This window comes from Malaya genurostris, chromosome 2 (assembly GCF_030247185.1).
Source record: "Malaya genurostris strain Urasoe2022 chromosome 2, Malgen_1.1, whole genome shotgun sequence".
Taxonomy (NCBI): domain Eukaryota; kingdom Metazoa; phylum Arthropoda; class Insecta; order Diptera; family Culicidae; genus Malaya; species Malaya genurostris.
Window position 1 is genome coordinate 929,656 of NC_080571.1, and position 130,013 is coordinate 1,059,668.

At 36.9% G+C, this 130,013-nt stretch overlaps 6 protein-coding genes across 10 annotated transcripts; 2 read left to right on the forward strand and 4 right to left on the reverse strand.

Annotated features, from left to right (window-relative positions):
* Positions 1-27,666: 27,666 nt before the first annotated feature.
* LOC131429283 (nuclear receptor-binding factor 2) lies at positions 27,667-28,739 on the reverse strand. The gene is made up of 2 exons (XM_058593334.1): positions 28,583-28,739; positions 27,667-28,525 (listed from the first exon to the last, which is right to left on the reverse strand). The coding sequence occupies exons 1-2, from the start codon at positions 28,604-28,606 to the stop codon at positions 27,812-27,814; spliced, it is 738 nt and encodes a 245-aa protein (XP_058449317.1). The 5' UTR covers positions 28,607-28,739; the 3' UTR covers positions 27,667-27,811.
* Positions 28,740-37,426: 8,687 nt separating this feature from the next.
* Positions 37,427-42,787, forward strand: LOC131432896 (uncharacterized). The gene has a single exon (XM_058599472.1). The coding sequence runs from the start codon at positions 37,427-37,429 to the stop codon at positions 42,785-42,787; it is 5,361 nt and encodes a 1,786-aa protein (XP_058455455.1).
* A 1,880-nt stretch (positions 42,788-44,667) lies between these two features.
* On the forward strand, positions 44,668-45,440 carry LOC131427531 (UPF0235 protein C15orf40 homolog). Its single transcript, XM_058590801.1, has 2 exons — positions 44,668-45,016; positions 45,148-45,440. The coding sequence occupies exons 1-2, from the start codon at positions 44,770-44,772 to the stop codon at positions 45,339-45,341; spliced, it is 441 nt and encodes a 146-aa protein (XP_058446784.1). The 5' UTR covers positions 44,668-44,769; the 3' UTR covers positions 45,342-45,440.
* LOC131427530 (Golgi-specific brefeldin A-resistance guanine nucleotide exchange factor 1) lies at positions 45,345-57,441 on the reverse strand. 5 transcript variants are annotated; one of them, XM_058590800.1, is made up of 11 exons: positions 57,203-57,441; positions 55,353-57,033; positions 54,803-55,293; positions 54,517-54,725; positions 48,894-49,385; positions 47,398-48,829; positions 47,239-47,334; positions 46,907-47,176; positions 46,723-46,837; positions 45,893-46,663; positions 45,345-45,759 (listed from the first exon to the last, which is right to left on the reverse strand). In XM_058590800.1, exons 1-11 carry the CDS (start codon positions 57,302-57,304, stop codon positions 45,743-45,745), a joined length of 5,676 nt encoding a protein of 1,891 aa, XP_058446783.1. In that variant the 5' UTR covers positions 57,305-57,441; the 3' UTR covers positions 45,345-45,742. The 5 variants fall into 5 exon arrangements, with proteins under 5 accessions (XP_058446783.1, XP_058446782.1, XP_058446780.1 ...); XM_058590799.1 differs by having other exon boundaries at positions 45,345-45,762; XM_058590797.1 differs by having other exon boundaries at positions 45,875-46,663.
* A 3,527-nt stretch (positions 57,442-60,968) lies between these two features.
* Positions 60,969-61,917, reverse strand: LOC131426904 (E3 ubiquitin-protein ligase Kcmf1-like). The gene is made up of 3 exons (XM_058589665.1): positions 61,796-61,917; positions 61,187-61,736; positions 60,969-61,132 (listed from the first exon to the last, which is right to left on the reverse strand). The coding sequence occupies exons 1-3, from the start codon at positions 61,800-61,802 to the stop codon at positions 60,973-60,975; spliced, it is 717 nt and encodes a 238-aa protein (XP_058445648.1). The 5' UTR covers positions 61,803-61,917; the 3' UTR covers positions 60,969-60,972.
* Positions 61,918-75,040: 13,123 nt separating this feature from the next.
* Positions 75,041-75,588, reverse strand: LOC131432904 (uncharacterized). The gene is made up of 2 exons (XM_058599481.1): positions 75,359-75,588; positions 75,041-75,206 (listed from the first exon to the last, which is right to left on the reverse strand). The coding sequence occupies exons 1-2, from the start codon at positions 75,586-75,588 to the stop codon at positions 75,041-75,043; spliced, it is 396 nt and encodes a 131-aa protein (XP_058455464.1).
* Between the last annotated feature and the right edge of the window lie 54,425 nt (positions 75,589-130,013).

Here is a 130,013-nt window from a genome sequence, read left to right on the forward strand (position 1 = left end):
ATTGTCTTGATGAAACAAAACTTTTTTCTTCTTCAAATGAGGCCGTTTTTTTTAAATTTCGTCCTTCAAACGCTCTAATAACGCTATATAATAGTCACTGTTGATGATTTTTCCCTTTTCAAGGTACTCGATGAAAATTATACCATGCGAATCCCAAAATACAGACGCCATAACCTTACCGGCCGATTGTTGAGTCTTTCCACGCTTCGGGTTTGGTTCATTGCGTGCAGTCCACTCAGCTGACTGTCGATTGGACTCCGGAGTGAAGTAATGGAGCCATGTTTCGTCCATTGTTATATATCGACGAAAAAAATCGGTTTTATTTCGATATAACAGCTCCAAACACTGCTCAGAATCATCAATTCGTAGTTGTTTTTGATCGATTGTGAGCTCACGCGGCACCCATTTTGCACAAAGCTTTCTCATATCCAAATATTCGTGAATAATATGTCCAACACGTTCCTTTGATATCTTTAGGGTGTCAGCTATCTCGATCAACTTCACTTTACGGTCATTGAAAATCATTTTGTGGATTTTTTTCACGTTTTCATCGGTAACAGCCTCTTTTGGACGTCCACTGCGTTCATCGTCTTCGGTGCTCATATGACCAGTACGAAATTTTGCAAACCACTTACGAATTGTAGCTTCGCCCGGTGCAGAGTCTGGATAACACTCATCAAGCCATATTTTGGTATCGGCGGCACTTTTTTTCATCAAAAAGTAGTGTTTCATCAACACACAAAATTCCTTTTTTTCCATTTTTTTCACAATAACAAAAGTAGCTTCACTCAAAATGCAATATCTCACAAACTAATAATCAGACAGCTGTCAAATTTATACACGTATCTTTTGAAGGTTGTTACTAACTGAAAATTAATTCTAGTGGCGCCCTCTCATAGAAACGATACGAACTTTTCAGCCGATCTGTTAGTGATGAGGATTGCCAACGACTGCAAGATTTGCTTACAAGGTTCGCCAATTGGTGCAGGGAAAATAAACTTATTATCAATGTAACCAAATGCCAAGTTATCACATTTCATCGGATTCCACGTCCCATTATATTCGACTAATGCATTGATGGAACAATGTTATCTAGAGTGACTCAGGAGTGTGATCTTGGTGTACAACTGGATTGACGTTCGATGTCCAACGCTCGCTAGTTATTTCGAAAGTTTCCCATCAACTAAAATTGTCAAAGACTTCAAAGATCCGCTTTGCTTGGAGGCTTTATATTGCTCATTCGTCCGCCCGATTCTGGAAGATGCTTCAGTAATCTGGTGTCCGTATCAAATATCGTGCAGCCTTAGACTTGAACGTGTTCAGAAACGCTTTATTCGCATGGCATTACGACATTTGCCTTGGAAAGATCCTTTAAACTTGCCACCATACCCGGATAGACGCCAATTAAGGAGTGTATCGATAAGTAGTTGGCAACATTCAAACAGTTATTACTCTGAAATGGCTTAATTTTTTGCAGCGTGTTTTGCGGTACAATGTTTGTTTACATGTCAATATTAGCTGCGCAATCGATTGGTTTCGATACGGTTTATCGTTTCAATGATGAGTCGAATCGATCCGGAAATGCGAAAGAAAATTCTGCACACTTGGTACTCAGAAAGTGGTGTCACGTACAACGAAATTGCAAAACGGGTGAAATAACACCACACCAGTGTCAAAAATATTATCGAGAAGTTCGGTAAAACCCTGTCCATGAAGGATTTGCCCCGATCCGGTAGGAAAACGGGTCCCAGCCAGCCCGGCCAGGACTTAAAAGTGGTTGAGTACGTCAGGAAAAACCCATCGGCGTCGACGCGAGATTTGGCCAAGCAGCTCAACACCAGCATCGGGATGATTCAACGGATCAAAGTTCGGAACTCCCTGAAAACGTACAAGAAACAGAAGGTGCCGAAAAAGTCCCTGGTACAGCAAGTTCAGGCCAAAACAAGAGCGCGAAAACTGTATAACCGGATTCTACAGAATAAAGACGGATGCATCCTGATCGACGACGAAACCTACGCCAAGGAAGACTCTCGAGCGCTGCCTGGACCGCAATATTATACGAAATTGGTGTACCAGGACCTGGAAGACGTTGACACCACGGTGGCGATGGGAAAGTTTGGGCAGAAGGTGTTGGTCTGGCAAGCAATTTGTATCTGTGGTTTGCGGTCATAGATTTTCTTCACGAAGGGCACAATTAACGCCAAGATGTACGAGGAAGAATGTTTGAAGAAGAGAATGCTGCCACTGTACAGAAAGCATAAGGCTCCTCCTCTATTCTGGCCGGATTTGGCTTCAGCCCACTGCGCCAACTCCGTTCTACACTGGTTGTCAAAAAATAATGTATAATTCGTGGAAAAGGACATCATCCCACCGAACTGCCCGGATCTTCGGCCAATTGAAAGGTATTGGGCAATTGTCAAGCGGCACTTTCGGAAGGAAGATACAGTGTACCAACTGTAGCTTCGAACTGATGTCAAAATATGTTTTTTTCCGCTTTTTTATTCAATAATCAATGTTGCTAACTACATTCCGATACACTCCTTATTGGGAATCGATACTTAACAGCGGCGAAGAAAAATTCAACAAGCATTGACCATAGCGAAATTAACAAACGGGGAGATTGATGCTCCAGAATTGCGTAGCAAAATTAGTTTTCGAGTACCAAGCAGATCATTGCGATATACGACTCTACTTCAAAACGGATTCCACAGGACTTTATTTGGAAGTAACGAACCTATAACTGCATGCACACGAGCTTTTACTTCTGCTGAAACAATTTTTGAGTTTGATGAGTCTTCCAGTCGCTTTGCAGAAAGAATGAAACGAACTATATTATAAGGACAGTTTTTTCTATGTATTAATTTATTTCACTTGACTTAAGACGCATTGTAATTACTTTTTGTTTTGTGTTTGTTGTTCAAAAGAAAGTGGTTTTTGCGCATCTCTGAGAATGGCATGAAATTTGTTCAACTCATATAGGCTTTTTCCAACTCTGTCGGTTTATTATACTCGTATATTTGCATAAAATTAACAGCTTGGTGCTCTAGCCATAAATGCAGGCTTCCAAAACTAATTGATCGGTGGTGAATAGATGTACGATTGCTTTTATAATTGACTATCCTAAAAATTTGTGGAGATAATCTATATGGGGCATTCCACGCAAAATCAGCCACACAATTTTTTTTCATCTAACTATTTTTTTTCGGCAAAGAACTCTAAACTATTCGACACGTATTTTTTATTTCAAAAAATTCCACGTACCACGTATTTTCGAGATATGGTTTTTTGAAGTTTCGCGTTTACAACTTTTTTCAACAGCCTATACTACATTACTAATAAAGATACGAACATTCAATGAATATTTATATTTTACTGAAAACCAATTTTCCCCTGAAATAATAATTAAAGTCAAATAATTTTACACGATGCACACAAAACATCATTTGCTTGCAAAAAATCGAATTTCTTAAGAAGGAAAGAAGAAACTCGACGCAACGAATGTTTTTGATTGTTGAATTCATTTTTATACCGCGATTTTAACTGAAGCGTTGCTAGCAATAAACTGTCAAAGTTTGGATTCGATCAGTGGCGCGACATGTGTCGACAAGTTAAGTCCGTATTCGAGCGAGTTGCGCTGCGGTACGCTCTGCGCGTGCGGGTCGTGATTGAAAAATTCACTGCTCGGAAAATATAAATCTTTCCACTTGAGTTAGGCCCCTAAAGTTTCTTTTTTCAACTAAAAAAAGATAAAAAATGGGTCCAAGTTTTGATTTTTTTTTATAAATAATTTTTAACTTTTTTCATTAAATAAACTACAAAGGTTTATAGAATCGCTTATTTGAAAGCTAAGGAAAAGACGCACATTTCATATAATGGTCGAATTTTTGTATCTCTATTAGATTTTGCAGTATAGGCTGTTGAAAAAAGACTCTTTTTTATAAACGCTAAACTTTAAAAAATCATATCTCGAAAATTCTACGTACCATATTGAAATAAAATAGTATACCTTAGATATGACTATACGGGGGTGGATGTAGCAAATGCCTTTAAATAGGGGGGTGTAAGGTTTAAAACGGCATAACTCCGAAACTACTGAACGGATTGCCATCACTTGGCATAGATACTTCTAGCTCTTCTGAGATGGTTATAATGGTATTTGTATGGGAGGAGGGAGCGTAGCAAGTGTCCCTAATAAAGGGGGTCATTAAACAAATTATCTAATTTGATGAGAATCGGTACTTTTTGAAGACCATATATACTTTTTGCACAACTTAGATATGATTAAAAGGATATTCGGTGGGGAGAGGGTGTAGTAAGTGCCTCCAAAAAGGGAGTGTAATGTTTGTAACGGCATAACTCCGAATCTACTGAACGGATTGCTATCAAATTTGGCACAGATACTTCATGCTCTTTAGAGATGATCAATGGAAATTTTCAAGGGGAGAGTGTGTAGCAAGTGTCCTTAACATGTGGGGAGTGGATCAATGACAAAATTTATATAATTTGAGGAGAATCGACATTTAGACTAGAAGGAGGAATCTTCGAAAATAAATTTTCATCTCCCATTTTTTGTAAAACAAAAGAGTGGCAAGAATTTCAAGGTCGTAGTAGATAGTATTGCTGTTGTTAATTTGAATGCAACGCAATTTTCTTTAAATAATTTCAAAAGATCTGGTTCCATTTTGCCGGGGAATTCGAAGAACAAGTGAAAATAATTTTTGTCTGCCTATGAACGCGAGTGTATTTAAATTTTAACATAACTACGAAACAACTAAGCGAATCGCCACCAAGTTTGGCACATGTACCAAAGATGGGAATCGATATTTTTTTCAAAAGCACAGATACTTTCTACGATACAAGGGTTTCATCGATAGATCCATAGAAAATATAGAAATCCGTAGATCTCAAGAAAAATCCATAGGGTTGTCATCTAATCTGTTTTCCTGTGGATGGCATCACATGACAAATATTGAAAATAATAACGAGTCAATCACAATTAACCGATTTCAAAATGCAAACGATCGAAAAATCGTATTGCCTACCCAAAGATATAATGAAAACTGTAAACAGGTCTTCCCTTAGCAAAAATGAAATTTTCAACATTGAACGATACCAATGTTATTCGTATTCCACACATTTTTGAAATGCTAGTGAAACTAGTACACATCTAAAAAAAATATTGGATTTTACATTACACATTTTAACAATTGATCTAACAAATATTTAATGCATTCTGATATATTTTTAAATGCCAAAGCATGTAAGTTTACACGCTTGCTGAAGAGGTTGGGTAAGTTTGACCAATATTTAAACAATTTATGTTAAATTTAGTCATTTTACGAATAACTTTTAAATAAGGGTTTCTATTTTATCGGAGCTCCTATTTCCATCTCATCTCAGATTCAAATGAAAAGTATTATGTCTCCATAAGTTAATGTACATTTTTATGGAATGGAAAGGATTATTAGTCCAACACTTGTTGTTACTAGAGGCCAATCTACAAGTGTTACGTGAGAAGGATATTCGTTAGAATAAATTTCAGTAATGGTAGTATTCACGCGCGATTTACTATATCCCGGTTTCAAAATGCTCGGATGCACCACTAAACTCACAATATCCAATATTGAAGTCCCGGGAAGTCTTGATTCACAGTTCTTATTCGTGGAAATTAAAGAAAAATTTGAAATACTATCGCGTAACGAACTCCCCTATTTTTACTAAATGGAGTTACCTTCTACAAAATTAACGAGATAATAGGATTTATACTAAACAGTTGATTTATTGTAGTGACATATTGTATAAATTAAATCAAATCATTTTAAATCACCAAACAAAGGTCAACAGATTTCACGCCCGTCTTGATTGTTTATTATTTCCACTTTATTATTTACCGCGAAAAATGATTGATTTGATTTTGTGTTGATCTGGGCAGCCGGCTACCGAGAAAAAAATCTATGTTACCTCTGTTATTAACATTGTAACAATAACTGGTCTTCGCAAAAGTTGATTTTTATCATTCAATTTACAATCGTGAAAGACAAGCAATAACATAAAAGAAAACCCTATTTTAATCCACCTAGTGGTGTAATAATGCCTTTCTCATATTACTCATTACATCATATATATAATGGTGAAATTCGCAAAAACAACTGTTTATTGAATAGAAATAGGATAATTTGTTCGGATCTAATCTCGCAAACTCTATAAAACCTGTTTACCCTGTAGTTCCGGAACCGAAAGTAGTATCCACAACAAATTAAGGAATTCCGTATGAAACTGTAAGACTTTTTTTTTGTGAAAATCGATTTGACCATCTCCAAGAAAAGTAAGTGAGATCCTTTTTGCAGTTTTTGATCACTATTTCCAATTCTTCCGAAACCGGATTCAGATAAACGGAATAGCCGAAGTTGGTTCGTTTACTACCAACAAATATGACCTACAAATTGGAATAGTTTTGAATGTAGTCAAACCTATACTTACTATCTCATGCTCTATTTCGATTAAACCAATTAAACGAAATCTAACGAACGAAACGAACCTGCGTTTTTGTTACTTCTGCATATGTAAGTCAAGCTAAACAGCATAAAACATGTAATAGGATTATTATTTTTATTATTATTATTAGTATTATTATTATTATTATTATTATTATTATTATTATTATTATTGACATCACTCCATAACGTGTACGAAATAGAACAAAGCACGCCTTGTTCGTTTTGTGTTTTCTTCTTTTTTAGAGTGACATATTGTCACTCTATATGGCGATTTGAAATCTTTGACACTCATCGCCCTGCAACTGCGGAACCGGAAGTCGGATCCGGATGAAATTTCACAGTAGGTTTAACAACAGTATGAACTTTAATTCAATTCAAGATTTGTGAAAATCGGTTCAAGCATCGCAGAGAAATCGAAGTGAATTTTTAATATTAGGAATTTTTCTTCTCCACTTTCGGTGCTCTCGGAACAGGAAAAGAGGGGACCAGTAGTACCGAAATAAGTTTTCATGCCCACAAACTAACAAGCTCTGCAAACTAGAAGACTTTATCAGACAGTTTTATGGGATTTGTACCTGTTTTCAACCATCGTTCGTGGAAAAATACTAATAAAATTGGTAATTTTCCACTTATCACGCTTTAGTTTCGAAACCGGAAGTCAGATCCTGATAAAATGTTCCACACATTTTTAGGATATTATAGGACCTTTCATTTGAATCTTAGTTTGCAAAAATCGGTTGAGTTGTTCCAGAGATAATTGAGTGTAAACTTTTTCTCAAATTTTCTCATATTACTATATAACTCCGGAACCGGAAGTCACATTTAAATGAAATTCAATAGCAAGCTATGGGAGCATAATACCTTTTATTTGAATTTCAGTTTGTGAAAATCGGTTCAGCCATATCTGAAAAAAGTGAGTGCAAATTTTTTTCACTTTTTTGATACATATCATCTTATATCTCCGGAACCGGAAGTCGGATCGGAATGAAATTCAATAGCAGGCTATGGGACTATGAGACCTTCCATTTGAATCTTTGTTTGTGAAAATCGATTTAGCCATTACTGAGAAAAGTGAGTGCATATTTTTGTTACATACACACACACATACACACACAGACATTTGCTCAGTTCGTCGAGCTGAGTCGAATGGTATATGACTCAGCTCGGGCCTCGGTTAAAAAGTCGATTTTCACAGTGATTGCATAGCCTTTCTATATGAGAAAGGCAAAAAAACAAATAAAACTTTTCTCAGAATCTAACCGGAAATTGATAAGTTGAATGAAGAGATAATTTAGTATAATAACATAGCAGAATTTTGAATTTGATTCATGTTCATTTCAAGCTGATTGTTTTGAACCAATTTCTTTCTTCAACATCAAAATGATCTCTGTTTGAATCAGAACCAGCCAAACGAAAAATATATTTGTTTCGGCTAAGTTTATTGTTGAAATAAACTAACTATTTATTACAAGTCAACCAAAGATGAGTTGATGCAATCGGATCAATCCTGCTATATCTTTATATCAAGAAAAAAATGGTTGAATCAATGAATTTGATCTTATTTGTGTAATGAAACCAATAAGTTTAAGGAAAATGCTGGTAACATAACGAATTTTCATTATAAAAAATATTAGATGCAGGATCTCTATCTTGATCGGGCTGATGGAGCACCGATCGATCGTTGGATTCTATAAAAATTAAAAAAAAAACAGGGCTTGATTGTGACATGAGAATAATTCGATCGTCTAGCAACGACAAAACGGTTAAATGTCTTGAATATTTTCACAACTAAAAAAAAAATATTTGGAAATTAGAAGTATCAAATATTACCTTGTAAATTTGTTTGAAAGAAATCATTTCATTTAAAAAAAAAAAAAACAACCAAAAATGGCACGTGCATCAAAATCGACTTACCTTCACAAAAATAACATTCACTTCATTTTTATCGCGACAACACTTATGTTTTTATGCACTAATCGCATCTCAAATTAAATTATCTAGACATTGTCGCGATAACCTTTGAAGGCGAGATATTCAATGAACAAGTTGAAAGTTGTCGTTTTCAGCTATGCATTTTTTCCATAAAAAAGACTTTCCCGACCGCTAAAGTCAATGAATTATTCTGAAATTTTCACAGAATAATCTTAACTAATTTTCTATGAGATTGTCAGTTGGGCGTTTTTATATTCCTCACCGTTTCTGAGCTCCAGTAGTCATCTCAGCTCCAGTAGTCATCTCATATACGAAAACCATGAGTTAGAGTGAAAACTACTGTCGCTGTTAGGTAGTTTGATTTTGGGGGTGAGATAGAAAAGGGTGTATTCGCTATGAGTTTTCGCGTCGCTATAACAGAAGTAAGTCTTTCTCTCGTTCATGGAGAAGAAAGAATTTATAAGTATACGGAGAAGAAATGGAGCAGTTAACTGCTTTTAGTACATTTTTACTGTAGGCATGAACACCATCCAAACACTTTTAAGAGGACCAGCAATATCGAAAGTTGTGAAAACGTAGTAACGAGATCTTTATTGGTCCAGCAATTAGTAGGTTCTCTGGTTGGTTTTCGGGGATATTTGGGGATCTTGGTGCCCTAGAAAGTGGAGGGAATTCCTTTTCCGAATTCAGTTTTCCTAGACCAAGACCTTTTTGATTCGCTGCTTTGGTACCACTTCCTCGAGCTGTAAGTTTTGTAAGCCCATCTAAGGACCCCTTAGAACCTCGGAAGAACCGCTCTTGTCAGTTGACAAGTAAGCATAATGATTTCTAACCAACTTTTCAAGCTCGCACTTTTCAGCTTTTCAGCAAAGGAGCGCTCCATGATGGAACTTGCATTTGCTGGTAATAAAATAAAGCTGTGTTCGCATTTAAATCAACAAAAATCTTGCTTTTTTCCCAATGAAACATAAATCCATGCTACACCTAATTAATCTATTCGTCTGTTATCAATATCAACAAAACTGGATGAATAATTAAAATTCGAGTTGAGCACTTCAATCTTCATTTCTCAAGTCGAACCTACACTTTGAATGCAACGGTTTTTTGGCATTACATTTCTTTTGTGGAATTTGGCCTTTCTATTTCAACAGACTTCGCAACCCATTCTTAGCGTACAGAATCGTTGCATGGCTAGTACTACGATCCTATTGAAACTGGCACGTGGCAATCTAATGAATTGATTCAAATTGCTAGACTGAAGCGGTACGAAGCGGTCAATCAATTTATCCGAATATATCTTCACACTCTATGTTTGGCAGAGAAGAAGATCTGTGCAAAAACAAAACGAACGAAACATTCATTAGCTTTTTATCTAAACGTAATTGAAAGATGCGAAATAAATGAAGTTGAAATGGGAGACTAACTTCGGGAACAAATCTAGCAACATTCCATCGTTTTCCTAACTGAATTTATCCAGATTCCGGTTATCATTGAAGCTATTCAGAAATATTTTCGAGTGTTTCAAGCTGTTTTTACCTGTTTTTTATATATGTATAAAATAGGTATAGAATTCGCTCAAACTCTAGAAAATTTTTCTGAGGCCCGGAGGGCCGAATGTCATATACCAATCGATTCAGCTCGACGAACTGAGCAAATGTCCGTGTGTGTGTGTGTGTGTGTGTGTGTGTGTGTGTGTGTGTGTGTGTGTGTGTGTGTGTGTGTGTGTGTGTGTGTGTGTGTGTGTGTGTGTGTGTGTGTGTCTGTATGTGTGTTGTCAACTAAGAGGTCGAGATCTCAGAGATGGTTGGACCGATTTTGATCAAACTAGTCGCAAATGAAAGGTCTCCCCGTCACCCAAAACGCTATTGAATTGTTTTGAGATCGGATGTTTACTTTTTGAGTTATACGAAGTTTTATGTCAAAATTTTTTGACAGTATCTGTCACATTTGACCTTGAAAACAGAATATGTTTCCAGACTTAGATTCCACACGGTAATAGCTATCCAACAAGCCATGGATTGGTAATCCGTCCATTTTTAACGGAGATATCGATATTTGTGTGTAAGCGACTTTTCCCCCTATTCCATCAGTAGGAATTTTGAGCGCTGTCTGGCAAAGAAATGCTTGGGAGCAACGTAAAACACGATTTTTTATACTGTTACATACAATTGTTTCCAAGTACCAAAAAACTGTGACATTTTACGAACCTCGGACCGGTTTTAGCACGGTTCGTTTTTGGCAACATAATTGTTCGAATATGACATATGTAAACCAAATGAGCATTTTCCAGTTAAAAGCAATTCCATAATTATATTGATTCGAACTACTTGGATTTAAACTACTTGGCTTGAAAATAAATGCTGGAAGAACATAACAACCATATACCATTCGAATCAGTTCGTCGAGATCGGCAAATGCGTGTTTGACAAATAATTTCACTCAATTTTTTTCGGAGTTGACTCAACCGTTTTCGACATACTCAGATTCGTATGCTCTAAACAAGGTTCCTGAATTATGTTTGGATCCGATTTCTGGTTCCGGAACTACATGTGAAATGTGAAACATCTGATATGTGAAACGAAATGAAAATTGTGGACCCATTTTTCTCGTAGATGGCTTAACCGATCCAAAATTCAAATGAAAAGTTTTAAGATCCTGTAAAACATCTTGCTTTTCAGTCAGATCCAACTTCCGGTTTAGGAGATACAGGATGATTAGTATAAAAATGTCTATTTCACATAAATTAATCAGGTTTATCGGGTTTACAAATTTGGATAGTCGATAACCAAATAAACTTTTTTCAGTTTTAGTGGTATTCAGTTTTCAATTCGGATTTAATTCACACTACAATTTCTCAAAAATATTTATACTGATTTTCAAACATTTTGTAACAAATGTAAACTAAACAGCTACTCAGGTGAATTTATCTGACTTCGGCTAAACCGATTTTCTAATTCCGGTTCCAGTATCGAATCGTTTCTCAAAGCTCAATCGTTTTCTAAAAAAAGCCAGATCTACGAAGACAAAATTAATTAATATTATCCAATTCTGACTTCCGATTCTGGAGTTACAGAATGATGAATTTTTAATATTCAAACCGGCCCTGGAAAATACCGTAAACTCTAAAGTGGAACTTACTCCGACATATCATGGAATGTTCAATCGATTGTCACACTTTTAGATCCAAATTCGATCCGATTTGCAGTTTCGATATTACAGAGTAATGAATGATTAAAATCTCAAATTACCGCTTTAATCGACGGTCATTAAAATGATGTCATGAGAACTGAAACACCGAAGAATATTCATGCAAAAAACACATGCGGATTGATAAAAAAAGGTATCATCTCACTGCTAGGTAGATTGAGCACGTTTTTTGTGAAACCATCGGCAATATAGATTTTTTTTAATTTTTACCATTCCCATATAGAAAGGGCTCAGATAGCAGATATACGAGGTCTGTTCAAAAAGTTCCCGGAATTTTTTAATTGCGCGCGTCTGTAGAGTCCGGTTGTCAAAATTTTTTTTTATTGTGTTGGTACATATGTCCCTAATGTATGGTGAAATTTTCAGCTGTATTCATTGTTTACATTCTGTCTTGTAGCGGCTGGTGTAGACGTGTTTTTTTGAGCTCGGCGATTTTTGTCTTGGTGACGTTGGGTGCTTCCACGTGGACGATTGTGCTTTTGTTTCGACATCATAACCATACACCCATGTTTCATCACCAGTTATGACCCTTTCAAGTAAATTTGGATCGTCGTTGACGTCGTTTAACAGCTCCTGAGCGATGGTAATGCGTTTGTTTTTTTGATCAACATTCAGCAGTTTTGGAACGAATTTTGCTGCCACTCGTTTCATGCCCAAAACATTTGAAAAAATATGATGGTATGAGCCAACTGATATGCCAACTTCATCAGCAACTTCTCTAATAGTGATTCGGCGATCATCCATAATCATTTTTTCCACTTTTCCCACATTTTCATCGATTATTGACGTGCTGGGTCGACCGGAGCGTTCGTCGTCTTCAACGTCTTCGCGGCCATCTTGGAAACGCTTATACCACTCGTAAACTCGTTTTTTTCATAGCAGACTCACCGTAGGCTCTCTGTAACATTTCGCACACTTGGTTACACTTTATTTCATTTTTCACGCAAAATTTAATACAAATTCTTCAATACTTCTATTGTTTAAACTAACAAAAATCGTTTTCATTATTTTTACGTTTCGTCTTTGACTCATCAGTGCAGAGCAGTTCAAATTGAACTGCTTAGTGCTAAACTCGGCAGTTCAATTTGAACCGCTAAGCAGACGTAAAGTTTCTGCTACTTACAGAACACTTTTTGTTTTGCAACGGAGTGCAATGTCTTTTCTGACGTGCCGAACGAAAACGTGTTTTCGACTATTTCTGGCCGATGCAGGTATGGTCATTTAGGGGTTAGCCAAATTTTGTGCTAGGGCACATAACCGTTTTCATTATTTTTACGTTTCGTCTTTGACTCATCAGTGCAGAGCAGTTCAAATTGAACTGCTTAGTGCTAAACTCGGCAGTTCAATTTGAACCGCTAAGCAGACGTAAAGTTTCTGCTACTTACAGAACACTTTTTGTTTTGCAACGGAGTGCAATGTCTTTTCTGACGTGCCGAACGAAAACGTGTTTTCGACTATTTCTGGCCGATGCAGGTATGGTCATTTAGGGGTTAGCCAAATTTTGTGCTAGGGCACATAACCGTTTTCATTATTTTTACGTTTCGTCTTTGACTCATCAGTGCAGAGCAGTTCAAATTGAACTGCTTAGTGCTAAACTCGGCAGTTCAATTTGAACCGCTAAGCAGACGTAAAGTTTCTGCTACTTACAGAACACTTTTTGTTTTGCAACGGAGTGCAATGTCTTTTCTGACGTGCCGAACGAAAACGTGTTTTCGACTATTTCTGGCCGATGCAGGTATGGTCATTTAGGGGTTAGCCAAATTTTGTGCTAGGGCACATAACCGTTTTCATTATTTTTACGTTTCGTCTTTGACTCATCAGTGCAGAGCAGTTCAAATTGAACTGCTTAGTGCTAAACTCGGCAGTTCAATTTGAACCGCTAAGCAGACGTAAAGTTTCTGCTACTTACAGAACACTTTTTGTTTTGCAACGGAGTGCAATGTCTTTTCTGACGTGCCGAACGAAAACGTGTTTTCGACTATTTCTGGCCGATGCAGGTATGGTCATTTAGGGGTTAGCCAAATTTTGTGCTAGGGCACATAACCGTTTTCATTATTTTTACGTTTCGTCTTTGACTCATCAGTGCAGAGCAGTTCAAATTGAACTGCTTAGTGCTAAACTCGGCAGTTCAATTTGAACCGCTAAGCAGACGTAAAGTTTCTGCTACTTACAGAACACTTTTTGTTTTGCAACGGAGTGCAATGTCTTTTCTGACGTGCCGAACGAAAACGTGTTTTCGACTATTTCTGGCCGATGCAGGTATGCAGGACGTTTTCGTTCGGCACGTCAGAAAAGACATTGCACTCCGTTGCAAAACAAAAAGTGTTCTGTAAGTAGCAGAAACTTTACGTCTGCTTAGCGGTTCAAATTGAACTGCCGAGTTTAGCACTAAGCAGTTCAATTTGAACTGCTCTGCACTGATGAGTCAAAGACGAAACGTAAAAATAATGAAAACGGTTATGTGCCCTAGCACAAAATTTGGCTAACCCCTAAATGACCATACCTGCATCGGCCAGAAATAGTCGAAAACACGTTTTCGTTCGGCACGTCAGAAAAGACATTGCACTCCGTTGCAAAACAAAAAGTGTTCTGTAAGTAGCAGAAACTTTACGTCTGCTTAGCGGTTCAAATTGAACTGCCGAGTTTAGCACTAAGCAGTTCAATTTGAACTGCTCTGCACTGATGAGTCAAAGACGAAACGTAAAAATAATGAAAACGGTTATGTGCCCTAGCACAAAATTTGGCTAACCCCTAAATGACCATACCTGCATCGGCCAGAAATAGTCGAAAACACGTTTTCGTTCGGCACGTCAGAAAAGACATTGCACTCCGTTGCAAAACAAAAAGTGTTCTGTAAGTAGCAGAAACTTTACGTCTGCTTAGCGGTTCAAATTGAACTGCCGAGTTTAGCACTAAGCAGTTCAATTTGAACTGCTCTGCACTGATGAGTCAAAGACGAAACGTAAAAATAATGAAAACGGTTATGTGCCCTAGCACAAAATTTGGCTAACCCCTAAATAACAAAAATCGCCTAGCTCAAAAAAACACGTCAACACCAGCCGCTACAAGACAGAATGTAAACAATGAATACAGCTACAAATTTCACCATACATTAGGGACATATGTACCAACACAATAAAAAAAATTTTGACAACCGGACTCTCCAGACGCGCGCAATTAAAAAATTCCGGGAATTTTTTTAACAGACCTCGTACAGGCTCGAACAAAATTTGTCAAAATCCTGTGTAAATTTCAAATTCCCTATACGTTGGAAGCACTACTGCCAATTCAGGAACCTTGTTTAGGAGCATACGACTTTTCGTATGAATCTGAGTATGTAGAAAACGGTTGAGTCAACTCCGAAAAAAATTGAGTGAAATTATTTGTCAAACACAAAAATATCGATATCTCCGTTAAAATGGACGGATTTTAGCAATTTATGGCTTGTTGGATAGCTATTACCGTGCGAAATCTAAGTCTGGAAACATATTCTGTTTTCAAGGTCAAATGTGACAGATATTGTCAAAAACCTGTTTTAATCCACCTAGTGGTGAAATGATGCCTTTCCCATATCAATCATACCATCATATAAAAGGTGATTTTTTTGAGGTTAGGATTTTCATGCATTAGTATTTGCTCAGATTTTTTGAGGTTATGATTCTCATGCATTATTATTTGCTCAGTATGCTTTGACATTTCATCATGAATAGACTTACTAACGAGCAACGCTTGCAAATCATTGAATTTTATTACCAAAATCAGTGTTCGGTTTCCGCTTTTTTATCGACAAATTTTGTTCAGCGATGAGGCTCATTTCTGGTTGAATGGCTACGTAAATAAGCAAAATTGCCGCATTTGGAGTGAAGAGCAACCAGAAGCCGTTCAAGAACTGCCCATGCATCCCGAAAAATGCACTGTTTGGTGTGGTTTGTACGCTGGTGGAATCATTGGACCGTATTTTTTCAAAGATGCTGTTGGACGCAACGTTACAGTGAATGGCGATCGCTATCGTTCGATGCTAACAAACTTTTTGTTGCCAAAAATGGAAGAACTGAACTTGGTTGACATGTGGTTTCAACAAGATGGCGCTACATGCCACACAGCTCGCGATTCTATGGCCATTTTGAGGGAAAACTTCGGAGAACAATTCATCTCAAGAAATGGACCGGTAAGTTGGCCACCAAGATCATGCGATTTGACGCCTTTAGACTATTTTTTGTGGGGCTACGTCAAGTCTAAAGTCTACAGAAATAAGCCAGTAACTATTCCAGCTTTGGAAGACAACATTTCCGAAGAAATTCGGGCTATTCCGGCCGAAATGCTCGAAAAAGTTGCCCAAAATTGGACTTTCCGAATGGACCACCTAAGACGCAGCCGCGGTCAACATTTAAATGAAATTATCTTCAAAAAGTAAATGTCATGTACCAATCTAACGTTTAAAATAAAGAACCGATGAGATTTTGCAAATTTTATGCGTTTTATTGTTTAAAAAAGTTCTCAAGCTCTTAAAAAATCACCCTTTATAATACTGTGGTATTCTTCAAAATAATTTTCTTCGATTCTTAAAAGAATAACCGGAATCGGTTTGTTTGACCGTCTACTGATAAAAACTATCAACTGGAAAAGATTTGAGGTCGATTTAGAAAATTTTTAAGGTTTTTCCCCATTTTCAGTGATGTTATACAATTTTTAACCCACTTTTCCCTATATTTCCGGATCCGGAAGTCGGATCCGCATGAAATTCAGGAATTACGTATGGGACTACAGGACCTTTCATTTGAACATAAGTTAGTGAAAATCGGTCGCGCCATCTATGAGAAAAGTTAGAACACATATTTTCTTTTTTTAACACATTTTACCCCATAACTCCGGAACCGGAAGTCGGATCCAAACAATATTCAGGAATTTTATATGGGACTACAAGACCTTTCATTTGAATCTAAGTTTGTGAAATTCGGTTCAGCCATCTCTGAGAAAAGTTAGTGCAAAAAAACGTTACATACACACATACGCACATACACACACATACACACACAGACATTTTGCGTACTCGACGAACTGAGTCGAATGGTATATGACATAGGGCCGAGCACTTCGTACTTCTCTTTTTCTTGTACCTGCTGAATTAGATTCAAGAATCATTTTTTACTGTCTAGTATCCTTATCACATGTCCAGCCCATTGTAGCCGTCCAATTTCAGCTTTCCGTTCTCTAAGGAATTGTTGCAATCCGTAGTAGCACCTTCCTTTCGAAAACACTAAGGATACGTTGATCCTCTGCCTACATAGTCCAGGTCTCGTCTAAAACGGTCTAATGAACGTTTTGTAGATATTGCTATTATCGCGCTCACGAGTTTGACATTTCTCTCACCTGTACTTGTATGTACCATTTTCAATGCAGACTCGAGTGGGGGCATCACAAAAAACAGTTTTAATCCACCTAGTGGTGTAATGATGCCTTTCTCATATCAATCATACCATCATATATAATACTGTGGTATTCTTCAAAATAATTTGCTTCGATTCATAAAAAGAATAACCGAAATCGGTTTGTTTGACCGTCTACTGATAAATACTATCAATTGGAAAAGATTTGAGGTCGATTTAGAAAATTTTTTAAGGTTTATCCCCATTTTCAGTGATGATATACAATTTTTAACACACTTTACCTTATATTTCCGGATCCGGAAGTCGGATCCAGATGAAATTCAGGAATTACGTATGGAACCACAGGACCTTTCATTTGAACCTAAGTTTATGAAAATCGGTAGCGCCATCTATGAGAAAAGTTAGTGCAAAAACGTTACATACACATACACACACACACATACACTCACAGACATTTTGCGTACTCGACGTACGACGTACTGAGTCGAATGGTATATGACACTCGGCCCTCCGGGCCTCGATTCAAAAGTCCGTTTTCACAGTGATTGCATAACCTTTCTATATGAGAAAGGCAAAAAGTTAAATGTAAAAGCTGAATATCTCGGTAATATTATGTCTTTGCTCGCACCCTCTCATTCTGCTACCACCGCATGGCGTGGTAGCAGAGATGCCAGATATTTTCATAGAAAATCTGTATTAATCTGTATTCACTAATAAAATTAAATTCTTACAACAAAATGATGCTAAAAGATGTTATTCCAATAGACGGAGATTTCCCGACTTCATGATGCCATTACTTCCTTGAATATCAGTCCAAATTGGTTTCATATTATAATATAAATGGATTTCACAACAGATTTCCATATAAATTTGTGATTTGTCCGTTGATTGATAGACTTTTATCTCGTCACTGGAATCAAATACTAAAAGATAGCTCAGACAGAAAAGTTTAATTTTTTCTTTCTTATTTTTTATGAGATCTGTATAAATCTGTATTAAATTGAGGAAATCTGTATAAAATCTGTACTCTGTATTAAATCTGTATAAATGGCATCTCTGCGTGGTAGCGCCCAGTCAACACTGGTCATCAACAAACAACACACTAGGAGGCATGAAATAAGGACTTGTGAACATTTGACGATATAGCGGAAATAGTACCCAAGTTGAAGCAATCTTTTCATTTCCGTCCATCGTATTCGTATGTTTAAAAGGCAAACGCAAACATCGCTGTCGTGAGTGATCCTTTTGAAACAAGAAAAAACAAAGAGCCATTTTTACCGTGTTTTCAAACCAACATCGAGGCCCGCTTTGATTATGACACTTCTGTCAAGTGCCCTCGACATTCGACGAAGAAAATAATCTCGATTCCGATTACGAAACGAGCGTTGCTTATCGTTATCAAGACTCACATTTTCCCTGCCATGCTGCGACTGCATGATTTTATCAACAGGGTGAAAAAGCATTTCAGTCCGGGTTTTACAGTGCCCGTGGCACCCAAATAAGCCATCGGAAACCGGCGTGAGAACAAGGGTCAACAAGCCACTCGCGAAGTGATGACATGGAAATGAGTAGCCCACCATGGACGAGGGCTGACGCTACAGCGAAATAGTGCACTGGCAAAACTCCTGGGATGCCGGAGAGGGATCTAATTTACTTTTAATTTTCCTTTCTAATTGCCCTGATAATTGAATCAGACGCCAAGCAATGGGACAAGCAAAAATGGATAACGGATGCGAACTGAAGAAGGTTCCGCAATGACTTGGTAGAATTGAGAATTAACATTCCGTTATAAGTGTTCTATAACTACAGAGAGCGCAACATTTGGCTCCTATTTCTACCGTATAACAGATCGTTTAATAACGGAAAATAGTATAATGTAATAATTGTTCCATTATAGTATGCAGCAGAATCTTTGTTGGCTTTCGTTCTCTCCTGTAGTCAGTCCAGACTGCATTTTAAACGAATTTAGAAGAAACGCGAAAATTAACTTACAGCTGAAACACTGAATGGAAAAGTCAAAATAAAACCTTACTCTTTTTCGAAAACGCTTATTCATTATTTTCAAATGTCAATTTATTCTTCAATCTTCAATCACAATACGGGGTTTAACATACTACTTTCAGCGCGAAACATGTCCAAAAAAACTTCAATAATGACCGGTTTTGTGATGTTATAAGTTTACCCAACTTTAGCTCCGTAAACTTTTTAGGCGTAAATTTCTTTTTGATAAAGTTCTGCGATTTTTTTCCAGTGATTTGATTTTTTTGAAAACTTTCCATTATCTTTGAAATTTATAATAATATGGCATAAACCTTGTTCATGTCACAGTTATGCCGGTTTCTTTCTTATTTGTTTTCTGTTCAGTAGCCAGTCAAAATTTTTAATTATATCCATTTTAGAATTTGTCGATAATAGTTACAGGAAGAAAATCTCAACTGAATATTTTATCGAAAAATCCAAACTCGGATATCATCTTGATAGCATCAGCAAGAAGTCAAACCGAGACTAAGGGCAGAAAGCACTACTTTAAAAATTTGGTCCAATGAATGTTGTTGATGTTCGGAGAAACAGCTAAGGATGTCGTAATATCGTCCGATTAATCGAGTAATGGATTAATAACCCAGATAATCGAGTAATTAAATAATCGATTAGCTTAAAACTAATATTCGATTATTGAGCTAGTTGAATAAATAAAAATCCCATAGTAATAATCGAATGAATAATCGAGTAATCGATTAATAATCCAGATAATCGAAAAAATTTCAATCGGTTGGTTTCAAAATCTCACTCGATTATTAAATAATCGATTAATTCGAAATTTCCGACATCCCTAGAAACAACCCATTCAGCAAGCGATTATAATTTGTTGGTCGTTGAGCGTTTGTTGGACGACATACTGCACGAAATAATCGTTCAGTTTGCAGGAACGGTTTGTTGTTGTTCTTACTCCTACAAAAATACTGTGGAAATTGAGTGTTATCTTCATATAGAAAGAATATTTGTTGTTATTCTACATGAAGTATTCTACAGGTATGTAGTGTTCATTTAAAGAAATAAGTTGATAAATACTTCTAAAATTCTTCAGTGAAACTAGTCCAACGGGACTCCAACTTCTCATATTGAAAATGGCTCAACAATGAATCACTGTATACCAGATTTGTTGAACGAAAAATATGGCGCTCGGTTCAATTTTCTTAATATCGATTTTAGTAGCAGCTACATAGTCTGACTGGCGGTTTATATAGAACTGCTAATTTGCGTAACAGTTCATCATAAACTATTATGCATTGACGAGTCGAAAACGAAACATAAAGTATATAAGGAGTGCTCCGCGATGGAGTAATTTTTAGGAGGTATAGGATTTGGTTTAAAAAAAATCAAATTAAATTAAATTGAGAAAATTGATGAAATCTTTATTGAAATCGATAGAATGATCAATATAAATTTAGATGACTCCAACATATCGGCCGGTATTTCACGAATACTGCCACCGGCCAATAATCCACACCAAACAGGGACTTTTTTTGGATGCATTAGTAGCTCTTGCAATGCTTCAGGTTGGTCTTCATAGATGCGGTAATTTTGCGTATCCATTCAACCAGAAATGAGCTTCGTTGCTGAACACATTTTTTCGATAAAACTGTGGATCTTCCCCCAGCTTTACCAGCGCCCATGTGTCTTATGATAAAAAAAGAATAGGAATTTTCCGCGCTTGTCCAATCGGTAAACTTTTATTCTCTCAACGCTGGCAACACTTTTATACACATTCTGTCAAATTTTGACGCATATCGTACAATTAGTTTTTGTTTGGTGTCTATACAAAGAAGTTGAAAAATTTTCGTGTGGTGATTTTTATAATGGATGAAAATTTAGAACAACGGCTCGCCTTCGAATCGCCATTCGGTCGATTGTTGTGCGGTTTCGACGTCATATTCATAGATCCACTGGCAGTTTGTATGTTGCATTCGATGAATGTGGGGTCACTATCTGCGTTGGAAATCATCTCTTTGGCCACATCAACACGCTGTTTTTGAAGGAAATTCAGCTTTTTTGGCACCAGCCGAGAAGCGACGCGTTTCAAATCCAAAACATCAGTTAAAATGTGTTCGGCTGATCCATAAGAGATGCCCAACAACACAGCAATCTCTCTAATCGGTACAAAACGATTTTGAAACACGATTTGCTTCGCCGATTCAATGTTTTCTTCAGTAACAGATGTTGTTGGGCGGCCAGGGATCTCATCATGATCTCATGAGCTTGTACGACCACCTTTGAAGCGTTTATACCACTCGTATGCCTGTGTTTTTCCTAGACACGATTCACCAAAGGCCTTTTCTAACATTTTCAACGTTTCGGAACACTAAAATCCATTTGCAAGACAAAATTTGATGCACGCACGTTGTTCTAAATTTTCATCCATTATAAAAATCACCACACGAAAATTTTTCAACTGTTTCTTTGTATAGACGCCAAACAAAAACTAATCGTACGATATGCGTCAAAATTTGACAAGATGTGTATAAAAGCGTTGCCAACGTTGAGAGAATAAAAGTTTACCGATTGGACAAGCGCGGAAATTTTAAAATGAGAATTCCGGTTCTTTTTTTATCATAAGGTATGATAAAATTATAGACCAAACAACGATTCATAATCAAATTGTAGACCAAACTAAACAAGTTTGACAACGACACAAGACACAATTCACTCGTGTTCAGTCAAGCAAAAGTTCAAATATGAAGGAAACAGCCGCCGAAAGTGGCCGCATTTCGGTGGAAGAGCATGGTGATTATACTCTTACTGAGCGATCGTTTTTGGAAGTGATTTGCATGGTTTAAATGTGCTATTTTTTTTTTTTTTTAAGACGAAGAACGAGATGGAACAACACCAAGATTTGAAAATGAAGAATGCTACAACGGCATAAAAGAAAAGATTTTTTGTAACGAATTGTCACTGGCGTAGAAAAGTGCGTTCATTGCGATAACCCTTAACTTCTGGAAAGGTATGGGTACCCCGGCCATGCATCATCATCGATGGTCTGAAGGTTATGCTCATAATATGGTAAAACGAGCTGGGTGGGGTGTATTATGAGCTACTGCAACCAAGTGAAAGAATCACGGGAAAGACCTATAAATGACAATTGATGAGTTTGTGTCGAGCATTGCTAAAAAAACGGACACAATACATAACAATGCCCTATTCCATCCACCGTATATCCCAGACATTGCTCCTTTCGATTACAGATCATGGTTCCAGTCGATGCAGCACGGCCTGACTGACCAATATTTCTCTAGTTATGATGAAAGAATTAGCGATGGACGATACTTTGAATGCTGAATTTGTGACCATATTTTGTCAACAATTTTCAAATTTTGAGAAAATAATCGACATAAACTTTTTTATATCTATAATAGAGAAAATACACATTGTTAAAGTCTTAGGTGATGCATTTGATGAGTCTTAAAACTGCATAAGCTCTGGCAGTAACTAAAACCAACTGGATGTCGTTAGGTCACTATGTATTGTAATTTTCACTGTCGGTTAGAAAACATTGTGATGCGATAAGATAGCGACAAAATGCCGCAAAGATAGCGAAACTGTCATCCGCATCGATTCGTCCCCTCAAAACCTCGTGCTTTATACGAAATATTGACGATTTGAACTGTATAATTAAACTATTACAAAAAATTGTAAATCCTTCACTCTAAAAAGTTGGTCGTCTTTGACAGAAATATATATTTGTTGATGCTTTCAATGCACAATAATATTTTTTTTGTAATTCGGAATAATGAATAAAATCATAATTATATAATGCTAGTTCTCAAGGTAGAGCAAGGATCTGAAGATAAACCGCAGAAAAGTGAGGCGTGACAAGGGTCATTTGAGCAAGCAGAAATCTTTAAATAACTTAACTTTTCCCTTCCAGCAGAGGAGCCGAGCTTAAGCATCTCATCAATGCGAATCACTCGAGTCTCTGATATATCGGAAATTACCGATAAAGGTCTTTTACTCTGTACATTCCGAACCGGCAAAAGAAGAATGCAGTAGCAAGTAGAAAGTAACAACTTCTGGTAGCTTTGCCGGATTTAATAGTAAATGGTAGAAGACCTTTATTGGAATTTACCGACAGATGTTTAAGGTCGACTCCTCTGTTAGAAAGTGAAAGTGGTGTTACTGGAAGATTTCTGCATGATCAAATGAACCTTGTCACGTATATCATCATTTCAATCATATTTCAGATAATTGGTGATCGAAACTTCAGTTAGTAACGAAAATCTTTGTCATGGTTTCCTTCAATAAATACGACAGTTTCGTATACCTTCACGGTTCACGGTTTCGATAAGATTTCTGCATTTCAATGAGTGAGTAGAAAACCAAATTCTGTGTCGAATAGACTTGCACTCTGTGCGATTCAATACTGCCGTAGAAAAAGTTGCTAACACATCGTTCAAAAAGTCCAGGAACTAACAAGGAAAACCTAGTTTCGTGTGCAGGAATATTTTTTATTCATCAACATTACCATCTTCAAATGACATACAATCGTTCTAGCACTGTAATAATTTTTCAATATCATCCTTATAGAATGAATTGTCAATGGCTCAAACATCGGCTTCAGTTGCGGCGATGACTGACTTATTCGAGCCAAATTTTTTTCCCTGATATATCTTTTTCAGAGCAGTAAAGGAGAAGCAATCGCTGGGAGCTAGGTAATTGTGAATAAGGTGGGTGAGGAAACAGATCGCAGCCTAATTTCTTTTAATTTTTTCATTATTTTCATTGACTTATGGCACGGTGCATTGTCTTGGTTAACGATGATTTTTTTGTTCTTCTTATGAGGTCGTTTTTTATGATTTCGCTCTTCAAACTCATCAATAGCTCAATTTAATAATCAATAATGATAGTACTTTCCTGTTCAAGATAGTCGATGTTAATTATACCTCGAACGTCTAAAAAACTGGTGTCATGAATGTTCTATCTACCTGTCACGTTTTCAGATGGTTTTCCCTGTCTGAATGCTAGTATGACTCCGGATAAAAATAGTGGATCCATGTTTCGTACACTGTTTCATACCAATGCAATTCATTTTATTACGGTAAACTTTTATTGATTATGAGCGAATACGGCACCCATTTGGAAAAGATTTTTTTATACCCAGATTTTCGTACAAGCTCGTGAAAGAACTTCCAGTTCATGTTCTAACCACCTCAGCACATCAAATCTCACGAACTTTGATTTTGCGTTAACACATGACGATTATCAAAACTTGCTTAATTTCATCCGACTGACTGCTTCATTTGGCCATGTTCAAAATCAGAATACCACAAACCTTTATTTTTAATGGATCCTATTGGGGAAAACACTTCTCAAGCTATTGATGGGATCACGCGGTTTTTCCCTTTAGAAAGCAATGTTTTAGCAATACACGGAATTCGTTAATTCCATTTTTCATAGATGAATTTATTTATTTATTTATTTATTTATTTCTTATTGGGTTCATCGGACATATGTCTAAATGAACCGACAGAGTGGGAAAAAGCCCATATGAGTTGAACAAATTTCATGCCATTCTGAGCCAGGCGCAAAAACCACTATCTTTTAAACAACAAACACAAAACAAAAAGTAATTACAATGCGTCAAGTGAAATAAATTAACACATAGAAAAAAAAAACAGTCCTTATAATATAGTTCGTTTCATTCTTTCTGCGAAGCGACGGGAAGGCTCATCAAACTCAAAAATTGTTTCAACAGAAGTAAAAGCTCGTGTGCACGCAGTTATAGGTTCGTTACTTCCAAATAAAGTCCTGTGAAATCCGTTTTGAAGTAGAGTCGTATATCGCAATGGTCTGCTTGGTACTCGAAAACTAATTTTGCTACGCAATTCTGAAGCATCAATCTCCCCGTTTGTTAATTTCGCTATGGTCAATGCTTGTTGAATTTTTCTTCGCCGCTGTTAAGTATCGATTCCCAATAATTGGCATCTGTCCGGGTATGGTGGCAAGTTTACAGGATCTCTCCAAGGCAAATGTCGTAATGCCATGCGAACAAAACGTTTCTGAACACGTTCAATTCTAAGGCTCCACGATATTTGATACGGACACCAGATTACTGAAGCATTTTCCAGAATCGGGCGGACGAGTGAGCAATATAAAGCCTCCAAGCAAAGCGGATCTTTGAAGTCTTTAGCAATTTTAGAGATGAATCCCAGCTGAGGGGAAGCTTTCGAAATAACTAGCGACCGTTGGACATCGAACGTCAATTTTGCATCCAGTTGTACACCAAGATCACACACCTGAGTCACTCTAGATAAAATTGTTCCATCAATGTTATAGTCGAATATAATGGGACGTAGAATCCGATGAAATGTGATAACTTGGCATTTGGTTACATTGATAATGAGTTTATTTTCCTTGCACCAATTTGCGAACCTTGTAAGCAAATCTTGCAGTCGTTGGCAATCCTCAACACTACGAACGGCGAGATACAGTGAAATGTGATAACTTGGCATTTGGTTACATTGATAATGAGTTTATTTTCCTTGCACCAATTTGCGAACCTTGTAAGCAAATCTTGCAGTCGTTGGCAATCCTCAACACTACGAACGGCGAGATACAGTTTCAAATCATCTGCGTAGATTAATTTACAACCAGATCCCAAGAGTAATGCAACATCGTTGAAAAATACTACAAATAGCAAGGGTCCCAAGTTGCTACCTTGCGGAACATCTGATTTATTCGAGAATTCGGACGACGCAACGTTATTGATTTTTACACGCAGTTGTCTATCGGAGGGATATGAGTTCAGCCAAGACACAAGTTGCGATGATAAACCAAGTCGAGTTAATTTACACAACAGTATTCGATGATCAATCTTGTCAAACGCTGCTTTTAGATCGGTATAGATCACATCCATTTGTGCTTTTGCCTCCATACTAGAAATACATTCAGACGTTAAGGTTAACAAATTCGTTGTAACTGATCTCAAATAATTTCGATGAGGCCGAGAGGCTAGTTATTCCTCGATAATTTGCGACATTTCGTCGATCACCATTTTTGAAAACAGGACACATATATGACTGTTTCCATATGCGAGGGAATTAGTAATGTCACCTATAAGTCGGTAGATTCAGTATTCGTAGTGCTTTTAATGTTAGATTTTGACCCATGTTCTGGTTGGTACTTTCGTAAAATGAGGTTAGTTTGACATCACAAATGTTATCTTCGGGTCAGTCGCGGGACTTTTTTTTATCAATGTTGCACTTCAGTGGCTAGACTGTTTATGGATTTGGTTTTTGTGCCGTTCGACTCGCGCGAGAAACATTTTGATCGGAAATTGGTTGTTTCTTCGTATTCGAGGAAATGCAGGAAGACCTCGATGATAATTCAGCACTTTCCATCAACAACCTCAACAAACTAAACGATCAGTATAACCAAAATTCCCAAAGAAACAATTTTGAAAATTCGCAGACACAAATAAGTTAAAACGGAACACAAAAGCCTGCCTGAATGTTGAAAACAAATATTGGCAGTGATTTTAAAACCAGCTTAAAACTTAGATGCGAAATTTTGTTTTAAAACTTCGTACCGAAAACTCTTCAAACTTCTAATTCATGCGTTCCATGAAAACTTTTATAGAAACAATATTTTATTTAAAAAAAACGACTTTGCACTTTTTAGGGATAAATATCATTTTCATTTGAATAGAGGAATACTTTAAAATAGTGGGTCGTTCCCCCCGGTATGTAAAGTTTCCCACTTGGGTGTAATATGTTTCACCGGCCCTGGCTCTAATGCTAGTTAATTTTATTGCAACCGTTTTTTTTAGGCTGCTAACAGCGTTCCAAGCCGTGCCATCTTTATAGATATCTCAGCAGCTTTCGTCCAAATTAACCAACAATTAGCAACAACCAAGCTCGATAAATTAGGATTTACGGATTCATTTTAAAAAAAAGGTCCAATCATGTCTAATCGACAATGCAATGTCGGTGAAAATCGGTGATTGTATCATTATCTGCTCTGGAGATTCTCAAGGTAGTCATTTAGGGTCATTCATATTTTTATGTTACTCTATCTCAACTATTTGAACTATTCTGTAAAATGTCTAAAGCTGTCGTTTGACACTGATTTCAAACTATATCACTTAAATAAAAAGAAACATACAAACACAGTTGAATGCATTCGTAAAGTGGTGCAATATGATCAGGATTGTCCCAAACTCATCAAATTGCTCAGTTAGGACATTTACTCGCAAACGTTCATTGACTTTGTATGATTACAACCGATCGAAAATAGTTCTGAAGCGTGAATCCTCTGTTAAAGACTTAGGCGTGATTAAAAAACACCAAGCTGAATTTTAAAAATCACGAAGAATGTATAATTCCTAAAGCCTCGAAGCTTCTAGGCCGCACAAAACACTTTACTAACATATATTGCTTGAAATTGCTCTATACTGCGCTGGTTCGTACTACGCTAGCATACGCAGCTGTGGTCATCTCCAGGAAGGTGACGCCAGATTAAGATGTGCACAAATTAGATACGCTTGGCATATTCTTTTGTTGTAGTTCAGTGTATCACAAGTCCTGGTCACGTACAAAAAAAACTAATAAACAAATTTCTTACAATATATTGGAATTTATTTCATACTTTGCCAAAATATAAAACATATCTATAAAACAAAACTAGATCTACCGATTCACAATCGCAACCAAAAAATTACATTAAAATACAATACAAACATCAACCTGTAGGAGCAAGGACCTACCGAAATGTTAGCTTATAAACGTCTATTACAGATTAATGATCTTCGAAGCCTGACAGATCGAACGTAGGTAACTCAAGTGGAGCCAACGCCGGCAGTTCCTCCGAATGATAGCCCATCGCTTCTAGAGCATCGCGTCCGGTTTCACATGAGGGATCTTGGCATCTTTCGGAGACACGCTTTCCAGTACCCATTGAAGGCTTATTTTCTTTATCCTTTTCTTGGAGACTTATTTTTTCCTTCAAGGATTCATTTTCCGTACTGAGATCGTCCAGATTTTGAACCATTCGATGAATTAACACATGCAGTGAGTGATTCAGTGAAACAAGCTCATCCACCACGGTTGTTTTCGTGTCGTTACTACCAACATCCGATCCACTGCTGCGAGATTTAGTCAACGCCTCAAGCAACGAATCAGTATCATCCATATTACGATAGATGGCAACCTGAAGTTCGTTGACTTTTTCCAATTTTTCTATCTGCTGAACCAGGTATTCTGGATTCCTTCGACGCTGGTATTCTACGGCCTTCATATAACGTTCATGCTGCTGTTTTTTATGCCGCAGAAACTCTGCCTGTTTTAAATGATATTTGCGCTGCAGCTGAAGTGATTCCAGAACAAACGCTGACAGAGGAGAAATTTTCAATGCTTCGTCCAAATTTGATACGGCCCGACGATGATTTTCGATAGCTTCATCGTAGCGACGATGTTTGGCATAATGTTCTGCCTTACGGCCATATACGTGAGCCTTATTTAAAACGATAATGTAAGTATTTAATTTTGGTGACAATGTAGTCTAGCTTACCACATTTAGATACGAGTTTTCCATGAGTAGAAAAACGAATCACACCTACTTGGCGTAAAAAATGTATTCATCAATGATGAAATAATTTAACGAATATTATTATGTTGATTATGTTTTCTTTTCAACAAAACGTCAATTTAGATGATTCCAAGACGTTTTATTGAATCAGCTGTTCAATTGGCAATCTAACGCAAAACTAATTTCTCCTGGTCCGCCATCTAAGTTTCATTATTTGAACCTTTTTTAGGAGCCCCATCCCGCATAGCGTTTTGGCTACCTGGGCAGCCATGGCCACCAGACGGCTACCAAAATTGATTGAGTGACGGTTGTCAAATCCAATTTGACAAAACAAAGTCGCCTGTATCTAAGTTAGCCGAGCGTTTTCATCTTCTCACCTTCGCTGGAAATGTCAAAGATTTCAATGTGGAAAAATCCTGGTGGATACGGGTGTATCGTTTGAGTTGTATTCCTGGCAGCGGTGAGGCAGCCGGTCACCAGAATGTCTGCCAGCCATATTTTTCCAGCTGGCAGCGTTTAGTCAGCCGCCTGGCAGCCATGCGTATGCGGGTTTGAATTCGCAAATGCACGAGAGTCTGCTTAGATTGAAGTTTCCCTCTTAGAAAAAAAACGTTCAACGGTGGTAATTCATTGGTCCAATACGTTGGATCCAATGAACGTCCAATTAATCGTTCAACGGGAGGCCAACACGGGACCTTCGTTTGCCGATTTTGAAACAGACAGTTGAACCGAATGACTTTTTTTTCGTTCAACAAACCCGGCAGACAGAGGTCCATTGTTGAGCCATTTTTAATATGAGGAGTTGGAGCCCCGTTGGACTAGTTACTTATTTTTTAACTAGTTGGAGCCCCGTTGGACTTATTTTTTAAAAGTAACACTACATACCTGCACAATACTTCTACTTCACGTATAATAACCGAAAATTTTCTTTCTATATGTAGGTAACACGTAGTTTTCACACCATTTTCGCAAGAAAAAAAAACCAACAACAAACCGTTCCAGCAAAATGAACGAATATTAGGGACCAAAACCGAACACGCGAACCCAGAATATAGACTCTATTTGTCGTGATTTGTATTTGTTTTATAGCCGACGAAATTACACCAATTGACCAAATGTATGCAATTATATGTTTGTACACAATACGGATATCGATATTAAGGCTTGCGATACGGATATCGATTTTAAAGCTTCTCTTCGCCAAGGCTTGTTTTCAAGTTTTGTATGCAAGCAGTTATTTTTATAGCGTTTCTCTACCATTACAACCATTCTGCGATTTCGGTTGAACCGAGTTTCTTATAATCAATCTTATATAAATTGGAAATTAATCTTATGCATTCCAAATTTACCCTGGGGTAGTTGTCAATTTCTCAGGCGAAACGACATAACATGGAATTTCATCCGAATTAAAGTTCAAATCGTTTTATGGCACTTTTTGTCTTGCTGTCAGCAACAATCTACCCCTAGCATGCTACGCGTAGGACTGAAACGTTAGCTATAATTTTGCTTATATTTAAAGATTTGCGTGCTTCCAACAGCTTCGCTTTAGCATCGATTGACCAATCAGAGCAATGCTTTCCCTTTGATATATCGCTTACTCCTTCAAAACCGTCGTCTAGGGCAGGGGAATGCAGTATGCCGGAGATTTTTTGCAGACAAAATAGGACACTGCTAGCTATTAATCAACATTTCAATAATACACAATTAAAAATAAATACATGGCTATATACATTCAAATCAATACGTAGAAATATTTCCAATCAAATGGTGACATAATATTAATAATTGATACAAAATTGACTGAGCTGTAATTGTTCAAACCCTGACCACATTTTACCGTGTATTTTTCTTGAGTTTCTAATTTGCACTCCAATATAGAAAACAAAAATGTGTTCCACATTAAAAAAGTAGAAATAATTATTTTAAATTCGATTTTCTTCTACTCCGAGTTTGTTTTCATTGCTGATTGGCACATTGTCGCAAAGCTGATTTACCGGTGTACTATTGAATAAACGATAAAAATGTTGCGAATCACTACTGACGATATGAAAATTTTCGGAAGAATCCTCCTTTTCTTGGTTCTATTTTTCATTGGCACCGATAATTCAGCTTTGTGACAATGCGCCAATTGCGAGCATGAATTCAACTCAGACGGTCTGTCACCTTCCATCACAGTCAACTTCCGTCACCGTCAAAACTAGTTACATGTATTTTTATGGAGACATGCACACATAAAGCGACCCTTACACGAGACAATATTATTGTCAATACAAGGAGTATTGACAATACTTTTGATCGTGTAGTGGAAACTTCATCGGATTGACGGAAATATTGTCAAAAAATCAAAACTGCTCATCAATCCGACAATACTTTCTCTCCAGAGAAGAAACTATCAAATATGTGCAATGAACTCTCCTCTCAATGTTTCAATGTTCAGTTGCTATATTTGAAGCTTCAAACGCTTGATTTGTTCGAAAAATGCGGACTCAAGTTACCAAGTCAATTGGATTGACGGTATTGACAATACTTTGGATTGACAATAATATTGTCACGTGTAAGGGCCGCTTAACGTCACCGTCACGGAACATCTTGACGGCCGGAACGAGTAAACGTGCCGGTAAAGAAAGTATGAATCTAATTTTGACGGACACTGACGTTCCGGTGAGGGAAGGAGAAAAAAAATTGTCACAATGTAGCACGCTCTTTCAACATAACTCATGGTTTGGGTTGTAATTACTCAAATTCATAAACTGGAACAATATTTCAAAATTTGAGTATGGATTTGAGTAAAATTTACCCCAGCCACATTAGAGTAAGCGACGATTTTTCAAACATCTGAGTGAAAAAATAATTTTTGCAGCTCAGTGCGTTTTCATTCTCGGAATATTCTAACCGAATTTAAGAATGCATGAATACATCGTTTTTTTATTGTCGTTTCTAGATTTAGAATAGAAATTTTGTGGTTTATTATGCTAAGTGAGAAGTCCAACATAATAATATCAAACTCGTTTAATTTTGACTACAAACCTAAGCGCAAATGATTTTGGATCATTTTGTTTGCGCTTCCAATTTAAAAACAAAACAAACCAAGCAATTCTTTTTGTTCATTTTTAATTTTATCACTACTTTGATCATTTTTTTTTCAACTATTTATTGGAATATGAGTTAAAACTAAATTATTAAGATTTAAATTGGGTGTTTGGCCACAAGTGATGACTTTTCAGCCCTATTATATATATGATTTGGTTATTACCATGAGGACATCATTTGCTTCCGCAATTCTGAGATTTTTGTGTAGGGAAAATTCTAAACCTACTTGTATTGTGTAATGGGGAAAAGGAACTTATATACTAACTTATTAACTAATACAGAAAGCGAATCGATTCAATTGAAGACTGCATCGATTTTTGTCGGAATTTGCTTATAATATTATGTGACATTACATCTAATGGTTCTATATTTGTGAGTCTGTGTAATTCATTTGTACTGAACCAGGAATGACGCTTCAAAATCATTTTCAGAATTTTATTCTGAATGCTTTGAAGCGTTTTCTTCCTGGTGGAACAACAACTTGACCAAATTGGTACTGCATAAAGCATGGCTGGTCTGAAAATTTGTTTATAAATTGATAATTTGTTTTATAGACAGAGCTTAGAATTTCTGTTTATAAGAGAATATAAACATTTAATATATTTATTACACTTTGCCTGGATTCCTTCAATGTGATCCTTGAAAGTGAGTTTTTGTCATACGTTAAACCATACCGTTAGCTTGATCAGACCATGTCAATTCCAAGCCATTCAATTTTAGAATGTGATTATCGTTTGGTTTAAGAAAAGATGCTCTTGGCTTGTGAGGAAAGAGAATTAATTGCGTTTTTGCTGCATTTGGTTTAATTTTCCATTTTGACAGATAATCACTGAAAATATTTAAACTTCTTTGTAGGCGACTGCAGATCACTCTTAGATTTCTACCTGTGGCTAACAGACTTGTGTCGTCACAGAATAGCGATTTCTGACAACCAACGGGTAGAGTTGGAAGATCAGAAGTGAAAATATTATACAAGATGGGAGCTACGCTCGAACCCTGCGGAACACCGGCTCGTACGGGTAGCAATTCAGATTTACAATTCTGATAGCTAACCTGAAGAGTACGATCAGTTAAATAATTTTGAATCATTTTGATCAAATAAATAGGAAACTGGAAATCAGACATTTTTGCTATTAAACCTTTGTGCCAAACACTGTCGAATGCTTTTTATATGTCTAGAAGAGCAACTCCAGTGGATAACCCAGAAGATTTATTTGATTTTATCATGTTCGTTACTCTGACAAGTTGATGAGTAGTTGAATGTTCATGACGAAATCCAAACTGCTCTGGTAAAAAAATTGAATTCTCATTTATATGAGACATCATTCTCAACAAGATAATTTTTTCAAAAAGTTTACTGATAGAAGAAAGTAAGCTAATTGGTCGATAACTTGATGTTTCTGCTGGGTTTTTATCAGGTTTGAGGATAGGAATTACTTTAGCGTTTTTCCATCTTTTTGGGAAGTAAGCTAATGAAAAACACTTGTTGAAAATTTTAACCAGGAGTCTCAAGGCAACATCGGGAAGATTTTTAATAAGAATATTAAAAATTCCATCATTACCAGGAGCCTTCATGTTTTTGAGTTTCCTAATAATTGATTTAATTTCATCAAAATTCGTCTCAATAATGTCATCGTGTGATAACACTTGGGTTGAAATATGATCATATTTCAGTGAGACTTCATTTTCAATAGGACTCCCAACGTTCAAATTAAAATTGTGTACACTCTCGAACTGCTGAGCAAGTTTTTGAGCTTTTTCGCCATTTGTAAGAAGTATTTGATTTCCTTCCTTGAGAGCAGGAATTGGTTTCTGAGGTTTCTTAAGAGCCTTAGAAAGTTTCCAGATAGGTTTAGAATATGGTTTAATTTGTTCAACTTCTTTAGCGAAATTTTCATTTCGCAAAAAAGTAAATCTATGTTTTATTTCTTTTTGTAAATCCCTAACTATGTTTTTCATAGCTGGATCGCGAGAACGTTGATATTGTCGTCGACGAACATTCTTCAACCGAATGAGCAGTTGAAGATTGTCATCGATGATAGGAGAATTTAATTTAGTTGGAGCTTTGGGAACTGAAAGATTTCTAGCTTCTATAATATAATGATTCAAATTATCAATTGCTGAGTCGATGTCCGCAGAATTTTCTAAAATAGTTTCATGATCCACATGATTTTCAATGTGAGATCTGTAATCCAACCAATTAGCTCTATAATAGTTGAATATAGAACTAATTGGATTAATTAAAGCTTCGTTGAAGTAATTTACCATTACTGTTATTTTGCCTACAATTCCACTGGACATGCTTAGCATTTAAGTCCCCTATTACGAAAAATTTCGATCGATATCTTGTAAGTTTTTGCAAATCGCCTTTAAAGAAATTTAGTTGTTCGCCGGTGCATTGGAATGGCAAATATGCTCCAGCGATGAAATAAATTCCATGAATGGTTTCAACTTCGATTCCCAAGCTTTCAATAACTTTAGTATTGAAAGAAGGTAAAATTCGATGTTTAATTTGCCGTTGGACAAAAATGGCAACTTCACCACCCATTCCAGTAAACCTGTCAAATCGATGAACCACATAATGTGGATTACTTTTCAATTTGACATTTGGTTTAAGAAAAGTTTCTGTCACAATGGCAATATGGATTTTGTGAACTTCGAGAAAATTATAAAATTCCTCTTCACTCGATTTCAAAGATCGAGCATTCCAATTTAAAATATTCAAATAATTATTTAACATCACTGTTAAATTTTAAATTCATTATAATATTATTTGCAAATTGCCATACGATTTGAAATGCTTCAAAAAGTGATAAAGTCAAATTCATTTGGATGATCATTTGAAAAAGTTGATCTTGTAGGTAGATTTCATTTTCAGTTATATCGCCTAAATCGACTTCATTTAAAGAAGCGAATGGTATTGAAGGAATATTGGTAGGTAGACTGCCATTAGTAGAAGATGATTTGGCTGGTCTACCTATTAATAAATTGTTTTCGTTAGAAGATGAACTGCAAGGCAGTCCTGCACACTTAAATTTTTTAGCTGAGTCTCGGCAAAAAAATGCCGAGATTCGCACAGCCGAGTAATCAGCAATCATCTCGGCAAAAATAAAAAAAATAGAAATAGGTGGTAGATTTCTACCTGTTATACTGGCATAGCTGACATTAGAAGAAGATGATGACGAGGTCGATCTACCTATTAATAAATTGTTTTCGTTAGAATTATTTACATTAGAAGAAATAGGTGGTAGATTTCTACCTAAAATACCAGCATAACTGACATTAGAAGAAGATGATGACGAGGTCGATCTACCTGTTAATAAATTGTTTTCGTTAGAAGACGAATTGGCAGGCGTACCTGTTTTTTGTTTCGAAGAAATCAGTGCCTTAAAAGAATTAGGCGTGGCATTTGTAACGGTTTTTTGATTTTCAGGTATGTTCTGTAAATCTAAGGTCGTTGATTTGACTTGTTGTCGAAGCGAACGAGCGTTTAAAATTTTTTCCCTGACAGGACATTTCAAATAATTGGATTTATAATTTCCATTGTAATTTGAACATGAAAATTTATCAGTGGTTTCATTCATTGGACAAACGTCTTTCGAATGCGATTTACCACAATTCAAACACCGTATATCCATATGACAATTTTTGGTTCCATGACCGAAGCCTTGGCAACGACGACATTGCGTTAAGTTTGCAATACGATTATGCCGTTTATAATGTTCCCAATGAATTTTAATGTGGGAAATGAAACGTACTTTTCTAAAGTTTCCCAATTGTTTACATCACTTCGATTGAAGTGTATTAAGTAAAGTTCATGGGAAATTCCAGAGCGTAGTTTAGAAGTACCATTCGCTCTTTTTTTCATAAGTATTACTTGGGAAGGGGCAAAACCAAGCAATTCTTTCAGTTCATTTTTAATTTCATCAATACTTTGATCATTTGATAATCCTTTCAAGACAGCCTTGAAGGGTCTGTCTGATTTTATATCATATGAATAAAATTTATGAAGTTTCTCGGACAAATATCGGATAAGACGTTCGTAATCTTCCAATCCATCAACCAAGACTCGACATTCTCCTCTTCGTCAGATTTGAAATGAGATTTTTACTTCCGGGAGAAAAGTAGAAAGCTCAGTACGGAATGCTTTGAAGTCGGAAATCATCACCGTCACTGGTGGCATAGATTGATGTTTCTTCCCAGAACGACAAGCGTCCATTTTGGGAATTTTTGAAGAATTTTCTTCTATGTCGCTACAATCGGATTCATAAAGAATCTCGTAAATATTGTTAGACGGCATAGAATCAACGGAAGGGAATTCCGTCCGTTGTCTTTTCTTTATACATTCAGATTCTAGAAGATTGTGAATGTTATTAGAAAAATGTTGAATAACGGATTGTGATTTATTCCGTATTGAATTATTTTTAGCCTTAGGCTTGTTGCCTTTCCGGTTGGACGCAGGCATTTTTGAAATGAATGAAATTTTAAATTAAATTAACTAGGCTAAATTAGTCTTCGATTAGACTCCTACACGCAGAGAAAAATATTGTAAATGTAACTAAATCTGGGTTTCACGTAACGATTTATTTTGTTGAAATAGTGACAAAAGAAAAATTGGTTTAATATAGCAAATATTGTTGCTTGAAACAATAAAACTAGGTATTTGATTTTGCTCAGTGGATTAGTTTGTTTCTACAAATATTTTGTTAATTCCAACAAATATTTTACTTGTGCGTTCCTGTCAATTTGTTGACAAACAATTTCATAGTAAAGTCAACTTGCAAAATCAGTTTAAAATGAACTAATTTTGGATAAAGGTAATATTTATAGTGTTTTGAATTCATAAACTTGGCAGTTGAAATAAATGATAAGATATCAACTTGAAATGATTAGTATTTCAACTTACGCTTTTGTTTGTAAAAAATATTCATTTTGTTTTGTTTTTACGAGTAAAATGATTTCTTTCGAAATAATTTGAAGGCTTGTTGTTGGTACATTTTTCTTCAATTTATATATTTGTTAGGAATTTCAATCACATTTATATTCCATACATTTATAATATTTATCTACATACCACAATCAATCCAATATGCTTTTTATAGTATTCAATGATTCGGTACCCTTTCCCGGTGCCCTTCTGGTGAAGATAGAGATAACCTGCATCAAATATATGTTGTTAAGAAAGCGTGTTATTGTAGTTTCTAATATTATTAACTATCAATACTGAATTGATGCTTAGAGTGTACATGTTGTGTAACGCAGTTTCTTGATATAATTTTTATCTATGAATTTTCTTGCTTGAATTACTTCAAATTTTTCCTGGCAACATTGCTAATAATGAATAAGAGAGAATAAAGTTAACCGTTGCGAAGAACGGACGCTAAGTTGTTTTTTCACTCTCGCGAAAACCGCAGTCCCAGTACTGAGCTATAGAATTATACATTTTGGTCCTTCGAACCGGGTTTGGACGGTTCTCGCGATCGGTCGATTTCGAAAGTAGTGAAAATCGGTAACGCGTATTTTAGTTGGCCCAAGGCCGAACCAGTAAAGAAGGTGCGGAGCTCGAGGCTACGCCACCAGTTAATGCAGTGTGCCCGTGGCACAAACAAATGAGGACGCCATTTTGTAAAACTGCTGCACGAGAGCGTGTGAATGAGGACGCCGTCGTGAAGGGAGCGGAAGCATCGGAATAATCGCTATTGAAATCTTAACGTCGAAAGTATAGAAAGTGTGTGAATGTCCGATACAGAAACACCACGTCGAAGCGTGGAGGAGTTTACTCGTAGGAATATATTAGACGCATTAACGGGTGAAAAAAGTGCCACCAAAAACAACCAAGTGATTTCAATTGCGGACCAGAAAACTGCGAAAAAGAAGAAGGAAGAACGGTTTGCAATGGAACGAAACCTGGAAGTGTTGTACGATCGGCGTGATATGTTGGTGGATAAATTGCTACGGATGAACGAATCGATACGACAAGAAAATGTGAGCACGCATCTGCTCCAATTGCACTTGGAGACGTTACAACGGTGTGTTCTCGATTATGAACAAACGTATTCGGATATTGCTATGTTATTGCCAAAGGAGGAAAGAGCTGAGTTACGCAAAAACTATGCATCGTTTGAGGAATTGCATAATCAGCTCTATGTTTGCTTAAAAACGAAAATCAGTCATACCCTGTCGGCAGGTAGTCCGAATCAAGTAGCTATGCAGCAGCAGCCGGTGTACGTGAATGCGCAAACACCACAGTTACATGCACCATTTCCTACATTTGATGGAAATCCAGAGAACTGGTATACTTTCAAAAGTTTATTTACAAGCATTATGGCGAGATATGCTCATGAAACTCCGGCAATGAAAATCCTACATCTGCGAAATTCATTGCTCGGTGAAGCGAAAGATAAAATTGATCAGGAAGTCGTAAATAGCAATGACTACAATATGGCCTGGAAGATTCTAACTGATGCATACGAAGACCGTCGGTTAATCATGGATGTGCATATCGACGCTATTCTCAACATTCCTAAAGTTAGCAAAGATAGTCGCGGAATCTCGATTTCTAATTTAGTTGAAGTCAGTGTTAAGCACATCGATGCATTAAAAAATCATGGATACCCGGTGGATGAGCTGTCAGAGCTAATCATCGTAAATGTGTTGTATAAAAAATTGGATAGAGACACCCAAGAACAGTGGGAGTTAAGGCTTGGAACCGGTAACATGCCTGTTTTTACGGAATTTATGGATTTTCTAAGGGAGAAGGGGCGAGTTTTGATTCGAACGACTCGTTTCCAGCAGCAATCGTCACAGCAATCCAGCGTACCCAATAAGCAACGACAAACTGTTAACCAGAAGCAACCAACACTAAGTGGATCAAGATCATTCGTTCAAACTACGAAAGAAGTTTGCCCGTGCTGCAAGGAAGATCACTGTATATATAAATGTGCTAAATTCCATGAACTTAGTGTTGAAGAACGCAAAACTGTTATTTCGAAGAAGAATTTATGCTATAATTGCTTGAAAGCCAAACATCGAGTGGCTAACTGTCCGTCTGATCAAGGATGCAAGATCCGAGGATGCGGTAGGAAGCACCATTCAATGCTTCATTCCAGCAACGTACATCAGAATTCTGATGAGCCAGAAAAAGTAGATTCTTCAAAACCAGCGGAACTGGTAGCTGCCAACGAAAAAAGTGAATCGGAGCCGAAGGCCACAACGTTGTGTGGTAGTATAATCGGCAGAAAACGACAAGTACTCTTATCCACCGCCGAGCTGTTCCTGGTGGGACGAGATGGAATGACAGTAAAATCACGTGCATTATTAGATTCGGGATCTGATAGCAATATAATAACGGAAAAATTAGCAACCAAGCTAAAGTTGCAATTGCAAAACGTCGATCTACCCATCAGCGGTCTGAATGATATGCAGACACGAGTTAAGTATATCGTCAGTACGAACATAGTCTCGCGCGTTAATCAATTTTCCTCGTCCATTTTAGACTTCCTGGTCGTACCGAAGGTGACATCGAACCTTCCAGTCACAGAAGTGGACTACCGATCATGGTCCCTTCCTTCTGAACTCCTGCTTGTCGATCCATCATTCAACGTACCGGGTGAAATTGACGTAATAATAGGAAACGAAATCTTTTTCGATCTCATAAAGCATGGCCGCCTGAAATTAGGCAACGATGCAACACTGACAGAAACGGAATTAGGTTGGGTCGTTGGAGGATCGGTACAGACCAGGAAGTCTAAGACGATCGCGCGTATGTGCCAACTGAGCCACCAAGAAGACATGTTAAACAAAACATTAATACGATTCTGGGAAATTGAAACTGTTGGCATGGAGTCGAACGTTAGTATGGCTGAAGCATTCGTTGAGGAACATTTCGCTCGTACGCATACTAGAGAAAGTGATGGAAGATACACCGTTCGATTACCTTTTCATGAATCTAAACCTAAGCTGGGTGATTCGTACGAAACAGCAAGCAAGCGCCTAGATCGACTACTAATTGCATTGGCTAAGAATCCTTCCAAACGCGAACAGTACTTTCAGTTCATGTCTGAATATATATCGTTGGGTCACATGGAGGAAGTCAACGACGGTAGCAAAAACGGATATTTCATTCCCCATCACGCAGTATACAAAGCAACAAGTTCCACTACGAAAACTCGCGTGGTGTTTGATGCCTCGGCAAGCTCAAGCACAGGAGTGTCATTAAACGATATCGTAATGGTTGGACCGACAGTCCAGAGCGATTTGCAGTCTATCATTTTACGTTTCTGTTCCCACCCTATTGTCCTAACGGCAGATATATCAAAAATGTTCCGCCAGATTTGGATTCATAAGGATGATCGCAAGTTCCAGAAAATATTGTGGGTGGATGGTAATGGAGACCGCAAGGTGTATCAGTTAAAGACGGTTACCTACGGAGTAGCCAGCTCTCCTCATCATGCAACTAGAACATTGGTACAGTTGGCGACAGACGAGGGCAAGGATTATCCGCTAGCCGAACAAGTGATTAGAAACGATAGCTATATCGATGACTTTTTAACAGGAGGAAAAAATGCTGATGTTGTGGTAAACATCTACAATGAGTTGTCAGCGCTACTGAAACGTGGTGGTTTCAGTGCTCATAAGTTTTGCTCTAATGACCAGACTGTATTAAGTAGAATTCCAACGGAGTTGCAAGAGACGTTCGTAAGTTTTGAACACACAGGAATAAATAACACTATACGAACACTTGGCTTGATTTGGAATCCCCGTGATGATTTCTTCACGTTTTTTGTTCAACCAGTTAACGAAGAAATTTCAACTACTAAACGCAAGGTACTATCTGACATCGGTCGTCTATTCGATCCTCTTGGTTTTCTTGGACCGATTATCACAGCAGCCAAGTTAATTATGCAGGATATCTGGCGTCTTAGTTTGGATTGGGACGATGAGCTACCGGAAGAAGTTTTGCAGGAGTGGACTAGATTCCGTTGTCAGCTGCCGATCGTCAACGAAATACGTAAACCAAGATGCGTGGTCCTGAGTGAAACAAAACGGATTGAATTGCATGGCTTTTCAGACGCTTCTAAGCGGGCCTATGGTGCGGTAGTGTACATCAGGTGTATCGCAATTGACGGATCGATTAGTATAAACTTACTCGCAAGTAAATCTCGCGTCGCTCCCATAAAACCGATTACAATTCCTCGACTTGAATTATGTGGTGTCAAACTCCTAGCAGAACTTGTGACAAAAACTATTTCAACGTTGAATATCAAATTTGATGATGTGAAATTATGGTGTGACAGTTCCATCGTTTTGTGTTGGTTGAAAAAACCACCTTCGACGCTGAATCAGTTTGTTTCAAATCGAGTAGCAGCAGTTGTTGAAATGACTAATGCGTTTCAATGGCAGTACGTCCAATCGGCTTTCAATCCTGCTGACGTGATTTCAAGAGGTGCTTTCCCTGAGGATTTATTCAACAACGAGCTGTGGTGGAATGGTTCACCGAAGTTACAACAACCGATACCAAGAGCAGATGAATCTGAAATTATAAGAGATTTACCAGAAATGAAACCAGTCAAAACGCTAACAGTCATAAAGGTCAGTTCGATAATCTTAAACCGATTAAGCCATTACCGTAAATTGCAGAGAGCTTGGGTATACGTACTAAGGTTCATTGACCTTGTCATTCGTAAAAAGCGTAACATTAGTGTTATTAATGCTTTAGAGATGACTAACGCTGAAAGGGCAATATTCGTGATAGTTCAAGGAGAAGTGTTCAACGATTTGTTAAGGGAACTACGAGCAAGTTCAACAAGGCGCCATTGTCTATTGAATCTGGCACCGTTTATTGGAGAAGATGGACTAATACGCGTAGGTGGACGATTGAAGTATTCAGCGATTCCATATGATGGAAGGCATCAAATACTACTTCCGGAGCGACACCATGTCACGGAGACATTGATTCGACGACTTCATGAAGAGCACTACCACGTTGGTCAAGGAGGCTTGTTAGCGATCGTACGCGAACGTTACTGGCCACTGCGAGCTAAATCAGCTATCAGGAGAATTATTTCCAGATGTCTAAAGTGTGCCAAGCACCAACCCATTATCGGCACCCAGTTTATGGGTAACCTTCCGGCGTCTCGTGTGAATCCTTCAGCGGTGTTTTCTAAGGTTGGGATCGATTATGCTGGGCCGTTTCTGTTGAAACCTGGAATGCGAAGTACGAAATCATTTAAAGCTTACGTAGTCGTCTTTGTCTGCATGGCGGTAAAGGCTATTCATTTTGAATTAGTTTCAAACCTGACATCCGATAATTTCATCGCTGCACTTCAACGTTTCGCAAGCCGACGTGGTATTCCTTCTGATGTATATTCCGACAATGCAACGTGTTTTATTGGAGCAAATCACCAGCTTGCTGCGTTGAACAAATTGTTTAAGGACCAGCACCATATAGAGAGGATGGATGAATTTTGTGCTGTGAAGGGAATCACTTGGCATTTCATTCCACCCAGAAGCCCTCACTTTGGTGGGATCTGGGAGGCAGGTGTAAAATCGCTGAAGTATCACATGAAACGGATTGTTGGAGAAACACGAATGACTACAGAAGAAATGAATACTTTCCTTACTCAAACTGAAGCGGTTTTGAACTCACGTCCCCTTTGCGCGATGTCGGAGGATCCGAATGATTTCGGTATTCTCACACCATCACATTTTTTGATTGGGAGATCAGCGGTTGCTATACCAGAACCTTCCTATACGTCCGAGAAGATCAATCGATTAAGACGATGGGAGCATATCCAACGAATGCAGCAGCATTTCTGGACTAGGTGGTCAAGGGAGTATTTACATCAATTGCAGACTCGACAGAAATGGCACGGTACAGTAAAGGAGTTCAAGGTTGGAGCACTAGTGCTGCTGGTCGACGAAAACTTACCCCCGCAGAAGTGGCGGCTAGGAAGAATTGTGAAATTACATCCTGGAGAGGATACGGCCGTTCGAGTGATTACTGTTCGGACCACTGCTGGTGAATTCAAACGAGCCGTAACTAAAATTGCATTGTTACCATCTGTTGAGCTACAAGTCTCAACGGGGGGTGAATGAATTGATGCTTAGAGTGTACATGTTGTGTAACGCAGTTTCTTGATATAATTTTTATCTATGAATTTTCTTGCTTGAATTACTTCTAATTTTTCCTGGCAACATTGCTAATAATGAATAAGAGAGAATAAAGTTAACCGTTGCGAAGAACGGACGCTAAGTTGTTTTTTCACTCTCGCGAAAACCGCAGTCCCAGTACTGAGCTATAGAATTATACAAATACTTACGCTTGGATTGATGAAAAGCCCGATGAAAAATATATAAGCAGGTAAAATTTTACTTTTGAAACGCGTAAAAAACTTTTCTGTTCATTCACGATTGAAAAAACGACTCTGGTTTATAAGAAATAGGACTGATATGGTTCTTTTGAACAATAAACTTTGTTGTATCATTACACAAATAAGACAACAGATAAAATGAATAAATTTTGTTCTTAACATAAAGATAAAGCAGACTTGAATCAACATAGATATTGCGAATAAAATCAACTCTGCTTTTGTAGATACGCAATACATTGATGAATTATTTCAACAATAAAATCAGCTGGAACAATTATTTTTTTCGTTTGGCAAGACCAAAATATTTATTCACATTGAACAGAGATCTTTGTTGATGTTGAAGGGAGAAAATGGTTTAAAACAATCATATTCTAGATTGAAATTAACATGAATCGGATTTGAAAATCTACTAACCGATTTGTTATTTTAAACAAGCTCCATTTCTCTGCGTGTAGCTAGCCTTAAACAAGGCTGATTAGTTTTTTAGTCACTCTAATATCACTTAGTCACTCTAATATCACTCTTTGTATCACTTAGTTCGTGATTCAGGTAGCCTTGAAAAAGACTGAAGCCTTGAATCAATGAAACTCTAGGTAGCCAGAAAAAAATTCCAGGAGCCAAGAGCTATACGCGTGCGGTGCGAACGACTGTTCAACACCGACTGACGAAGAGAAGCTTAAATATCGATATCCGTATCGCAAACATGCACAAACATATAATTGCATACATTTGGGCTACTGATGTAATTTTGTCGGCTACAAAACAAATACAAATCACGACAAATAGAGTCTATAATCTGGGTTCGCTAGTTCAGTGTTGGTTCCTAATAAAAATCAATCTAATGGCGTTTTCGTTTTTAATTTGCACTACACCGGTGCAGTGCTACACGGAGGCATGAATAAACGAACAAAAATGACGAAAACATAAACAGTAACCATGGACTACCATAAACGATTCCATTGCACAGAGCTACACCATACTTTTGATGAGTGCTACACCAGTGGTGTCGGTGCAGAAAAAGTGTAGCACTGGTGTAGTGCAATTGGCAAAAACGAACGATTTCAGTGCCACCTTACCTACACCGGTGTAGTGCAATTTAAAAACGAAAACGACATAAGCAGACTCTCGGGCAATTGCGGATTCAAAAGTGTGACGATTAATTAAAAATGTCGATCATTAGAAATTTTGGTTGCGCTGTTCCACATCAATGTTTATTTTATCATATATTTCTTCGTTTAGAAATTGGGTTTGTCGTTAGGTGTTTCTGTTTACTTATGAAAGAAGACAAAAAACCTTTATTTGTTTCCCAAAATTTCTCAAAATGATTTGTTTAACGGAATATCTTGAAAATGGTTGATAATAACGGCCCAGATTAAATAATCTACATCCAAGCACTAAAATATATCGGCACCTGAATTTTGGTGCCTATCTTGACGGTTTCAAAATTTGACACGCAGATGGCGCATCAATCGCTCAATTCCAGGCACTTTTAATTTATTTTTGTTCCTGGGTTGTTGGTGCCTGATTTGATACAGATGTCATTTTTAATGATGACTAAGTAATGATGTATTTTAAATTTCATAGAAATCTCGTCATTACTGCACCATTACACGTTCATTAAAATGATATTATTTTTTAGTAATGACATTTTTAATGACTCGTGTAAGGGCCGCTAATGTTTCGAATTATTTTGGTCGCTTCTAGTGAATGAATCGGTTACATTTTTTCTTTCGAACAATTAGACTCATGTCAAGTAAATCTAAAACCCCAAAGGCATCTAAAAAGGGTGCTGTGAAAGGCTCCACAATACCCGGTCCATTACCGGCATTGGTACAAGGACCAGTATATATTGAGTCGAAGTCCGGAAATGTGTTGATTAAGATTTTAGCTAAACCAGGATCCAAAACCAATGGAATTACTGATATTGGAGAGGAGGAGATTGGCATACAGATAGGTAAATCAATTTAATAACAATCCTCTTGGCTTTAAAATTTGGAGGCTAACCATTTTTGATAACTAAAGGATTTTTCGTTGATTTTCAATCGGTCAACAAATTCAAATGATTCGCAATATTTGTTGTTTTAGCTGCACCACCCATCGATGGAGAAGCCAACACCGAACTAGTAAAATATTTGGCTAAGCTGTTAGAGCTACGCAAAAGTGATGTAAGCTTGGATAAGGGTTCAAAATCTCGCCAGAAAACTATCGTCCTCGAAAAAGGCTGTCGGACTCCGGATCAGGTTTTGGACATTTTTCGAAGAGAAGTCAATAACTCATGAGAGTAATTTTTGGTAGGTTCATTACTACTGCAAGTTTCTCTTTTTGTGTGTATTTGTGTATATTTATCTTTTTTACCGAATAAAACTATAGTAAAACAACTTTCGTGAACAGAACTTAAAAAAGATTAACAAAAAGTAATACTACCCTATATGCTCTGGATCTCCTTGTAATTGCGGTTTAGCCAAACATTTACGGTTTCGTTTGTTTCACAGTTGTGTATAGTAATATATAAGCATTTCATAGTTTATTAACAGTTCAATCGTGTTACTTTAGATAATACAATTGTTTGACATTAAAATGTCTATTGTGAATAGGGTCGTTTCTATCATTTTTACCTAACTTTGCTATTTCCCTTAAACAACTCATACCAGCATGAGAAAAGGGTATACAGAATAATTTCCTAACCATCGTCAGTTTCTACTAATCAAATCCAATCCCGTTCCGTGAAAGCATGCAAGGAATGTGAAGAGAAAAGAGAAGAGAATTTTTTTGTTAGAACCGGATTCCTCCTGTGAGGGGTTTTAGGGTTCACCAAACAAAATTTCCGAACCTGGTGGTATTCGACCGGAGCCAAACTGAATCGTGCTGAAGTAGTTTGCCGATTGGAATACAGTTTCCGTCATTGGCTGCAGCTGTTGCTGTTCTGGTTCCACTGATTGCTGATCTGTACTGGCGGGGTTCGGACTTTGATCGATTTGCAGTGTTAGATTGTACGGATCGTTGATGTAATCGCTGTAGATATCCGACCCATCGGTATTGGCCGGTACCGGTTGAACAAACATTGGCGCGTAGCTTTGAGCAATCCCGATCGGAACATTTTGCAAGGATGGATACTGATTGTGTGCTAGAAGGTGGCTGATGGGAACCGGTAAATTCGGTGTAACTTCTGAAGCACTTTGCTGAAACTCCAGTTCCAATTCATTTGTTTGTGTCGGCGCCATCGGTGGTGGAGATGGCGTCATCGGCAATTCGATTATATTAGAATAGCGATTTATATCCGATGACTGGTTGTTTGTTACTTGTGGTTCCAGAGTATGGGTTGGGGTTGATACGGACGTTCGGGAAGTATCCGCCTGGGTCGCTAGAAAAGGTGCATCTAATGGGACTTGGGGTACAATTGGCGATGGACTCATAGTGTTTGTGTTGCTGATTAGTAGATTGTTAGTTCCTCCTGTTGGCACACGGATAGCGTCTGTAGGTACAATTTGTGGATTTTGCTGAATAGGGTTTGATTGCGATCGGTTAATCGGTTCAACGAGTGATTGTGGTGGAACCGGAGAAGATGGAACCAATTTCGGACTGTGAGCATTTATATTGGTTGCTGAAAAGATTTGTAAAAGTTATTCACTTCCCACTTAATTATGGCGCACTGATAGTTACCATCGTTTTTGAACAGTTCGTCTTTCAGATGCGGCAAAAATCCCGAAATGCGTTGCCACGTAACATCCCACAGAGCGGAATGAGTGATACCATCGCTGTTGTGAAAGACACACACCTGTAAAAGTTATTTGAAAATTATTATACCTTGTGTTAACCTTGGTAATTTTAAAAACAAAACACTAACCGAATGCATCACCAGCAGCATATTTTTCAGACTTTCCAGCACAGCTTCATACAGCATATCGGAACCGATTTTCATGAAACGTTCGAAGTAATCCAGAATCTCCAACCAGAGCTCGGTGAAACCGGCCAGGGCAATCAGTGGCGTTAGGTGATGGAGAAAAACTTTCGACATTATGGTCGCTGTTCGCATTCGTGACTCTTCCAGAAGACCTACATCGATTGGTTTGGAAGGTTTCTCGCTCAACAGTTCCGACAGTAGCGGAAAGAGAACCTGTTAGATGAAAAATGGTACACCAATAAGCAGATTCCAACTAATGGATTAGTCTTTCCTACTTGTTTGAAACAACCAGCCCATTCTAATCCGGTCAGAGTTTGTAAATCTTGTACTAACAAAGCTCGCTGCAGGCAAGTGATTGCACTAGTTCGGACCTAAAAAGTTCATAAGAGTGTCGAGTCGTTGTTTTACATTAGGCACATTCTTGTTCGTCTTACCTGACGCCGCTGATCGGTTGCAAGCCGAGCAATGCCCTGCAGAAGAGGACACCAACCCTGGGACCAAAGTGCTGAACATTGTGGCAGTGAACCTCCTTCTTCGGCCCACCAGCGGAAAATTTGCGCTGTTCGGGTATGCAATGTGTGCATCAAGTCCAAAAGTTGGATCGATATTGATTCGTAGGCCTCGGGAAGCTCCTCCGATTCACTGTCACTGCTGTCATTTTTACGATTTCTATTGCGGGAATTTTTACCACTACCGGCCCGCCGATGTCTTCGTCGTTTCTCTTTGCCATCGTTCATCGATGCTTCCACAAACGTACGAATACAGCGAACACAGCTTTCGAAATTGTACGGTGTAATGTGGGCCACATTCCGGACAATGAAAGCTAAACTTTCCCAGCACTTGACCAGGGCAAACGGGGAATGTTCCAGTAGTTTACACCGGTATTGAATGGAGTGTTTCGGGGAGGATGATCGTGACGATACTATATCCGCATCCTTGTTCACCAGGATCCAGTTATCTCCGGTCGGACTGATCAGTGGTGTGTAAGAATTTGAGGAATGTCCATTTTTTATCGCATTTAGCTCAGAATCCGATATGTAACCTCTGTCCGGTAGCCCAGAATCTTCTTCGCTGCTAAGAGCACCATCAGACTTCGTGCCGGATATGGTCGGAGCTTCGTCGTAATCCGGTGGCACCGCTCCAGCCCCAACGCACTCGAGAATGGTGAAAACAATGATCCATTCAGATTCCGAATGGATGTTCTGGGCACTAGTCTTCAGCAGCTCATACATACCGATTGAAATTTGTTTCGAAATCGATAGAATAATTGCCGGTTTCAGCATTAGCAACATTCTGAGGCTCTGAAGAATTGTCGAACAAATTTCCTCATTTCGCATTAAATAAATGGCTAACTTCAGCAAAGCAACAGTCGTTCGTTGAAGCAGATACGTATGATCACAGGAAGATGCACCAATCAGCAACAAGTACAGTTGGTCCTGACATGGTTTCCAGACCGGAAGCAAGCGGTCTCTGTTTTGAATCAAAATTTTTACCAGCAGTTCCAGCAAGAACACAATCGTATTTTCAGCGTACGGCAATCCAACCGATTTATGGCTCTCGGGAGCTCTGGTCATTCCCAGAAGGCAATTTACAAGCTCGACCAATGATTCGAACTGCAGAAATTTCGATTCATTCACGATCTGATCGATTTGACACTCTTTGATGCAACGTTTCGACAGTTTGATTATCTCCTGCTCTTCGTACGACGGTTGTCTTTGGCTGTCGTTGCTTAGATACGAGTACAAACTGCTCAATAAACCGGCATCAGATTTGGGTAGCTGATTTTGATCCCGAACCAGAACAACTTTACCACCGGCTTCGCAAAAATCTTCCGCTTCCATCAAACTTTTCGACAGAAGCTTGAGTCTGTGCGGGAAAGTAAAACAATTAATTTCTTTCCGATTGGTTTGTTCGCATGAAAAACACTTACCTAAACAGCTGGAGAACGACATCCACGATATGCTTCCATCCTTCCCGCATGCAGTCACCATGATCGTGTATTAAAGCGAAAACAGTTTTCATTGCCAGTTGAGCCTTCGCATTCTGCCCGAACAGAACGTTGGTCGTGATTTCATGTACGTCGATTGGAGGATTCAACAAGGAGGTGAACTTACAAAGCGTCAACACCAGGGCGTCGAAATCCCCGTGCAAACTGTAATGCGATGCGATAACTGCCGATTTGACGAAACCGTTCATCGCTTTCTGATAGAGCGCGGTATTATCGGGACTTTTATCGAATATGAAACTAAGTGCTGCTAGCGTCGAGCCTTGGATAATGCGGAACAGTTCGCGATCGTGATTTGGACCGAAAACGTGTCGAAACAAACCATCTTTGGTGGCACCGCGACGCAGCAAAACCTTCCACAGATAGTTCTCGCGAACGACTCCCGTCTGCTCGGCTGGCATGACAATTTCTTCGTTTCTGTGAATGAAATTTTGTTGAACTCAGTAATCCATGATTTTGTATGATGTCAAATAAATTCATTCCAATTTGTTATACCAGTCGTCTATTCTATTCTATTCTATTAGGTTACGTGGGATCTTACCGGCACATATCAGTTGCGGTTTTCTACTGACCGAGTGTAGTAGTTAAATCTTGACCGAGAATTATTTATTTTTTCTAGTACGTTAGACGGAACTGGATATCGTGGATCTTCACCACCATCAGTAATAAATGAGGTGGTAAAAACTTGCTCAGGTGGTACTCTTCTTCGCATTCAGACGTCGTGGCTAGCAATAAACCAGCAGTAGTAGAGAACTGAATTTTTAGTTAAATTCAAGAACTAACCTCAGAACCTAGATTCTTATCCACCTTATTCTGAAGTTAATTTTTATGTGAAACACATTTTTGTTTTCTATATATTAGAATAGAACAACTATTAATATTATGTCACCATTTCATTGGAAATATTTCTACGTATTGATTTGAATGTTCATAGCTATGTACTTTTAATTGTATATCAATAATGTACAAAACGAATTCAAATCGCGACAAATAGAGTCTACATTCTGGGTTCGCAGACTCTCGTGCATTTGCGGATTCAAAAGTGTGACGATTAATTGAAAATGTCGATCATTAGAAATTTGGTTTCCTTGTTCCACATCAATGGCTCGAACAACCCCATCTGGCTGATCGTTGTAGTTTTAAGTTTCGAATTTAGTTTCATACTTCTATTTCAAAATTTCGTTCCAGATCACAGATTCAGAATTTAAAACTATGACTCTATAACTGAATCCTATTTAAGGATTTTGAAAATGGTTTCAAATTCAGTTGCTTATTCAGGGATTAGAATCCAGAGATATGATTTAGGATTTTTCAGAATTCATTAACAAAATTCAGGATATGAATTTTAGATCTGGATTCTGAAACTAAATATTGGGTCTGAACACCGAACCTTCATTTAAAAACTGAATTCAAACCTTTAATTCCTGAATTGAATTTCAGAATTTAATTCATCAATTCAGTCTCAGCGTCATTTCCAGAATTCAGAACCTATATGGTGGAACTAAATTGTGGATATGATTTCTGGAATTAGATGCTGGAACTGAATTCAGTTCCTGTATTAAGACTTGGAATTCAAGTTCAGAATTTAGTTCTATAACGCAATTTGGAAAATTCTAAAAATAACTTCAGTTTCTTACTTCTAGAACTAAATTTATTTCCTGGGTTTTTGATCTAGATTCCGAAAATTTGCAGCTGAATTCGGAGCGTGCCCCAGATTAATTTATTAGTTCATAAATTTTAACAATTATAAACATTAGACAATTTACGCAAAGTGGTTTTTTAGAACCACTCAAATATTTCCTAAGGATTTTGAGTATTTCTACTAGTATCTAAATCTACAAAATTGTATTTGTTCCGTGTTATTTAATTGTATGGTAGAATATGTTTGCCGTCAATTAGTCGTACTGTAGTATAGATGCATCGTAAAAATTCTGGAAGCGAAGCAATGAAAGTTGCAAAATATACACAATCTAATACGAATGATTATCTCTATCCGGAAGTGAGAAAGAAATATGTCAGTTTTATTCGTATTCACGTCCTCCAGTTATGTCTGTGACATTACCCACCCGCCTTTTTTGACATTAAAATGCCTTACTCTACGCTATACGGGGTCGGGTGTCAATTAACAGTTTCAAAAATAGCCGCGTAACCTTTTTCTGTCACAATTTTGAACGCTTATAACTCAGTAATTTGTTGATGAATTCGTATAATTTAAATACCAATCGATTCGGAAACACTTAACTTAAACTTATGCGGTAACGTCATTTAAGTATTTCAATTGCATACCATTGAAAAATTGGTTTGAATTGACCTATATTTTCTCGAACTAATGACAATCGCAGTGAATGATGTCAAACTCTCGTCCGATTTGCGCAGTATGAACTATAGCACAAAAGGAAATCTATAAATTTATGCCCGAGTACATTTCTGATTTATGTACGATTCAGACGATCCGTCTTCTTCCGTCACCGTCACCGGAACGTCAGCCTCCGTCAAAATTAGTCAAATGAGTTTTCCCTTTGTGCATTCACACGATCCAGCAGAGATCCGGAACGTCAACGTCCGTCAACGGCAAGCTCCGTCAACATTTCTCCGAAAGAATATTTGACGGACTGTGATTATCGCACACATGCACGATTCGTATGATTACGGTATTGAGCTGACGTTTGTTATGTATGTATTCGGTGTCAAGATCCCACTCTTAAACGAAATATACCACATATAAGTAATTGATCTTATCAGTAGATTTGCAAAGTACGTTACGTTGTTGAGTGGAACGGATTGTTTTGTTCTTCCCTCTTTCTAGTTAATTTTGAAAGTTATTTATTCGATTAAAAGGTAGGAAAACAACAGATCGATTGGCTTCAAAAGCTCCCAGATTTTGTATTAGTGGAATAAAATTGTGCGAAACTAAGTTCTTCAAATTCTGCGTGTAAGAAAATGACATGACGGACACGGATAGGGAACCGGATCGTGTGAATCAGAATAACGGTGACGGAAGAAGCCAGACTGTCTGAATCGTACTTTAGTTTACCCATGGCTTATCTTGACTCTCCGGTAACTAGCAGGCCAACTTAGAATTATCGGCGATAGATTTTTCGAACCTAATTTGAAGCGCTTGTATCTCTGTGATTTATTGATAAATTTTCCTCATTTAATTCGAATTGTCATACTAGTATAAAGATGTGTTCTTTATCACTAATTTCATTTTCGCATTGCGTGAGTCGTAATTGAATGTGTTTACTTCGATTTTCATAAATCTGATACTTTTGATTCGAAAGGAAAAATTCAACTAATTCTTTATGATGATCTGTAGCACTGAAAAGTGCTTTGAATGTTCGTCGTCTTGCCGGACTTTTTAGCTGCCTTTCCACTGGTTTTCGCTGCCATCGTGCTGACGGTGTCCCGTACATTTTTTTTACAATAAATATTTTATTTATTATCCATTTTGTTCGATATTTATATACAGTGGCTACAATATTTTAGTGATACAGTTCGTATCTTTCCATCTATAGTATTATCTGCTTAGTCTAAGTTAATTTTATTTCCTATTGTTTCAGTCCTACATTGTTAGTGACTTTTACTTCATGTTTGGGTAAATATCCTTGAAATTGTATATTTTTATCTACTTAACCTAAACTAACCTAACCTAACTCTAGCTGTAAAGTGCTCTAATAATGGCATTTTCAGAAGTTGAACATTTAGTTTTGAGCTTATTGTGTGTGTGTTTTCAAATTTCTGCTCGATTGTTTCTTGTTCAGCAATTGTATGTAGATGAGAAGTGTTAGTCCTTGGAGGTAGATTCAGAATCATTTTTTAAAAATTGTTTTGAACGACTTGGAGTTTGTTTTTGTGACATTTTGCGTTATTTTTCCAAACTGGAACTGCATACTCAATGACTGGATAAACTATTTGCCTATAAACAGCTAGTTTGTTTTCAGGTGATAATTTTGATTTTCTGTTAATCAATGGGTAGAGAGATCTGAATAAAATGTTGCATTTTAACACTATTTTGTCTACATGTGACCTAAAGAGAAACTTGCTATCCTGATCGGACGATAGCTCTTCGGACAGGTGGGATCCTTTCCTGGCTTCACATTGGCGACTTTCCAACTAGAGGGAAAGTAGCTAAGAACCAAACATTGGTTGAAAATCTAACGCTAAGTTTTTTTAGCTCTATGTTGAAAAAAGAGTCGGAACCCGGAGCTTTCATATTTTTTTACCTTTTGATGGGTTTTTTCAATTCTTCTTCTGTGATTCTATGATTAGCAGCAAATATAAAAGGCATTCTATCAACAGTTTCGACAGTGGCTGAAATAGTAGTTTCGTGAGAACTCACCATATCTTGACCGAGACGGTGGGAACTGACAATATGTTGACGTAAAGCAGTAGTTTTTTCAACCGATGTTATGAGCAAACAGTCATCCAGACGAAGAAATGGTATCGGTTTCGGCTTGTTTTTAAGAAGTTTAGACAATTTCCAGAAAAGTTTAGAATAATTTTCTAGCTTACTGATATGGTCTAAGAATTCCCTGTTTTTGATTTCGTTCATTCTTTGTCTAATGATATTAGTGAGATTATTAGCTGAAGTTTTCTTTTCCCTGAGTCCTGTTCTCTGGTACTGCCTTCGATAAATATTTCTTAACCTAATTAATGTTTTAGTGGTAGAACCAATGGTGATAGATTTACGGAATATTGGTATTTCTCTTATGTTTAGTTCACGAGCTCTGGCGATGGCACGTTCAACTTCGTTTAGTTGTCTGTCGATGTCCTCTGCTCCATTCTGGATGGCGATCGTAGTTAATGTTGTTGTCCACACGCTTGTTTTGGTCGTTTAAATCCGGTTGTTTGTTTTCCGTTCTGTTTATAGTACATTAATCCGGCATCGCTGGTGCACTCGGTCGGATGGTAAAGGCACAACGTTTAAGTTTTTGGAAAAACGTTTTTTCGAGTGGCCCGCGTTATTGGAGGGAAAATCACCGAACGAGTGTGGAATCAAAAAATAGTTTTTAAATCGTTTATTTTACCCCAAAAAATCATGTGATTATGTCTAGCAGCGGTGAAGTTTCCAGAGTTTTACGTACGGCGCTTGGAGTGAAGTTGAGGAGGAGTTTTGAGCTGCGACAACTTCATCGACTAAACATAATTTTTTTCTAGCCACGTGTTTTACTTTCCGTAGCCCGAGTTCTCCGGTTTCGTTTGTGGCCACTGTCTGCCATGTCTGCCACAACCCAGAAAAAATCATTGGATAACAGCCAGGCGTGTATTCAGATATCTGAAAGGTGCCAAACAATAGAAATGTACAGTAGCGAAACAGCGACAGAACTGATTCAAATTGTTATGTTCTTTCCAATCAGCAACTTACTGATACCCAACCGAAACCAGCAACTTTCGATAGCTTCAGAATGAGAAAAGATTCCTTGAAATTCTATGAAAATCAAGGTTAAGGACGATGATGAACTCTTGATTAAGTACTTTCTAACCAGACGCCTATTCTATCAAATTGTTGGTCATTGTCTTCTGTCAAGTAAAAAACACAACAAATTACCTGATTGAGTGATAAACGTTGATAAGCATTTCCTGGTCGAAGTCGGAATTGCCGTTCAGCCCTCGAAGATTTTTCAAAAAGTCATCCACTGTCATCGGTACATTCAAACGTTTTGCATTGTAGTTGTGCTGGTCCATATTCAGCATAATGATTGCATACGCGAGTCTGAATGCAGCATCCGTGTTTGCGAACGGTTCATTGTTGCAACTCTGGAAGTGGAACATGAAAAAAATAAAACAAAATTAATTACGTCACAAACTGTTTAGAACTTGAAAGCCACACTGACATGCCAGTGATCCGCGAAATGCTCCATCACTAAAAATATTAACGGAGCTTCCCCCGGCAAACGAAACGTTTCCAGATACAGCCTTAACGCCTGATCAATGGTCAATCCGGCAAAATCGAACGACTTGACGAAAATCTCCAGAATCTTACTTTCCACATTTTTCTTTTTGCTTATGTACTCGCCAATCATTTTCTTATCCAGACCGGAATTTTCCCTCAAAAAGTGAGCTATTTCCAGGGGATCCAGTGTGCTGTTCAGGATTCCATTCTCCTGCAAGAACTGTATTCCCTTTTCTGGCCGTTGGTTGAACAGATCCGTTCCTTGAGTAAGGAGCCTTTTCTTTTTCTTGATAGCTGCCAATTCTTCGTGGTTCAATGCGGTGCCATCTGCGGCGGATTCCTGACTAACAATCTGACGCAATCGATCCTCATTTTGACTAGATTTTAGATATTTATTAATGTTTTCCACAACTACATCACTGACATCCGGATCTGAAACGAAAATAATCCTCGAAAGGCATTTGAACTAATTCGAAACAATCGATATTTACCTTGGGGACTGAGAACACTTTGGTCCAGTAGCTGACTGGATTCCAGCACTATTCGTTCTACACTTGAACCGTTTCTTGAATGCCGCATGTAAGTGGGATTTTCGCCATTTTTTGCCTGAACACAATTTCGTTCGATTGCACTGATAATCGTCAGCAGAGCGTCCAGGGAGAGCGTGTGAACACTATAGATTGAGTGCGTTGCCGAGAGAGTGTTTTTAGAAAGCAACTTGGTCAAGTCTTCGAATAGATTGGAACAGTAAAGGTCACAGTCGTAGTTTATGTAGAGTTCCGCCGCGAAACCTGGTATGCGCCACAGTTGCAGGAGATTATCGAGAGCAAGTTCACGGGCTTCGTATAGAATCCGGGGATTTTCATTGACAACCAGATCTGCTAGTTTCGTGAGATAATACTCAAGTTGAAACTTGAGCTGCGAGCGTAACGCTTCGAACAGCAGAAAGCAAAGCTGCAAATCGGCAGCAAAAATGGAAATTCGTTCCGTAGCTAATAGTGCAAACAGATTCTTGCACAAATCGTCTCTTACGATAGTTAGCAAGGAATCGTACTTTCCGATACTATCTGCACCAACCTCAAATGTTACGGTCAGTAGCGTTAGGCCCATGTGGATCATGACGTCGGTGTTTTGCTTGTCCAACGGATTGCAAAGGGAGATTAGAAAGCGAAATAGTTCGCGAATACATGGCAATCCGTAAGGCAGATGCGGGGATTGGCCAACATTCTCTTCATCCTGTTGATGGGCAAAACAAACACCTACCGCATCGACCAAGGCAGGTGCCGGAGTCTCGACTGATTCTAGAGGTGGAACTTCCTGAAGCGACTCTAGACGAGTTTGAGAATCTGTTTCTTCGATGATTGGGTGCTGCTTCGGTTCCTGACTACTTTTAGGTGTTTGGGATATTGTCCCTTGCATGTCTACAATCGGTCCAGCTGGTGTCGCTGGGGTAGTTGATAGTGGCGGAGGTTTTAATCCTTTTGGGGCATTATTCACAACAGGAGTTGTTGGTTCTGGCTCATTCAAACTGTTCTCCTCGCTTGTCACAATTTTAGGATTCACCGTCAAAGGCCTCAAATCTGCTTTACTGCTTTTGCGTTTTTTACTAGACTGATCCATCGAGCTGGAGCGCATCTTTAGTGATTTCAGGTTGAAATGACCTCCTTCCACAAATTGTGGCAATCTCATAAACAACAACAGAACAATATCTCGCAATGCATTTTCCGCTGTTTTTCGCACCAATTCGTTTAAGCGTTGCTCGAAACACAATCGAAAACAGCTTAGAATTATGTCACAGACACTTTCATTGGAAAGAGCACTACCCTCCGGACTTAACACTAGAGTGCGCAAAACATGTACGATTTTCATCAACACCACCCCGTCGGATGTTTGATCGGTACCCACGAAACGGGCGTGTGTCACTGCATCTGCAATACTCTCCACAGTAGCTGCCAGTGTGGAATGGGTAGGATCTATCAGTCCGTAAGACAGGAATTTGTTGACAGCCGAAAGAGCCAAACTCGTAACAGGTCCCGTTGTTTCTTCCGAACGAATCACTTCGAGAAATGGTCCTAGAAAAACACCTGGTTCAATCAAACGTAAATCTTCTACTTGTAATAGCCTTTCTTTTAATTCATGGAAGTTTTTAAGCAATACATCTTTTTCATCATCCTGTAAGCAATAACAAACATATTGTGATCATTATTTTCATTTCTACGGCAATTGATGTAGAACAGGCTACCCCACCGAATTCTAGGAAAATAAATTCGTTCGTTGTTGCAAGAACGAACTACTTTGTCCTGCAGAACCAGGCAACCATATTTTACATCGAATTACTGACCTGATAAGAATTGGAGCTCCACCGTGAGCCACGTCGCATCGCAGTCGTCAGGGTGGACATTTCACCCCGAACGACAAATATCCCGTTACCCGGCGGCGACATCTCGATCTAGATGCTTCTGCTGCTAGATTCTCGACGCACGAAAAACTCGGAAGGTAAATAATTTAAAAATTTTCAAGTAGCAAATAAATTTTTCACTAGCATACTTCCAACTCACAGCAGTGACGTTTACCTTTTTTGCTCACTTGAAGGAATCTGCAATTTGACAGCTTCTGGTTTATACACGCTTATTTGCTTCAAATCAACAACAAAAATTCCATTTACTCAAAATAATATTGAACAGTACAACCACAGACTAACAGACAGGACACTCAAATTAGATTCTTCAATCATTTTAACGGTCATTTCGAATATTCCTTTATTTGGGACAGTACTCACCTGTGTCATGATGGCGCCACGTTACCCTATCAAAAATATCCTTTCTGTCATCTAGACTGTGTTTATTTTTTTCATTTACCAACAGAGTTGCCATTCATACAGAGTTACCTGTAATGTATAGATTTGTCTACGTCCATGCGAATTTCATGCAGGATACAGATTTAATACATATTGCCAAAACTATATACATAATTGTGCTACTTCTCATCCTCCAACGCAGTACAAAATCGAACCCGTTTTGTTACAATATTTACTTGCTTCTGGTCTACCGCCACTTAATTTCGGATGAAAATTACCAACACAATAAAAAATAATCTAGATGAGCAACGTTGAGAAAAATAAATGGTTACCTTCCAACATCGCTGAAAAAGTTAAGTATATTATCAACGTAATCCAATAATTTATTGTGATGATTCATTTTCAAATATTATCATGAAATCAGGCATCCCTGCAAGCAGCTGATCGGTGTTGACAAACGAGGGGAAACCAACTAGTAAAAAAACTTTCACATAACACAAGGGGTGTACCGATAGTAAATAGTTCGCGCAGTACAATATAGGTGGAACTAGTGAATCACGAAAAATTATTTTGATAAGAATTTACTCATACTGTCATGTCTGTTAGTCTGTGGTACAACCAAAGTCTCGCCCATATGAGTCACGCGAATGAATGAATACCTCAAACTGGAGAACCGGCCACTGAACACCGCTTGTGAGAAATTCTGGCAACCGTCAGAAGGCTGGCTGCATTCCGGCAGCTGTCAAAATTGTCCAGGCGAAATTGCGTCATTACACGCAGTCTTGTTTATTTCCCTCCCCTTTCTTTTTTCTTTTTTTTATTCAACTTCATTTGATATTCGTCAATCTCGCATGTACGAATCTTGAGACGAGGTAAATGAGATTGAAATATGGGTATGTTTGGTAGTGAGAAAGCAATGTTATTGGCAATAACATTTGCCATGATTAGTATATATGAAGGGCAATAACTTATTGCATTTCATATGAATCTTTTATTGAAAAAAATAAAACTAAGACGCTTAAAATGTAGAACTGATTCAAAACGGTTCTGCCAATCTTGTATGGCAAGAATCCGACAGAAAAGAACCGTTTATAACTGCTAGGCGAAATTCTCTGCCGGAAACGGTAGTTGCATTGTTGCCAGACTTTTGCCGGAATTCTAGCAGAATTCCGGGAAAAATGGCTGGAGGACATAGCCAGTCGTCTGGGGGGAAATCTGCCCGCCGCGTACAAGTGGGACGATCTTTAGGGCATGTTTCAGTTCACTATTTATGTCAGTTTAAAAATTTAAATCCGGAAATTATAACAAAAGAAACTGGCAGCCCCAGCAGCGTTTTATTCGAAAACTTATGTAAATTGCTTTAAGAAATAAACGTATTTATGAAAAACCTGTTTTAATCCACCTAGTGGTGTAATGATGCCATTCTCATATCAATCATACTATCATATATAATACTGTGGTATTCTTCAAAATTATTTTTATTCGATTCTTAAAAGAATAACCGAAATAGATTTGTTTGACCGTCTACTGATAAAAACTATCAATTGGAAAAGATTTGAGGTCGATTTAGAAAACTTTTTACGGTTTTTCGCTCTTTTCAGTGATGGTATAAAATTTTTAACACACTTTACCCTATATTTCCGGAATTACGTATGGGATCGCAGGACCTTTAATTTGAATCTAAGTTAGTGAAAATCGGTTCAGCCATCCGCGAGAAAAGTTAGTGGACTTATTTTCACAATTTTTTGCACATTTTACCTCATAATTCCGGAACTGGAAGTCGGATCCAAATAATATTCCGGAATTTTGTATAGGACTACGAGACCTTTCATTTGAATCTAAGTTATGAAAATCGGTTCAGCCATCTCCGAGAAAAGTTAGTGCAAAAAACGTTACATACACACACACACACACACACACACACACACACACACACACACACACACACACACACACACACACACACACACACACACACACACACACACACACACAGACATTTTGCGTACTCGACGAACTGAGTCGAATGGTATATGACACTCGGCCCTCCGGGCCTCAGTTCTAAAGTCGGTTTTTCACAGTGATTGCATAACCTTCCTATATGAGAAAGGCAAAAAAAAAATTTCTTCGATACTTAAAAGAATAACCGAAATCGGTTTGTTTGACCGTCTACTGATAAAAATCATCAAATTGGAAAAGATTTGAGGTCGATTTAGAAATTTTTTTTAAGGTTTTTCCTTATTTTCAGTGATGGTATACAATTTTTAACACACTTTACCCTATATTTCCGGATCCGAAAGTCGGATCCGCATGAAATTCAGGAATAACGCATGGGACAACAGGAACTTTCATTTGAACCTAAGTTTGTGAAAATCGGTCGCGCCATCTATGAGAAAAGTTAGAACACATATTTTCTTTTTTTGCACATTTTACCCCATAACTCCCGAACCGGAAGTCGGATCCAAATAATATTCAGGAATTTTGTATGGGACCTCAAGACCTTTCATTTGAATCTAAGTTTGTGAAAATCGATTCAGCCATCTCTGAGAAAAGTTAGTGCACTTATTTTCACAATTTTTTGCACATTTTACCCCATAATTGTGTGACTTCCGAACCGGAAGTCGGATCCAAATAATATTCAGGAATTTTGTATGGGACCTCAAGACCTTTCATTTGAATCTTAGTTTGTGAAAATCGATTCAGCCATCTCTGAGAAAAGTTAGTGCACTTATTTTCACAATTTTTTGCACATTTTACCCCATAATTGTGTGACTTCCGAACCGGAAGTCGGATCCAAATAATATTCAGGAATTTTGTATGGGACCTCAAGACCTTTCATTTGAATCTAAGTTTGTGAAAATCGGTTCAGCATTCTCCGAGAAAAGTTAGTGCAAAAAAAACGTTACATACACACATACGCACATACACACACACACACACACATACATACACACAGACATTTTGCGTACTCGACGAACTGAGTCGAATGGTATATGACCCTCGGCCCTCCGGGCCTCGGTTCAAAAGTCGGTTTTCACAGTGATTGCATAACCTTTCTATATGAGAAAGGCAAAAAAGCTCAATCCTCAAAAACTGAGGAATGACCACATTTTGTAGCAAAATGATACCGATTTGAATCGTCATTTTCTCTGATTTTACATTAGGGACTAAAAACCGAGTATATTTTAAGTATTTTTAATACATATAATTGATAACACTAATGAGAGGCTGTTTTTATTTTATTGAGTAAACATTTCAATTGCATTTATAATGCAATTTACAATACATAAAAATAACGTATTTTTAAAAGTTGTTTAACGCATAATAGAAATTCTACACACGGGGCAGGTGGGGCTTTTGATGATCCAACGATTGATACATTCTGAGTGAAATTTGTGCTTGCATATCAGTTCACGACCACATGTTTCAAAAATTAAATCCAGGCAGATTGCACATATGCGGCCAATTGTTTTCCTAGAGCGAAATGTAATCAGTTATATATTTTTTTACATATAATTGTGCAAATACCTTAATGACGTTCTATCATCAGATTCTTGGTCAATAGCAGAACTCGACACTATGTTTTCTTTCTTCATAGTATAATCGGTAGGAGGAAGTGTCGCTGCTATGAATTTCAGTAAACCTCTTTCGTCGTCACAGTAGATATCGTAAACCAGAAGAGATTCTTGATATTGATCAAGAGTAACACTATGCTTCGTGGTGAGGTGTTCAGAAAGATGTGTATTCCCTAGCAATAAATAGCTATCGTTAAAACAAACGCATACTGGACAGCGAACACTGGAAGAAATGCTCTGGTGCTCCAATGAGAGATGATCGTTTAGGCTGGAGATGCTCAACTTCCGGCGGTCACAATACGGACAGTCAAATATATTTATTTCTTCATATTCCGACTCATCTGTTGTAGTACCAAATTGGGCCAATAGTAGGTCGTCCGAGATCATCATCTGTCGGGGGTGCTCGTGATGTTTGTCTGCGAAACAATTACAGAACTCTTCCGTGTCAGAGCAGAATAAACATCGGAAACGATGTTGACAGTCGCATTCACCCGCGGACACACCTTGAGTTAAAATATTGGCAATAAACGGTTTCTTCATCGAAAAATTTTATCATTCTTACCAGACATTGTAATTCGCAATTCCTAATCCGAATGCAACTGCCTCAAAAATAATCCTGTCACCATATGAAACGAAGGTAGCGTAGTGGATTTATGTTGGAAGTAATATTGTACTTTCACCCGAGCTATGCAACGGCATGCGCATGTAGGGATGTCGGGTCAATTAAAATTTAATCGATTAGTTTGAAAATTGCATTCGATTATTAAACTATCGAATAATTCTACACTGAGAAAAATATCATAGTTACTGCAACCTTTTTTTCATAGTTATTTCAACTATACGCTTAAATAGTATCGACGACCTTGATATCAAATTACTCACTATTTGTGTTGTATGAAGTACTAGATAACAAAGACTACAACTTGACAAAACTATTTCTATTTATGACTTATCTGGCATGGTCATTTTGACAATGGTTGTCAATTCTAATATGAGAACATAGTTAAAATTACAATTACAAGTAAGGTGAATTTGCTCTCGAACATGATAAATTTAAAAAGCGAAATAGTTATTGCTACTATGTGTGTATGTTTTTCTTTCCAATATTCGAATGTTACCATGAATACAGTTGGCTAGACAATTGGAATGTTTGAGAAAACTATTCGTATTGTTCACATCAACATAGTTTTTGTAATAAGCACATTAATGTATAGTGCTGACTATACACATTGTAAATAAATGCATTCATTTTTATTTATTGTCACGTAAAGTTTCAGTATAGCAAAAAAAATCGTTCGTGGACAACATAACAGTGGATGATTAGCGAAAGTATTTGGTATTGCGACTGTTTATCACAGATGAGTAAAGTATTTTGTATCCCTACTCGTTTCATCGCTGAATTTGAACTTTCATCGGCAGGAATTTATTTTTCAGTAAAGTCACGTCATTAATGAATATTTCATACTAGATTATTATCTGATGCGTGGGAACAACAACTAACGCATTATGGAAGAAACGGCGAACTTCATCCACTTTCCGGATGAAAATTGCTTGAATCCGATGAACGGCGAGATGGACCAAACCTGGTCTTAGCCGAGAAAAGCTGAAAACAAAAAAAAAAGAATTCGATGAAAAATATAGGAAAATATCGCTAGGCAACTTTGCAGATGTCGAGCATCTTGACTCGACAAGACTTTTGGAACCGGAGAGCTTAAGTAAACAAACAGTAGTGGACACAGCAGCTATGCGGTAGGTACAATGAACGAAAGCGATTCATACCATAACTTGATTACCACTGATCGATGTGACTGTGTAAAATTTGAAAAATAAAAAACATTATGACAAAACTTTTTCTGTTATTCTTGTTCTGAAATAGAAATTCATACAACTTTTCTGTATGTTTGAAATAACTAGAAGTTAAATGCCAAAACTTTCATGGCTCTGGTTACAACAAGAGAACAATGTGAAACTAAGATGCGGTCATGGTTACGCTAATCATCCCAATTGCAATAGTTATTCATACGATATGCTGTTCAATATTACTATTCTAGAGCCAAAATCATGAATAGTAAAAATGAACTTGACTGTTGTTGAAACCATCCGAATTAATAGTCGGTTGAAAACCACTATACTCTCATGGTCGAATTGACCGCCCCATATAGTAATTGTAACCATACTATTTTTCTGAGTGTATAGATCAACATGAGAAAAGGGCGAAAGAGCCAAAGTGTACACAACGCATTTTGCCCTTTTCCGATAGATGAAATGCCAATATTGGAAATCCGCGGTGTGTTTTCGTTGTTGATGTAAAATAAATGGTGTTCATGTTGATGGAGCAGCCCCTTGAACTCACCGTCTCTATTAACCTTGTGAGCCCCTACTTTAATGTAACACCACTGTCGAGTATGTTGCTGTATACAACGCTTCCGTTTCCTAGTTAATAATAATTTCCTTTCTTACGAAATACATGCGTTCGTTTTGTTCTACAAGTTTCGTCGGGTTTTTCGTTGTTGGGCATCCGAAATACCACTTTAGTTCACGCTTGCTCAATGTCACTCTAAGAACAAATTCAGCAGCTGCAAGATTCATATGGGTGGTCTATAATATAACTGAAACTGAAACAAACGTATCCCCAGTAAGCAGTTTTAGCTGCTGGGGCTGCCAGTTTATTTTGGTATAAATTCTAGATTTAAATTTAAAAAACTGACATACTACTACTCTATAGTGAGTAAATCTTGTTTACTCACTTTTGAGTGAGTATGGTAGTTGTCAAATTCTGAGTAACATTTACTCGGTACTACATATGGGAAAAATAGCTCGAGTGAGTAAATATTACTCAATATCATTCGAATTATCTAATGAATTCTTTACCTTAATCAAAACTGCGTGTAAATTAAAAACAATGCAACTTTTTTAAATATTTTCTCAAAAGTTACATTTTGATAGAAAATCTGTATTGCTTTGTATACGCAATCTGTATTCACTAATAAATTGAAATTCTTGCAACAAATTGGTCCTAAAAGATGTTATTCCAATAGATTGTGGTTGTAGGATGGTAGACTCAATCAGTGATTGCCGCGCTCACAAGAATATTTAACGACGAAATTTCATAGTTTTTTTTTATTTTTTATTCACAACAATTGAATTGTAATTCCATATATTTATCTAGTTTAAAATTGTTGACTTCATAATGTGTCTTGGAATTTCAACACTCAATATGCAATGTCAAGTCAGATTATACAACTCTCAGTTTGACAGTAAAGTTTCATGATGCCATTACTTCCTTGAATATTAGTTCAAATTGGTTTCAAATGATAATATAAATGGATTTCACAACAGATTTCTATATCAATTTGTTATTTGTCCGTTGATTGATAGACTTTTATCTCGTCACTGGAATCAAATACTAAAAGATAGCTCAGACAGAAAAGTTTTTTTTCTTACTTTTTGTGAGAACTGTATAAATCTGTATTAAATCGAGGAAATCTGTACTCTGTATTGAATCTGTATGAGCATGTAAAAATCTGTATAATACAGATAGATCTGTATAAATGGCATCTCTGCTAGAGAGTAACATTGAATGAGCGTGTTATGAGCAGAGTCGATATTACCCACATTATCAGATCTGAATGGATTCCGAATCAATTCCGAATCGGCGAGAAATTTTCATTCGGAATTTCATGTGGAAATCATAATGAATTCCGAATCAATTCCAACTCCTGTACAACAACCGATTCCGAATGAAATATCCCCAACAACCGGTTCGTTCGGAAATCATTCAGAATCGAGTAAGAAAAGCGAAATGAATTGACGTTTAAATTTCTTCTTCTTGATTTTCTTTTGGTTTTGTTTTGGTATAAAATAATATATATAAAGCAAAATAGGATTGTATTTCAACGAAGGTTCATTTAAAATAAATTCATAATAACTGCAAAATAACATGGATTTGTCTAGATTGCGGTTGAATCCAAGATTTTCACTGGAATTGAACAAAACAAAGTGAGGTTAGGAAGAGAAATTCAGTTAGGTTAGGAAGAGAAATTCATATTATAAAAATGTTATTAACTCTACTAAAGACTCTTTAGTGGTGGACCTATATAAAGTTCCATAATCAAAATTCACCTTCGAAGCCTTTCAACTAGAAATAAATAATCCGCACTTATTATTTTTCCAACCACGGACACAAGCTTTTTTTACTTTTTTCACATGTTAAAATGTTAATGACATCAGTTCGGTAATTGAATTGAATAAGTGTTTTGCAAGTAGCATTAACTTTACGTCTGCTTAGCGGTTCAAGTTGAACTGTTTAAGTTTGCATTAAGCAGTTCAATTTAAACTGCTCTGCACTGACGAGTCTAAGACGAAACGTAAAGAAAAGAATTTTTTCGTGTTTGTTTAATTTTGGTTGAAATTCTGAATTTGAATAGATTTTCGAATTTCATAATATAACATACATTTTTAGTTTACGATAAGGTTTTTCGGACTTGGATAGTTTTCTTAGAAACGAGTGTAGAAAATTAGAATCAGTCATGACTACGGTGCACTGTATATCACGAAGAAATAGAAAAAAATGTCTAGAAAACATGTTACTTCATTTCCCGGTTGACCGGAATTATGAGCGCCATTCGGATCATTGTATAACCCGTCAATTCCACCAGAAATAACTCTCGAACGAAACCTATCAGCAGCAAGTGATACGAAATTATTTTCTGCCTATAAGTAAACAAAAAGCTTTGAGTAGATCTAATGTTTTAAAAACTTGTACCTCATTCCATTCGACGAACCTTTCAAGACATTTTTTCGTTTGGTTAATAAAAAGATACTGAAAATTTTAATAACTGTTTGATAGCTAGTTTTTACGGCAATCAGTATTTACAAAAGTTCGGTTATTGGAAGATTATTTTACTATACGGACGGTATGGTTTTTACCGTACTCGGCGACTATTCAGATTTGCCGGGTAAATTAAATATATATTTACAGAATTCTGTAATGAAAACTTGCGTAAAACTGATCGTCTGGTAAAAATTTGCATAATTGTTGTAAAATGAAGTTCATGTAATGTTAATTACCGAAAATTTTCGTCAAAAAAATTACCTAACAACGGAATCGAATCTTAGTGTGTATATAAACAGCACTTCAATTCAATATGCTTTTTTATTTCAATACATAACCAAAGCGATTTGTTTTGAGATTTCATGTGCAAATTCACTAACTTGATTCGGTCATCTGTGTTTCACTTGAAATCTATGTGGAAAACAATCTGATTATCGTTTGAAATTCATATATAATCTAGAGGTAACGATATATCTTATAGTTTTGATGTGCATTTAAGATAAACGTAGCATGATTTCCACTAAAAATCAACAGTTTTTACACTCATTTTATAAGTTAAGTGTATATTTTCATGAATCTCATGTGTTCTACATTTAGTGATAGTTCAAATGCTTTGCACAAGATGCTAGCGTGCAAATTTTTTGCAGTGTAGGTTTTTGGAATTCTAGACCAACGTTGCCAGTTATACCGATTTCTTGGTATTTATACCGATTTTTGACTTCTATACCGCATTCTATGTTATCCTAAAATACCGAAAATTTAATTTTTCATAAAAATAAATACCGATTTGGTTTTTTTTTTGATTAGCATGAGAAAAGGTAGTCGTAAGAGCTTTTGTTTGCTCACTTAACCGAGCTTCGCTGACATTTTCCTGATATTTATGTAGCAGAGATTCTGATACAGATATGGTACCGATATATTTTTGCACCGGATACAGATATTTAAAAACGATGGTCCGTCGTTCCGTCGAATTGGAGGGTGGCTTTCCGCAACTAGCACATGGCGATGAACATTTGGATGAACGTTACTGCGTTCATTATGGAATGAATTATAGAATTCGTCTCATACGCAGGCTCTGTAAAAACTCACCACACAGATAACAGACAGCATTATTTTTGCTGTGTAGGTTGGTCCCAAATAATACAACTACCAGTTGCTTTCAGCGTTTTCTTTAGAAACAATGTGTTTCATCTGACCCTGAAACACTACAGACTTCGAGTGAGATCTCAATTTAACACGATTCGAAAAACATCAAATGAAGAGAAACTAACCAAAGGGGTCAGTCCTGAGGGATTGTTCAAACTGTTGATATGGGACATGGACGATCAAAAAAAACAGTTTTGTTAATCTTGAATAGTGAACAATCAATTAAACTTATAATTTCCATCGTTTTGACATTTTGTAACCATACATAATATACCTGTTTCGACTATACCATACATAATATAAACTGGCAGCCCAGCAGCGTTTTACTCGTGTTTCAAAAATACAAAAAAAAACGGCAGTGTATACCAGTTTTAAATTTGACAGTAGAACTGTTCGAATAAAAAAAAACTAGAACGACTGGCTGATTATACGTTTGTTTCAGTTTTAGTTCTATTATAGATCGCCCATATAAAACTTCCAACTGCTGCTTAGAGCAAATTCAGCAGCTGCAAGATTCATATGGTCTATAATGTAAATGAAACTGAAACAAACGTATCCCCAGTAATCCGTTTTAGTTTTATTTATTCGACTAGTTCTACTGTCAAATTTAAAACTCGTATACACTACCGTTCTATCTTTTCTGTATTTGATACACAGATAAAACGCTGCTGGGGCTGCTAGTTTATTTTGTTATAATTTCTAGATTTAAATTTTAAAACTGACATAAATTATGCATCTAGAACTAGAACACTCCTGAATATGCCCTAACAGAACTGAAACTGGAACATACGTATCTCCAGCAAGACATTCTACTTTTATTTATTCAAACAGTTCTTCTGTAAAATTTTTAACTGGCATACGATGCCGTTCTATTTTTTCTTTATTTGAAACATGAGTAAACCACTACTGGGGCTGCCTGTTTTTCTTGTTTTAAAATTTGAAAGATTTAAATTTTAAAACTTACATAAATTATGCATCTAGAACTAGAACACTACTGAATATGCCCTTATACCGTATACCAGTTTTAAGAACAGTGACAAAAGAACTGTTCGAATGAATGAATCTAAAACGGCTTGCTGGAGTTCAGAAATGCCATTTATACAGATTTATCTGTATTATACAGATTTTTACATACGCATACAGAATACAGATTTGATACATATTTCCTAAATTTAAAACGAATCTCCCAAGAAGCAAAATAAAAACTTTTTCGTATGAGCAATCTATTAGTATTTGATTGCACTGACGAGAAGCAAAGTCTTGGTCTCATTGAATCTACCATTCTACAGCCATAATGTGTTGGAATAAAATCTTTTAACATCATTTTATTGTTGGAATTTAATTTTGTTAGTGAATACAGATAAATACAGGTTTTTTATAGAGAGTAATACAGATTTCCTATGAAAATATCTGGCATCTCTGCTGGAGATACGTTTATTTCTGTTTCCGAAGCGTACCCAAAAATTCTTTTCGGGGGGTCGTTCAGAACATTTTGATCAATTCCCATAAAAATGGAAATTTTTATATAATTATTTGAAAATTTTACTATTGTAAAGTCGATTGTTGATAATTATTTGTTTTATTATTTATTTATTCGACGAGAAGAGCTTACATAATATAATAATGTTTTGAGTTTTGGAGGGGGTTTGAAGAGCGCTGTATACGCGCCTATCAGTTTCAATTCTACTATAAATCTCCCATATAAAACTTCTTGGTTCTGAATTATGTTTACGTTCTAAAAAGGCTCTTTATTCATACGCGATGTGATGAAAAAGTCATTCGGCAAAACAAATTCTTGAAATTTCAATTCTTCAACGTACTCTTCAAGCAAATTCCTCCCAACACACCAAATTTTTGTATTTTGCTTCAGCAAAATGATTTGCTGTTACGAATTCAGTGAAAAATTGTTTGCTGTAAATGCAATTTGATCAAATGCAGCGGAGTTACACATGTTTTTACAATGCTACTACAAAGCTGAAAAGGGCGATTACTAGACTATTATTATAGTTCTTATTATTATTATTATTATTATAGGATTATTACTCTTATAGTTATTATTAAAGTTTCGTTGCTCCAAAATATAGCATTGAATTTCGATATATAGCACGGCGTAAGATTGTTGTAAAATAATGCTCAATTACATTTTGAATGCCAATTTAATGCACATTGTTTTAAAGTATGTAGGATTAGTGTAATTATACATTAACAATGTAAGAATAGAGCTGTAAATCCACTACCAGGGGGCTCCAAATTGAAGCTTTTTGGTGTGGGGGAGTGTGGTGGGCAAACAAAAAATGCTGATGCAGAGATGCTGTGTTGATTCGATTCATGTTTTGTTTGTTAATTTTACTAAGTGTTTCGGTCTCATGGTCTCTTGTTGTTTCAATACGCTGTTGTTGTAATTCTTCATATGTGACGTTAATTTATATTATAACGAAGGGGACGGGTATAGCGTGATGGGTAAGTCGATGCCCTTTCACGTAGCCTACTAGGGTTCGATTCCCATCCCCGCACATAGGGTCAGAAAAAAAATTTTTTTTTTCGCCCGAAGAGGCGAATGACCTTAAGGTTAACACCTCTATAATCGGAACAAAAAAAATATACATATCTCTGAACATAATTCATCAACGCGAGAAATAATTTACAGACTGATGAACGTATGTCTGTTCATTGTGTTAAATCAATTCGACCGTCCCACGACAAAAGTGCCTAACTGCAAATAACAGTTTCTCTTTGTTTACTTTTTCTTTCACGATTTACCGAACTGATTTTATATTTGACGATTTACTCTTCTCAAATCTTGCAAGGTAAAACTACAAGCTTTCGAATTATTTTGGAAACATTAGAGATTTTGCAATAATGGCTCCGTAATAATCAAAAGAGAAAGTAAACAAAGAGAGGCTCTCATTTGCAGTTAGGCCCTTTTGTTGTGGGACTATCGAATTTTTGGTGATACTATAAGCATAGATTCAAGATGACGTCGAAAGAAGAGCAAGTGCGAAAAGGGATTGTAAGCGGTCGTCATGAAAATTCGTTTCTGTCAGTGAGAAAACTTGCAAAACGAGCTCAATTTTCCTGCCAGAACTGTCTATATCATTCTTAAATTCCTCGATACACGTTTGATAACAACCGTCAGGAAGGCTGGGAGCGAAATTTAATTCGTCCAGTCGCGAACAAGCTTTAGTGTTTTACCTTTTTGTTTTTGTCACTTAGAAAATGTACATTTAATTTTCCCATAGACGGCTAAACGGATTTGAACAAACTTCGATTCGAAATAAAAAGCGTATAGTCTCATAGTCTTTTATTGATTTTTTTTCTAGATCCGACCGAAATTGAAATAGTTAGCATTTTCTCAGAAATGGTTTAACTGATTTACACAAACTTAGCTTCAAATTAAAGTTCTTGTGGTGTTATGTAAAACAAACAAAACATCGTTAAAACTGGTTTCTAAGCAACTTCAATTTCTTGGTATTGCAATTTTCTCGTTTCTCTTTATAAATCAAAGAAAAGTGTTTTCATGAATCTCTCGGTGATATTGATGCGAATATGAATAAAATGAGCAAAGTTTCATCATAACTCTAGTTGGATTAAAACAGAAATACTGAAGCTTGATGAAATATCCTGAAAGCACAGAAAACAGCACTTGAAAAAACTGTAAAAGATTTCTGTTTCTATATTTTCCAATATGGCATTGATCGTAACAGTGTGTTGCAAAAAAAAAAAAAAATGGGTTCATACAACGTAATGATTTATATTACCTAAAAAACAGGGTTCGTGAATATGTGAATATTTCTGGAAACGGTAATCCGCATTAAAAAATGGTTAATTTTTTTGTATTAAACTAGTTAAAGTTTCTCAAGCGGTAATATATACCAATTAAAGTAGCTTTAATGAATTTCACTTTTCGTTTAATATCTTTCAAAAGTGATGACAGGTCTGCTCATTATTTCAGCAAGATGCAAACCATACACAAGTTTTCAGATTTACTTCATTGCTTATGTAATGTTGTATTTCTGCCATTTCTATGATAACGCAAATGTTCTCATATCAGCAAGCTTGCGTTCATTTCAAACATTTTAAATTTTACACAACTGTTTTCAAATTGCAAGTTTTGTTTCTAAACATGAAAAAACTGCACACACTGACCTAACAATTCGAGAAAAGTACTCTTTTCAGCTGATCAATTTTTACCTTTAAAAGAGTATCAATTGGCTCAGCTATTTTTCATCCGCAGGAGATTTATAGCTGTTTCGGCATACACCGATACAGTTGTGTCAGTCATTTGGAAAATGTTTGATAAGTTGCACAATTGTTATAGTTTATTTTCGTTTCTAACACGACGATTTTTGCAATACTTCTATAACTGCTAGTGTCACATGGGCAAGTTGGTGATTCACAGCACAATTGATCTAAATGCACTTAAAGTTGTTCTACAATGATTTTTTTTCGGTAATATTGTGACACTTAACAGTGATAAGGTGTTTCTTCCAGAACATATCTAACGTAAATAACAATTCTAAAATAATTGTAGATCTTGAAATTTCAATTAGTTACATTTACTTCTTGGGTTATCGTTTACGTTCATTTGACAAAATTGGTATAATTTCCATTTCAATGTTTACATAATGGTTAAATGTGTTTGTGTTTTTCTTTTTTGCACACAACATGACAAGTTATTTCCTACAACAAAAACACATAATGACCAGAGCAAATAATATTACAAAAAGCATGTAGGGTTTATTTCGTTTCTCGAGGTGTTGATTTATGGTTATTAGTCTCTCGGCTCTGAAAACCCTCTTGACTCTATGTGCGGGTGAAAGTTAACAAAAATTATCCATATTTCAAGCTAGAAAATTATGCACACGTCTCTAAAACTTTTGCATCTACACTTCTCCGACTCGAAGTTTTCTCCGTGAAAAATCATGCATTTTTTCTTGTCATTCGCTCACATCTATGGTGCACAATTTTGTGTAGTATGGAGGATTAGTTTTCCTGTGAGTTGAATTTTTTGTAAGTAGCAGCAAACTTCATCGTGTGTTTATCTTGCTTATATACGTGGGTGTGGGAAAATACCAATAACTCAACGAAATAGCGCTTAACGTTGTAACTTAGTTTTTCGTTTGATGGAAGTAAAGCTTAGTGAGGCATGCGTGAAATTAGCGTGAGAGGGTATTATTGATTCAGCTTTCTTTCATTTTAATCTCTAAATATATTCTTCTGTAATACCATGTTCACATTAGCGCTGATATCACTTGATATACCGAGATGATATGCATATCACGTCGAAGTGTTCACATATGAACAAGGTAATATCATTTGACATTTTTAACATCTTTTAGTATTATTTGATCCGTCATAAGCATATTAAGAAAAAACATCGAAATTAAAAGTGAGTGAAAAATGATTTCAGTGCGTGAAAGGATCATACAGCAAAAACGTCGGCGACATTTACTAAATATTTTGAAATGGCAAAGAAAAAATATTTTGATATTAAGTCAGATAGGACAGCTTGAGTCAACACGAAGAATATGGACAAAGGTACAATTGACTTAAATAATAAATCAAAATTAAGATTTTATATTGAAAAGTGATTGATTTTCGTGTTTTCCGTTTTCAGAAAAGAGCCTGCCAATTTTGGGAAAAGGACGCTTTCAATAACGGGGCTGATTTCTTTAAGGAAAATTTTAGGATGCTGCCGCATACATTCGACGTGTTATGTGATAAAGTTAAAAATATACAAAAATATGATTCCAAATTCCGAAAATGTATTCCTCTCCGTAAAAGAGTTGCAATTGCTATGTATGCCTTGGGGTCATCGGCTGAGTATAGGACATTTGCAAATATGTTTGGAGTTGGTTATATCCACAGTGAATCAAATTTTGTTTGAATTCTGCAACGAAGTGTGGCGTGTTATGAAACAAGATTTTCTCAACACATATCCAATAAGTGAAAAACGCATTAAAGAAAGTGTCAATGTTATGGTGCAATAGGTTAATTGAATAGTAGCTACTTCTAAAATTTATCTTCCACTGCAAACCTAACCTTAATTGACTGATTTCTATTTCTCATGAAAATGTTTCTCAGATGGATGTCATATTGAGGTTAGGCCTAGTAATGAAGAAGCAATCGATTATTATAACTACAGAGGGTGGTACTCCACGGTCTTGCTGGCTTTGGTAGATTACAGGTAGGTGAGAATACTTCAAATAATGGTTTGATAACTCATATTTGCTTGCCTTCCTCAAACTATTTCTAGCTAGGTTAGCATTATGTTAATTAGAAACAACTTCTCTAGGTACAGATTTCTCTAAATAAACGTCGGTAGTCCGGGGCGATGCAACGATTCGCAAATATATGAGAATTGTGCATTGAAATACGAACATTTTGAGCCAGTTTTTAAAAATCTGTTACGAAATATCAGCGGAGTGAATGTGCCAGTTTTGATCGTTGGGGACTCAGCATTTCGATTGTCAGAAAAACTTATGAAACCATTCCCGTTCAGTACAACAGCGAGCGAAAAAGAAAAAGCTTTCAATTATGCTATATCGAAAGTAAGACGAGTTGTAGAAAATGCGTTTGGTCACTTAAAAGCAAGATTCAGGCAGCACCCGCAACAGATAATGGTTTGGGCCGCTGTAACCGCACATGGGCGCTCTCCAATCGTTTTCATCGAGCCTGGCGTCAAGGTAAATGCGACATATTATCGGGAAAGTATTCTGGAGGTTGCTTTAAAGCCGTGGGCAGACAAACATCTCGGTGGCAGACCATGGACGTTTCAACAGGACTCGGCACCGTCTCACAAAGCTCGAGTGAACCAGGAATGGCTGAAAAACAACGTTCCGAACTTCATCACGTCCACACAATGGCTCTCGAATTCACCAGATGCGAATCCAATGGATTATTCTCTTTGGGACATTTTGGAGAGCAAAGTCCGAACTAAAAGATACACCAGTCTCGAGGCGCTGAAAAAAGTTATTGTCCGCGAGTGGGCCAAAATACCTGCAAGTCACATTCGGCCAAACGAAGCAACTCCTTCGCTCTCTCAAGTCATCAAGTCAAGGCAAAAGGTGGTCATATCGAGCAAAAGTGAATTGATTCTGAATTTTGTATTATTTTTACACATTTTGTACTTTTAATTAAGTAAAAGTAATTTTCCAAACTGAATTTATGGCCTTTTTAATTGGTTACACTTCGAGTGCCGGACCCTGTATAATATGCTAAATGGCATTCTTTGCAGCTACCATGAACGAGCTTGCGATAATCTCTATACATGATACTGATACCTGCCTGAACCAAGAGTGTAATATTTAACACATTTATTTCAACTATTAATAAATCATTCATACTATTCGATTTTTCATTGTATTTTTTTAAAATATTGTGACAGATCAGCCATTCACTTCTTCAAATCTAGTAACCGCACTGTGCATTGTTTTTCGTATTATTCACTGCCGCTTGTCACTTGTTTAAGCATGCAATAAGTGCATTACTAAGTGCAATTGAACTGGCGCTCATTTCTCTAAGAATTAAGTTTCTTTCTTTTTCTAAAGATAGCAATTTTTCATCATTTTCTCTCATGTATTCTAGCTCCAGCTCAATACATTTATTTGTTTTTCGAAATTCTTCAATTAGCTCGTTCTGAACATGGGATCTCTTAAATCTTGTCTTTGTTAGGCCAGTAGAAGTATTCAAATATGGGACGGAACCGGGCTGAGTCGGGGGATTAATAGTTGATGGATCTGTCTCAAAGGTGGATTCATCAACATTCAGCCACTCATCCATTCATCGAATCTGGGAATGAAATAAAATACTTGACAATTATATACTTCATGCTTTCAAGTGATAGTTACAACCGGTATTATTTTCTATACTATCCACAATGATCGATTCGATATTATTTATTTTGAAGCTACCGAGTATTTTATGAACTTTATCATAATATGGCCACGATGAAGGAGATCCACCTGATGGACCGATTGATGCTTTTTCTTTCCTAAAAATGTTTAATGTAAAAATAACTGAGTGAGTAACAAACTGCAGTTGATAGTTGGTTATTATACACTAAATATGTTTCACGAAAAATATGAAGAAATAATGTTTAAAAAGGATACAATTAGTATAACAAAAATGAGCAAAATTACTTACCTGTACCGCGCGGTTAAATTGTGAATTCGATTTTTTATTTCTTTTGTTGAAACGTCGATGTTATGTGGCTTGAACGACTCTTTGATCTCTTCATACACATGACTGTTTTTTCGACTACCACGAAGATCATTAATTTTGTCCTCCCACATTTCAATCAGTAGCTGGATCTGAGCTGAAAACCACACATTTTTTCGTTGGATAGGCTTCGATCTTTTCTTCATACCATCCATTATGCAAAATTGTTTTTGTTTTTATTTTTATTAAAACTAGATTACCGATTACTGCGATTGAGAATGTGTCCGTGTTGCTAGTTGCGATTTTTGACAACTCGACATGATTTCGTACATAATATCCCGGATATCATGCTAAAATGGTGATACGCGTTGACATCGAATTGTATGGGATATCAAGTGATATCGCACATGATATCATCGGATATCAAGTATATCCGTATATCACTTGATATCAGCGCTAATGTGAACATACTATTATGATGTCATTTTTCGGATCATTATCGTTATTTTCATGTTATGTTTAATTCTTTATCAGCCGGTGGGTGAAACAACACGATCATTAAATGAATATGCTTCAGGATCAAGTAAACATTTTCAGTAGGTCTTGCTTTTCAATGTCTGCTTTTTGCTTTACCATTAATCTATTAATCTATCACAACACTTGAGGCAGAGGGTTCAAATTGATATCCAGGTAGAAAATTAGAGTTACGACCTTTGAAAGAAATGCATTCTTCAAGTAAGGGGCTGTCCATAAAAGACGTCACGCCGCAAGGGGGAGGGGGTGTTTCATAAAACGTGACCTTTTGTGACAGGGGGAAGGGGGGGAGGTTTTTGGAATGTGACGTCCAATATTTTCAAAGAGCGCATTTTTAAAATATATTTGCCCTATTGCCTGAAAAAATCTCCACAATAAACGTTTACATTCTATAGGAAAACGTGTATTTATTGATGTAAAAGCTTCTTCTTGTAAATTCGAAAATGTTGTGATCAGCAAAAGTGCACGGAGGAGCGAGTAAATTAGCGAAATTAATAAATTTGTCTAATATGAGTATAAAAACAAAAATATGCCTTCAAACGGTTTAACTTAAGTTATGCACTGACAATTTTTTTCAGTAATTTGATTTTCTAGCATTGATAATAGTATATCATAAGAATTTCTCTTATCTGGTTCTGATGCAGTTTATTCAATTGTACTCCATATGAAAAAGGGCGGGAGATCAACGATTTCAGACGTAGATCATGTCATGTCTTATCTTGATCATATGTGATTTTCCTCCACCAACATCAAAGCTTATCGAATCATCCAATGATTGAACTTACATAAATCAAGAATCATTTTAGCTCAAAATCACTACCCATTGTGTGACGGAAGATCAGTACCGATATTGATCGATGTGATTTAAAATTCACTGATCAACTGATCATGAAAAGATTCTCCGGCAGTGATCTCGTTTTGATAAGATTTTGGTCTTTATTTTCTCAGCCCTGTATGCTACACTAAGGAAATATTATTCCTTAGCTCAAAAAATAATATATCTGTGTACCCCTAGGAGGAATAAAACAGATGATTTAAATGTTTCATCAATTCCTATCAAATACTTTTGTTAAATTAAATAATTAATATTAATAAAATAATTTCGAAGGTTTTGTAGTTGTAGAGATATTTTTTAATGTAATGACAGCAAGTAATAAATCGATTTTCCCTCATATTTGTATGGTTTGTCATACATATTGAGAATGTATTGAGATGAATTTTATTTATTTTGAATTCGTGACATGTGACATAGAGGGGGTGGGGGGTCTTTGCTTCTGTGACAATTTGTGACAAAGGTGGGATGGGGAGTCAAAAATCGTCAAAAAACAGCGTGACGTTTTTTATGGACAGCCCCTAACGCATTTTCGAACCATGATTAATTTTCATGGGAGAAGAGTTATTGCTCATGATTTCATGATAAGTTAAAATGATTGGTTTCATGGTTTTCTAATCATGACAGCAGTAACGGATTTCTTTCCGTGGAGAAAATCAACGAATTTCAACGAAATCGGTTATATGAAATTCGCTTATTTTCCATGAACAGTGTGAAAAGGTTTTCCAAAAATGTGTCCGAATGTGATCCTTGTAGCCAGCATAAGGTTTATTTAAAAAAATTCATACTTCGAATTGTTTTTTCAAATTATTGTGAAAGATCACAAAAAAAAACTCATTTTTTCTGAGCTATTTTTGATAAAACCCGTAAAATCCTCCGAATGTTTTAGCCATGTTTGCCCTGTAGATAAACGCTTTTCAAAGGTCTGTATGTTTTTGGTTTTGTCAAATTTTTCAAAAATGGTCTCAAGCCAAGTGAAAACGGTCTCAAGGCACTAAACGAAAAAAAAAAATGTTGTGACCCTAGTCTGACTACATGAGTGGCCTACCCTAGACAACAAGCGTTTTTTTTTTCTAATCGCGAAACTCAACATGCGAATAGATTAAAGAAATAATATTTTCTCTTGAAAAACATGTTATTGGTTAACCACATAATGGAAATATAGGGGCTACCACGTTTGGCATAAAGTCGTTTGGCATAATACCGTTTGGCATAACGCCGTTTGGCATAATGGTTATTTGGCATAATGGTTATTTGGCATAATGGTCATTTGGCATAATGGTCATTTGGCATAACAGTCATTTGGCATAACAGATGAACATGCTGCTTAATAGAAATTGTTCTAATTTAGTGCAATTTTGAAAGGTCTAATGCGGCTACGCCGCATCGTTTTTAATGACCTGGTGTCCGACCTCGCTGCCGCTCGTTCGGACTTAACTGAGAGATTGCTCCTAGCTTTGGGTAATCCGGGCAAACGCCCGCAACTAGACAGAGGTGATTTCTGCGGGGGCGCTGCCCCCCCGCAGTGGCCGGCGCTTCCGACGGCGGGTCGCCGGCGCACTCGCGGCCTTCGGCCGTCTCGACCTGAATCATCTATGACGAACAGAATATTGTGCTGGCACTAAGTGAGTTGCTTATGTAAAAAGGTTTCACATATTTCGTTGGAGTTTCCCTTGCACAACATCAATCGATCGAAACACATACGAAAATTTTCATTAGATTAAAATATTGCAAAACCCATTATTATTATGCCAAATGGCATTATGCCAAATGACCATTATGCCAAAAGATCATTATGCCAAATAACTGTTATGCCAAATAACCATTATGCCAAACAGCGTTATGCCAAACGGTATTATGCCAAATGACCTTATGCCAAACGGGCCGCCCCCGAAATATATACTTACTTTGGAGGTGTCATCATTTTTGTCCAAGCTTTGAGCTGTTTTTCACGGTTATTCCGAAACTTTTTGGACTGCAAAAAATAAGACAAATGCACAAAACTTTCACAAAACACTTTTCGTGACAAACAATGCACTGAAAAGTATGCTAACATTGAAAATAATACTTCCATGATATAACATCCATGGCAGCACATGTCATATAAAAGAAAAAGCAATGGTCCAACCCTGACGACACTCCCCTAATTATTATTTTTTGCGTTTCGTCTTCGACTCGCCACATGAACCTCCAAGCGAACGTTAAGTATAATCTACTTTGAATATCACATTTGAACATTTTTGAACGGAAGCACAATATCTGATTTGATGTTTCCGTGAGCAGTGCAGTAAAACTTCATTCAATTCAATTGAAACCGAATGTGAAACTCACTGACGATCTCTCTACTGCAATAAACTCCACACTCAGACACACAAAACGTTTGCTGACGCTGACGAACCGGCAGCATTCAGTTCTTCAATCGATGCTCTTCAAATCAAAGCTCAGTTTAACCACCGTCAGTTGATCTCTTGAAGTAACAAAATATCTCTTTCAATAGTGTGAGAGGGGCCTTCAAATGAGGTAAACATTCGAATTGGTTCAAGATAATAGATGAAAGACAAAACAAACAAAATCAATTACAGAATACACATAAATTAATAGTTTCCTCCGTCAGTTTTCATTCATAAGTAGCAATTAAAACTTGTAAAAATTGACATGTTTCACAATTGCTATAGAACGGCTATTCATGTTAAATATATTTGAAAAATGATTTAAAATGTTTTTGTAACAAATGTGAAAATCATTCATAGTATTGCTTGTGAAACCAAATCAAAAACCTAAAAAGATTAAGTTCCACATCGGTTTATTCAACTGAATCTACAATAAGTTCATTTGAGCAGTTTTATTTTCGGTTTCTACTTAACAAATATTACTGCCATCGAAACATATCAAACAAGAAACTTGTTGCACACCATACAATCAAACATCGCTTTTTCAATCGCACAATCGTTGAGACAAGAGTGAAAAAATACAATGCTAGAACAATGTTTGCTACTTGGGTTTCTAATAACATACTTTGCTCCATTTATAATTCTATTCATTCGAACTTGCTCACTACCAAGAGCGAAGACAATGAAGAGTTAGACTACTCAGTTTCAGCTAGGCTCAGTTTTAAGCAGGTAAAACTTGAAATGACTAGGTACGATTATTCATCTGACGATGAATTCTGAGAGCTTCACTTGAAAATGGCAGAGAAAGGCATATGAATTAGCATCAATATGCTGACGGTCAGTGACCATAAATTTAATTTTCATCTGATATCATTCGATTAGAAATGGAATTTTACCGCACTGTTCGTAAGTATCATGGCAAACGCTTCCGACTCCGGAAACACATTCGTAGGAGTAATGTAATCTTGTTCAAATTTATTGATACTTTCGGTTCCAGAAATGCTGGACGTAAACGTTCATGCACGCTTCTATGAATTACCCGAAAGAATGTAGAAATTATTGGATCTATTAGCAATTCCTTCGTAGCTCAATGGAGAAAGTTATGTTATTTGAATGACAAGAGTAGGGCATTGTCACACCACTAGGTGGATTAGGAGGCAGTGTTTGTTATTTTCAATTACTTACATGTTTGTATTTCTACTTGGAACAGCAACTGTTAAGGGGCTGTCCATAAAAGACGTCACGCCGCAAGGGGGAGGGGGGTGTTTTATAAAACGTGACCTTTTGTGACAGGGGGGAGGGGGGGAGGTTTTTGGAATGCGACGTCCAATATTTTCAATGAGCGCATTTTTAAAATACCTAATTATATTACTGCTTTGCCCTATTTCCTGAAAAAATCTCCACAATAAACGTTTACATTCTATAGGAAAACGTGTATTTGTTGATGTAAAAGCTTCTTCTTGTAAATTCGGAAATGAGTGATGCAGGAAATCATTTCTGTTGTGATCAGCAAAAGTGCACGGAGGAGCGAGTAAATTAGCGAAATTAATCAATTTTGCCAAATATGAGTAAAAAAGAAAAAAATACCTTCAAACGGTTTAACTTAAGTTATGCACTGACAATTTTTCAGTAATTTGATTTTCTAGCATTGATAATAGTATATCATAAGAATTTATCTTATCTGATTCTGATGCAGTTTATTCAATTGTACTTCATTTGAAAAAAGGCGGGAGATCAACGATTTCAGGAGTAGATCATGTCATGTCTTCTCTTGATCATATGTGATTTTCCTCCACCAACATCTAAGCTTATCAAATAATCCAATGATCGAGCTTACACAAATCAAGAATCATTTTAGCTCAAAATCACTACCCATTATGTGACGGAAGATCAGTACCGATATTGATCGATGTGATTTAAAGTTCACTGATCAATTGATCATGAAAAGATTATCCGGCAGTGATCTCGTTTTGATGAGGTTTTGGTCTTTATTTTCTCAGCCCTGTATGCTATACTAAGTAAATATTATTATTTACCTAAAACAATAATATATCTGTGTACCCCTAGGAGGAATAAAACAGATGATCTAAATGTTTCATCAATTCCAACCAAATACTTTTGTTAATTTATATAATTGATATTGATAAAATAATTCCGATGATTTTGTAGTTTTAGGGATATTTTTTAATCTAATAACAGCATGTAATAAATCGATTTTTCCCTCATATTTGTATGGTTTGTCATACATATTGAGAATGTATTGAGATGAATTTTATTTATTTTGTATTCGTGACATGTGACATAGGGGGGGTGGGGGGTCTTTGCTTTTGTGACAATTTGTGACAAAGGGGGGAGGGGGAGTAAAAAATCGTCAAAAAAAGTGTGACGTCTTTTATGGACAGCCCCTAATACCGAGCACGAAATCTTATACAAATGAAATTATTCCGCTAACGCATGTTTTTCTCTGTTGATCTCTCGAGACTAATACCTGTGGGAAAAATCATCTGTGGATGTTTCAGATTTAAGTCGGTCGGAAAAGGAAAATAGAACTCATGGCGAATATTCGTGGCAGCAAGAAGCTACCTTATCGTCTATTAAAAACTTAAGTATAGATGTATGTGCAAGTTGGATTTGTTTTTATTTTATTCAATTCACGCGAGGAATAAAAGCAAAACTAGATCGATATTTTTTGAGTGATTATAAAAAATAAAGAATATAAATTTGTGAAAAGTAAATTTGATCAAATGTGTTAAAATTTCTGTAACCATCGTGTCGTTTTTTTAAAGTGATTCAAATAAATACTAATTGCATATAGTAATGCAGATTTTTGTATTACAGATATAGTTGAACTGTTGCAGTACTTTGTCCTGCGATACAAAAATCCGGTGTGCAGAGAAACAGATCCATCAGTAAGTCTCACATGCTTCTTGGTTTTGCGGACGACATGAATATTATTGGTGTGAATCGTAGAACTTTGGAAGCGGCATTTATGTTCTTCGAGAGAGAAGCTGGATGATAAACTCTTTCAATACAAAGTACAAGGTACGAGGTAACCTAAATGGTATATGATCCGGGGTGATGAGTTGACGAGTTCATATATCTAGGAACACTAGAGCTATGCGATTCGAAGAAGCAATGTGCAACTATTTCTGATACGACTAAGTCCAAACTATGTTGCAACAAAAGCACGAACTTTTTTTTAAGTTACACTGGTTAAAACATGCGACAGTAATGTTCCTCTTCATTCATAACATAATTAGTTACGAAATAGCCATTTAAGTTTCCACCACTAAACCACATATTCATATTGAACTAATCATCATTTATAAATTATTGATTCTTAACTCAAACATATATTTGATCATAGTTATGCTTTTAGCTACTAGTTGAAAATAAATTTATTTGACGTTGCGAAACCATTGTGAACACATAATCGTATGTGCCAACCGTAATCGTTAATTGATGTGAAGGCAACATAGATATAACTAAACTGTAACAAACAATTTAAGCATTAATTCGGATTGATGTTACATTACAATTAAAACGATGGTTTCTCTTGGAATTTGCTACTGAGCCATTTGTAGCAATGGTTCATCAAAATCAAATGTAATTCTGCACATAGAAAATCTGAGTGTTTTTCAACTGAATTCAAATGCGTTAATTGTCTGAGAATTGAACACAGAAAGAAAATTGAATTTAGACATTCACCATCCAGCATTTAGTAAGCATGCAGTGTCCTGTATATCTGAGATTGCTTGAAACGAAAAAGAACAACATTATGTCAATGGAATAGCAACTAATGGATGAGAGGCATTCAGATATTTTGTATTTGAACATAGCCGGTTTGTCTTCTAATTATGTCGCAATGCGTCATCTTATAGAGGATAGATGATAGTTTTGCTCTCAGAAACACATATTGTTGATTCTGACGCTTTCGATCAGTTCAGTGTTCCGGGTTACACTGTTGCTTTTTGTTTGTCCCATTCCAGGCACACGGGTTGAGTTGCAATTTACGCCAGAGAATCAATTAAATTCAGCATTCAATCAAACGAAGCAGTTGGAAATAATTGTTTCTTGGTTGAAAGAGGCATGCAGATGGGGAATTATGGAGTTGTTTACCACTCTTCAAGTTCAAGCGACCGCCAGTTTCTAGAAATTCTAGAAAACTGGTGGAAGAATTTCGTCGATTTTGGTAAACTAAAGATTATTACTGAAGATTTTAATATTGATTGGCTCAGTGATCAATGTTCGAATCAATTGAAACAGTTAGGAGAATTCTTCAATTTGAAGCAAACTGTGAATGAATTTAGAAGAATTTCGAGATACAGTAAAACATTGATAGATCACGTGTATTCCAATTTCGACGGTGTTTATTCAAATGTGGAATCCGATTGCAAGATTCCAGATCATGAAACAATTGCAATTTCCGTAACGAGTAGCTCTATAAAAAAAGTGTTGGAAAAACTATTCAAAGTAAACCCTATCTCAACTTGTATCATGAAGCTTGGGTTGAACACCGTTTGTCTGGAAATTTGGATCACAGGGCATCTATTCCTACTGACATATTAAAAAAGTGTACTGACGAATTAGTAACTGAAAAGTATGTTAGTTTGAACAGCTCGAGTAGTTGGTACTCAATAGACCTCTTACGATTAAAACGGGAGAGGGAAAAACAGTACAAGAGGTTCTGTAGAACTAACAATGATAGTAACTGGAGTAGATATACATAAGCACAATATATTTATTCACGGACCCTGAAGATGACTAGATATGAATACGTACAGAGGAAAATCGATCAAAATCAACAAAACAGCAGAGAATTATGGAAAATTCTCAAACAGCTTATCAAGCCTACACATAGTGCATCGAAAAGCATAACTTTTAACGGTATAGAAGAACATACAGAACAAATCATATCAGAAAAGTTCAATAGTTATTTCATAAATAGTGTTCAACAGATCAATCAAAGTATTGAATTGGTAGGTGAACCTGTTGAAATAGCACAGTCGATGAATAACTATTGTAGGCTTGATGAATTTCAACCAATCACTCTTAAACAATTGAAAAATATTTGTTTTAATTTGGGAAAATCGACTGGTATTGACAATGTAAACTCAAAAGTGATACAGGATTGCTTTCATGTTATCGGACACGATCCACTGGATAAACAGGTAAACGATTCGTTGTACACGGGGCACGTGCCAAAAGTGTGGAAAGAATCTCTGGTGGTTGCTATCTCCAAGGTTACTGGAACGGATAAGGCCGAGGAGTACCATCCCAATAACATGTTGCACACGCTGGAAAAAATTCTGGAACTTGTTAAAGATCAGCTGATTAACTATTTGAACTCTAACAGTTTGCTAATACCGGAACAATCGGGATATCGTAAGGGTCACTCTTGTGAAACCGCTTTGAACCTAGTATTGGCAAAATGGAAGGAAAAAATCGAAGCCAAAGAGAGTATTTTCGCTGTGTTCTTGGATCTGAAGAGAGCCTTTGAAACAATTTCAAGACCTTTATTGTTGCAGACATTACGCCGCTTTGGCATCGGGGGAATGGCACATGCATGGTTTGAAAACTATTTATGTGGTAGATCTGTTTTTAACGATGTAGTGTCTAGTTCCTTCGGTAATTCACTTGGTGTCCCTCAGGGAAATGTGTTAGGTCCTATTCTATTTATTATGTATATTAATGATATGAAGCGGGTCTCACGTTCCTGTGATATAAATTTGTTTGCTGATGATACTGTTTTTCTAAAGATTTCAATGAAGCTGTTGCATATTTAAACGAGGATCTAAGTTTGCTGGTTAAATGGCATGCTGCCTCGATATTTGTGTGATCGAATTGGCAGAGGAACTGATTTGCATAGGTACAATACTAGAAACGCAGCTGATGCTAGAACAACAAGCTTTCTGTTAGCCAGATCGCAAAACTCATTATTGTACAGGGGCATAAGTTTTTTCAATTTGATGCCAAGAGAAATCAAACGCGCAGCGATATTGGTGGAGTTCAAAAAGTTATGTATTTCACACATAAAGTCCGCTTTGGAAGCAAATATTTAGTTAGTCCAAATTTTTTAGATTTTTTATTTTGTTTACGTATTACGAAGATTGTATTTTCTTTTTGTTTATATATATTATTGTGAGACGTATCAAGTTACTGTGTTCGGTATGATGATGATCGATTTTTAGTTTGTTTGAGAGTTAAAAATAATGAGCAGTCTACAAACGTTTGAGCCTCGCGCGCGAAGCAGGTGGTGACTATTTGGAAAGCGAATAGGACTGTCCGAAGAGCCTTAGCATTCAGTGTGTTAAGTTTGACTCTTGACCTTGATCGCAAGGTTTGATCAGTAATTTAAGGAATAGATTCGGGAAACTAATTGGGATCGACAGTTGTTGATGGAATTGGACTTGGCTCTGTTCATCCGCAGTTTCGTTACTCCATCGTAGCTGAAGTGTGTAGCGATGAACTGGTCCGGCGGGAGGGGCCAGGTGAATTACTGTCTGATACTGGTAAAGATATCGGGTTCGATTCCTGATGTGATCAAGGATCTTCCTGGGTTGGAAATTTTCTTGATTAACTCTGGATAGTAATTCCGAAATATTTGAATGTTATTTTGTGGTCAGTCGTTCTTTTGAAGAAGAATCTATACCTGCTAGATTAATCAGATCGTTTTCTTTTGTTTACTGGTTAAGATATGAGCAAAAATATTAATTATCATTTATATAACTCGTTCTGCTCACACCTTTGTAGGGGTATGAGGTGGGACCATCATCATCATCATCATCAAATCGGCTACAATTATCCAGCAGTAGAGGTGGCGTGTTTCTTCAGGACAACACCAGGCCAAACCCGCCTATGAAGTAACGTTAGAAACTCCGGGAGGTTGGTTGCAATTAACATCTTTTTGACTGTATTGCAATAGTTTCTGAGTGATAGAAAATTGGAATAAAGGGAAAACTTTAAAAGCGTTTATCTTCACTTCACGGTGAAAATTGAGTGAAGCGAATGTAGGTCCTTATTACGGAAGTCGCTTCAGAGACAAAAGTAATTACTTGGATGAACTTGAAGTCAGTATGAACATCACGTCACCAACGTTTTGTTGGAAAAACGATATTTTTCCTCAACAGTGATCGCTACGCTGTGTGTGATACTGATAATAGGTAAAATTAAGTGAAGTGAAAGTGGAAGTGAGAACGGCAATAAGAGCCATTATCTACTTCTTTCATTTCCTAGAGGCTTTTCAACTATTTAAACGTATGTATTGATAATTAATTATTATACTGCCACGACAAAAAGGCCTAACTGCAAATTAGAGCTCTTTGTTCACTTTCTCTTTTTCCATTATTATGGAACCATAAAAGACACTTTTTCAAAGCTTCCATTATCAATCGAAAGCTTGGTTTTTATTATTTTGAAAATGAATATAATTTAAAACAAAACTAGTATTCAAAATGACTTTGGAAATTAGTTAAAAAGAAATCATTTCATACAAACAAAAATGTATGATTTTACAAATAAAATATCAAATCGATTCAAGTCAATGTATTTCAAACTAAAAGGTTTGTGAATTTAAAGCACTTATAGACCATGACCTTATTTTTAAGTTGGTTTATTTTAAACTGCTTTTTTTATTTAAATTCACTGTAAAATTTATTCTCAAGAAATTGACAGTAACACCCAGTGTTTTTTTTATAAAATAACCTAATACACTGGAAAAAATAATCATCTTATTTTGTAGTTACAAGCATCAGTATTTGCAGTTTTAAATCAAATTTTTTTGTCACTATTTCAATAAAATAAGTCGTGTGAATCTCAATTTTTTTTTCTCGACTCGACTTTCGGCAAAACCCTGTCCGGCCTTCGATTACATTCGATACTCGTAAAACAAATAATGTAAGTAAAGACGGCTCTATTAAAATTTGGCCGCTCAAAATGATTCTCCAAAAAGAAGCAAAAGCCTCGGTATTACAATCCTTTTGAGAAATTTGACCTTCTGATTCAACAGACTTCGCCGCAGATTCAAATTTTCGGAAGCATTGCTGAACTTTGCGAACTGTCAACCTTATCAGCCATCTTTTTCCACAATTTCTGCAAATCAGGCGGTGTTTTGATTGTTTTTCCACATTTGGTTTCATTTTTCGTTTGACGATTGGTCAAAATTTTGTCGTGAATACGACTTATTTTACTATGGGGCGCCTTTTCAAAATTTTTCCCTACAAGAATGGGCAGAACTTTATCGCGAATATCTCTTGATGTACTTAACCCAACAACACATTTTTTTCTACAAGCTATCGGAAATATGATCAGGAATTCGTGATTAGATTTTCAACAGCTTGAGATAGCTATGAATAGTTGTAAAACAGTGTTTTCTAAAACTTTTGAAAATAATGAGGAAAATTGCTTGGCTTTTTCGCACCGGAACGACGGTTATAAGGTATTTAAGCACATAGCAATTCCGATTATCTACTGGTCGAGTAGAAAAGGTAAGTTTTGATTGAAAATTGTTCATCAAAATCCAAAAATATGAAGGCCCCCGGTTTCGATAACACATTCAACATTGAGCTGGAACATTTGAGTATCCGTTCATTTGTCTTCTTAGCTAAACTTTTAACAGGCGCTGGGAGCTTGGTTACTTCCCTTCAAAGTGGAAGTTAGTTAAAGTTATCCCAGTTTTGAAACCGGGGAAAGATCCTTCTCTTTCCAAGAGCTATCGGCCCATCAGCTTACTCTCTGCCCTATCCAAGCTGTTTGAAAAGTCAATACAAAGGCGAATTCTTGCTTTCGCAGATGAACAGGATATATTTCTGGAAGAACAGTTTGGGTCCCGGAAAGGAAGATCCACCATCCACCAACTCACAAGGGTTAACAACGTCATCCAGCAAAACAAATCAGTGTCCAAAACGACTGCCATGGCAATATTGGATATTGAAAAGGCATTCGATAATGTGTGGCACGATGGACTGGTGTTCAAACTGCATCGGTATAATTTTCCCATGTATCTTATTAAAATTATCAAAAATTATCTTGCAGATAGAGCATTCCAGGTTTCTCTGAATAATGCACTTTCAGAAAGATTTACTATTCCTGCTGGTGTACCCCAGGGAAGTATCCTAGGTCCCATTCTATACAACATTTTCACATCAGACATCCCACCTCTTCCAGGTGGTGGTGTTCTGTCACAATTTGCTGATGATACTGCCATTCTTTACAAAGGTCGTGTCATTAATGCTCTGAAAAATAAACTACAGACAGGTCTGGACGCTTTAACGGAATATTTTACAAGCTGGAAAATTGTGATCAATGCAGCAAAAACTCAGGTCATCTTGTTTCCACATTCAAGATCTCCAAAACTTGTTCCATCAGACGAATGCAGAATACGATTCCGTTATGAGGTCATTCAATGGTCCGATGAAGTTATCTATCTAGGACTCACCTTTGACAGACATCTGATATTCAGGTCACATGTTGACAAAATCGTTCAAAAATGCAGCATACTCATTAGGTCTCTGTATCCGCTGATTTGTAGAACATCTAAACTGTGCCTGAAGAATCAGATGGCTGTATATAAACAAATCATCTACCCCGCAATTGAATACGCAGTCCCTGTTTGGCGGGGCTGTGCACGAACACACAAACTTAGGCTTCAGCGCATTCAAAGTAAGATCTTAAAGATGATTCTAAATCTACCCCCTTGGACAAGGACTAGTGAAGTACATGAGATTGCCTCACTGGATATACTAGAACCAAAATTCGAACAATACTGCACGAAATTTGAAGAGAGGTGCTCAATCTCTGAAATACAAATAATTCAAAATTTGTACGTATTAGGTTAGGGATAGTTATAAGTAGGCCGATATTTTATTTATAATTAAAATGAATATTATGATTAAACATTAGTATGTAAAACAAGAGTAACTAAAACACCTAATATTAATAACGAATCGTATGAACAACAAAGATGAAAGGCCAAAGGGTCAAAACACTTGTACTGTAAAATGTTGATGTAATACACAAAAATAAGATTAATAAACAGATATTTATGCAAAAAAAAAAAAGAAAATTGTTCATTTCTTCTAGTGCTTCAGACGGAACTGGAGGTCCCCCCACCAACATCAGTAAAAACAAACCAAGTATAAAGCATGAAACGCTCAGGTCGTGCTTTCATTTGGACTTCGATCGTCGGGAACAGCAGACGGCAATGAAAATGCAGATCTTTTGCGTGGTACATAACCTCAAACGCACAGGTCGCAGAGCCAGTTTCTCTTCAAAGAAGGTCGATTGTATCATCCTGCTGCTAGTCGTTTGCATTGGACCAGAATGCAACGAAAAATGGACAACAATCGACAACATTATGCAAAATCAGCCCTTCTAATGGCTCCAAATTTTATCTAAAGAACTATAAAGTTTGCTTCTTTGCAAATCAGTAATTAAAATCATCAGTGTAGTGCAAATCTGGGATAATTTGATCAGCTTTGTGCAATTTTTGCAGTGCAAAATTTTGCACTGCGTTTCTATCCAAACAGTGTTTAATATCTCAGACCTGGGACTCTCAAACTATTTTGGGTCATAGACCCCTTTACTAAAATTAACTTAGGCCTCAGACCCCCATCAACAAATTCCTTTAAAAATTCACTTTCTTCCTTTTTAATATTGATGTAAAGTACTTAGCAATTTCAAATTAACACAACTTTTTAGCGTAAATAAAAGGTGATTTTTTTGAGGTTAGGATTTTCATGCATTAGTATTTGCTCAGATTTTTTGAGGTTATGATTTTCATGCATTATTATTTGCTCAGTATGCTCTGACATTTCATCATGAATAGACTTACTAACGAGCAACGCTTGCAAATCAGTGAATGGGCCCTAGAAAACTTGGCAGAAAATCCGCTTTTTTATCAACAAATTTTGTTCAGCGATGAGGCTCATTTCTGGTTGAATGGCTACGTAAATAAGCAAAATTGCCGCATTTGGAGTGAAGAGCAACCAGAAGCCGTTCAAGAACTGCCCATGCATCCCGAAAAATGCACTGTTTGGTGTGGTTTGTACGCTGGTGGAATCATTGGACCGTATTTTTTCAAAGATGCTGTTGGACGCAACGTTACAGTGAATGGCGATCGCTATCGTTCGATGCTAACAAACTTTTTGTTGCCAAAAATGGAAGAACTGAACTTGGTTGACATGTGGTTTCAACAAGATGGCGCTACATGCCACACAGCTCGCGATTCTATGGCCATTTTGAGGGAAAACTTCGGAGAACAATTCATCTCAAGAAATGGACCGGTAAGTTGGCCACCAAGATCATGCGATTTGACGCCTTTAGACTATTTTTTGTGGGGCTACGTCAAGTCTAAAGTCTACAGAAATAAGCCAGTAACTATTCCAGCTTTGGAAGACAACATTTCCGAAGAAATTCGGGCTATTCCGGCCGAAATGCTCGAAAAAGTTGCCCAAAATTGGACTTTCCGAATGGACCACCTAAGACGCAGCCGCGGTCAACATTTAAATGAAATTATCTTCAAAAAGTAAATGTCATGTACCAATCTAACGTTTAAAATAAAGAACCGATGAGATTTTGCAAATTTTATGCGTTTTATTGTTTAAAAAAGTTCTCAAGCTCTTAAAAAATCACCCTGTATTTCAAATAACAACTTATATCAAACAATAGAGGGTCGATATCTAGACCTCGTAGAACCCCATAGTCAGTTTAATAGTTTCTTTCGATGTAATATTCAAATCCGAAATGAAATAATCGACATCAAAATTCTGTATGTTGTTATTCAGAACCATAATAGTATACCCAAAGAATTATGCGAGATTTTCCTTCACTATACTGTATACGGCCCATTTTTCAAACAGTTGTGGTGTAGTAGAATTTTCCGCTGATTTGCTCTATTAAATGCATATTACCGACTCAGAATAGATTCTAACTCAACTCGCCACTTTCTATCACGAACACTTGCATAAAAGGTTATTTTCAGAACCACCATTATTTTATCATAAGGAACTATACTGGTTATTTCGTAATATTTAATTGTATGTCAGAATGTTCAATGTAACTGAACTGTGTTGTATCGTTTCAAATTCTAGAGTGAAAAAGGGGAAAGCATGCACAATTCACACTATCGATCAACTAATTGATACTCGGAAGTATAAAGAAAGAGTATCAGTTTTATTCGTACTCACGAGATCCAGTTATGTCTCTGACATTACACACCCATACTTTTTGGATTGGACGAAAATCCGGGCAATTGGATGGATTCATATTTTTCTTAATTAAACCCATATTCCGCTTATTACTGACAGCTAGCTAAGCCTGGCCAGAATTTCACGGGACCGTTGGGTGATCGAATAGTGTCACAGGGCTGATAGTCGCGCTGTTCTACTCCCTGATGCCTTCGGAATTTTCTCCTACATCGGCTTAGTGATGATGGCTCTAGCTTTACTCACCACTAATTTTCAATCAATTAGCACCTATATTCAATAGAAATCGGATTCGAAAACAGGATTCCACCGTGTGGTAAAATGTATGTGTCTAGGATTTTCCCTCCACAAAGTATAAATGATAAGTATCAATGGGAATCAGAAGTTCCCATTCGATCTGATTTATTCATTCATATTGAACCGTGTCTGGAAAACTTTTCGCGAAATGAGCACCGGTCAAATTGGTCACTATTGTGTTTTTATCGCTCAGGGATAGCATCGAGAAGAGAGCCATCCTTCAACGATGCTGAAAATATGTCACATTGCTCGTTTACAGAGCGCCCCGCAGGTCGTAATTTGAATTTCCGGGTCCGATTCAATTTGACATTGAAGGGCGGTCGTGAATTTCGTCTTCATTCTGCACGGCACAAGTCGCACGTTTACATGCGAGTTTATTGGAAAGGGATTACTTGATTATGGGCTGGTGACTGCCATCGAACACGAGCACGGAAATGTGCTGTTTACTGTTTCCGCTTCTCTTCATATCCTTGCGGCCCATCTGAGGTAGTCATCAGTTGGAATGAAGAGAGAAATCTACGCTCGATGCGGTAAAAGTTGTGCGTTGCGGAAAAGGAAAATATTTGTTCAACGAAAATAATGAATTTCCAGGACGTTCCGGGATACGATGTACAGCAACGACTCAATAATTTATGCATTACTTTAGAAATCGATGGCGAAGTCGTTGGCTGGGGTTCAGTGGTAATGATTTGAACATAGGTTGGTATTTCAGGATAAGTATTTTGACGTTTGCTGAAAACATTTTTTCTTTTGATGTTGCTCAGTCTTGATGCTACCAGTCCGATGTAAACGTTGTCATGACAGCAAAACATTAATTCCTCTGAACACGAGCTCACGTCGTTTGGTTTGAGTTGAATGTGGTTTTTGAATTGCTATAGTAACGGAAGCACAGCGGGTTACGAAGAACTTTTCTCAGTAAATTCATAGATTTCATTGCCTACCTACACATATGAAACAAGTGTACTGACGAATCGATTGACGATCGCTAGACTGGTCGCAAAATTCACCATCATGTTCATTTTGCCGCAATTAATCCTTTTTCTGCCTATCTCATATAGCGAAACCGACCTTTGAACTGAGGCCCGGAGGACCAAGTGTCGTATATCATTTGAATCCTTTCGTCTACTTTGCAAAATACTGGTGACTAAAATATGCACTTGATTTTCTCGGAGATGGCTGAACCGATTTTCATATACTAACTACAAATTCATTGAAACTGAGTAGTAATTTCTTTGAAATACTGAAAATTCTGGTTCACAATCAAAAACTAAAACTACCTGCGATTCATCACAGATGACTGGGCTGATTTTAACAAACATTGGCTCAAGTGTAATGTGTCCCATGGATTGCATTTATATTTTATCCGGATCTGACTTTTGGTTCCGGAATTAAAATGTGATAAGTGCTCTCAAAATTTTCAACAGCCATTTAAAGTGATATGATGCAAATAACTTAAAAAACCTTCGAAATTCTTCAAACAAACCCACTTTGTCGATATCGGGCTGTGATTCTGTTAATACTACTAATAGTATTGAAAACTTTAATTTGGAGTTTGAATTTTTCTTATGTAAACGGTAGGAAGAAAGGCACCGTTTCGCCAGATGGATTTGAACATAATTCTAGTTCATTCGGTTTAAAGACATACTTAAATGACTATCTTAAAAAAACAATTAGAGTGAAGCTATAACTAAATATCATTACTGAAATTAGACAAGGTTCAACCAGTCAATTGATGATAACCCTAAAAGCCGTGAAAAATTGTATACGTTTGGCGTAGGACTACGCCTTTCTTCACTATACTGACCTGTGTGTAATTGCCAATTTTTCATAATGCTGTAGTGTAACAAATTTTCCTTGTAACTATATCCCTATTCAATAACTGTAATTGTTGATCTATTAAAGAAGTACGGGTGTGTAATGTCAGAGACATAACTGGATGTTGTGAATACGAATAAAACAGACATGATTTCTTTACACTTTCGAATTCGAATTGATAGTTGATCGATTGTGTAAATTGCGAAACTTTCCCCCTTTTTACTACAAAAATTTTGAACGAGTTTTGACGTCGATTATCTCACAGCGAAAAGTGGTGCACGAAGCAAATCAAATCATTTTGGATTTTCACTAAACTGATGATTTCTACCTTCGATTTGCAAAGAAGTCATTTCAATAGTTCTTCAGATAACATTTAGAGCCATTAGAACGGCTGATTTTATATAATGTTGTCTACTTTTCGTTTGTTGTTTTCTTTCTCTTCAATGCAAACCATCAGCACGGTTCCCCTTTTATAACGTTCAGTTGAAGATATGTGCCTAACTACCTCAAAATCGTCGTCCTTGCGCGACAAAAGCAAAGCAAAAGTAAAGAGTTTTCCGCGTTGCTTTAAAAATTTCAGAAAACCTAATTTTTGAGTTGTTTGTGGTTATCTCACACTGTTCGAAATATTATCCTAAATTCCTGATCATATTTTTGATGAAATAGTGACAGAATTATGTTGCTGCCATTAATGCAAGTCGAGATATTCACGATTAAGTTCTGCGCATTCCTTCATATGGCTAATTTTGAAAAGGCGCGCCATAGTAAAGTAAATCGTATTCACGACAAAAAGTGTAATTGTTGTCAAAATCACGTTCCTTATGAAAAAATTTAAATAGTGATAATTTTAGTCGGATGAATGAGTATTATCCTGAGCTTCAAAATGTTAAATATTTTCTATGACAATATCTAATCCTAGTTTTTTACCTTAAATCATTTTCTTACGTAGTTTTTTTTCAATAAAAACCTCTTTCAATCCATTTAGTGGTTTGATGGGGAGCGGGTCATATCGCCGAAAGCCATTTCGCCGAAAGTCGTTTCGCCGAATAGGTCATTTCGCCGAAAGTCGTTTCGCCGATAGGGTCATTTCGCCGAAAGGGTCATTTCGCCGAAAGGGTCATTTCGCCGAAAGGGTCATTTTGCCGAAAGGGTAATTTCGCCGTATGGGTCATATCTCCTGCATGTTATGTCTCCTGTATAACTGATGTGGCGCAACCACATAACCGAAGCCAAGATGGCTCGGCGGCACAAAGCCGCCGAGCCGACGCCAGCTGAGTCGGCCGCCGACCCGCCGTCGGAAGCGGCGGCCTCTTGCATACAAACCTGTAACCGCCTCGTTAGCTCGGTCTACTCAAAGCTAGGTTTCTTTGCTTTAGTTAGGTCCGAACGAGCGGTAGCGAGGTCGGACAGCACATGAACCAAAACGATGTGGCGTAGCCGCATTAGATATTTTTTCATTTTCACTTAATAAACGGAGAATACCACCCACATTTGCCTGGTAGATACACCTATGCAATTGCTTTGGTGCTTACTAGCTAATAGTCAATAAGTTTTCTTGGGAACTACTTTCTGAGGTTCATGAATCAATCTTTATTCAAGAAGTACAATGGTAGGTCAACAAAACGGGCGTTAACGCTATCATCTTTCGTTTGTCTTTAATTTAAATTTATTCTAATTACGATTTCAAGACGGTTTCAGGATTCGGCGAAATGACCCTTTCGGCGAAATGGCTTTCGGCGAAATGGCATTCGACGAAGTGACCCATTCGGCGAAATGACATTCGGCGAAATAACCCATTCGGCGAAATGACTTTCGGCGAAACGGCTTTCGGCGAAATGGCTTTCGGCGAAATGACCCTGATCCGGTTTGATGATGCCTTTTTCATATCACTATTATTCTCACATATAATAATAAAGGATTCTTAAAAATAGACTTTTTTGCTTCTTGAAAGAAAAGAAAAAAAATCGTTCCCACAAAGTTCCACTATTTTCAGTACTTCTGGAATCGAAACCAGTATTGTTGGATTCGCTTCTACTGAAATTGATTATCGATAGGAATAATTTTCAGATTTGCTTAGAAAATTTTTGCTTCGCCGCTTTGAACGACGGTATGACAATAATCTTCACCTTGTAATTCCGGAACCGGAAGCCGAATTTGAATAAAATTCACAAGTTTTTTATAGGATCATAAGACCTTTAATCTGAACCTATGTTTGAACAAATCGGTCAAGCCATTTTTAAAAATGAATGGGTGAATTCCAATTTGGAGACCACTATTTCCGGTGCTTCTAGAATCGTAAACCTAGAACCAGGATATCCAGAATCAGGTTATTTGGCCTTCTACTGACAATGACTACCGATTGAAATAGTTTTGACCCCAGTTTAGATTCTTACGTTATGTCGTGAATACGACTTACTTTACTCTGGGGTGCCTTTTCAAAATTTACCCTCTAAGAGAGTGATAAGCTTTTGATCGTGAATATCTATTGTTTTATTTTACGAATCAACATAATTTTTTCTACCTGCCACCGAAAATATGATCACAAATTTATGATAAAATTTTCAGTTGTGTGACATAATTTCAAACAATTCAAAATTAAACTTGTCTGAAATGTTTGGTACAAACGAGTATCAAAGAGGATAATTCATAAGCCGCGTTTGCTTTTCTCGTATTTTGAAAGCTCATAGCTCAGTGATCTATGAAAGGATTTATATAATCTAACTACCAATAGAATTGAAAATTTTCAACTTAAACGTGTATAGCAAAGTCATTGAAGTATTTCAATAGTACACTATTGAAAAACCTGTCTCATTTGACCCATGTCAACACCAGCCAATCAGAACGCATTTTGAGGTAGAGAACAAAATATCTGCTGCTGTACAACAAATCGTTCGAGAAAAATGTTCCGAACAGTGCATAATATCGCAGTGAGTTCCATAATTTGGTCCCTCTGAAAGGCAGGAATGAATCCCGTACAGCATCCTGATAGTTTCTTTCAATAAAATGCAAATCCAAAATGAAGTAATCGACATTAAAATTCTGTATGCGGCTATTTTTATAGCCGTTAGGACCACCCATTAGTGAAAAAGCTACAAACGAAATCACGTAAAAAGAAACCTCTTAACAAAAATTGGATCAATTTGGATTCTATCGCCACTGTAGGCAGATGTTTTTTTTTTAATAACTATTTATTGGAATATGAGTTAAAATTAAATTATTAAGATTTAAATTGGGTGTTCAGCCACAAGTGGTGACTTTTCAGCCCTATTATATATATGATTTGGTTATTACCATGAGGATATTATTTGCTTCCGCAATTCTGAGATTTTTGTGTAGGGAAAATTCTTGTGAGCAGATGTATTGTGTGCGTTTGCAAAGCTAGTTTCGCTTCCGACAAGAGCGATTACGTCACAGCTGCCAGTTGTTTGCATTGGTGAAAAAACAACGAAAAGAGGACAACGGTGGAGAGCATCACACAAAATCAGCCGTTCTAATGGCTCTAAAAGGTTTCTAAAGAACTATTAGGATTTCTTCTTCGCAAATCAAAGGTAAAAAACCTCAGTTTAGTGCAAATCTAGAACTGTTTGATTAGATTTGTGCACTTTTCGCTGTGTGAAATTCACAGTAATCGAGATCAAGTGAAGTCTTCTTTGTTTTAGTGAAAAATAATTCATACAATTGATCAACTAATTGATATTCGGAAGTGCTAAGGAGCATGTCAGTGGTTTTCGTATTCACGACATCCAGTTATGTCTATGACATTACCCACCCGCCTTTTTTGTTTCAAAGCTTTGAGCGACGGTATAACATAACCCTGTGATTGAGGAATTGGTACGGATAAAATTCAGGTATGAGAGCTTAGGACCGTTAATTTGAACCTTAGTTTGTAAAAATCTGTCACGCCATCTCTAACAAAGCCTTGATATTACATTTCTGTAGTGGAATTTGAACTTCTGTTTCAACTGTTGTTTATTCTGTACTTGGCTGGTGCTACGATCCTACTGACACTACGAATCCTTCCAGGTCGTAGCTCGAACATACCGCAATTGGCTTGTAAAACCAGTGCCCTATGCATTGAACCGCCAACCTGGGACGATCTCACGCCATCTCTGAGAATAGTGAATTTCGAAGAATGAAGTCAGATCAATTTAAATTCAGTAACTTTGTATGGGACAACACACAAGCTAAACAATGGTCGGAATCGTCAACATAATTGAGGGTGAGTACAAACAGAATGTCACAAAAAGATCAAAATCGAGCTTACGTATCCCGCGAAAATTCAAAATCCATCGTTAAAATTAAACCCGGCAAAACAAAACACGTGAAAAAAAATTATTAAACTTGTCTCAAAACTACTCAAATCGATAGCCCTTATCAGTAGGCAATTAAACAAATCGATTACGGCTATCCTGGTTACCGGTCTCCGGTTCCAGAAGCACCGGAAATAGAGGTCACTCACTTTTCTCAGTGATGGTTTGACTGGTTTCCACAAACTTTGATTCAAATGAAAGGTCTTATGGTCCCATACGGAATTCCTGAATTCCATCCGGATCCAACTTCCGGTTCCGGAGTTATAGGGTAAAGTGTGTTAAATATTGTACACCGTCACTTAAATCGGCGAAACCAAAACGTAAAAAATTGTCTAAACTGGACTCAAATGAGAAAGGCATCATTACTCCACCCTCGGTGGATTAAAGCAGATTTTAATGACAAAACGACTCTTACTTTTCAAAAACATCCCTTATTTGCTCCCGAAATCAATTAAGTTAATGTTGTCTTGTCCAACCTACAATCCCTTGTTTCGAATAAAAACAAAATAAAAATAAAACAAAACACTTCTTCGATATTTTAAAGCACTGACATTTTCTGCAATGCAAAGAATCAATTGACAGATGATGGTTATAGTTTTGGCGAGTATGGCGATTTTTTGCAGTGCCATGATCTCACATCTTTCGAACGTTGGAATAACAATGCTGGGTACTAAAAATAAAGTTCATTCATTGCATTTGAAAAGGAAAATAGCAGCCTAAAAATATATTCTGATTAAGTTTCGATGAAATCTATAATTTTTTTTTTGTTTTAATTATAGAGGTTTTAACACCTTAAGGTCATTCACCTCTTCGGACCATAAAATCTTTCTGATCCTATGTGCGGGGTTGGGAATCGAACCCAGATGGGCTGCGTGATAGGCATCGACTATACCATCACGCTATACCCGTCCCCCTATAATTTTTCTTCGAATAGCACTCATCACATTTTTTCTTATCTCTGTAGAACTGAGCGACAATTTTATTCCGCTTCTTCCATCTCGTCATCTCTGTCGATTCCCAAGTTCCCTCTCCATGTTTCTTCAACATTTAACGATTGGTCAATACTTCTCAATTGAGCGAAATCGAGGGCACCCCATTCGGTTGCAAAACTACTACTGTTATATACTCAATATAAACATTACACATTGAACTAGTTTCTTTCAAATTTTTTAATCCATCGATTTGAAAGATATGCCATTTGATTCCGTACAATCTTAAACTTTCTTGAGTGTTTCATACCATCTCTCTTACTATGTGAAAATTTTTTTAAATCATTTTTACATGGAAAACATTTCTTCATAGTTGACTGTATTAAGGCTTGAAAAAAATGACGCTGTTATTATGCTTTTTTGCCCATTGTTCGTGCTGTCATTTGCAAATTAATTCAGTTGTTATAACTACGTATCTCGATTACTTGAAACAAGAAACTTTTACTCAACACGTACTTCCGAAGGGTTCACACGCTATTTATTATTAAAACAATGCCTGCTCTCGAGCGGGATAAATCCTTTTCGAGAGGTTATGCTGAATTTCCGAGAAGAGGAAGCATCCATGAGAATGAGGCGTTTCGTTGAACTTGTATGCCTCCCGGAGATGCTTCCTTGTTTGAAATCACTAGACGCCTGGGTCCATATTACAAAGGTTGGTGAATAAGTTCGTGCTAAAGTTGCTCGAAGCGTGACCACATGGCCTTTTCCAATACATATGGTACTTCAGAACTCTAAAAAAAATATGCCACACTCAAAAATTTACCCAACTTAGTGCCGCTTGGAGAACGGTCAGCCCCATCATGAAATAATTGAATGCCAGCTGAATGAGCTGCCATTCAAACGGTTCACGTGTTCTGAGATGTTTGTAAATATGTGTTGTGATTGTTTGTTGGAGTAGGAAGTAAGAACGGAATATAAACTCGGCTCATGATAAAGTTATTCTCTTTATAACAAGATAGTAGGTGCAGCACTTTAAGAAAATTTAAAACAAGACTAAATTTTCTTTCTACCAAGTCATCTAGGATTATCCCAATGGTTTCGTAAAGGAAAAGTAACTGAGTAATATAGCAAAACACTTTTCATCATTAGAATCGCTGGTTGAAAGTTAATTCCACATTCAAATCGAATTATACAAAATACAGCAATGTCGAAGAATTGCGTAGCGAAATACGATTAGATAAGGTATAGAAATCCAAGTAATTGTGATTTCTTTTCAACAAAGGCGCCCTACTTGGTGTTGTTTCGAATAGTTTGCTATAGTATTGTATTCATGCAATATTCTCGAGAAGGGCACTAAATGTCTTATCATATCGCTTTACAGATCAACACAACCCTTCATTTTGAAATAAAATTCGAACGAGAAATAAAGCATGAGCAAACAGAATCTGTGAAGTCCTGTAGCGAACTGAATCGAAAGTCCTACGTTGATCCAATTTATGAACAATAATTTTAATGTAATCGTTTCAGAATCAATAACATGCATCTGCGAAATAGTCGCCACACGGAACCACCCGCGATCCCATTTCAACCAGAATATTAGTTGATTTTCTGAATTCGATTGGTTAAAATTTGGTACAACTAATCGATTGTTGTTTTAACTAAACTGTCATTTTTGTTTTTCGATTAGCAGAAACGATGGTTGAAACAACTAATTAAACTGTTTGAAAAAAAATGCTGTCAATTAGTGAGGACACATACCTTTCAATTTCAACAAATATTTTAGTTGAAATAACTTATGTTGTTCTTGAAACAAAATTCTGTTAGTTTAAAAATAAATCGGTTTTATTTGTTTTAGATATTGCAAATAGTTGAATCAATTCGAACAATGTTATTGATTTGCGAAAATTTTAGTCAATTTATATGAGCTTGGGTGCATCAACCGCTGGGAATTGGAATTTTGCGACGGCAATTCAAACGCGCCATTCAATCGCAGCGTGTTCTGTGTGTTTGAAACCCTTCGCTCCTGTTACTTTCATACATTAAATTCATGTCAAAAAGCGTTTTATTGCTAATGCATGAACATCATCATCGGTATCAAACAGCTGGAGGTAAAACAGTCTGCTGGAAGTAAATCAATGATCCAATTTGAAGCATAAAATTTTTGCGCATACCTGAAAGATTACGAGATGATCATTCATTAACATTTTCTAATTTGTCACCAAATCTTTTTTATCTTAAACAAGGTTAACTTTATCACAACACCGCTATTAGATAAACACTTGTTATCATAAATTTCTCAAATCGAATGAACACAATTTCACCAAACGCTTTAACCATCGATGTTGTTTTCATTGACATTTTGAAGCGACACGAACAGATTTCAACTAAAAAAGTTGTTGATTTTGCATTGCAATTATTGTTTTGCTTTCAACTGTCTCCGGCATTTGACAGCATTCAAAACAACATATTTTTCAACTTCTTGAATATATGCAAATCGAGAACCATATTGGTTGAATCAAAAATAAATTAATTAAAACAACTATCGCAAAAATCAAAAACTGCGATATCGCAATTTTATGATCGAAGGGTTCTCCGTGCAGAACCAATGGCGGCAAATTCCATGAAATATTGGGGGAACACAAATAATTATTACTACAGATCATTCAACTTTGCAATATATAAAGCATTTTTATAAAGGAAACGGAGAGGTTAGAGCAAATAAAAAGCAACCAAGTAAAAATCACAAACAGTTCCTCTACCATTCCAATAATAACCAATATTTTCAAGTGGTAAAGTAATTTTAGTAACTTAGTTAAGAAATATGAAGGATTACGGAGACGAACTACGGGGAAAAAAAGTTCTTTGCCCCCATAGTTAAGATATTCCTTCACAAATTTTCGAACTTTTGATCGAACGCTCTTCATCAAGTTCCGGACAAGTGTTGAATCGCACTTTTTGGACGCTTGAGCTCAAATTTTTTTGAACTCCTGCATGTTCCCAGTTGCCTCACCAGTTTTCTTGAAGACCCTCTTCACGATTGCCCAGTAACGTTCGATGGGTCGAATCTGAGGGCAATTTTGTTAATTGATATTATTCTCAACGAAATTTATACCCTTTTCCGCAAGCCAATTGAGAGTGGTTTTGGCATAGTGTGCCGACGCTAAATCCGGCCAAAACAGTGGAGGTGTACTATGCTTCTTATATAAAGGCAGCAATCTCTTCTGGAGACACTCAGATCGTTAGATTTCTGCATTTATAATTCCGGTAGTGCAAACAATGGTTGACTTCAAACCACAGGAACATATTGCTTGCCATACCAGTACCTTTCGACCGAATTTCTCCACCTGAATCGCCCTGTTCGCATCGCTCACATCCTCCCCAACGATGACAGTGAAGTATTGTGGACCTGAAAGGGTTTTTAAGTCCTCCTTTACATAAGTCTCAACGTCCATCAAAACGCATGCATCCGGACCCTGCAAAAGACGCGAATACAATTTCCGGGCCCCTGTTGCTGCTCGCTTCTTCTGTTGTACACTTTGTTCCGAGATTTTCTGTTTCTTGTAGGTCTTTAGGTGATTTCGCCTCTTGATACGCTTGATCATTCCGACACTCGTTTCTGCGTGTTTGGCCAAATCACGTATTTACATTGATTTGTTCTTCACGATTAGAGATACCATTTTCTGGTCCAGTTTCGGGTTGGATGAACCGGGTTTTCTGCTCATTCAAAGAATAGTGGAATTGTGTGATTACTTTTTGCCTTTCTCATATAGAAAGGCTATGCAATCACTGTGAAAATCGACTTTTTACCCGAGGCCCGGAGGGCCGAATGTTATATACCATTCGACTCAGCTCGACGAACTGAGAAAATGTCTGTGTGTGTGTGTATGTGTGTGTGTATGTAACAAAAATATACACTCACTTTTCTCAGAGATGGCCTAACCGATTTTCTGATACAAAGATTCAAATGAAAGGTCTCATAGTCCCATCGCCTGCAATTGAATTTCATTCCGATCCGACTTCCGGTTCCGGAGATATAGGATGATATGTACCAAAAAAGTGAAAAAAATATGCACTCACTTTTTTCAGAGATGGCTGAACCGATTTTCACAAACTAAGATTCAAATAAAATGTCTTATGGTCCCATAGCTTGCAATTGAATTTCATTTGAATGTGACTTCCGGTTCCGGAGTTATATAGTAATATGAGAAAATTTGAGAAAAAGTTTACACTCAATTATCTCTGGAACAACTCAACCGATTTTCGCAAACTAAGATTCAAATGAAAGGTCTTATAATATCATAAAAATTTGTGGAAAATTTTATCAGGATCCGACTTCCGGTTTCGGAATTAAGGCGTGATAAGTGGAAAATTACAAATTTTATTAGTTTTTTTCACGAACGATGGTTAAAACAGGTACAAATCCCATAAAACTGTCTGATAAATTTTTCTGTTTGCAGAGCTTGTTAGTTTGTGGGCATGAAAACTTAACTCGGCACTACTGTAACCCTCTTTTCCTGTTCCGAGAGCACCGAAAGTGGAGAAGAAAACTCCTAAAACTAAATTCACTTCGATTTCCCTGCGATGCTTGAACCGATTTTCACAAATCTTGATTTGAATTAAAGTTCATGCTGTCTTTGAAGCTACTGTGAAATTTCATCTGGATCCGACTTCCGGTTCCGCAGTTACAGGGCGATGAGTGTCAAAGTTTTCAAATCGCCATGTAGAATGACAATATGTACAACACCGAAAGAAGAAGAAAACACAAAACGAATAAGGCGTGCTTTGTTCTATTTCGTACACGTTGTGTAGTGATGTTAATAATAATAATAATAATAATAATAATAATAATAATAATAATAATAATAATAATAATAATAATAATAATAATAATAATAATAATAATAATAATAATAATAATAATAATAATAATAATAATAATAATAATAATAATAATAATAATAATAATAATAATAATAATAATAATAATAATAATCCTATTACATGTTTTATGCTGTTTAGCTTGACTTACATATGCAGAAGTAACAAAAACGCAGGTTCGTTTCGTTTGTTAGATTTCGTTTAATTGGTTTAATCGAAATAGAGCATGAGATAGTAAGTATAGGTTTAACTACGTTCAAAACTGTTCCAATTTGTAGGTCATATTTGTTGGTAGTAAACGAACCAACTTCGGCTATTCCGTTTATCTGAATCCGGTTTCAGAAGAATTGGAAATAGTGATCAAAAACTGCAAAAAGGATCTCACTTACTTTTTTTGGAGATGGCCAAATCGATTTTCACAAAGGTTCAAAAGAAAAGTCTTACAGTTTCATACGGAATTCCTTAATTTGTTGTGGATACTACTTTCGGTTCCGGAACTACAGGGTAAACAGGTTTTATAGAGTTTGTGAGATTAGATCCGAACAAATTATCCTATTTCTATTCAATAAACAGTTGTTTTTGTGAATTTCACGATTATATTTATGATGTAATGAATAATATGAGAAAGGCATCATTACACCACTAGGTGGATTAAAATAGGTTTTTTTTAACATAAAGGGCAGTAGTGTCCTTCATGCAATGCGAGAATAAATAGGTTGACTATTGTTTAGAATTCCATTTCAGCATTTTTCCATAATGAGTGCTGCGTACGCTTCGCGCTTCGAAGCAGGTTTTTTTGTGCTCACACCCGAAAGGTCCCAAAATGATCCAAGCTGCTGCAAGGAAATACATGCATAAGTCGAAACAGTTTGTGAGTAAGTGGGTAAATCGTTTAAAAGAGGTGAAAAATGTCGACGGCTTTCCAAATCGCGGTTCTGTCGGTGTATTGTCGGAAAAAGACGAAAAAGTGATTTGTGGCCTGTGTTTTGTAGAATCCGGCATCAACTTTGCGCGAAGGTGCTTCAAAATTGACCAAAAAAGGTTCAAATATATCGTACGGAACTGTTCGCAGACATTTGATAGAAAATTATTTTTGTTTTTGCATGTTTGGGCTCAAACGAAAATTAAGCTTGAGAAGATCCGGCCACACAACTTGAAGCAGCTTGTTCGTCGAATTAAGGAAAAATTATAGGTCGTTTTCAGCGAAATACGCCCAAAATGTCGCTCAAAGTATGCCTCGAAACTATCAAGCCATTATTAACGCTGAAGGGGATTGGAATTGCTATTAATGTATTTGCATGTAAGTTTTTGATCTAATAAAACAATATTCGAACGTATTTTCGTGTTGAGTCATTTCATTTTCTCACAACAGTGACCACTCTCTTATGTAACAGACTGTAAATATCTTCAGCGTTCAGTAGAAATCTGTGAATTTAGAGATAAAATTTCAAATGCGGCATCACATATACGGACCGTGCAAATAATTTTCCCTCAGGAGTCTAATCAAGTGTAAAATGCGCAATAGTTTCAAATTAGAATTCATTACAACTTACCCCCGAACGCACCGGAATTACGGCCGATTGAGAAGAGCTGAGGCATCATGAAGCAGCCGATTCGGAAACATCCTAAGGAAGTAAAATCGGATAGAGAAGAAAACATTTTTCAGTTCAAAAAATGTTGTTCCAAACGTTGCAGAAGACCTTATGATTAGTGTTAAGAGGAAGGCTAGTGCATTTGTATATGGTATTGAAATTGAATACAACGCACATAAAAAAGTTAAATAATATTCTTGATTCGATTCCCTGATAGTTCGATTGATTTAATTCCGTTCACCTGTTATGTATAAAAGGAAAGCTTGTTTTAATCCACCTAGTGGTGTAATTATACCTTGGTTATTACCAATAAGTCGAGGAGTTGTTGTAAAATTAATTTCAGATTTTGTGGTTACTGCCCTTTAACTTACCAGGTTTATATATTGTGTTAGCACGGATGAACCGCCAGCGCATTGGCTCTTTACGAATGATCGTATAGGCGACGACGTTAGCCGCTGTCAGCTAGGGAGAATGGCGGATGATAATAAAAAAAAACCAGAAAGCAAAGTCTTGGCATTACATTCCTTTTGTGGAATTTGACCTTTCTGTTTGAACAGACTTCGCAGCCGATTCTTAGTGTACAGAATCATTGCATGGCTAGTACTATGGATCCTACTGACACTAAGAATCCATCCAGGTCGGGGCTCGAACATACGACAACTGGTTTGTAAGACCAGCGTCCTATGCATTGAACCGCCAACCCGGGAAGCCATCAGCCAGAAAGGTGATGCTAAATTAATAGTTTTTTTTCATATTACTTGAATTCCTTCTACAATTAGTAGTTTTAAGAAATACAATTATTAGTTTCAACGCTATACTGTTGCAGTTTCTAAGCGATACTATCGCTGCATCTATGCGTATAAGTTATTTGGAGTTGAATTTAATGCGTTCAATTATGAACAACAAACTATTCTGAATAGGTGCAAAGACCACGAATTAAACTAATAGCAGTTGTAATTATTCGTTACAAACGTTCCATGAATTGAAATTTCCAACATTGATTTAAAATTTGGAAGAACACTAAATTGTAAGTTGCTTTCATACTTCATCATAAGCTTATACTAATAGAAACCATTCCAGCTTGAGCTGACTGAATAAAGATATTGTCTGCTGTGAGAAAGTGTTTGAATTATTGTTTCCAACAACATATTGAATCTGTTTATAAGATTGTTTACGTATTTTGCGTTGCTATACTCTACTTCGGAACTGGATGTCGGATTCGTATAAAATTACACTGTAATCTTCACAAAAAAAACATATTGTGATATTAAATCGCTTCACATCACTCTTCAAGTTGAATTTTGGGAGTTCACAGTTTAAATAAACGTAATATTTAAACGACGTGCGATCATTTATGTGAATGCCAAGACGTGTTGAACACAACGTAATGCCACACGACGTAAAAGTTAATAATACGATGAGAAACAGTGTTGCCCCAAACGATGTGATTGCAAACGACGTAATTGAAAATGATGCATCTGGGCCGAAATGCATTAGAGTGAATCTAAAACCGATAAACAAAAACAAAGCATTCAATTCATGTATATTTATTCGAATTTCCACCGTTATTTTGTTCTCACTTGAAATCAAAAATAAACGATCCTAACGAGTATTATAACTGTTAGACGGTTTAACAATTATCCGTCATCGTTACCAGAAAATATATAGAATTTTCGAAAACAAAATTCCAGATTCAAAATAACATAATTATTTCAGCGCATGATAGGAACTTTTTCATACACTTTGATTCTCAAACTTACAATCTTAGCATACTGTGGACTTATATTTCACTACTTTGTGGATCGAATTGTTATTAACATTCGTTGGCCACCTAATTTCAGTTCTCCCACGGACTTAAATAAAACAAAACTATGAAATGATCAAATCGCAAGGCCACTGTAATTGAAATACCTGAAGTAAAACACAATTTGTTGGTGGCATCTGGTGTTATTGTACGCAGATGCTACCCGAAACTGTCCGGTTTGAGCATTTCGATCTAATTCATAGTCATATTGTCTACTCACTTCGATTCATTCGAAGATTTGACCATGCGATTCCTTTTAGTAACACATGGCTAAAAAGTCCCGGGCCTAACACATAGATGACGATAGTTTTATTGCAGTCACCTTTTTTTAAGTTTATACTAGTGATGGGCCAAACCGTTCATTTTGAAAGAACCGTTCAGAACTAGTAAATTCTTTCGTTCTTTGTATGTTTCTGTAAAGGCTACACGAGAGATTAGGTCTAGCGAACAAGAAAACAAAGAAAAAAGTTGTTATTTACAGAGCAATTGCGTGTTTAAATTTTATACTGCTTCTTGATGGGAAAAAGAATACCGTTTAGCTAAGTGTTATGTTATGGAGACTCCGCTTCATAAGAAACAACAATAAAACGTTGGTTTACTGACTTCAAACGTGGTCGTAGAGACAACGCACCGTGTCACAAGTCAATCAAAGCAATGGCAAAACTACGTGAATTGAACTTCGAATTGCTCCCACATCCACCGTATTCGCCAGATTTAGCTCCCGGCGACTACTGGCTGTTCGCCGACCTGAAAAAAATGCTCGCCGGTAAGGAATTTCGCACGAATGAAGAGGTTATCGCTATTTTGAGGCAAAAGATAAATCCTTCAACAAAAGTGGTATTGAAATGTTAGAGCGACACTGGCATGATTGCTTTGCTCTTGATGGAGATTACGTTAATGAATAAATAAAATTAATTTTGAACCAAAAAAATAGTGTTCTCTTTGTTAGGCCTGGGACTTTGCACATGTTCTATGTTAAATTATATGTGGAAACTTACCTTGGCACCCATCACCAAAAACTAGAGTTCTCGCTGCGTCACATTTTGATCAAGATTTTGCTTGACACTTGACACAAAAAGATTCTCTCGAAAACACATATACCTAAATATGCCGACACTTCAAACTGACATATTATGACATTGATCTATGTTATAAAGTTACACGTTATAGTTTTATGTTCAAAGCATTAGACATCAACATGTATAAAGTTGAGATCCATATCATATCTCGTCACACTTTATTTTCATGCGCTAAACTTTCAAAATACAAATGGACCGCATTTGATTTCTTAGTGCGATTAAAACATTTATTTTTACCAGTGTAGATGATGACATTCCAAATAACAAATTTTTATGCATTCAACATGAAAAAGTATTCAGTATAAGAAATAATTGTAGAAACTGATGAAATGTAACTTTTTTGAAAAGTTTTTATAATGTAAAAAGATTTTTACAATCTTTCCAACTTGGATGTTTCCTAGACGCATAACCCCTTGGATGGTTGATTGCAATATGCAGGTTTTTCTAGTCAAAAGAAAAAAACATTGAAACTGGACAATAGATAAACTAGGAATGGATTTGTACTGCCCATACTTGCATATCAGTACCATATTGAAAATTGAGAAAGTTGAGAAAAAGACGAATACATATTTCGGAAATAGTTCGCTTTTTTCCACCACTGTGTTGATTAATCCCTTATACTTTTGAATCACATACATGGATTACATTATAAACTTTTCATCTGGAATGAAATATTGCATATTTTGTCATTCGTTTATGTAAAATCTGTTACGCAACAAGATGGGACCCATTTGCGAGTACTTTTGTTGACGAACGAAAAGATACTCGCATACCAGTCCCATCTAAGCATGCTATGCTTCTTTCGCACGTGGCAAAATTTCAACTTTAATTTTCCATTTGCGTGAATGTTTTAATCATTCGATTTATTTAAGTTTATTATATCATGTCAGCTCTTGATGCAATTAAATTGTATGGTGGAGACACTTCCACAGAAGACAGCTCAAACAGTGATTTTGTAGGTTTTGGTCAAAGTGATGGCAAAAGAGCTGAAACGTTTGATTCTGAAGGAAGCTATTTTTGCGAGGAACTGCGATCGAAACGCAAAATATCCAAAAAGAAATATCGTTTGTTGGTTTCTGCAAAGGAGCGCCGCATTTTACATCCAAACAATTTTATGCATTGTAACTGTCGGAAAAATTGTACTAATGGAATATCGAAAAACGATCAAATCAATATTCATCAAGCATTCTGGAATATGGACAAAAATGGTCAAGTGGCTTTTATTCGCGAAAGAGTAAATCGGGCATCTATGAAAACGAGAAACAGTTATCATCATAAATTAAACGATCCTCGTAAATTGTATACTTATCGCTTCTCCCTTAAATCAGCCGACAAAACCGTCGTGCAAGTTTGCCGAGAATTCTATCTTAACACCATTGGATACGGGAAGCATTGCGAATAAAACAATTGAATAAATTCATAACAAAATTAAAAAAATATGTTTCAACAGAAATATAATATATCGATGTCTACATTATGATGTGGATGGAGTAACCATGCAGAAGCAACGAGGAAATTATGACATAAGTGTTGCGAAGAAGGATGCTGTAAAAGCGCATATTTTATTGTACAACCCCACAGTTTTACATTATCGGCGTGAGCATGCTCCAAATAGACTTTACTCACCCTCAGATATCACCATGAAAGAAATGCACAATCATTACCAAGAAATTCACCCTATGTTGATAGTTAGCTACACGTTCTTCTGTAGAATTATAAAGGAACTTAACATTTCACTTGTCAAGCTTGGTCATGAAGAATGTGAAACGTGCACCATAGCTAAGCAACATAAAAATCGATCAAACCATAAAGATACTGATTCAAGCCATGGTTGTTCTGTCTGCGAAAAGTACGAAAAACACTTGAAGTTTGCTAAGCAGTCAAGAGACGCATATCGCGCAGATGGTCAAGAAATTAAATCGAACGAAATAGTAATAGCTGTGGATCTACAAAAGGTGAATACATTATTATTAATAGTTAAATAGTGAGATCATAGTTTGATTCACCGCATTTAAATGGGGATTACAGAATTTTATAAATTTCTTTTGACTCTTTCAGTATTATGATATCAATAATATGCACTAGTTTTCATTCTATGATTTCAGCCAACACATTTTACTGATTCTGTAAATTTCATTATAGCGAAGGTGTTCGAATATAGGATAAATTTTAAGCTCATGAATATAGTTACATTGTTTGAGATAAATTAATCTGGTATTTGTTTTTGTAGGTCTTTCAACTGCCCCGTCTTGAAGGGTTTTAGACTGTATTTTTCTCCCAACGTCTTTTGACGTTTAATGAAACTTTTGCACCTGTCGGAGATTATGCAAAATCAAATGCAGTTATCGCATGCTTGTGGAATGAAGCTGTTACGGGCAGGTCAGCCAATGACATTTCCAGTTATTTTTATAAGTAATTATGCACCTCACTGAAATGAACAGAATTACTTTTTGGGTTGATAATTACGCGGCACAAAACAACTGGGGATTGTTTCTTCAACTGGTGTTGCTGATCAACTCACCGTCAATTCAGGTGAAAGAGATAAAACTAAATATTTTGAGCCAGGTCATACATTTATGGCAGCCGATTCCTTCCATGCTGCGATGGAGAAGGCGATGCGTCAGAATCCGCCAGTAACATACCCAGAATTTGTAAAAACTGTATCGAAAGCGGAGAAAAAAGTCGATGTATTGGACATGCAATCAACTGATTATTTTCTATCAAAGCTCAGCGTTAGCCAGTACACGTTGAATAAAGACAAGAATCGACCATATATTGATCAGATTAGACAGATTCTTTTTCAAAAAGGAAGCTTAGAATTACGGTACAGTAGATCGATTGCTATTTATGGTGAAATTAAATCGTGTTCAATTTTTTCTATAAAGGAACTAAAAATTGTGAGTGATAAACAATTTGACATTTCAAACATCTTATGTCGTTTTCGTTTTTAAATTGCACTACACTGGTGTAGCGAAAGCTGCACTGAAACCGTTCGTTTTTACCAATTGCACTACACCAGTGCTACACTTTTTCTTCCCCGATACCACTGGTGTAGCACTCATCAAAAGTTTGGTGTAGCTCCGTGCAATGGAATCGTTTATTGTAGTCAATGGTTACTGTTTATGTTTTCGTCATTTTTGTTCGTTTATTCATGCCTCAGTGTAGCACTGCACCGGTGTAGTGCAAATTAAAAACGAAAACGCCATTAGAGAGCCAAACACATCCAAATGGTCTGGATGAAACACGTAAGAATACGCTCCTTGGAATAATTCTACCGTGGCACTAACCGGATCCATAGTACTAGCCATGCAATAATTCTGTACACTAAGAATCGGCTGCGAAGTCTGTTGAAACAGAAAGGACAAATTCCAAAAAAGGAATGTAATGCCAAGACTTTACTTTACTACACCGGTGTAGGACAGAAATGATACCTTGATTACACCCAAGTTGGAGCGAGTATAGTCGGTGCTCCATTACACATGTGCAGTGCTAAAAACAAAAATGGCATTACATTAGCAGAATTTAAGTATGATCTGCCAGTGCTAAATACTGGCCCAGTAGTCTGAAAAAAAAATCATGCAACATGTACGTTTCTTAGGTACTAAAATATGCTTTTTAATGCGAGTACTTTCCATATGGGACAAACCCGACTTGATATTTTTTTCACACTTTACTGAACTAACCTCAGATTATTTTTGCAATTTCTGAAAGTAGGGTAAAAATAGACGTTATCCACCGGTGTAACTCAAAAATGGCCAAAATACATATGGGACTGATATGCGAGTATGGGCAGTGTATTCAACTGAATTATAAATCTATGGTTACTCTAATTCTACGTCGCCTACTAGATCTCTTTTTCCGAAAAGAAAAAGTTACTGTAGTTTAAATTGAATTACTATTTCCACCTAGCAGTTCAACTTGAATTCTGATATTTTGATTATTGAACCGAAAATGCAATTATTTTCTGATGTCTTGGATGTAAATGCCAATTATTGGACTGATAACTTCATGATGAGGAATTAGAATGATGAGCTCACCCTCACTTGAAATACATTTTCTATCGGAAGTTTTGATGAGCTCGATACGTCCTTCTTCAATCAAATCATCAGATGGGTTTGAGCACGTATTGCGGGAGGGTTCATGCTTGTACTTTGTATTATGGTTGGACCCGTTTAGATCTCACTTCAGTTACAGACATGAGAAGACAGACATGAGATAGAATGGATCAGCTGAAGGTCACAGACTTACAGTGTTATCCGAATATACCGAAAAGTATGACGGCTATATTGTTCACCTAATCATATTCAGGTGTGCCAGAAAATTCGAAAACCAGCACACAGATTTGAGTGAGTTAAAAACATTGCATTTTTATAAAACTTGTGATAGTGTGGAAACAAATTGGTTTGATTGGAAATGTAAAGTTAACTGAGTTTGCCGAAAACTAAAGCTTATTGAACCTAGCGAAACGTTAAATTTTTCTTGTATCAACTTTCAGTAATTCAATTGGTTTCTCGATTATTTCTATTCTGCCTCAAATAGTACTGAATATCGGACATTTTCCTTTTTTTCTTAGATGATAATAATAAAATGAACTTCGGAAAACCCGCAAAATCCCTGAAATAACTCTCGATTCAAATACCTCCAATGGTAAAATGTTGCTTCTAACAACAATATCAAAGCCGGTCGATTTAACCAATGCAAACAAAAGCTCCTAGCGAAGAGAAATACTCTCGAGGACACGAGAACAGCAACATCTAAGTATTATTTGTTGGACAGGTTTGCAGTAGAATATCCTATCGACCCGGGTCGAACCCGCCGAGGACAGCGAACGATGTTATTTGCAGTGGACGACTTTCTCTCCTTTTCCTCTGGCGAATCAACGGGTCTGGCCTTTCCGTACCACCTTACCGAACCAGCACGGACTTTCATTTGCTCGGTGGTTTTACTGTTTCCTCAGGGTAAAAAGTTTTCGGTTGAACTGAAATGAAACTTGCTCTTCATCATCGCTATCTCCAGAAAGACAGCAGTTTCCAATAGCGGATGAATGTTAAAATAAACATTTAATGGTGATAAAATACTGCGGTGTTTGATAACTGCCCGTTACAACAAAACCCGTCTGCAAATGCAGTTCAATTAAAAATTTTCCATTGCGCGTGTTATGACAGCAAACAAACGAAGTACGTGCCTGAATGAATCGAAAAGCCGACTTTGTACACGAGACAAACTTTCTTTATTGTTTTCCATAAAAATGAAAACACGTTGCAGCTGCTTCCGAACAGCCTTCGAGTGGTTTAGTTCGCAACGAAGAAACAACGCTGTTGTGAATTTAATCCCTACTGTTTTACATGAGATAAATCAGTATTTGTGTACGAATGACAACAAAAAAACAACACAATATTGGCTAGACCTGCGGTGTAGGTTATTAGTGATCCACTTGATGTCTGTTTTTCGTCGATTAAATTTGACAAAGTTTGTGGTCCAGCAGTGTTTGATTAAATCGAGCTCATTCAAGCAAAACGAACTTGGATCTTAGTAGGCTTGTAAAGTTTTTTACAGTCGGATATTCGCAGTTGATTTTGTTGTTGTTAAATTCTTTAAAAAAATCAACAAGTACCTATGGTTTCACTTATCTAATGTCAAAAAAAAGTTGGATCCTAGCATCATCAACTACGAAATGTAAGAGTGAAATGAACGGATTGAACGGATACGGCCACAAACCCGGAAACTAACGTTGGCTGGACAATGTTTGAAAAGTCGGATCTTGGAACATTCGAATGAATGTTTCAATGAACGGGCGCGTGTCGATTGTAAGACTCCTGTAAGACGCTGGAGCAGGTCCTGAAGATGTGGTACCGCCATAACTTCATTATAGTACCACACTTACTGCAGCGGTGCTACAAATCAGCACGTGAAATTGGCAAATCTGCGAACCTATTAAAGAGCAAAAATTAGATTTTCTAAAAGCCATTGGGAAGGCTTCCCTTCTTCCTTGAAAGCGATTACCATTCCCGAAAATTGGCTTTGGAAGATCCGAATTTAATCATATGTGCATTTGCGTAGATATCTGTACTACTATTCACTGCACTGATATCACACGACGTAGAACTACTCTTTGAATTATGTATAGGAATGCGAATTCTAAATACGAAAAAAAACATGCAAACAGTGGTCAGGTCGCATCGATTCGAATAGATAAAATTATATGTTTGGGTTCGAAACTTTAATAAATAACAAAAAATGTATAATTTTCCATGTTTACCAAGCCGTACACTGAAATGAAAATCTTATTTATATACTTCAGATTTGTCATATGAATCATATATGGAATATAATTTATAGAAGTTATATGGAAAATTATAATCTTTATTTGAAGTGTACGTTAAATCTAAATAGACGTTACCATGATGAAGGTTATAAGAATATCCCATATAATTTATATTGAAATATGAACCGTACGCAGATGATATTTCATAGAAGACATATGATAACCTATGACATTTAATGGAACTCTACATAAAATCTAAATGATGTTCAATAAATTTTATATCTTCATAATCTTTATGATATTGATAAGAATACCATATACAAGTTATGCGAAAAGTCGATAAAACTTAAGCCAATATTCATTATATTTTTCTATAGATCGCATGCTGATTATATTTAATAAAAGTTATGTGAAAACTTATAACCTTTATTGGGAAGCGTACATAAAATCTGCAACAAGGAAAAAAATGCACCCGTTTCTTAAGCTTAGGCATATAAAGGAGTTTGTTTTTACGAAAGAATAATCGTGAATCATGCGGCTTGAAATTGAAGAAATAGTTGTGTCCTCGATATTCATCGAATGTTCCACACAGTTTTTTGGGAAGTTCTCAATGTTATTTTAAATCACTGATAAGACAGCTCATTCAACTTCGTTAAAGAATACGACCCAACGGATCATGAAATAAATATCCAGTACGCTTCATTACTCTGTCAATGTAAGAGGATTGAAATTTTTTATTTTTAGTTTCGGGATCTCACTTCTCCTCCGCAAATATTAGGAGGTGCTTCTTTACGGAAGTGACCACTAGTATAGCTTAAATCCTCGAAAAAATTTATTGATAAGACCAAGGATGGCTTTTATCGTATCAAATAATGCTCACTCGCAACTCTTCCACGATGAAATCGGTGCCATCAAAGAGAATCGGAAATCATCGCAAGAACAAGAAAACCGGCATGGTACATTTAACATAGAATAGACACTAGTGCGAGAGCGAATTTCTCTCGATGGCCTGTCTGAGAATCAAAGGTTAGCTCGCTGCTGTGGGGATTCTCTCTGAAGCAACAAACGGTCGCTTATTCTCGTTTCGCGATCCGATTCTGTATGGGCAGTGGATAATTGCGATAAAATCATTTTACTATTGCCGCTTATTCTAACTATGTGCTTATAACCTTTGTATAATTTGTGTCTATGAAAATGTATGTGAATGCTCCACACAAGGGTTTTTAAATATTGCAACCTAATATGAGAATCATCAAGTCGAATCATCGATTCGATTTTCTGCGATAATTGTCAACTTGCGATTCTTTCTTGGTAAATTCCACACAGCGGCGATCATTATCAGACTGAAATTTTTTTAAGGGCCATGAAATACTCAGAGTATGAAGTGGAGCGAAGAAATGTAGAAAAATTCTCTCGAGGTTCATGCATTGAGAGACTCGAATTCTTGTAGCTTCTTCTACCGGATTGAAAATGTTGTATACAATATAGATAAAAATCGAGCAGCTTCTGTCAAATTTTCAGCAATCACCAACACTGGATAAGACATTCATTGATAAGACAATTATTGTTATTGTAGTTTTTGATTTTCTTTAAACACCATAATCCCAGTATTTTTAATATGAATCATATACACATCACTTGTTCAATCAAATGCAATCATTTGATCTATATATAAATGCTATATAAAACTGGGATGACCTCCATCGAAAGTTATATACAAACAAATTTTATAAAACTAGTCATATGGTATAGATGAACCTATCAATATAAACTCGAAGTGAATATAATATGCGCTTCATAAGTTGCTCCAATGTGTGTTGTGTGGATATCTAGTAATGATTATAAGGCGCTCCTATAAATTTGACTCAGACTAGAAATTTCATTGGTTATATGAAAATCTTGTAGAAATAACATTAGGAAGAGTTTTATGTTTCAAAAGATTATCTTATATATTTGTCATGATGTTGAATACACCAAGTAACTATCATTGGAAATGCTAATAGTTCAAAATGATTAGAATATCATATATCTCTCTGCATTAGCATAGAATAGGCGCGACTATTCAAACTGAGAAACTTCACACAATAGAAATTAGTATTGAATCGACTTGGTTAGTTTATGCCGTAGAAAAGGATTCTATGCTCATCAGCTTTCTGTGGATTTTTATTCGCCGTTCGCCTCGCAATGATTTTTGTAGGAATTCTGCTGGTTTTTTCCATTCGAGATGCTGAACGACCTCGATATTCGAGAGCTGGATGATTTTTATCAGGGGTGACATTATGCATCCAAATAGAATCGACGTGAAATTTTTCTTTTCTGTTTCAACAGACTTCGAAGCCGAAGCGTTCAGAATCATTGCATGACTAATACTACGATCTTACTCATACTAAGAATCCTTTCAGGTCGGGGCTCAAACATACGACAACTGGTTTGTAAGACCAGCGCCTTATGCATTGAAGTGCCAACCCTTGTCCGTACAAAGACTAGTCCAAACGTGTTTCATTTTTAATTGAATTATGTTGACACAGCACCTCTTATCGTCAGGAAAAATGTTTTCAGGAAATTCAAAATTCTGCAGAATATCGAAAGTACATTTCATTTTGATACTAATAAGGATATGAGGAACGCAAAAGATAACTGCTTCCTAAATTTTCAAAAAAGAAATTAACAGTGATTTTGGCAATATTTGTGTAGTCCTACGTCAACAATTTGAGTAACCCACTAAACTACTTCTTGTAAAGCTTGCTTCATTTAGAATTGGAACAAACTTTTGCTCATATTGTATGATTTTTTAAATCCCGCAAATCGACTGTACTTTGTAAACAATCAACATGGAAGCCGAAAAAAGGGAAAAAATTGTGCACAGTTATTTGTATAATCCATTGTGGTCTGCATCTAGGCTAGCTAAACAGCTGAAATTGCCCAGAAATACCGTATGGCGCGTTATCAAACGGTATAAGGAATCATTGACGACGATTCGGAAGCCTCAAGCCAATCGTTGGAGTGAAACTGTCGACCGGAAACTGCGTGGTGAGATTTTGAGGACGATTAAGAGGAATCCTAATCTGTCGGACCGTGATCTGGCCAGAAAATTCGGTGCTGCCCATAGTACCGTGAGGAGAACTCGACTCCGGGAAGGAATCAAGTCGTATCGAGCTAGCAAACAGCCAATTCGGACCTTAAAACAGAATAGTGTGGTCAAAATTCGTGCTCGGAAACTATATGACCAGGTGCTTACCAAGTTCGACGGGTGTCTTCTGATGGACGATGAAACCTATGTCAAGGCTTACTTCGGGCAAATCCCAGGTCAAAAATTTTACTTGGCAACGGCTCGGGGGGATGTTGCGGTCAAATTTAAATTTGTTTTTGCCGACAAATTTGAAAGAAAATTTATTATTTTGGCAGGGCATTTGCAGCTGTGGCAAAAAAATAAGAAAGTTTTCGTTACAAATAAGACAATGACATCGGAACTATACCAAAAAGAGTGTCTCCAAAAAGATGACGATCTGGCGGAATAAGATAGCTAAAACGATGGACGAAGAAGGTGTGCGCCGCCTAATGAGCCGTGTTACAGGAAAAATTCGAGAATTCCTTCGAAACCGTGACGAATGATTTTATCCGTATTTTTTTTTTAAAGTATGAAGAAAACGCTACAGTTGTATAAAAAAAGATTTTGAATTCAATAATAAATAACTGAAATACAAGCAATTGTCTTTGTTCCAATGCTATCTGTAACAAACTTTAGTGTTTCATGTACGGGAATGTTGATGTACGTTTTTGAAGATATCGACTCTGGGAATTTCGAGATTTCTGAGATCACAAATTTATTTTTAATGCCAAATATTTTGAAATTATCTTAAGCGTCGAGATAACACCAGACCTTGGCTTTTTTATGCAATTCTAAAACATTTGGCATAAAACATTCGATTTAAAAGTTTCAGAGTCGATTTTTTTCAACAAACAACATTTTTTTTGAGAGGACACTAAATTTTGAACGATTTGGCCATTGGCATCAAAAACGAGAATTTTCGATTTCAGAAATAGTTTTCTAAATTCCATAGTCGATTTTGCTTAATTTTTCAACCCGAATCCGATCAATACCCGTCGATTTCCAAAAAAAATCTCAAAATTTATACCACCGTTAGTAAATTTCAGTAGTTTTCAGTTTTCTGCATCAATAATCGGTTGTCTCTCAAAAATTGTGACTAGGAAAACTCGTTTTCGATTGCTTTATTAAATAAGTAATACAAAATATTTATAACAATAATTAGAACAATTTCCAAAAATATACATATGTTCTTGAATATAATTAAGTTATATGGAAAATTTATTTTTTAGATGATTGTAGTTGAGGACAGCTACAATCGATTTAGTTATAAAAATGTTTGGGTTATCAGTTTGAATTCGAAGATAATGGAGAATTTCCAATTTCCAATTGTGTTGCCAAAACGAAACCACGCTAAAAACAAATAGAGCCCAAATACTATTCTGAAGAGTACTTTATTCAATTTTTCAATAACTCAGAAATTATTGTATTGAAAATTGTGCCTAATTTAAATTCCAGCGTCATTTAATCGTGCTTCGTTCAAAACCACAACTATTTGGATATGGCGAAAAAATCGATATCTCCATGAAAAGTTGACGGATTCTTACAATCTACGACTCGTTTGATTTGTATTACAATAAGATATCAAAATTTAAAAACCATATTCAGTGTTTAAGGTTAATTGTTACAGATATTAAAAAAAAACAGCAAATTCTAATATAAAAGTTTCAGGGTTGTTACGAAAAAATTCAAAATCAAAACGCGCGATATTCGAGCGAAGTATTACACCACTATTTTTATACTGGTGAAGCTTTCCGCAGAACTTGAAAATCTACTTAAATGTAATTCGAAAATCTGCATAAGTTTGTTACATAAACACAATAAATAAGTTTGCATACAACACGTCACTTTGCGCAACCTCATGAAAACGATTTCATTTTTATTCTGCATCTTTTTCGATGTCCTTAGTTAGTTTGTACTCTCTGATGTACGGCAAATGTTACAGTATAAATAAAATTGCCTACAATTGTGATTTTGAAAGAAGTTAAACAAATTTCAGCGAAGACAGTTTTTTCGCTTCAACATCTTTTTGCTTGGCAAGCTTTTTCTTCTAGGTATAAAAAAATTTAAGTACAGGGTCCGGCACTCGAAGTTTAACCAATTAAAAAGGCCATAAATTCAGTTTGGAAAATTACTTTTACTTAATTCAAAGTACAAAATGTGTAAAAATAATACAAAATTCAGAATCAATTCACTTTTGCTCGATATGACCACCTTTTGCCTTGACTATGGCCTTGAGACGGTCAAAAAACGAATCGCAAGCTGCCCGAATGTGACTTGCAGGTATTTTGGCCCACTCGCGGACAATAACTTTATTCAGCGCCTCGAGACTGGTGTATCTTTTAGTTCGGACTTCGCTCTCCAAAATGACCCAAAGAGAATAATCCATTGGATTCGCATCTGGTGAATTCGAGAGCCATTGTGTGGACGTTATGAAGTTCGGAACGTTGTTTTTCAGCCATTCTTGGTTCACTCGAGCTTTGTGAGACGGTGCCGAGTCCTGCTGAAACGTCCATGGTCTGCCACCGAAATGTTTGTCTGCCCACGGCTTCAAAGCAACCTCCAGAATACTTTACCGATAATATGTCGCATTTACCTTGACGCCAGGCTCGATGAAAACGATTGGAGAGCGCCCATCTGCGGTTACAGCGGCCCAAACCATTATCTGTTGCGGGTGCTGCCTCCTGGTGGCCAATCGATGACTGAAATTCTCGTATGAACGGTCGGTCAAGTAAACCCTATCGTTTTGAGAGTTTACGAATTGCTCAATTGGAAAAATTTTCTCGTCAGAAAATACAATGTTCGGAAATTGACCGCTTTCGGCCAAACGAAGCAACTCCTTCGCTCTCTCAAGTCAAGATTTTTTTTCGCGTTCACTTTTGGCAAAATGCTTTCTTGCGCTTGTAAACAATACAACTCCGAACTGTCATTTAGCAAATTTCTAGAGAGCTGATGCCCGTGCGTCAGCTGCGCGAGCGGTCTGAAGTTGGTTACACTTCGAGTGCCGGACCCTGTAGAACACATCAGTATGATCTGATTTACTCTTTTAAATTTCAGTTTCAATTATTTATCGCCTCCTTTTAAGCTTTTGTTATCTGAGACTCTCCTAACCAATCAGTTTGCAGCGGTCATGATAACTCGGTAAGTTTAAAGGATTTCTCCATGGAATACTGCGGAGAGCGAATCGGACTTGACTTTGCTTTGAAGGGCTTCAATGCGTTGGATATCGTTTTTGGTAAAAAAGTGACCAGATAACAGCAGCATATTCGAGAGTTGAGCGAACTAATGCGCAATACAGAGCCTTCAAGCAATGTACATTAGAAATTTTTTTAGTAAACTATATGTGCTCCTTTAAATTTACTTTGGAATTCAGAAGAACACCCAGGTCCTTAACAGACGATGCGTGTTTGAGAACAGTTTGTGAAATATTATAGTCGAACTTGAGTACAGACTTTTTGCAACTAGAAGAGATGACTTAGTATTTAGTGGCATTTAAATCATTTTGTTAATGTGACACTCATTAGCTAAATTATCCAACTGTTCTTGTAGGAACTCTGAGTCAGGTGCAGATTTGATTAAATGAAATATTTTAAAATCATTTTTCTTATCAGGTGTACACTTTGCTTCCGCCGTTTTTTTTTCAAAATTAAAAGCTTTATTGTATTATTCAAAGTATTGTCCGTCGCTAGCGACAATCCTCTCCCATCTTTCCGGCAATTTTCGGATCCCGGCTCGGATAAAGGAGTCCTCTTTTGACGCTATCCATGAAGCAATCCATTTCTCCAACTCTTCGAAGGGTTGGAAATGTTTATCTGTCAGGCCGTGTGCCATCGAACGGAAAAGGTGGAAATCAGAAGGGCCGACATCTGGGGAATACGGCGGGTGGGGCAAGACTTCCCATTTCAGCGTTTCCAGATACTTTTTAACCACTTTTGCGAAGTGAGGCCGAGCATTGTCGTGTTGGAGGATGACTTTGACATATCGCTTTTGATATTGTGGCCGCTTTTCTTTTAGCGCGCGACTAAGGCGCATCAGTTGCGTTCGGTAGCGATTTCCTGTGATGGTTCTACACGGTTTTAAGAGCTCGTAGTAAATCACACCGAGCTGATCCCACCAAATGCAAATCATAACCTTGGCGCCCTGAATATTCGGTTTTGCCTTCGACGAAGTACATGCCCGGGCTTTCCCCATGATTTTCTGCGTTTAGGATTATCGTATCGAACCCACTTTTCATTACCGGTTACGATTCGATGTAAAAATCCCTTACGATTTTGTCTTTGAAGCAGTTGCTCACATACAAATAGACGACGCTCGATGTCCCTCGGTTTCAACTCGTACGGCACCCAGTTTCCTTCTTTCTGAATCATGCCCAGGGCCTTGAGATGTTTTGAAACGGCTTTCTGACTCACTCCCAATGATTCGGCAAGCTTTTCTTAGGTTTGGCACGAATCTTCATCAAGCAATGCTTCTAGTTGTTCATCTTTGAAGGTTTTTTCTCTTCCACCACCATGTTCGTCTTCGACATCGAAATTACCATTTTTAAAACGTTGAACCACTCCCGACACGTTCTTTTGCTCAGAGCAGCATCACCGTTTCTGAGAAAATTCGATGCGCTTCAGCTGCATTTTTTTCGAATTGTAACAGAAAAATAAAACTTCCCGCAAATGGCGAGAATTGGGCACATAAACAGACATTTTCGAGCTTGAATAATACGAAAACAAGAACAACTGTCACTGAAACGGCGATGACAATTCGTTAGGCACGTTACCCCTTTTTAAAGGCATTATCATCAATGTGTTTTGACCAGCCTCAGCCGGTACAGATTATCTATCGGAAAACGGCGGAAGCAAAGTTGTACACCTAATACATTTGATCAAAACATTTAGATCGTTGAGATACAATAAAATTACACACGGTCCAAGGTGATATCCTTGAGGCTACGCCACATTGTTTTGGTTCATGTCCTGTCCGACGAAATACATGTCCCCTAGATATAATACACTTATGCCAGCGTTTTTTCCAGTCTTCGAAACACCCCTGATGGTCACTTTTTGTAATCCTCTGTAGCACTCTCAGCGATTTTGCCTTTATCTCTTCAATCGATGAAAAACTATGTCCTTTCATGGGTCTCTTCAACTTTGGGAACAAGAAAAAATCATACGGAGCGATATCTGGTGAATAAGGAGGTTAGGGCAAACAAGATTAAAGTCTTGTTTTTAGCCAAAAATTCACGAATAAGCAACGATGAATGAGCAGGTGCGTTATCGTGGTGCAAAACCCTTGAATTGTTTTTCCATAAATCGGGGCGTTTTTTCCGAATTGTTTCACGCAAACGTCGCGTTACTTCAAGGTAATACTCCTTATTGACGGTTTGACCTTTTGGCAAGAATTCTTTATGCACTATGCCATTATAATCGAAGAAAACAGTAAGCAAAACCTTGACATTTGATCGAACTTGACGTGCTTTTTCCATTCTTGGTGACGTTGGGTGCTTCCACGTGGACGATTGTGCTTTTGTTTCGACATCATAACCGTACACCCATGTTTCATCACCAGTTATGACCCTTTCAAGTAAATTTGGATCGTCGTTGACGTCGTTTAACAGCTCCTGAGCGATGGTAATGCGTTTGTTTTTCTGATCAAAATTCAGCAGTTTTGGAACGAATTTTGCTGCCACTCGTTTCATGCCCAAAACATTTGAAAAAATATGATGGCATGAGCCAACTGATATGCCAACTTCATCAGCAACTTCTCTAATAGTGATTCGGCGATCATCCATAATCATTTTTTCCACTTTTCCTACATTTTCATCGATTATTGTCGTGCTGGGTCGACCGGAGCGTTCGTCGTCTTCAACGTCTTCGCGGCCATCTTGGAAACGCTTATACCACTCGTAAACACTTGTTTTTTTCATAGCAGACTCACCGTAGGCTCTCTGTAACATTTCGCACACTTGGTTACACTTTATTTCATTTTTCACGCAAAATTTAATACAAATTTTTTGACTCTTCAATTCTTCCATTGTTTAAACTAACAAAAATCGCCGAGCTCAAAAAAGTACGGGTGTGTAATGTCAGAGACATACCTGGATGTCGTGAATACGAATATGACACGCTTTATTTATGCTTCCGAATTCGAACTGGTAGTTGATCGATTGTTTGAATTGTGCAACTTTCCCCTCTTTCATTACTACAAATTAAAACGATGCGCCTAGACTAAATTACAGATTAGTTACATTAAACATTCTGAAACGCAATTAAATATTATGAAATAAGCAGTATAGTTCTTTATAATAAAAAATGGTGGCTCTGAAATGAACTTTTTATGAAAGCGTTCGTGATGAAGAGTGACGAGTTGAGTTAGTTCAGCACGCAGACTCTGAATTCTAAACCCATATTCCGGAACTAAGCTCTGAAACTTGAAGACCGCCATGACTACCAGAATGGGTTGTATAGAGTACAGTAAAGTAAATTTCCGCATAATTCTTTAGGGGTATTATTATGGTTCTAAAAAAAACCGAATAGAAGCAGTCTATAACAGACTCAGAATCCAGTTTGAATTCTAGAACTGCAATTTCGAAACTGAAATTAGTTCCGGAATACAGTTCCAGAATCCAGTTTTAGCACGCAGGCTCTGAATACTAAACCTATATTGCGGAACTAATATCTGAAATTTGAACTTCTCGTTACGACAACCGAAAAGCAAATGAGAGTTGCGACCTGAGCGTTTGAGGTTTTAACCACGCAGAAGGTGCTCTCTCCGTCGCTGCTGGTTGAAGGTTTAACTCCCACGACGTCTGCTACCATCGAACGCACGAAAAGAAATGATCGATTTTTTTTTTTTTTTTGCATAAATATCTGTTTATTAATCTTATTTTTGTGTATTACATCAACATTTTACAGTACAAGTGTTTCGACCCTTTGGCCTTTCATCTTTGTTGTTCATACGATTCGTTATTAATATTAGGTGTTTTAGTTACTCTTGTTTTACATACTAATGTTTAATCATAATATTTATTTTAATTATTTATAAAATGTCTACCTACTTATAACTATCCCTAACCTAATACGTACAAATTTTGAATTATTTGTATTTCAGAGATTGAGCACCTCTCTTCAAATTTCGTGCAGAATTGTTCGAATTTTTGTTCTAGTATATCCAGGGAGGCAATCTCATGTACTTCACTAGTCCTTGTCCAAGGGGGTAGATTTAGAATCATCTTTAAGATCTTACTTTGAATGCGCTGAAGCCTAAGTTTGTGTGTTCGTGCACAGCCCCGCCAAACAGGGACTGCGTATTCAATTGCTGGGTAGATGATTTGTTTATAGACAGCCATCTGATTCTTCAGGCACAGTTTAGATGTTCTACAAATCAGCGGATACAGAGACCTAATGAGTATGCTGCATTTTTGAACTATTTTGTCAACATGTGACCTGAATATCAGATGTCTGTCAAAGGTGAGTCCTAGATAGATAACTTCATCGGACCATTGAATGACCTCATCACCGTATCGTATTCTGCATTCGTCTGATGGAACAAGTTTTGGAGATCTTGAATGTGGAAACAAGATGACCTGAGTTTTTGCTGCATTGATCACAATTTTCCAGCTTGTAAAATATTCCGTTAAAGCGTCCAGACCTGTCTGTAGTTTATTTTTCAGAGCATTAATGACACGACCTTTGTAAAGAATGGCAGTATCATCAGCAAATTGTGACAGAACACCACCACCTGGAAGAGGTGGGATGTCTGATGTGAAAATGTTGTATAGAATGGGACCTAGGATACTTCCCTGGGGTACACCAGCAGGAATAGTAAATCTTTCTGAAAGTGCATTATTCAGAGAAACCTGGAATGCTCTATCTGCAAGATAATCTTTGATAATTTTAATAAGATACATGGGAAAATTATACCGATGCAGTTTGAACACCAGTCCATCGTGCCACACATTATCGAATGCCTTTTCAATATCCAATATTGCCATGGCAGTCGTTTTGGACACTGATTTGTTTTGCTGGATGACGTTGTTAACCCTTGTGAGCTGGTGGATGGTGGATCTTCCTTTCCGGAACCCAAACTGTTCTTCCAGAAATATATCCTGTTCATCTGTAAAAGCAAGAATTCGCCTTTGTATTGACTTTTCAAACAGCTTGGATAGGGCAGAGAGTAAGCTGATGGGCCGATAGCTCTTGGAAAAGGAAGGATCTTTCCCCGGTTTCAAAACTGGGATAACTTTAGCTAACTTCCACATTGAAGGGAAGTAACCAAGCTCCCAGCACCTGTTAAAAAGTTTAGCTAAGAAGACAAATGAGCGAATACTCAAATGTTTCAGCTCAATGTTGAATGTGTTGTCGAAACCGGGGGCCTTCATATTTTTGGATTTTTTCACAAAAGCCATCAGCTCATTCGCAGTGACTCTACTTTCCTCAGGAACCAAGCTGTCTGATTGGTCAACCTCAGCTACGCTATCAGCAACGGCTCTTTCATATGGACTAACAATGTTGAGTCCTAAATTGTGAGACCACACAAACTGCTGGCCTAGCGCATTAGCCTTCTCTACTGGTGTGATTAAAGGTATTCCTTCAGCTGCGTCCTGGGGTGACATCAGAGGAGGAATAGGCTTCGGTTTTTTCTTAAGCACCTTCGTTAAGGACCAGAAGGGCTTTGAATGTGGGAGAATTTCTCGAAGCTTTTGCTGGAAGTTCCTGTTGCGGAGCTCAGATATCCTTTCCTGGATTATCCTAGTTAAGTTGTTATAAGTAGTCTTCCTATCTAGGATGCCAGTTCGTTGATACTGCCTCCGGTAGATATTCCGAAGTCGGATGAGTTTCTTGGTGACACTGTCGATTTGAAGAGAGGAACTCGGCATATGTTGTACTGGAACCGTCCTATCACGAGCGACTGTGATTGAATGCTGGAAGGAAGATTGATCGATTTTCACCACGGTTCCCCTTTTATATGCATTCAGTTGAAGATATGTGCCTGACTACCTCCAAATCGTCGTCCTTGCGCGAAAAACCCAAGCGAAAGTAAAGAGTTTTCCGCATTATTTTCAAATTTTGAGAAAACTTAATTTTTGAGTTGTTTGTGGTTATCTTCCATTGTTCAAAATATTATCCTAAATTCCTGATCATATTTTTGATGAAATGGTGAAAGAATTATGTTGCTACCATTAATACAAGTCGAGATATTCACGATTAAATTCTGCCCATTCTTCCATATGGCTAATTTTGAAAAGGCACCCCATAGTAAAGTAAGTCGTATTCACGACAAAAACACTTCTACACCAGCCGCTACAAGACAGAATGTAAACAATGAATACAGCTGAAAATTTCACAATACATTAGGGACATATGTACCAAAACAATAAAAAAAAAATTTTGACCACCGGACTCTCCAAACGCGCGCAATTAAAAAATTCCGGGAACTTTTTGAACAGACCTCGTATATCGACAAGTTTGTGTAATTCCTCGTACCAGCTCTGCTCAAATAGAAATTTGTACCATTTAAGATCGGAGAACATAAAATCAAAATTTTGTCCACTAAAGAAAACATTTGCTAGAACCGCCTTCTCGTAAATTCGATCTAAAAAACAAAAACAATAGCTTACACATTCCAGGAAGAACTTTCTTATTTTCTTAAAGAGTCTTAATTTTGCACACACACAGACATTTGCTCAGTTCATCGAGCAGAATCGATTGGTGTATGACACTCGGCCCTTCGGCAAAACTGAATTCATTATAACAGATCGGCTGAAAAGTTCGTATCGTTTCTATGAGAGGGCGCCACTAGAATTAAATCCATACCATTTTCAGTTAGTACCAACCTTCAAAAGATACGTGTATAAATTTGACAGCTGTCTGATTATTAGTTTGTGAGATATTGCATTTTGAGTGAAGATACTTTTGTTATTGTGAAAAAAATGGAAAAAAAGGAATTTCGTGTGTTGATGAAACACTACTTTTTGATGAAAAAAGTGCCGCCGATACCAAAAAATGGCTTGATGAGTGTTATCCAGACGCTGCACCGGGCGAAGCAACAATTCGTAAGTGGTTTGCAAAATTTCGTACTGGTCATATGAGCACCGAAGACGATGAACGCAGTGGACGTCCAAAAGAGGCTGTTACCGATGAAAACGTGAAAAAAATCCACAAAATGATTTTCAATGACCGTAAAGTGAAGTTGATCGAGATAGCTGACACCCTAAAGATATCAAAGGAACGTGTTGGACATATTATTCACGAATATTTGGATATGAGAAAGCTTTGTGCAAAATGGGTGCCGCGTGAGCTCACAATCGATCAAAAACAACAACGAATTGATGATTCTGAGCAGTGTTTGGAGCTGTTATATCGAAATAAAACCGATTTTTTCGTCGATATATAACAATGTACGAAACATGGCTCCATCACTTCACTCCGGAGTCCAATCGACAGTCAGCTGAGTGGACTGCACGCGATGATGAAGAGGTAATCGCTGAAACTGAGGCCTATTTTGAGGCAAAGGACAAATCGTACTACAAAAATGGTATCGAAAAGTTGGAAGATCGCTATAATCGCTGTATCGCCTCTGATGGCAATTATGTTGAATAATGAAAACGAATTTTGGCAAAAAAATGTGTGTTTCTATTAAACGATATGAACTTTTCAGCCGAACTCTTAATTTTCCGCCACAATGAAAAATATAAACAAGATGTATAAAAGTAAATTTCACTTTAATCGATGATATCTCATTCATAGATTTTCATTGCAATGGCTTTTCATAATGCAGCACATGACAAGATACATAAAACTGTGAAACAGCTAGATGTCAATGGGAGGGGAGGCAAACACTAACCACTGCGATATGTCAGCGACACAAGCAGAAAAAAAACTTGAAATTCCAAGACACACCCTCGGCAGATGTTTAAACACTATACTCTCCAACATAATAAAAGTTCATCAATAACCAGACGTCTTCGAACTCTTTCGCTTCGGGCGCCGGAGAACATGATACGAACAAGCATTCAACTCGGATTCAACCGAGAAAATGTCACGTAGTTTCTTTTCTACTTCTGAGAAGAGCAGACTTTTTGGTTCCGCTATGCTTGATATATTGACATTACTAGTGTTAGTATGGCAAGGAAGGAAAATATTTAATCTTTTTTCTTGTTGTGTATTGTTTCCCCATTTTACAGATGCTGCACACATTCGTAAATATTAACTGCTTGAAATGCAAAACATCATAACGTTGCTGGATTATTAAATTAGATTGAAAGTTATATTTTGAATTAGAAAAAAACAAACATTATTTCTAAGAAAGAAAATAAAACAATAACAGGACCCAACTGAAACGAGTATTCATGAGGCTGAAGACAACCACGGGAAAGAAAATTCTAAAAATCAAAATATGCTTATCAAATTAGGGACGATTCTTTTTCAAATGAGTTTCACTAAGATGCAGCTTGAAACTTCTTCGACAATCAAATTTACTCTCATTTCATCCCAATTGAATTGCTTTGTACCAAGCGAAGTACTTTAATTTCCGGAGAATACGCCCAGAACAAATTGACAACATTGGGCAAAGCATTCCTATCAGATTCGTTTCATCCAAGTGGAGATACCAAATCTAACATTGCTAACTTCCCAAATCACTTGAGATAAGTAAATGAAGTGTTCCACATTTCTTTTCGAGAACTGTTTCCTGTAAACAAATATGGACACGACATAAAGTTTGTAGAGTCTTGGAAACGATGGATTCGAAGGAGCACAACAATCCAATCTACACCTACGTACAATGTTTGATTGGAAGTAAATTGAAGCATCAGAATAATAATAGTAGAACTAACAATAATAACAAATCTTCTCTCCAATGTCGAAAGCTGCATTCGATTCGAATAAACTGGGAACAGACACTCATTCCTTTTTGCCTTTTTCAAAGCTTCAAGAGGACGAATCAACTCTGTGACTTGATTTTGCAAAATGGTGCATTTGTAAAGTGCTCTCCGGTCATCCGTTTGGCAAGTTGTATTTCAAAAATCAGATCGCTTCGATCCCATTCATCACTGGCATACCAATCAAGAATCAAGATAAATCATTGTGGGTGTTCTTTTCCCTGTGACATGTCCACTTTCGTCCGGCACAGGAAGATGTTCCAGATTGGCTTTCAAATACAACATCTCGTATGTCGTGCATTAGAGTTCAATAAAGCCATTTCCTTTCTCTGTCGGAACCAATGTCACCGACGTAAGATTCAAATGCCAAAACCAAAACTCTCACGCTAATAAAAAGTATGTTCAGTTGCTACCGAGAAATCCTCAGAAACTGGACAGCCACACACGTTCCACAAAGGCTTCTTAGGAATGACCGATTTTACTGTATCAAACGTATTAATAGGGCGAACGCAAGTAAAGATAGAATGTCGATTTGACATGTGATATAAGGAAATCCGAATACTATTTAGAATGGAAATACATTAGCCATGTAAAGTTTGAATGAACGAAGCTCTGTTTATTCGAGTGTTTTATCACATCCTAGGGTTAATTATTTAGTAGAGCAGTTCCACACACTGGAGAAGATGAGCAAGTTCAAGTCCTGCATCCGAAAAAAATCTTTTCATTTCAATCTTAAT

Excerpts from the sequence above, each read along its gene's own strand:
- LOC131429283 (XM_058593334.1), bottom strand. The coding sequence starts at position 28,606 with ATGGAAAACTCGTATCTAAATGTG. Across the intron at positions 28,526-28,582 it reads AAAACTCGTATCTAAATGTG|GCTCACGTATATGGCCGTAA; the intron begins GTAAGCTAGACT and ends GTTTTAAATAAG.
- LOC131432896 (XM_058599472.1), top strand. The coding sequence starts at position 37,427 with ATGTCCGATACAGAAACACCACGTCGAAGCGTGGAGGAGTTTACTCGT.
- LOC131427531 (XM_058590801.1), top strand. The coding sequence starts at position 44,770 with ATGAATCGGTTACATTTTTTCTTTCGAACAATTAGACTCATGTCAAGT. Across the intron at positions 45,017-45,147 it reads GGAGATTGGCATACAGATAG|CTGCACCACCCATCGATGGA; the intron begins GTAAATCAATTT and ends TTGTTGTTTTAG.
- LOC131427530 (XM_058590796.1), bottom strand. The coding sequence starts at position 57,304 with ATGTCGCCGCCGGGTAACGGGATATTTGTCGTTCGGGGTGAAATGTCC. Across the intron at positions 46,664-46,722 it reads CGAACTGTTCAAAAACGATG|CAACCAATATAAATGCTCAC; the intron begins GTAACTATCAGT and ends AAATCTTTTCAG. Across the intron at positions 45,763-45,874 it reads AGGTTCGGAAATTTTGTTTG|TAGAAACTGACGATGGTTAG; the intron begins GTGAACCCTAAA and ends GGATTTGATTAG.
- LOC131426904 (XM_058589665.1), bottom strand. Across the intron at positions 61,133-61,186 it reads GATGATAGAACGTCATTAAG|GAAAACAATTGGCCGCATAT; the intron begins GTATTTGCACAA and ends ATTTCGCTCTAG.
- LOC131432904 (XM_058599481.1), bottom strand. The coding sequence starts at position 75,588 with ATGGATGGTATGAAGAAAAGATCGAAGCCTATCCAACGAAAAAATGTG. Across the intron at positions 75,207-75,358 it reads AATTTAACCGCGCGGTACAG|GAAAGAAAAAGCATCAATCG; the intron begins GTAAGTAATTTT and ends AAACATTTTTAG.